This window comes from Ochotona princeps, chromosome 7 (assembly GCF_030435755.1).
Source record: "Ochotona princeps isolate mOchPri1 chromosome 7, mOchPri1.hap1, whole genome shotgun sequence".
Taxonomy (NCBI): domain Eukaryota; kingdom Metazoa; phylum Chordata; class Mammalia; order Lagomorpha; family Ochotonidae; genus Ochotona; species Ochotona princeps.
The window spans coordinates 208,943-353,121 of NC_080838.1; the positions used below are offsets into that span (position 1 = coordinate 208,943).

At 41.8% G+C, this 144,179-nt stretch overlaps 1 protein-coding gene across 1 annotated transcript; it reads right to left on the reverse strand.

Annotated features, from left to right (window-relative positions):
* Positions 1 to 48,180: 48,180 nt before the first annotated feature.
* LOC131480850 (cTAGE family member 6-like) lies at positions 48,181 to 101,030 on the reverse strand. Its single transcript, XM_058667325.1, has 10 exons — positions 100,985 to 101,030; positions 99,211 to 99,295; positions 95,981 to 96,119; positions 85,184 to 85,244; positions 84,302 to 84,337; positions 64,868 to 64,935; positions 53,818 to 53,919; positions 52,867 to 52,927; positions 52,302 to 52,337; positions 48,181 to 48,246 (listed from the first exon to the last, which is right to left on the reverse strand). The coding sequence occupies exons 2-10, from the start codon at positions 99,230 to 99,232 to the stop codon at positions 48,181 to 48,183; spliced, it is 591 nt and encodes a 196-aa protein (XP_058523308.1). The 5' UTR covers positions 99,233 to 99,295; positions 100,985 to 101,030.
* Between the last annotated feature and the right edge of the window lie 43,149 nt (positions 101,031 to 144,179).

Here is a 144,179-nt window from a genome sequence, read left to right on the forward strand (position 1 = left end):
TTCATATCCATTAAGTACACACTTCACCAACATACTAATGGCCACCATGGGGAGCACTGGCTGCTGCTCTCTTTTCTAATCCCGCTTCCTGCTTCCAAACCAGGAAAACCAGCAGAGGCAGGCCCAAGGCCAGCGGACCCTGCAAACACACGGCAAACTCGGAACACACTCCTGGTTCCCACCATCACAACGGCCTCGATTTGGCTGTGGTTTGTGTGGAGTCGGGCAGAGGATGCAAGCTCTCTTGGCACTTCTTTTCTCTGTGTGACTCTGCTACCTCTCCCCTAAACAGCAGCTTCTCTCTAAACCACAAACAAACACAAGAATCCAGAAACCCAACACGCAGCCCACACACCCCTGCCACCTCTTCCCTGTAGCCCTGCTTTTCAGGTAAAGAAAAATGAGCCTTACTGAATCCTCGATTTCCTAAACAAATATGCCATGGCTTGTCCAACGATACAGTGTGTGAACGTGCCCACTGCGATGCCATCACCTCTTACGCCATGCCATCGCAGCCATGGGCTCACTGATCCAAGGGTCCAAGATCACCTCTGACCCTCATGCTCACTCTCATAATGCTTGTCCGTTAAATCGTACAACCGACAACACCACAACAGAAACCCAATATGGCCACCGGATCTCCGCATGCTTCCCATGCCAATAGACAGCCTTTCCCGAGGGAATCTCTTATCAATGTTTTCCTTGTCTTTCAAATGTTCTTCCTCTTGTCCACTCACCACGGATACCCGCATACCTAGATTGACCAACTTCAGACAGTGCCGTGAGGCTGTTGAAGGAAATGAGTGACGGGAAAACAGTAGTTTGGCTCGGGACATCTTAGCCAAATGCAAGTAGGACTGGCTGAAAGGTGGGCAAACACTTGGCTGCATCCAAAAGTGTATCTGAAAAAATCCCCCAGCCCCTCCCACAAAACTCATTTTCCTTGGCCTTCCATTTCCAAAGCACGGGCAGAAATGACATCAGGCAAGACAGTTCACGGGCCTTGGCCCAGCATTTGTCACACGACCGTTCATTCTCCAGTCACCTGGTTCTTTGTGAATGGTAGGTGAGAAGAGTCAAGCAATCAATTTCCCCAAGCGCCACCCACCCCACAGCTTTCTCTTTGTTTGTTGCTTATCTCAAGTTACCCACAAAAGCCAAAAGAGTCAGGAATAATGAGGCCAAACAGGATCGAAGCAGCCTTACACTCACTAGGTAGTAAATAGACTAGGACTGTACAGCAGCTACTCACGAAAGACCATTTCACCGAGTCCTTTTGTGGACAAGGGAAATCAGGATCATCTTCAGTAGCAGCCAGCATAATTGGTTTCTATCAACTAACAGAGAGTGAAATAATGCCCGTGTTAGTGTAAGAGGGAAAAAGGAAGCAAGTGGTTTTCTCAAGTATTACAATCTGTATGCAACTGCCCCTCATTCAGGTGATTCACGTTAAGGCTGTCTATGGCTGGCTGGCTCCCTTCCCAATCTGAAAAGTCACGCTTCATTCCCTTGGCATTAGAGCCAAAATCTTTGGCTCTTGCTTACCCTCTTGTGACTAGATGAGCCTCGGTCAAGTGAGCATCTCCTTCACGTACAAAACTAGTCTTTCAACTTCGTAGCTTTCAAGGAAGAGGGGGGAAAAAAAGCCCTGACAAACCAAATCACATACCTCCTACACGCGGTGGTAGTGGCCCTATGTCAGGAGCACACATAGGCAAAAATTTGGTAGCACAGGTGGCTGGCCGCATTCCTGCAGGGGGGTGAGCGTGAGGAGGCCCTACCCTCCGGAATGGATTCGCAGGACCAGTTGGCCCTTGGGGTGGATGAGCCGAAGTTGTTGCTGCTTGGCCAGCACCTGGTTCTTTCCCCTCGCAGGGAACTGCTGATGCATTTATGGTACTGCTCTGTAACAAAATCACATAAATCCGACATCACTAACAAGAAAAAATGCAAAGCTCATACACAAATAGTTAGGGACAGAATGCAAAGAAATCCATGATATACAGAGAAAGTGCTCCAGAGAAACATCAGATGGGTTTTAGCGATCACAACTGTGTGGTGAAAGAACAGAAAGCAGGTTTCGTCAACACAGCAATATTCTGGCTAAGGAGAATGCACAGACACAGGCCAGGAGAACCCCGACGTAGACTACCTAGCACGCTTATCCCGAGAAGGCAAAGAACAAGTGGGCAGCTTACTCCAGATGTGGCTGAGGAACAAACTGAGAAACTCAGGAAAGTAGATTCTCAAAACATTATGCCCACTGATTCCAATGTACATCCGAAGGGGGGAACCAAATGCCCTGCTACACTGGTGTACTCCCTGAGAGGTGTTGACTCAGAAAAGAAACAGATTTCTAGAGAAAACAAATGACCAGGGCCATGTCTGTTCTGCAAAAAAAGGAGGGATCACAAAGCTCCCGCACACACACAGGTAAAATTACACTGTCAGGACTTACCTCCAGTTTGTCTTGGTTAGCTGCCTGGTTGGAGTCTTGCTTGGAAAATAGGTTTGGACCTACACATTCTTAAAAAGAAAGAAAGAGAAAAAGGAAACCATGAGCATCGTGGGTCTTAGCATTTTGTTCTCGGGACGTTTCTGGATCGCAAGGGACACTGTGATATCTCCCACATCCAGGTCGGTGCATAAGCCAGCTTGACACCTGCCTCCTTATCCATGGCCACAAGAGCACCCTGAGGCCGCTGGAACTCCTGCTATGCCAAATGCTCCACAGCCAAATGAAGTTGAGGTCTCTGCAGCTGGCACTTAGCAACCCACCTGCTGCAGCAGCACTGAGAAGCTGTCGAGAGAGTAGCACCTCCCTTCTTCCTGACATTCTGCTCCTGCTTCCTGATTCTTCCTTCAATGAATACTGGCCAGCACGAGACCCCACTGGGCAATACGTGTTCCTGGACTCTATGATCGGGAACTGCTCAGCGTCTGAGGACATCCATTCACACATCCCTCCTGGGAATACAACTCTTTGACCCTTCCCTTGCTTTCTCGGCTAATCACTCACACTGCAGCTCACTTGGTGCTCGCACCAAAGTGCTAGCTCTCCGACCTCTCAGCGTCCTCACTTGCTCAATCCTCTCCCGATTCACCAGACTCCACAATCCGTCAGTTCAGCCAGTTGCCCACAGCCTTGTCCTAGAAGTCATGTTCATTTTGTACTTGACTGACACCGTGCTAAGCCTACATCAATCTGGGGCTCACACATCACTTTACCTACACCTGAGCCACTTGGACAGCCAGAAGAGATGGAAAACTAAGAGCCCTCAAACTCCCCGCCCTGGGAAAACACACTCACTCACTCACTCACTCACTCACAACAACCCACATCGATGACAACTGGAACCTGAACATTTCAACCTGATCATCTCCTTCAACATACTGCCAGCTTCGTAGTGCCTGGCCTTCCATCTGTTGACATGGAAGCAAGGTTCCTCCTCAACAACTGACAACATCCATCCTCCTGAAACACACCTACACTCGCTATGTGGCCACTGAATGGTGAAGAGTGTGAGATGGCACATTTTGAATGCACAACGTGTCAGATGCTTCATATCCATTAAGTACACACTGCACCAACATACTAATGGCCACCATGGGGAGCACTGGCTGCTGCTCTCTTTTCTAATCCCGCTTCCTGCTTCCAAACCAGGAAAACCAGCAGAGGCAGGCCCAAGGCCAGCGGACCCTGCAAACACACGGCAAACTCGGAACACACTCCTGGTTCCCACCATCACAACGGCCTCGATTTGGCTGTGGTTTGTGTGGAGTCGGGCAGAGGATGCAAGCTCTCTTGGCACTTCTTTTCTCTGTGTGACTCTGCTACCTCTCCCCTAAACAGCAGCTTCTCTCTAAACCACAAACAAACACAAGAATCCAGAAACCCAACACGCAGCCCACACACCCCTGCCACCTCTTCCCTGTAGCCCTGCTTTTCAGGTAAAGAAAAATGAGCCTTACTGAATCCTCGATTTCCTAAACAAATATGCCATGGCTTGTCCAACGATACAGTGTGTGAACGTGCCCACTGCGATGCCATCACCTCTTACGCCATGCCATCGCAGCCATGGGCTCACTGATCCAAGGGTCCAAGATCACCTCTGACCCTCATGCTCACTCTCATAATGCTTGTCCGTTAAATCGTACAACCGACAACAACACAACAGAAACCCAATATGGCCACCGGATCTCCGCATGCTTCCCATGCCAATACACAGCCTTTCCCGAGGGAATCTCTTATCAATGTTTTCCTTGTCTTTCAAAAGTTCTTCCTCTTGTCCACTCACCACGGATACCCGCATACCTAGATTGTCCAACTTCAGACAGTGCTGTGAGGCTGTTGAAGGAAATGAGTGACGGGAAAACAGTAGTTTGGCTCGGGACATCTTAGCCAAATGCACGTAGGACTGGCTGAAAGGTGGGCAAACACTTGGCTGCATCCAAAAGTGTATCTGAAAAAATCCCCCAGCCCCTTCCACAAAACTCATTTTCCTTGGCCTTCCATTTCCAAAGCACGGGCAGAAATGACATCAGGCAAGACAGTTCACGGGCCTTGGCCCAGCATTTGTCACACGACCGTTCATTCTCCAGTCACCTGGTTCTTTGTGAATGGTAGGTGAGAAGAGTCAAGCAATCAATTTCCCCCAGCGCCACCCACCCCACAGCTTTCTCTTTGTTTGTTGCTTATCTCAAGTTACCCACAAAAGCCAAAAGAGTCAGGAATAATGAGGCCAAACAGGATCGAAGCAGCCTTACACTCACTAGGTAGTAAATAGACTAGGACTGCACAGCAGCTACTCACGAAAGACCATTTCACCGAGTCCTTTTGTGGACAAGGGAAATCAGGATCATCTTCAGTAGCAGCCAGCATAATTGGTTTCTATCAACTAACAGAGAGTGAAATAATGCCCGTGTTAGTGTAAGAGGGAAAAAGGAAGCAAGTGGTTTTCTCAAGTATTACAATCTGTATGCAACTGCCCCTCATTCAGGTGATTCACGTTAAGGCTGTCTATGGCTGGCTGGCTCCCTTCCCAATCTGAAAAGTCACGCTTCATTCCCACGGCATTAGAGCCAAAATCTTTGGCTCTTGCTTACCCTCTTGTGACTAGATGAGCCTCGGTCAAGTGAGCATCTCCTTCACGTACAAAACTAGTCTTTCAACTTCGTAGCTTTCAAGGAAGAGGGGGAAAAAAAGCCCTGACAAACCAAATCACATACCTCCTACAAGCGGTGGTAGTGGCCCTATGTCAGGAGCACACATAGGCAAAACTGTGGAAGCACAGGTGGCTGGCCGCATTCCTGCAGGGGGGTGAGCGTGAGGAGGCCCTACCCTCCGGAATGGATTCGCAGGACCAGTTGGCCCTTGGGGTGGATGAGCCGAAGTTGTTGCTGCTTGGCCAGCACCTGGTTCTTTCCCCTCGCAGGGAACTGCTGATGCATTTATGGTACTGCTCTGTAACAAAATCACATAAATCCGACATCACTAACAAGAAAAAATGCAAAGCTCATACACAAATAGTTAGGGACAGAATGCAAAGAAATCCATGATATACAGAGAAAGTGCTCCAGAGAAACATCAGATGGGTTTTAGCGATCACAACTGTGTGGTGAAAGAACAGAAAGCAGGTTTCGTCAACACAGCAATATTCTGGCTAAGGAGAATGCACAGACACAGGCCAGGAGAACCCCGACGTAGACTACCTAGCACGCTTATCCCGAGAAGGCAAAGAACAAGTGGGCAGCTTACTCCAGATGTGGCTGAGGAACAAACTGAGAAACTCAGGAAAGTAGATTCTCAAAACATTATGCCCACTGATTCCAATGTACATCCGAAGGGGGGAACCAAATGCCCTGCTACACTGGTGTACTCCCTGAGAGGTGTTGACTCAGAAAAGAAACAGATTTCTAGAGAAAACAAATGACCAGGGCCATGTCTGTTCTGCAAAAAAAGGAGGGATCACAAAGCTCCCGCACACACACGGGTAAAATTACACTGTCAGGACTTACCTCCAGTTTGTCTTGGTTAGCTGCCTGGTTGGAGTCTTGCTTGGAAAATAGGTTTGGACCTACACATTCTTAAAAAGAAAGAAAGAGAAAAAGGAAACCATGAACATCGTGGGTCTTAGCATTTTGTTCTCGGGACGTTTCTGGATCGCAAGGGACACTGTGATATCTCCCACATCCAGGTCGGTGCATAAGCCAGCTTGACACCTGCCTCCTTATCCATGGCCACAAGAGCACCCTGAGGCCGCTGGAACTCCTGCTATGCCAAATGCTCCACAGCCAAATGAAGTTGAGGTCTCTGCAGCTGGCACTTAGCAACCCACCTGCTGCAGCAGCACTGAGAAGCTGTCGAGAGAGTAGCACCTCCCTTCTTCCTGACATTCTGCTCCTGCTTCCTGATTCTTCCTTCAATGAATACTGGCCAGCACGAGACCCCACTGGGCAATACGTGTTCCTGGACTCTATGATCGGGAACTGCTCAGCGTCTGAGGACATCCATTCACACATCCCTCCTGGGAATACAACTCTTTGACCCTTCCCTTGCTTTCTCGGCTAATCACTCACACTGCAGCTCACTTGGTGCTCGCACCAAAGTGCTAGCTCTCCGACCTCTCAGCGTCCTCACTTGCTCAATCCTCTCCCGATTCACCAGACTCCACAATCCGTCAGTTCAGCCAGTTGCCCACAGCCTTGTCCTAGAAGTCATGTTCATTTTGTACTTGACTGACACCGTGCTAAGCCTACATCAATCTGGGGCTCACACATCACTTTACCTACACCTGAGCCACTTGGACAGCCAGAAGAGATGGAAAACTAAGAGCCCTCAAACTCCCCGCCCTGGGAAAACACACTCACTCACTCACTCACAACAACCCACATCGATGACAACTGGAACCTGAACATTTCAACCTGATCATCTCCTTCAACATACTGTCAGCTTCGTAGTGCCTGGCCTTCCATCTGTTGACATGGAAGCAAGGTTCCTCCTCAACAACTGACAACATCCATCCTCCTGAAACACACCTACACTCGCTATGTGGCCACTGAATGGTGAAGAGTGTGAGATGGCACATTTTGAATGTACAACGTGTCAGATGCTTCATATCCATTAAGTACACACTGCACCAACATACTAATGGCCACCATGGGGAGCACTGGCTGCTGCTCTCTTTTCTAATCCCGCTTCCTGCTTCCAAACCAGGAAAACCAGCAGAGGCAGGCCCAAGGCCAGCGGACCCTGCAAACACACGGCAAACTCGGAACACACTCCTGGTTCCCACCATCACAACGGCCTCGATTTGGCTGTGGTTTTTGTGGAGTCGGGCAGAGGATGCAAGCTCTCTTGGCACTTCTTTTCTCTGTGTGACTCTGCTACCTCTCCCCTAAACAGCAGCTTCTCTCTAAACCACAAACAAACACAAGAATCCAGAAACCCAACACGCAGCCCACACACCCCTGCCACCTCTTCCCTGTAGCCCTGCTTTTCAGGTAAAGAAAAATGAGCCTTACTGAATCCTCGATTTCCTAAACAAATATGCCATGGCTTGTCCAACGATACAGTGTGTGAACGTGCCCACTGCGATGCCATCACCTCTTACGCCATGCCATCGCAGCCATGGGCTCACTGATCCAAGGGTCCAAGATCACCTCTGACCCTCATGCTCACTCTCATAATGCTTGTCCGTTAAATCGTACAACCGACAACAACACAACAGAAACCCAATATGGCCACCGGATCTCCGCATGCTTCCCATGCCAATAGACAGCCTTTCCCGAGGGAATCTCTTATCAATGTTTTCCTTGTCTTTCAAATGTTCTTCCTCTTGTCCACTCACCACGGATACCCGCATACCTAGATTGACCAACTTCAGACAGTGCCGTGAGGCTGTTGAAGGAAATGAGTGACGGGAAAACAGTAGTTTGGCTCGGGACATCTTAGCCAAATGCAAGTAGGACTGGCTGAAAGGTGGGCAAACACTTGGCTGCATCCAAAAGTGTATCTGAAAAAATCCCCCAGCCCCTCCCACAAAACTCATTTTCCTTGGCCTTCCATTTCCAAAGCACGGGCAGAAATGACATCAGGCAAGACAGTTCACGGGCCTTGGCCCAGCATTTGTCACACGACCGTTCATTCTCCAGTCACCTGGTTCTTTGTGAATGGTAGGTGAGAAGAGTCAAGCAATCAATTTCCCCAAGCGCCACCCACCCCACAGCTTTCTCTTTGTTTGTTGCTTATCTCAAGTTACCCACAAAAGCCAAAAGAGTCAGGAATAATGAGGCCAAACAGGATCGAAGCAGCCTTACACTCACTAGGTAGTAAATAGACTAGGACTGTACAGCAGCTACTCACGAAAGACCATTTCACCGAGTCCTTTTGTGGACAAGGGAAATCAGGATCATCTTCAGTAGCAGCCAGCATAATTGGTTTCTATCAACTAACAGAGAGTGAAATAATGCCCGTGTTAGTGTAAGAGGGAAAAAGGAAGCAAGTGGTTTTCTCAAGTATTACAATCTGTATGCAACTGCCCCTCATTCAGGTGATTCACGTTAAGGCTGTCTATGGCTGGCTGGCTCCCTTCCCAATCTGAAAAGTCACGCTTCATTCCCTTGGCATTAGAGCCAAAATCTTTGGCTCTTGCTTACCCTCTTGTGACTAGATGAGCCTCGGTCAAGTGAGCATCTCCTTCACGTACAAAACTAGTCTTTCAACTTCGTAGCTTTCAAGGAAGAGGGGGGAAAAAAAGCCCTGACAAACCAAATCACATACCTCCTACACGCGGTGGTAGTGGCCCTATGTCAGGAGCACACATAGGCAAAAATTTGGTAGCACAGGTGGCTGGCCGCATTCCTGCAGGGGGGTGAGCGTGAGGAGGCCCTACCCTCCGGAATGGATTCGCAGGACCAGTTGGCCCTTGGGGTGGATGAGCCGAAGTTGTTGCTGCTTGGCCAGCACCTGGTTCTTTCCCCTCGCAGGGAACTGCTGATGCATTTATGGTACTGCTCTGTAACAAAATCACATAAATCCGACATCACTAACAAGAAAAAATGCAAAGCTCATACACAAATAGTTAGGGACAGAATGCAAAGAAATCCATGATATACAGAGAAAGTGCTCCAGAGAAACATCAGATGGGTTTTAGCGATCACAACTGTGTGGTGAAAGAACAGAAAGCAGGTTTCGTCAACACAGCAATATTCTGGCTAAGGAGAATGCACAGACACAGGCCAGGAGAACCCCGACGTAGACTACCTAGCACGCTTATCCCGAGAAGGCAAAGAACAAGTGGGCAGCTTACTCCAGATGTGGCTGAGGAACAAACTGAGAAACTCAGGAAAGTAGATTCTCAAAACATTATGCCCACTGATTCCAATGTACATCCGAAGGGGGGAACCAAATGCCCTGCTACACTGGTGTACTCCCTGAGAGGTGTTGACTCAGAAAAGAAACAGATTTCTAGAGAAAACAAATGACCAGGGCCATGTCTGTTCTGCAAAAAAAGGAGGGATCACAAAGCTCCCGCACACACACGGGTAAAATTACACTGTCAGGACTTACCTCCAGTTTGTCTTGGTTAGCTGCCTGGTTGGAGTCTTGCTTGGAAAATAGGTTTGGACCTACACATTCTTAAAAAGAAAGAAAGAGAAAAAGGAAACCATGAGCATCGTGGGTCTTAGCATTTTGTTCTCGGGACGTTTCTGGATCGCAAGGGACACTGTGATATCTCCCACATCCAGGTCGGTGCATAAGCCAGCTTGACACCTGCCTCCTTATCCATGGCCACAAGAGCACCCTGAGGCCGCTGGAACTCCTGCTATGCCAAATGCTCCACAGCCAAATGAAGTTGAGGTCTCTGCAGCTGGCACTTAGCAACCCACCTGCTGCAGCAGCACTGAGAAGCTGTCGAGAGAGTAGCACCTCCCTTCTTCCTGACATTCTGCTCCTGCTTCCTGATTCTTCCTTCAATGAATACTGGCCAGCACGAGACCCCACTGGGCAATACGTGTTCCTGGACTCTATGATCGGGAACTGCTCAGCGTCTGAGGACATCCATTCACACATCCCTCCTGGGAATACAACTCTTTGACCCTTCCCTTGCTTTCTCGGCTAATCACTCACACTGCAGCTCACTTGGTGCTCGCACCAAAGTGCTAGCTCTCCGACCTCTCAGCGTCCTCACTTGCTCAATCCTCTCCCGATTCACCAGACTCCACAATCCGTCAGTTCAGCCAGTTGCCCACAGCCTTGTCCTAGAAGTCATGTTCATTTTGTACTTGACTGACACCGTGCTAAGCCTACATCAATCTGGGGCTCACACATCACTTTACCTACACCTGAGCCACTTGGACAGCCAGAAGAGATGGAAAACTAAGAGCCCTCAAACTCCCCGCCCTGGGAAAACACACTCACTCACTCACTCACTCACTCACAACAACCCACATCGATGACAACTGGAACCTGAACATTTCAACCTGATCATCTCCTTCAACATACTGCCAGCTTCGTAGTGCCTGGCCTTCCATCTGTTGACATGGAAGCAAGGTTCCTCCTCAACAACTGACAACATCCATCCTCCTGAAACACACCTACACTCGCTATGTGGCCACTGAATGGTGAAGAGTGTGAGATGGCACATTTTGAATGCACAACGTGTCAGATGCTTCATATCCATTAAGTACACACTTCACCAACATACTAATGGCCACCATGGGGAGCACTGGCTGCTGCTCTCTTTTCTAATCCCGCTTCCTGCTTCCAAACCAGGAAAACCAGCAGAGGCAGGCCCAAGGCCAGCGGACCCTGCAAACACACGGCAAACTCGGAACACACTCCTGGTTCCCACCATCACAACGGCCTCGATTTGGCTGTGGTTTGTGTGGAGTCGGGCAGAGGATGCAAGCTCTCTTGGCACTTCTTTTCTCTGTGTGACTCTGCTACCTCTCCCCTAAACAGCAGCTTCTCTCTAAACCACAAACACAAGAATCCAGAAACCCAACACGCAGCCCACACACCCCTGCCACCTCTTCCCTGTAGCCCTGCTTTTCAGGTAAAGAAAAATGAGCCTTACTGAATCCTCGATTTCCTAAACAAATATGCCATGGCTTGTCCAACGATACAGTGTGTGAACGTGCCCACTGCGATGCCATCACCTCTTACGCCATGCCATCGCAGCCATGGGCTCACTGATCCAAGGGTCCAAGATCACCTCTGACCCTCATGCTCACTCTCATAATGCTTGTCCGTTAAATCGTACAACCGACAACAACACAACAGAAACCCAATATGGCCACCGGATCTCCGCATGCTTCCCATGCCAATACACAGCCTTTCCCGAGGGAATCTCTTATCAATGTTTTCCTTGTCTTTCAAAAGTTCTTCCTCTTGTCCACTCACCACGGATACCCGCATACCTAGATTGTCCAACTTCAGACAGTGCTGTGAGGCTGTTGAAGGAAATGAGTGACGGGAAAACAGTAGTTTGGCTCGGGACATCTTAGCCAAATGCACGTAGGACTGGCTGAAAGGTGGGCAAACACTTGGCTGCATCCAAAAGTGTATCTGAAAAAATCCCCCAGCCCCTTCCACAAAACTCATTTTCCTTGGCCTTCCATTTCCAAAGCACGGGCAGAAATGACATCAGGCAAGACAGTTCACGGGCCTTGGCCCAGCATTTGTCACACGACCGTTCATTCTCCAGTCACCTGGTTCTTTGTGAATGGTAGGTGAGAAGAGTCAAGCAATCAATTTCCCCCAGCGCCACCCACCCCACAGCTTTCTCTTTGTTTGTTGCTTATCTCAAGTTACCCACAAAAGCCAAAAGAGTCAGGAATAATGAGGCCAAACAGGATCGAAGCAGCCTTACACTCACTAGGTAGTAAATAGACTAGGACTGCACAGCAGCTACTCACGAAAGACCATTTCACCGAGTCCTTTTGTGGACAAGGGAAATCAGGATCATCTTCAGTAGCAGCCAGCATAATTGGTTTCTATCAACTAACAGAGAGTGAAATAATGCCCGTGTTAGTGTAAGAGGGAAAAAGGAAGCAAGTGGTTTTCTCAAGTATTACAATCTGTATGCAACTGCCCCTCATTCAGGTGATTCACGTTAAGGCTGTCTATGGCTGGCTGGCTCCCTTCCCAATCTGAAAAGTCACGCTTCATTCCCACGGCATTAGAGCCAAAATCTTTGGCTCTTGCTTACCCTCTTGTGACTAGATGAGCCTCGGTCAAGTGAGCATCTCCTTCACGTACAAAACTAGTCTTTCAACTTCGTAGCTTTCAAGGAAGAGGGGGAAAAAAAGCCCTGACAAACCAAATCACATACCTCCTACAAGCGGTGGTAGTGGCCCTATGTCAGGAGCACACATAGGCAAAACTGTGGAAGCACAGGTGGCTGGCCGCATTCCTGCAGGGGGGTGAGCGTGAGGAGGCCCTACCCTCCGGAATGGATTCGCAGGACCAGTTGGCCCTTGGGGTGGATGAGCCGAAGTTGTTGCTGCTTGGCCAGCACCTGGTTCTTTCCCCTCGCAGGGAACTGCTGATGCATTTATGGTACTGCTCTGTAACAAAATCACATAAATCCGACATCACTAACAAGAAAAAATGCAAAGCTCATACACAAATAGTTAGGGACAGAATGCAAAGAAATCCATGATATACAGAGAAAGTGCTCCAGAGAAACATCAGATGGGTTTTAGCGATCACAACTGTGTGGTGAAAGAACAGAAAGCAGGTTTCGTCAACACAGCAATATTCTGGCTAAGGAGAATGCACAGACACAGGCCAGGAGAACCCCGACGTAGACTACCTAGCACGCTTATCCCGAGAAGGCAAAGAACAAGTGGGCAGCTTACTCCAGATGTGGCTGAGGAACAAACTGAGAAACTCAGGAAAGTAGATTCTCAAAACATTATGCCCACTGATTCCAATGTACATCCGAAGGGGGGAACCAAATGCCCTGCTACACTGGTGTACTCCCTGAGAGGTGTTGACTCAGAAAAGAAACAGATTTCTAGAGAAAACAAATGACCAGGGCCATGTCTGTTCTGCAAAAAAAGGAGGGATCACAAAGCTCCCGCACACACACGGGTAAAATTACACTGTCAGGACTTACCTCCAGTTTGTCTTGGTTAGCTGCCTGGTTGGAGTCTTGCTTGGAAAATAGGTTTGGACCTACACATTCTTAAAAAGAAAGAAAGAGAAAAAGGAAACCATGAACATCGTGGGTCTTAGCATTTTGTTCTCGGGACGTTTCTGGATCGCAAGGGACACTGTGGTATCTCCCACATCCAGGTCGGTGCATAAGCCAGCTTGACACCTGCCTCCTTATCCATGGCCACAAGAGCACCCTGAGGCCGCTGGAACTCCTGCTATGCCAAATGCTCTACAGCCAAATGAAGTTGAGGTCTCTGCAGCTGGCACTTAGCAACCCACCTGCTGCAGCAGCACTGAGAAGCTGTCGAGAGAGTAGCACCTCCCTTCTTCCTGACATTCTGCTCCTGCTTCCTGATTCTTCCTTCAATGAATACTGGCCAGCACGAGACCCCACTGGGCAATACGTGTTCCTGGACTCTATGATCGGGAACTGCTCAGCGTCCCAGGACATCCATTCACACATCCCTCCTGGGAATACAACTCTTTGACCCTTCCCTTGCTTTCTCGGCTACTCACTCACACTGCAGCTCACTTGGTGCTCGCACCAAAGTGCTAGCTCTCCGACCTCTCAGCGTCCTCACTTGCTCAATCCTCTCCCGATTCACCAGACTCCACAATCCGTCAGGTCAGCCAGTTGCCAACAGCCTTGTCCTAGAAGTCATGTTCATTTTGTACTTGACTGACACCGTGCTAAGCCTACATCAATCTGGGGCTCACACATCACTTTACCTACACCTGAGCCACTTGGACAGCCAGAAGAGATGGAAAACTAAGAGCCCTCAAACTCCCCGCCCTGGGAAAACACACTCACTCACTCACTCACAACAACCCACATCGATGACAACTGGAACCTGAACATTTCAACCTGATCATCTCCTTCAACATACTGCCAGCTTCGTAGTGCCTGGCCTTCCATCTGTTGACATGGAAGCAAGGTTCCTCCTCAACAACTGACAACATCCATCCTCCTGAAACGCACCTACACTCGCTATGTGGCCACTGAATGGTGAAGAGTGTGAGATGGCACATTTTGAATGCACAATGTGTCAGATGCTTCATATCCATTAAGTACACACTTCACCAACATACTAATGGCCACCATGGGGAGCACTGGCTGCTGCTCTCTTTTCTAATCCCGCTTCCTGCTTCCAAACCAGGAAAACCAGCAGAGGCAGGCCCAAGGCCAGCGGACCCTGCAAACACACGGCAAACTCGGAACACACTCCTGGTTCCCACCATCACAACGGCCTCGATTTGGCTGTGGTTTGTGTGGAGTCGGGCAGAGGATGCAAGCTCTCTTGGCACTTCTTTTCTCTGTGTGACTCTGCTACCTCTCCCCTAAACAGCAGCTTCTCTCTAAACCACAAACAAACACAAGAATCCAGAAACCCAACACGCAGCCCACACACCCCTGCCACCTCTTCCCTGTAGCCCTGCTTTTCAGGTAAAGAAAAATGAGCCTTACTGAATCCTCGATTTCCTAAACAAATATGCCATGGCTTGTCCAACGATACAGTGTGTGAACGTGCCCACTGCGATGCCATCACCTCTTACGCCATGCCATCGCAGCCATGGGCTCACTGATCCAAGGGTCCAAGATCACCTCTGACCCTCATGCTCACTCTCATAATGCTTGTCCGTTAAATCGTACAACCGACAACAACACAACAGAAACCCAATATGGCCACCGGATCTCCGCATGCTTCCCATGCCAATACACAGCCTTTCCCGAGGGAATCTCTTATCAATGTTTTCCTTGTCTTTCAAAAGTTCTTCCTCTTGTCCACTCACCACGGATACCCGCATACCTAGATTGACCAACTTCAGACAGTGCCGTGAGGCTGTTGAAGGAAATGAGTGACGGGAAAACAGTAGTTTGGCTCGGGACATCTTAGCCAAATGCAAGTAGGACTGGCTGAAAGGTGGGCAAACACTTGGCTGCATCCAAAAGTGTATCTGAAAAAATCCCCCAGCCCCTTCCACAAAACTCATTTTCCTTGGCCTTCCATTTCCAAAGCACGGGCAGAAATGACATCAAACAAGACAGTTCACGGGCCTTGGCCCAGCATTTGTCACACGACCGTTCATTCTCCAGTCACCTGGTTCTTTGTGAATGGTAGGTGAGAAGAGTCAAGCAATCAATTTCCCCCAGCGCCACCCACCCCACAGCTTTCTCTTTGTTTGTTGCTTATCTCAAGTTACCCACAAAAGCCAAAAGAGTCAGGAATAATGAGGCCAAACAGGATCGAAGCAGCCTTACACTCACTAGGTAGTAAATAGACTAGGACTGCACAGCAGCTACTCACGAAAGACCATTTCACCGAGTCCTTTTGTGGACAAGGGAAATCAGGATCATCTTCAGTAGCAGCCAGCATAATTGGTTTCTATCAACTAACAGAGAGTGAAATAATGCACGTGTTAGTGTAAGAGGGAAAAAGGAAGCAAGTGGTTTTCTCAAGTATTACAATCTGTATGCAACTGCCCCTCATTCAGGTGATTCACGTTAAGGCTGTCTATGGCTGGCTGGCTCCCTTCCCAATCTGAAAAGTCACGCTTCATTCCCACGGCATTAGAGCCAAAATCTTTGGCTCTTGCTTACCCTCTTGTGACTAGATGAGCCTCGGTCAAGTGAGCATCTCCTTCACGTACAAAACTAGTCTTTCAACTTCGTAGCTTTCAAGGAAGAGGGGGAAAAAAAGCCCTGACAAACCAAATCACATACCTCCTACAAGCGGTGGTAGTGGCCCTATGTCAGGAGCACACATAGGCAAAACTGTGGAAGCACAGGTGGCTGGCCGCATTCCTGCAGGGGGGTGAGCGTGAGGAGGCCCTACCCTCCGGAATGGATTCGCAGGACCAGTTGGCCCTTGGGGTGGATGAGCCGAAGTTGTTGCTGCTTGGCCAGCACCTGGTTCTTTCCCCTCGCAGGGAACTGCTGATGCATTTATGGTACTGCTCTGTAACAAAATCACATAAATCCGACATCACTAACAAGAAAAAATGCAAAGCTCATACACAAATAGTTAGGGACAGAATGCAAAGAAATCCATGATATACAGAGAAAGTGCTCCAGAGAAACATCAGATGGGTTTTAGCGATCACAACTGTGTGGTGAAAGAACAGAAAGCAGGTTTCGCCAACACAGCAATATTCTGGCTAAGGAGAATGCACAGACACAGGCCAGGAGAACCCCGACGTAGACTACCTAGCACGCTTATCCCGAGAAGGCAAAGAACAAGTGGGCAGCTTACTCCAGATGTGGCTGAGGAACAAACTGAGAAACTCAGGAAAGTAGATTCTCAAAACATTATGCCCACTGATTCCAATGTACATCCGAAGGGGGGAACCAAATGCCCTGCTACACTGGTGTACTCCCTGAGAGGTGTTGACTCAGAAAAGAAACAGATTTCTAGAGAAAACAAATGACCAGGGCCATGTCTGTTCTGCAAAAAAAGGAGGGATCACAAAGCTCCCGCACACACACAGGTAAAATTACACTGTCAGGACTTACCTCCAGTTTGTCTTGGTTAGCTGCCTGGTTGGAGTCTTGCTTGGAAAATAGGTTTGGACCTACACATTCTTAAAAAGAAAGAAAGAGAAAAAGGAAACCATGAGCATCGTGGGTCTTAGCATTTTGTTCTCGGGACGTTTCTGGATCGCAAGGGACACTGTGATATCTCCCACATCCAGGTCGGTGCATAAGCCAGCTTGACACCTGCCTCCTTATCCATGGCCACAAGAGCACCCTGAGGCCGCTGGAACTCCTGCTATGCCAAATGCTCTACAGCCAAATGAAGTTGAGGTCTCTGCAGCTGGCACTTAGCAACCCACCTGCTGCAGCAGCACTGAGAAGCTGTCGAGAGAGTAGCACCTCCCTTCTTCCTGACATTCTGCTCCTGCTTCCTGATTCTTCCTTCAATGAATACTGGCCAGCACGAGACCCCACTGGGCAATACGTGTTCCTGGACTCTATGATCGGGAACTGCTCAGCGTCCCAGGACATCCATTCACACATCCCTCCTGGGAATACAACTCTTTGACCCTTCCCTTGCTTTCTCGGCTAATCACTCACACTGCAGCTCACTGGGTGCTCGCACCAAAGTGCTAGCTCTCCGACCTCTCAGCGTCCTCACTTGCTCAATCCTCTCCCGATTCACCAGACTCCACAATCCGTCAGGTCAGCCAGTTGCCCACAGCCTTGTCCTAGAAGTCATGTTCATTTTGTACTTGACTGACACCGTGCTAAGCCTAGATCAATCTGGGGCTCACACATCACTTTACCTACACCTGAGCCACTTGGACAGCCAGAAGAGATGGAAAACTAAGAGCCCTCAAACTCCCCGCCCTGGGAAAACACACTCACTCACTCACTCACAACAACCCACATCGATGACACCTGGAACCTGAACATTTCAACCTGATCATCTCCTTCAACATACTGCCAGCTTCGTAGTGCCTGGCCTTCCATCTGTTGACATGGAAGCAAGGTTCCTCCTCAACAACTGACAACATCCATCCTCCTGAAACACACCTACACTCGCTATGTGGCCACTGAATGGTGAAGAGTGTGAGATGGCACATTTTGAATGCACAACGTGTCAGATGCTTCATATCCATTAAGTACACACTTCACCAACATACTAATGGCCACCATGGGGAGCACTGGCTGCTGCTCTCTTTTCTAATCCCGCTTCCTGCTTCCAAACCAGGAAAACCAGCAGAGGCAGGCCCAAGGCCAGCGGACCCTGCAAACACACGGCAAACTCGGAACACACTCCTGGTTCCCACCATCACAACGGCCTCGATTTGGCTGTGGTTTGTGTGGAGTCGGGCAGAGGATGCAAGCTCTCTTGGCACTTCTTTTCTCTGTGTGACTCTGCTACCTCTCCCCTAAACAGCAGCTTCTCTCTAAACCACAAACACAAGAATCCAGAAACCCAACACGCAGCCCACACACCCCTGCCACCTCTTCCCTGTAGCCCTGCTTTTCAGGTAAAGAAAAATGAGCCTTACTGAATCCTCGATTTCCTAAACAAATATGCCATGGCTTGTCCAACGATACAGTGTGTGAACGCGCCCACTGCGATGCCATCACCTCTTACGCCATGCCATCGCAGCCATGGGCTCACTGATCCAAGGGTCCAAGATCACCTCTGACCCTCATGCTCACTCTCATAATGCTTGTCCGTTAAATCGTACAACCGACAACAACACAACAGAAACCCAATATGGCCACCGGATCTCCGCATGCTTCCCACGCCAATAGACAGCCTTTCCCGAGGGAATCTCTTATCAATGTTTTCCTTGTCTTTCAAAAGTTCTTCCTCTTGTCCACTCACCACGGATACCCGCATACCTAGATTGACCAACTTCAGACAGTGCCGTGAGGCTGTTGAAGGAAATGAGTGACGGGAAAACAGTAGTTTGGCTCGGGACATCTTAGCCAAATGCAAGTAGGACTGGCTGAAAGGTGGGCAAACACTTGGCTGCATCCAAAAGTGTATCTGAAAAAATCCCCCAGCCCCTCCCACAAAACTCATTTTCCTTGGCCTTCCATTTCCAAAGCACGGGCAGAAATGACATCAGGCAAGACAGTTCACGGGCCTTGGCCCAGCATTTGTCACACGACCGTTCATTCTCCAGTCACCTGGTTCTTTGTGAATGGTAGGTGAGAAGAGTCAAGCAATCAATTTCCCCCAGCACCACCCACCCCACAGCTTTCTCTTTGTTTGTTGCTTATCTCAAGTTACCCACAAAAGCCAAAAGAGTCAGGAATAATGAGGCCAAACAGGATCGAAGCAGCCTTACACTCACTAGGTAGTAAATAGACTAGGACTGCACAGCAGCTACTCACGAAAGACCATTTCACCGAGTCCTTTTGTGGACAAGGGAAATCAGGATCATCTTCAGTAGCAGCCAGCATAATTGGTTTCTATCAACTAACAGAGAGTGAAATAATGCCCGTGTTAGTGTAAGAGGGAAAAAGGAAGCAAGTGGTTTTCTCAAGTATTACAATCTGTATGCAACTGCCCCTCATTCAGGTGATTCACGTTAAGGCTGTCTATGGCTGGCTGGCTCCCTTCCCAATCTGAAAAGTCACGCTTCATTCCCACGGCATTAGAGCCAAAATCTTTGGCTCTTGCTTACCCTCTTGTGACTAGATGAGCCTCGGTCAAGTGAGCATCTCCTTCACGTACAAAACTAGTCTTTCAACTTCGTAGCTTTCAAGGAAGAGGGGGAAAAAAAGCCCTGACAAACCAAATCACATACCTCCTACACGCGGTGGTAGTGGCCCTATGTCAGGAGCACACATAGGCAAAAATTTGGTAGCACAGGTGGCTGGCCGCATTCCTGCAGGGGGGCGAGCGTGAGGAGGCCCTACCCTCCGGAATGGATTGGCAGGACCAGTTGGCCCTTGGGGTGGATGAGCCGAAGTTGTTGCTGCTTGGCCAGCACCTGGTTCTTTCCCCTCGCAGGGAACTGCTGATGCATTTATGGTACTGCTCTGTAACAAAATCACATAAATCCGACATCACTAACAAGAAAAAAATGCAAAGCTCATACACAAATAGTTAGGGACAGAATGCAAATAAATCCATGTTATACAGAGAAAGTGCTCCAGAGAAACATCAGATGGGTTTTAGCGATCACAACTGTGTGGTGAAAGAACAGAAAGCAGGTTTCGCCAACACAGCAATATTCTGGCTAAGGAGAATGCACAGACACAGGCCAGGAGAACCCCGACGTAGACTACCTAGCACGCTTATCCCGAGAAGGCAAAGAACAAGTGGGCAGCTTACTCCAGATGTGGCTGAGGAACAAACTGAGAAACTCAGGAAAGTAGATTCTCAAAACATTATGCCCACTGATTCCAATGTACATCCGAAGGGGGGAACCAAATGCCCTCTACACTGGTGTACTCCCTGAGAGGTGTTGACTCAGAAAAGAAACAGATTTCTAGAGAAAACAAATGACCAGGGCCATGTCTGTTCTGCAAAAAAAGGAGGGATCACAAAGCTCCCGCACACACACGGGTAAAATTACACTGTCAGGACTTACCTCCAGTTTGTCTTGGTTAGCTGCCTGGTTGGAGTCTTGCTTGGAAAATAGGTTTGGACCTACACATTCTTAAAAAGAAAGAAAGAGAAAAAGGAAACCATGAACATCGTGGGTCTTAGCATTTTGTTCTCGGGACGTTTCTGGATCGCAAGGGACACTGTGATATCTCCCACATCCAGGTCGGTGCATAAGCCAGCTTGACACCTGCCTCCTTATCCATGGCCACAAGAGCACCCTGAGGCCGCTGGAACTCCTGCTATGCCAAATGCTCTACAGCCAAATGAAGTTGAGGTCTCTGCAGCTGGCACTTAGCAACCCACCTGCTGCAGCAGCACTGAGAAGCTGTCGAGAGAGTAGCACCTCCCTTCTTCCTGACATTCTGCTCCTGCTTCCTGATTCTTCCTTCAATGAATACTGGCCAGCACGAGACCCCACTGGGCAATACGTGTTCCTGGACTCTATGATCGGGAACTGCTCAGCGTCCCAGGACATCCATTCACACATCCCTCCTGGGAATACAACTCTTTGACCCTTCCCTTGCTTTCTCGGCTAATCACTCACACTGCAGCTCACTTGGTGCTCACACCAAAGTGCTAGCTCTCCGACCTCTCAGCGTCCTCACTTGCTCAATCCTCTCCCGATTCACCAGACTCCACAATCCGTCAGGTCAGCCAGTTGCCCACAGCCTTGTCCTAGAAGTCATGTTCATTTTGTACTTGACTGACACCGTGCTAAGCCTACATCAATCTGGGGCTCACACATCACTTTACCTACACCTGAGCCACTTGGACAGCCAGAAGAGATGGAAAACTAAGAGCCCTCAAACTCCCCGCCCTGGGAAAACACACTCACTCACTCACTCACTCACTCACTCACTCACAACAACCCACATCGATGACAACTGGAACCTGAACATTTCAACCTGATCATCTCCTTCAACATACTGCCAGCTTCGTAGTGCCTGGCCTTCCATCTGTTGACATGGAAGCAAGGTTCCTCCTCAACAACTGACAACATCCATCCTCCTGAAACACACCTACACTCGCTATGTGGCCACTGAATGGTGAAGAGTGTGAGATGGCACATTTTGAATGCACAACGTGTCAGATGCTTCATATCCATTAAGTACACACTTCACCAACATGCTAATGGCCACCATGGGGAGCACTGGCTGCTGCTCTCTTTTCTAATCCCGCTTCCTGCTTCCAAACCAGGAAAACCAGCAGAGGCAGGCCCAAGGCCAGCGGACCCTGCAAACACACGGCAAACTTGGAACACACTCCTGGTTCCCACCATCACAACGGCCTCGATTTGGCTGTGGTTTTTGTGGAGTCGGGCAGAGGATGCAAGCTCTCTTGGCACTTCTTTTCTCTGTGTGACTCTGCTACCTCTCCCCTAAACAGCAGCTTCTCTCTAAACCACAAACAAACACAAGAATCCAGAAACCCAACACGCAGCCCACACACCCCTGCCACCTCTTCCCTGTAGCCCTGCTTTTCAGGTAAAGAAAAATGAGCCTTACTGAATCCTCGATTTCCTAAACAAATATGCCATGGCTTGTCCAACGATACAGTGTGTGAACGTGCCCACTGCGATGCCATCACCTCTTACGCCATGCCATCGCAGCCATGGGCTCACTGATCCAAGGGTCCAAGATCACCTCTGACCCTCATGCTCACTCTCATAATGCTTGTCCGTTAAATCATACAACCGACAACAACACAACAGAAACCCAATATGGCCACCGGATCTCCGCATGCTTCCCACGCCAATAGACAGCCTTTCCCGAGGGAATCTCTTATCAATGTTTTCCTTGTCTTTCAAAAGCTCTTCCTCTTGTCCACTCACCACGGATACCCGCATACCTAGATTGTCCAACTTCAGACAGTGCCGTGAGGCTGTTGAAGGAAATGAGTGACGGGAAAACAGTAGTTTGGCTCGGGACATCTTAGCCAAATGCAAGTAGGACTGGCTGAAAGGTGGGCAAACACTTGGCTGCATCCAAAAGTGTATCTGAAAAAATCCCCCAGCCCCTTCCACAAAACTCATTTTCCTTGGCCTTCCATTTCCAAAGCACGGGCAGAAATGACATCAGGCAAGACAGTTCACGGGCCTTGGCCCAGCATTTGTCACATGACCGTTCATTCTCCAGTCACCTGGTTCTTTGTGAATGGTAGGTGAGAAGAGTCAAGCAATCAATTTCCCCCAGCGCCACCCACCCCACAGCTTTCTCTTTGTTTGTTGCTTATCTCAAGTTACCCACAAAAGCCAAAAGAGTCAGGAATAATGAGGCCAAACAGGATCGAAGCAGCCTTACACTCACTAGGTAGTAAATAGACTAGGACTGCACAGCAGCTGCTCACGAAAGACCATTTCACCGAGTCCTTTTGTGGACAAGGGAAATCAGGATCATCTTCAGTAGCAGCCAGCATAATTGGTTTCTATCAACTAATAGAGAGTGAAATAATGCCCGTGTTAGTGTAAGAGGGAAAAAGGAAGCAAGTGGTTTTCTCAAGTATTACAATCTGTATGCAACTGCCCCTCATTCAGGTGATTCACGTTAAGGCTGTCTATGGCTGGCTGGCTCCCTTCCCAATCTGAAAAGTCACGCTTCATTCCCACGGCATTAGAGCCAAAATCTTTGGCTCTTGCTTACCCTCTTGTGACTAGATGAGCCTCGGTCAAGTGAGCATCTCCTTCACGTACAAAACTAGTCTTTCAACTTCGTAGCTTTCAAGGAAGAGGAGGAAAAAAAGCCCTGACAAACCAAATCACATACCTCCTACACGCGGTGGTAGTGGCCCTATGTCAGGAGCACCCATAGGCAAAACTGTGGAAGCACAGGTGGCTGGCCGCATTCCTGCAGGGGGGTGAGCGTAAGGAGGCCCTACCCTCCGGAATGGATTGGCAGGACCAGTTGGCCCTTGGGGTGGATGAGCCGAAGTTGTTGCTGCTTGGCCAGCACCTGGTTCTTTCCCCTCGCAGGGAACTGCTGATGCATTTATGGTACTGCTCTGTAACAAAATCACATAAATCCGACATCACTAACAAGAAAAAAATGCAAAGCTCATACACAAATAGTTAGGGACAGAATGCAAAGAAATCCATGATATACAGAGAAAGTGCTCCAGAGAAACATCAGATGGGTTTTAGCGATCACAACTGTGTGGTGAAAGAACAGAAAGCAGGTTTCGCCAACACAGCAATATTCTGGCTAAGGAGAATGCACAGACACAGGCCAGGAGAACCCCGACATAGACTACCTAGCACGCTTATCCCGAGAAGGCAAAGAACAAGTGGGCAGCTTACTCCAGATGTGGCTGAGGAACAAACTGAGAAACTCAGGAAAGTAGATTCTCAAAACATTATGCCCACTGATTCCAATGTACATCTGAAGGGGGGAACCAAATGCCCTGCTACACTGGTGTACTCCCTGAGAGGTGTTGACTCAGAAAAGAAACAGATTTCTAGAGAAAACAAATGACCAGGGCCATGTCTGTTCTGCAAAAAAGGAGGGATCACAAAGCTCCCGCACACACACGGGTAAAATTACACTGTCAGGACTTACCTCCAGTTTGTCTTGGTTAGCTGCCTGGTTGGAGTCTTGCTTGGAAAATAGGTTTGGACCTACACATTCTTAAAAAGAAAGAAAGAGAAAAAGGAAACCATGAACATCGTGGGTCTTAGCATTTTGTTCTCGGGACGTTTCTGGATCGCAAGGGACACTGTGATATCTCCCACATCCAGGTCGGTGCATAAGCCAGCTTGACACCTGCCTCCTTATCCATGGCCACAAGAGCACCCTGAGGCCGCTGGAACTCCTGCTATGCCAAATGCTCTACAGCCAAATGAAGTTGAGGTCTCTGCAGCTGGCACTTAGCAACCCACCTGCTGCAGCAGCACTGAGAAGCTGTCGAGAGAGTAGCACCTCCCTTCTTCCTGACATTCTGCTCCTGCTTCCTGATTCTTCCTTCAATGAATACTGGCCAGCACGAGACCCCACTGGGCAATACGTGTTCCTGGACTCTATGATCGGGAACTGCTCAGCGTCTGAGGACATCCATTCACACATCCCTCCTGGGAATACAACTCTTTGACCCTTCCCTTGCTTTCTCGGCTACTCACTCACACTGCAGCTCACTTGGTGCTCGCACCAAAGTGCTAGCTCTCCGACCTCTCAGCGTCCTCACTTGCTCAATCCTCTCCCGATTCACCAGACTCCACAATCTGTCAGGTCAGCCAGTTGCCCACAGCCTTGTCCTAGAAGTCATGTTCATTTTGTACTTGACTGACACCGTGCTAAGCCTACATCAATCTGGGGCTCACACATCACTTTACCTACACCTGAGCCACTTGGACAGCCAGAAGAGATGGAAAACTAAGAGCCCTCAAACTCCCCGCCCTGGGAAAACACACTCACTCACTCACTCACAACAACCCACATCGATGACAACTGGAACCTGAACATTTCAACCTGATCATCTCCTTCAACATACTGCCAGCTTCGTAGTGCCTGGCCTTCCATCTGTTGACATGGAAGCAAGGTTCCTCCTCAACAACTGACAACATCCATCCTCCTGAAACACACCTACACTCGCTATGTGGCCACTGAATGGTGAAGAGTGTGAGATGGCACATTTTGAATGCACAACGTGTCAGATGCTTCATATCCATTAAGTACACACTTCACCAACATACTAATGGCCACCATGGGGAGCACTGGCTGCTGCTCTCTTTTCTAATCCCGCTTCCTGCTTCCAAACCAGGAAAACCAGCAGAGGCGGGCCCAAGGCCAGCGGACCCTGCAAACAAACGGCAAACTCGGAACACACTCCTGGTTCCCACCATCACAACGGCCTCGATTTGGCTGTGGTTTGTGTGGAGTCGGGCAGAGGATGCAAGCTCTCTTGGCACTTCTTTTCTCTGTGTGACTCTGCTACCTCTCCCCTAAACAGCAGCTACTCTCTAAACCACAAACAAACACAAGTATCCAGAAACCCAACACGCAGTCCACACTCCCCTGCCACCTCTTCCCTGTAGCCCTGCTTTTCAGGTAAAGAAAAATGAGCCTTACTGAATCCTCGATTTCCTAAACAAATATGCCATGGCTTGTCCAACGATACAGTGTGTGAACGCGCCCACTGCGATGCCATCACCTCTTACGCCATGCCATCGCAGCCATGGGCTCACTGATCCAAGGGTCCAAGATCACCTCTGACCCTCATGCTCACTCTCATAATGCTTGTCCGTTAAATCGTACAACCGACAACAACACAACAGAAACCCAATATGGCCACCGGATCTCCGCATGCTTCCCACGCCAATAGACAGCCTTTCCCGAGGGAATCTCTTATCAATGTTTTCCTTGTCTTTCAAAAGTTCTTCCTCTTGTCCACTCACCACGGATACCCACATACCTAGATTGACCAACTTCAGACAGTGCCATGAGGCTGTTGAAGGAAATGAGTGACGGGAAAACAGTAGTTTGGCTCGGGACATCTTAGCCAAATGCAAGTAGGACTGGCTGAAAGGTGGGCAAACACTTGGCTGCATCCAAAAGTGTATCTGAAAAAATCCCCCAGCCCCTTCCACAAAACTCATTTTCCTTGGCCTTCCATTTCCAAAGCACGGGCAGAAATGACATCAGGCAAGACAGTTCACGGGCCTTGGCCCAGCATTTGTCACATGACCGTTCATTCTCCAGTCACCTGGTTCTTTGTGAATGGTAGGTGAGAAGAGTCAAGCAATCAATTTCCCCCAGCGCCACCCACCCCACAGCTTTCTCTTTGTTTGTTGCTTATCTCAAGTTACCCACAAAAGCCAAAAGAGTCAGGAATAATGAGGCCAAACAGGATCGAAGCAGCCTTACACTCACTAGGTAGTAAATAGACTAGGACTGCACAGCAGCTGCTCACGAAAGACCATTTCACCGAGTCCTTTTGTGGACAAGGGAAATCAGGATCATCTTCAGTAGCAGCCAGCATAATTGGTTTCTATCAACTAATAGAGAGTGAAATAATGCCTGTGTTAGTGTAAGAGGGAAAAAGGAAGCAAGTGGTTTTCTCAAGTATTACAATCTGTATGCAACTGCCCCTCATTCAGGTGATTCACGTTAAGGCTGTCTATGGCTGGCTGGCTCCCTTCCCAATCTGAAAAGTCACGCTTCATTCCCACGGCATTAGAGCCAAAATCTTTGGCTCTTGCTTACCCTCTTGTGACTAGATGAGCCTCGGTCAAGTGAGCATCTCCTTCACGTACAAAACTAGTCTTTCAACTTCGTAGCTTTCAAGGAAGAGGAGGAAAAAAAGCCCTGACAAACCAAATCACATACCTCCTACACGCGGTGGTAGTGGCCCTATGTTAGGAGCACCCATAGGCAAAACTGTGGAAGCACGGGTGGCTGGCCGCATTCCTGCAGGGGGGTGAGCGTGAGGAGGCCCTACCCTCCGGAATGGATTGGCAGGACCAGTTGGCCCTTGGGGTGGATGAGCCGAAGTTGTTGCTGCTTGGCCAGCACCTGGTTCTTTCCCCTCGCAGGGAACTGCTGATGCATTTATGGTACTGCTCTGTAACAAAATCACATAAATCCGACATCACTAACAAGAAAAAAATGCAAAACTCATACACAAATAGTTAGGGACAGAATGCAAAGAAATCCATGATATACAGAGAAAGTGCTCCAGAGAAACATCAGATGGGTTTTAGCGATCACAACTGTGTGGTGAAAGAACAGAAAGCAGGTTTCGCCAACACAGCAATATTCTGGCTAAGGAGAATGCACAGACACAGGCCAGGAGAACCCCGACGTAGACTACCTAGCACGCTTATCCCGAGAAGGCAAAGAACAAGTGGGCAGCTTACTCCAGATGTGGCTGAGGAACAAACTGAGAAACTCAGGAAAGTAGATTCTCAAAACATTATGCCCACTGATTCCAATGTACATCTGAAGGGGGGAACCAAATGCCCTGCTACACTGGTGTACTCCCTGAGAGGTGTTGACTCAGAAAAGAAACAGATTTCTAGAGAAAACAAATGACCAGGGCCATGTCTGTTCTGCAAAAAAGGAGGGATCACAAAGCTCCCGCACACACACGGGTAAAATTACACTGTCAGGACTTACCTCCAGTTTGTCTTGGTTAGCTGCCTGGTTGGAGTCTTGCTTGGAAAATAGGTTTGGACCTACACATTCTTAAAAAGAAAGAAAGAGAAAAAGGAAACCATGAACATCGTGGGTCTTAGCATTTTGTTCTCAGGACGTTTCTGGATTGCAAGGGACACTGTGATATCTCCCACATCCAGGTCGGTGCATAAGCCAGCTTGACACCTGCCTCCTTATCCATGGCCACAAGAGCACCCTGAGGCCGCTGGAACTCCTGCTATGCCAAATGCTCTACAGCCAAATGAAGTTGAGGTCTCTGCAGCTGGCACTTAGCAACCCACCTGCTGCAGCAGCATTGAGAAGCTGTCGAGAGAGTAGCACCTCTCTTCTTCCTGACATTCTGCTCCTGCTTCCTGATTCTTCCTTCAATGAATACTGGCCAGCACGAGACCCCACTGGGCAATACGTGTTCCTGGACTCTATGATCGGGAACTGCTCAGCGTCCGAGGACATCCATTCACATATCCCTCCTGGGAATACAACTCTTTGACCCTTCCCTTGCTTTCTCGGCTACTCACTCACACTGCAGCTCACTTGGTGCTCGCACCAAAGTGCTAGTTCTCCGACCTCTCAGCGTCCTCACTTGCTCAATCCTCTCCCGATTCACCAGACTCCACAATCCGTCAGATCAGCCAGTTGCCAACAGCCTTGTCCTAGAAGTCATGTTCATTTTGTACTTGACTGACACCGTGCTAAGCCTACATCAATCTGGGGCTCACACATCACTTTACCTACACCTGAGCCACTTGGACAGCCAGAAGAGATGGAAAACTAAGAGCCCTCAAACTCCCCGCCCTGGAAAAACACACTCACTCACTCACTCACAACAGCCCACATCGATGACAACTGGAACCTGAACATTTCAACCTGATCATCTCCTTCAACATACTGCCAGCTTCATAGTGCCTGGCCTTCCATCTGTTGACATGGAAGCAAGGTTCCTCCCCAACAACTGACAACATCCATCCTCCTGAAACGCACCTACACTCGCTATGTGGCCACTGATTGGTGAAGAGTGTGAGATGGCACATTTTGAATGCACAACGTGTCAGATGCTTCATATCCATTAAGTACACACTTCACCAACATACTAATGGCCACCATGGGGAGCACTGGCTGCTGCTCTCTTTTCTAATCCCGCTTCCTGCTTCCAAACCAGGAAAACCAGCAGAGGCAGGCCCAAGGTCAGCGACCCTGCAAGCACATGGCAAACTCGGAACACACTCCTGGTTCCCACCATCACAATGGCCTCAATTTGGCTGTGGTTTGTGTGGAGTCGGGCAGAGGATGCAAGCTCTCTTGGCACTTCTTTTCTCTGTGTGACTCTGCTACCTCTCCCCTAAACAGCAGCTACTCTCTAAACCACAAACACACACAAGAATCCAGAAGCCCAACACGCAGCCCACACACCCCTGCCACCTCTTCCCTGTAGCCCTGCTTTTCAGGTAAAGAAAAATGAACCTTACCGAATCCCCGATTTCCTAAACAAATATGCCATGGCTGGTCCAACGATACAGAGAGTGAAGACGCCCTAGACATGGCTGTATCGTTTGTTTTGAAATTTCGTGTGTCATGTGGTGCAACTAACACCCTCTCCCTGTTCAAGCACCTTGGAAATTAGTTGAAATTGGCTCAAATCCACAAGCCCTGGACATTCCTTTGGAAAACACCAGATTCTCCTTGCTCCTGGCTTCATCCTTCCACACACCATGGCATCGCAGGCATGAGCGGACTTACCTATGGGATCTAAGATCAATTCTGTCTCTCATGCTCACTCTAATACTGCCTTTCAGTTAAATCCAAAACCAACAACACATAATACAAAAGAAATATTTCCAGTGGATATAACCATGCATCACTCACCAACATTTTAATGACTTTTGAATGTTCTACCTGCTGTTGATATCCTGTGAATAATTACAACTATAGATTGCCTAACTTCAGACAGTGGTAATATGTTTGTTGAAAGAATTGTGTGACATGAAAGTAGTAGGTTTTTTCAGGAAATCTTATTTTAATGCAGTTAGGACTGGGTCAATCATTAGTGGACACTGGATATAATGTGATTTTTATATTTTAAGTCCTGTTATTAATTTAATCAGTTCAACTATTTTCAATGTATCACTTGAGAAAATCCTTCAACCATCAGACTGTATTGCATTTGGAGTGGTTTTTTTCTCCTTATTTTTATCTTCGAATTTGTCTGGTTGTGCAGTAAAGCCTGGTCCTTTCCTTTTTATTTGCACCTCTTTGCTTAACTAAGAGATGCTTCTTTCTCCTAACTTCATAGTGGATATGGCCATTGCTGCTAATTTTAGGGAGAAACAATTTTTTTTCTGTTATCTTACCCAACTTTGTACAAAAGTTATAAATCTTTTCTTCAAAGGTAAATAAGAATTAATTACATATGAACACTTTAAACCTCATGTCACATCTTTATTTATGCCTGTTATATAAAAATGAATAAAATACTTTCTTTTTTCGTGATACTATCCCTGCTGGTAGTTTGACTAAATAATAAGGTACCTTTGTTGCATATGCATGTGTATATTCATCTGTGAAAATGTATTTTACTCTGAATTACATAAATACATTTGGATAATCAATATATATTCAATACTTACATTCGATGTCTACTCTCACAGGTTGCAAGCAATAAGTGCAAGTTACCGATTAATTCAGTAGCTAACAAGGATAGTACTAATAGCCTAAGTTGAACTTTTTGGTAATACTGCATACCTGGTTGAGCAATCTCCATTCTCTATTCCTTTTCCAAACAATTTTTTTCTTGCTACATTTTTTTTTTAAATTACATTGCACTACGTGACACAATTTCAAAGGCTCTGGAATTCCCCCAACACCTCCTCCCCATGCCCTCCCCCCATGGTGGATACCTCCACCTTGTTGCAGTATTACAGAACAATCCAGTCATGATTCTTTCATTGCAAGCATATACCAAGCATACAGTCCAGCATCTTACTGTCCAGATAAATGCAACAATTTCTTGGGGAGACCATCTCTCGTCTGAAGGTAGAGCTGGCAGAATATCATCCCAACCAATTAAAAGCCACAACATAACATCAACAACAATTTACAACATTACTGAATTAATTGGCAATTAATATGTTGGAAAATGCAAGTTCTTAATCACATCCTATGACTTCTTCATTGACATTTCTATTTTAGTTTATACACAACCGGATGCTATACACCTTTAAGTGGCTATAGGGTACTATTCAGCTGTCTCGTGTCTATTTTCATTTTAGTATTTAGTAGTTTATAGTGTTGAAGCATAATTTTGCTGAATGTGGCAGATTTTAGGATAGTCTAAACTGGCTTATAATTCTAATAAGGCATATGTCAACAGTTGAGGCACAGAACCATTTTAGGAGGGGTGTGCAGAGAAATCTTCAATACCTTAGTTAGGAGTAACTAATCTTTGTGTCCTACCTAGTAAGGTATATGTGAATCCACGCTGACCATTTCCTGTCTGGTTCGAAGCTTTCCTTGTTGTTCTTTATCTATTCTAATTTTATTGTATGTTTGTTTTGGGGGGCTCCAGGGTGAACCTGATGGTCATTGCAAGAGAGGGTGGGGATCCAAAGCTGTAATTAAGTAAGGACCAGAGAAAGCTTTTCTCCCTAGTCCTGAAGGAAGTCTACTGTTCTTCTGTTTCTGAGGTCTGCTCGGGGCTCCTGCCTGTTGTTCTGATGACTCTGGATCCTGTGAGGAAGGATCTGGGCATCTTCCATCCCATGTGTGAGAGACAAATGGGGGTGGATGACCTCAGAGTTCTTGGTCTCCAAAGGCACTCTAATTCCCCGTGGTCTCCTTGGCAGTTGCGATGTAGTCCTTGATGAGCGTACTGATAACCCTTAGTGAGGATCCAGGAGTCTCCAGGGTTGGGATACAAGCCTCCTAATGTCTACCTGCTCCACTCTTGGGTCCACCCTGCTCTGTGCATATGACCGCCTGTTAAGAGGTTATCAGGATCACTGCCGATTCTCCCTATATGTCTTTGTACACAAAAAAACCACGAATAGCTAGAAACATCCTGAAGAATAAAAGTTAACAGGGGGAATCACAGTTCTGGACCTTTGGACATATTATAGGGTGGTGGTTATCAAAACAGCCTGGCACTAGCACAAATATATAGAGGAGGAACAATGTAGCAGAATACAAGCAACAGAAGGGAACCCACACAGATACAGCCAAATAACCTTTGACAAAAAGACAGACAACAATCCAGGCAAATGGGAAGGTTTCTTCAATAAATGCTGTTGGAACAACTGGTTAATAGTCTGCAGAAACAAGAAGATAGACCCACATCTCTCACCATACACTAAGATCAAATCTAAATGGATGAAAGACCTAAATCTACATTCAGAAACCTTCAAACTTTGGGAAGAAAATGTTGAAAACACCCTGCAAGATCTAGGTGTAGGTCCTGACATTCTAAAAAGGACACCAAAAACAATAGCAATCAAGACCAAAATAAACAAATGGGACTTCATCAAACTAAGAAGCTTCTGTACAGCAAGGGAAACAATGAACAAAGTAAAAAAGCAACCCACAAAACAGGAGACCTTTGCACACTACATAGGTGATAGGGGGCTAATCTCCAGAATATCCAAAGAACTCCAGAACAACCGAAACACCAAAACAAACAAACTACTCAAGAAATAGGCACGGGAAATGGGCAGACATTTCACAAAGGAACAAACTCAGATGCCAACAATTTAACAGCAGTCAATATCAGAAAATTTTCTGTCAAAATTCGGGGATTTATCATAGTTTGATTCTCCTCTCTCAATTGAAATCCTAGGGTCCAAAGTATGATCTCAGTTTCTTGAGCCTTAATAAAGGAAGAGACATGTTTTTAAAAAATTTATGTGGAGAAAAAATATTTATAATTATGGGAATAATTTTGGCATTGTTTTTATGACCACAGAAAATATTGTATTTTAATTTCAATCACATATTCAAAAATAAAAGCAACATGATAAATCCATGCTTGAATAAGATATAAAGATTAATAATATATTTTCATTTAGACAAAATAATGTAGCTTATTTATCTATCAAATTGTATTATCCTGAATATTTTTGTCTCCTAAAATGAAAGCTTACTCTTCAAGAGTAGCTCAAGTTTTTTTTTTTTTTTTTACAATGGAAGCCTGACATTAAAATGTTCATCTATTGTATCACCTTTTAAGAAACCAAAATTAATTTGACCATTTCTTTATTAACTTCTACAAAACAATGTAAGTGTTCTTTATGTAATTTGTATTAATCTGTTTGAAATAACGTATGGTTCCTATTATAAAGTTAGGTCAATTGACTTGCATGTCAGACCAACTATTCCTCATGGATGTGCTGTATTAAATGGACCACATCATTTTTTATAAGCCATTCATTTTTCTACTTTGCTTATTAGAAGATGAAACCTGAGAAAGTAGAAAATGTGCAGAAATCTGGAGTGAGGCATAGTTCCAAATAACGACAGATTCAAAGGATTTCTCCCTAATGTGTCTACTCAGAGGACTAAAGCTACAAATCAACTAGCTACTAAGTAAAAATTACAACTTCAAAGATCCTGAAAGATTAAGTTTGTTATTCAGACCAAAAACCTTACACACAAAAGATTCATAGCTCCTTCCAAGCTGATCATTCTTCGTGATCCCAATGTGCAAGAGGACTGTAAAGTGGGAAGAATTAATAGTAGTAAACTGAAGATGGAGAAAGATGATAGAAACAGGTAATGGGCAAAAAGATAAAAAATGTACTATAGTATAACCTCTAAGAAAAATGTATATATGTGCAATATATATATATATATATATATATATATATATATATATATATATATATATATAATGGAAAAACAAATATGTGTATATATTTGATGTCATACAGCTCTTTTTCCAAAGGTAACTAACTCACAGTAAGTGTAAGGAATCTGTGTTTTCCAGATGCATATTTTAAATATTATTTTAAGAATGGGATGAAAATACAAAGGAAAGTGTTCCAGCATGATGGCTCAATTGGCTCCAACCTACCCTTTGATGAGCTGGGATTCCACAAAAGCACTAGTTCTTTCATAGCTTCATTTAGCTATACTACAAAGTTGGAATCCCATTTCCACAATTACCATTGAGTTATGCTATTGCCATTTTAAAGGTTAAGGTATGTTCTGACCATTAACTACCTTTATTTATGTTGCTACCAGACAGAACTGAATCAAACTTTGTTCAAAAAATAATTATTATACTTAAGTTAACATAGAGGTTAAGCAAAAATGTGGATATAGTTCAGAGTGGTAGGAAGTTTTAGGGGACATGCAGTTTGGTTTTGTTTAGTTTTTAATGGCAGCATGCTTTTATATGTTTCAGTTGATAAAGGTTGCAAGACGGAAGCACATCTGCGCCATTTATGAAGTGCTTCTGATTTGCAAAACAGAAAACACAAAATATACTCTAAGGCAACAGAAACTAATTTTGATTCATCAGTGAATAGTCAATTTATACATACTAATTAAGCATTTTTTCTGTAAACAACCAAAAGGTCTACCATTTTGCAAACTACTCTGAAATAATGGTTATCCTTCCAAAGTAAAATTCAATGATAAAAATCAAAATTAAACACTACAAAAATAACAATTTTTAAGCATGCAATATTTCATTCAGTGTGACTGACATAAGTCCTTTACAACATATTGAAACATTATTTACCCTCCCCAGAACTTATTCATTAGATTCAGATAAAAATTTATTCTATGTGGTTTCCCCTTTTCAATCTTGTTGCTGCTTCAAATTTGTAATAATTTGATATTTTTAAAATACAGAAAAAGACTAATTTTAATGAAGCTTGTCTCCCCAAAATGAATTTTGTAATTTTTAAGGTTATTAAAATGTGATTCTATATAATTATAAATTTATTTTCAATGCCACAGAAATTGAGTTAAGCCCCATATTTTAATTACTTACTAAAATAGTTTGAGATCATTAAATATGCTAACTCAACAAAGAATGGATAGAGACATAAAATACATCTTACGATAGCAATATAAAATATATCTTATAATAGTTCTCTCTTGCTTTAATTATTGCAGCCAGACTCAGATTAAGCTTTTCTACCTTTTAAATTAAAAGCCAACTATTTTAATTCTCATGTTTAGGATAATTACTTTATGAAAATTCAAGCATTTAATTCAATATGCATGAAAATTTAATATGCATCTAATATATAAACAATCTAATGCTTTTCCACTTAAGGACCCTTTAATGCATATCCAAAAGCTAGTAATAACTAACATGTCAAGAATTTGGCTTTTAAAGGTCAAAGCACTGATCATTTGTCATCCTCCGAAGCCCCACTGAGAAAGGAAGACAGAAATACTTTCCATTAGTGCTATGGAAATAAAACCTCAAACCTTGTAGTTCAAGGCGAGCTTAGAACAGAGCTTTCATAGTTCCCAAATCTAAAATATTTCTAAATAATCAAATTAGTTTATAGTAACATAAATTAACAATCAGAAATATAAAGATTTAACATGTATTTTATACCAGGGGTTGAATAGATCTTTCATAGTTCCAGAATCTAAAATATTTCTAAATAACCATATTAATTTCTAGTAAGGTAAATTAACTATCAGAATATATAAAGACTTAACATGTATTTTATAACAGGGGTTATAGTGTACAGAGAAACATACTGTACCTCTGTCAAAGTTTTTAGCTGGAATTTCAAGCACATAAGGGTCTTTTTGTAAAGTTTCCAACGCACTTTCAGATAAACTGCAAATAGGAAAAAGCAGCTCTAAGTTACTTTTCCAAGAGAAACCACCCATACTTCAAGAAAATTACCACTGCCATAAATTAGCTACTCTAAATAACACAGTATCTTTGTAAAAGCAGATCTTCTAGGATTATTCTGATCAAAACACTCTTTCGTATCTCCCAGTATTTATCTTGGGAAAATCAATATTTGTTACTAAAGGATAGTGTGTTCTACTGAAGCTTGGAATTGATTTTATTCCACTTCAAAATAAGACTACCATGAATACTGTGACACAGAGCTAAATTACTGAAATGGAAGAGCTTATCAAAGTCAGCCGATCCCACTCCATCATTTTGCAACTGAGCAAGCTGTTTAAATGAAGTATAAGAAATAACAAGTGCCAGGATTAAAACACAAACTTCATGGGTCTGAGAAACGTAAGCTTTTCATTGTAATGTGACCCATTTGATCACAATGGTAATTTATTTTTTAAATCAGCAATTCTGTAAAATCTTCCTACTACTTTATTACTTAAACATTTTATATTACAAATATAACTTCTAAAAGAATTTTCTTAGTTCTTGATCATCAGAGCTGAAACAAACATTAAAAATTCAATTGCTGAGAGTAGAAAACAAGCAAGAATGCACACTATGGTAAGAAATCAATTCTGGGAAAACAAAGACCATTCTCACAGTACACTTATTTTCCCCCTTCTATTGTACATCACATGTTTATTCTCCCATCCAGCTTAATATTGCAAAACAATGTCAATTTCTGCAGAAAAATGAGGACCTGAGATAATAAGATTGTTCTTCACAAATTTATCAAAAGATGTTGATATTTGGAGCATAACTGTGTCAAGCTTCACCCTTTACGTTTCATCCTTCTGACTCCAGCATCTCTGGCTTGAAAACCTACTTTTTTTTCTATACATGTCTGTGCTGCATCTCCTGCAAGACAGTGTGAGTTTCTCTTCAACATGGGCTCCAGTGGGGGCTTGGAGGAGAGTGGTATGTGCAACTTCAAGTTCCATGTGCAGAGAGGTATCTCTACAAGCGAGTCACTTGACTGACAAGTGAACAGATCTAACCACATCCGTGGGGAAAAATGTGGTTTTCAAATCAATAACCCAACACAAGCTGCTGATCCAGGACCATATCAATATGAAAATGTGAAAAACAAGATTTTATACAGTTATATCACATAAGTTTCCTCCAAGTAATAGTTCAGGAACCTAAGTATTTCAGCTGGAAAAACACTAGTAGATACTTCACAATCAAATATGCCAGATTCACTGGAAAACTTGCTACATGTCCTTATGACAGAATTACCTAATTAATAAAATAACAATGCAATAAACTTTTTAATAGTTAATACTAAAATACTCACATTTGCATATCACCAGTCATTTCTTTCTTTAGGTCACTGATGTTTCTTTTGGCAGTAAAAGCTTCCCACTTAAAGACAACAAAATATTATTAAAATATCTATGCAAAAAATAAGCAAATATCACAGAGCAGAAATGTATCAGTCAATGCACATATAATTTTAACCAATTCTAAGTAAAACACATTGTATTTAAGAAATTATTGAAAAATAAATGAGTTTCAGGTAAGCAAATGACCTGCCAACAAATGGTGCTCTCTTATGTAAGATCAAGAATTGTTTAGCCAAGTAATAAGCTAAGGGCTATTTAACAGGTTGCATGCTTCAAGCAAAGGAAAAAGACTTAAGAGTCGTAGAGCTTGGAAAGTTTGGTCAGTTACCTCAAGGCAATCATCTCTAGAGAAAACAAACTGCAATTCTGTGAAACCATAAAGGTCTAAGACACTTTTACAGCTTGCTGTTAAAAAACACACCTTTTAATATAGCTGATATGATCAATGTCTGTTGGACTTCAATGAAGCCCACAGAATTCTATACATCATATTACATTTGTATTGATAAAAAGCTAAAACTCAAAGTATGTTATTCTTAGAAAACTTAGATTACATGCATTTTTGTGGAAGGCAGCAATGTCCAAAAAAAAAAAAAAAAAAAAAGATTTACTAGCTTATTCATATAAATGTAAGTACTGTCACTTGGTCTATAATGTTTTAATCAATTTTAACCTAGTTCATTGGAAAAAACGAGGAAACAGAAATTCCTGCACCTGATAGAGCAGGCAAGTGTCTCAGCAAAGGGCCGACAGTGCGGTCTACATTCAGACTGCCCTTTTAATGGATGTGAGTATGAGTCCCTGCTTTTCCCCTGATTTCCTCATGTGGGAAAGTGTTGGTGGGGTTAGGGGAGGAGTTTCTGATGTGAAATTCTCCCAAGCAAATCCCTCTGGACAAAACTGTGGTCTATAATTTTCTACAAGTTAAAAGAACACACAGTATGCAGCTTTTCACAAATAAAAGGAAATATAATATCAAAATATAATATCAAACTTATATTTGCCTAAAATTTAAGTACATGCTAAAAAGAGCAATGGCCAAAGAATAGGTCACATAAAGATTTACAAAGATGATACCTTACTTCTTTGTAGGCCTTGCTTTCAAAAAATCGTGCATGTATAGAATCTTTTCCAGTATATAATGATGTTACCAATTTTTACTAAAAAATTCTACCAAAACAGATTAAGAAAATACGTAACATATTAAACTGTTAACAATGTGGAAACACATTGTTTCAAAATGCTTTTCTGTACTTTAACACATTTGCTTGTTAAGCAGAAGAAAAAATTGAATCACTGGTAAGCTAGTAATATTAAGGCTATATATGAAAAAAAATCTATACAAACTAATGGCAAATTCTTGAGATTATTTATTTTATTATGAAAGACAAGGAATCAGATCTTTTTTCCATAAATTTATTCACTTCTCATTTGCCACACAACCAGAGACAGGCCAGACTAAAGAAGAACCCAGGATTCAATCTGGGTCTCCCACATGGGTGTCAGGGACCAAGTTCTTCAACCATCAGCTGGTCTAGCCTAAGGTGCACATTAGCAGGAAGCTGGGTAAGAAGCAGGGGAGCCTGGACTTAAATCAGGCAGCCCAACAGAGGACCAGGTATCCTAAGCAGCATCTTTGCTGCCACATGAACTGAACACCTAGTTCTGAGTCTACAGCTCATTCTCAAAGGTTAAGACAAATTTCAGCCAATCACTATGTTATACTCCAAAACACTATGTTCAAACACTGAGCACTCACATCTACAAAGCCTTCTAAGAGGTTTGCTCATGAAAAAGTGACATTCGCTCATTCATGGAACTTGAAACTATCTCAGGGTAAAGACACAAAGAATGATCACAGTAAGGGCTGTTGTTGGGCCTTGAAGGCAAGCTGCCACTAAAGACAGCCATGTCCCACATTAGAGTACTTGGGTTCAATTCATGGCTCCATTTCCTTGTTCTGAATTCCTGATCATGCACTCTGAAGCAATGGTAATGGATTAAGCATCTGGATTCCTGGCCATCTACACGAGAGATATGGACTGAATTCCAAGCTCTCAGCTTCAGCCACAGCCCAGCCACAATCATTGTGGGTTCTCAGGACAAAAGCAGTTATGTGCAGGATTTTTTGTCTCTTTCTCCTTTTTCTTCTCTCCCTGGCAATTCTTACACAAATAACGTTTTTTAAGATTCATTCATCTTTTTAAAAAAGATTTATTTATTTCTATTGCGGAGTTACATATACAGAGAGAAAGAGACAGAGAGGAAGATCTTCCACCCAATGATTCACTCCCTGAGAGACCACAATGGCCGGTGCTGTGCCAGTGTGAAGCCAGGAGCCAGGAACTTTCTCCAGCTTCCCACGTGGGTGCAGGAAGGCAAGGCTTTGGGTCATCCTAGACTTCCTTCCCAGGCCACAAGCAATGAGCTTCATGGGAAGTAGAACTGCAGGGATTAGAACTGGCGCACATATGGGATCCTGGCACGTTCAAAGCGATGACTTTAGCCACTAGGCCACTGTGCCAGGCCCAAGATTAATTTATCTTTATTGGAAGGAGTGAATGAGTAGACAGAAAAGAGAAAGTTCTTCTGACCACTCATTCGGTCCCCAACTGTCCACAATTGCCTAAGCTGAGTTCATCTAAAGTCAGGAGCCAGGAGTCTCCTTCAGCTCTCCCACATGGGTGCATAATCCTAAGGGTTTTGGATTTACTCCTTTGTTATCCCTGGCCACAAGCAGGGAGCTAGATAGGAAGTATAACAAGCAGGTCATTAGCTGTCACCGTTATGGAATCCTGGTGCATGCAAGATGAGAATTTACTCAATGTTTATATCCCTGGGCACTCAAATAACGTTACAACATTTTCTTTCTCTCTCACATACACACATACACACACACACAGACATACACATACACAAATACTACTCAGGCAAAAAAGTATTAAACATCTTTCACAACAAAATGCATGCAAATGGAGAACATTCAGTTTTAATAATCAGTTTCCAAAAGACATGTTTTCACTTTATGGGGTAACTAATCTTGGGGATGAGGTCACAGTGATACTCTGCAGCAGAAACAATGGAGACAAACTGATAGTAGGGGATGTCGGTTTATTTGAAAGAAGTCACACGCTTATAAAGAGTAGGAAAACGGGCAGGCAGAAAGGTGGTCCTGACAACACTTCCACCCAACCACGATACTGTGACAGGCTGCTAGATATGCCTGTCTCTTTGATCCCTCCAATAAAGTTGAAGGTCAGGAAGCACAGAAAGATGGCTGTGTCTCAGGGCAAACTCCTTACCTGCTGAAAAGCAGGATGAATGTAACATTTGACTTTCTAGAGTTGTTTATAAAGCAAGTCCTAGCACAGTTCATTAAAGGGGCAGAGAAGAGAGACTGGGATGCAGCTCATCATTCTTGCTGCATGTCCAGTGAACAGGCCAGCTTGAGGTCTCAGCCAAGGATATGGTGTGTCACGTGCCTATGGCTTCCAGCATGGGCTTAGCAGGCAGAGATCCAGGGGCAACATCCCACAAATATACATAATAACAGTGATAATAATATATTTTTGAACAAATACTTATTGCCTTTGTCTAAACTCCTCATGAACAGTAATTTTTCTACTTAACATATATATTCAAATATTTATTTAAGGAAAGGGAAATCTTGCACATTTAAAGAAAATGAAAAATTGAAACAAAAATAAGAAAGGATGAACAATGCAGGAAACGTAAAGGGGAACTTTATCATGTTCTTAAAACCATATATTTGAAAACTATGAAATACGTAAACAATGTGGAAGATAAAATTTTTAAAAACATTTTAAAAAGATCACAGCACTTCTGCCCATTCAGTCCCCAACTGTCCACAATTGCCTAAATGAGCTCATCCAATAAATAAAAATAAATAAATCCTTAAAAAAAGGGTACCATCTGATGGAAGGTTAATTGTGTCTATCCCTCCCTCCACCTGTCAATTCAATACATAAACATTACAAAGTTTTCAAAAAGTGCATGTGCATGTATATATGTATGTATGCTCATGTGTTGCTATATGTGTGCATATATGTCTAAGAGTGCTAAAAAAAGTTTATCCAATGACAGTGATATTGAGGATGACTTTATGGCACCTTTCTGCATCATCTGAACACTGGTTGTTATAGTTATTTAGGTGAAGACATTAACAAATCAGCTCAAGACCTTTGCTTTATCTTCAAAATCTAACAACCGGTGTAACTGAGTCAGGACAATGTAAATCAATATATACCACTCTCATGCTATGCTCCACTCAGACTTGCCTAACATCTACAAGTCTTCAGGTAACAACAATGGTAACACGTATGCCTAATCATGTCAAGCACTTGACAAACATCCATATATTTCTTCATCGTCACAATAAGCCAAGAAATGAGTACTATTAGTATCTCTACTTTATAGGTAAGAAAAACAGGGAATTGTCATAAACAGTGCATACAACCAAGACAGACTGATTTCAGATGCAACACATTTAACTACAGGGCATGATGCCTGTACCTCCCTGTAACAGGCACTCCCCAGTAGACAGCTACTGTCAACAGCTCTATCTCTGCTCTTCCTTCTAAATGCTCAAAGTCTACAGCCACTTCACTTCCCCATCATGCAATTCCTCTGCAGCACAACTACCTCCCCAGATGACCCTTTTCTTAATTTGTACCAACACTCAGAATCACTTAATAGAACCCTCAGTTTTAGAACTAGAAAGGGCTTTAGCTAGCTCTTTTTCTAATCCCATTTGTTTTACAAATGAATAAAATGATCCACAGAGTTTTCTGGTTCTTCTAGATAACAAGGGGCAATCCAATGTTCCAAAATGTACATGCATAAACATGAGCATATACACCAAGTTCCTCTAAACCCCTAGCAGAATACAAGTTCTTTCTGAAGTAGCATTGTGCTGAAAGTAGACTGAATGAATAACCATAATGGAACAATGCATTATTTATCAGAGACACATAATTTTACTACCTTTTTTTTTTAACATAGCGCTTTTTCCACCAATTGCCATGCCTAGGTTCTTGACAGAAAACCAAAATTTAATTAAAGACAGACAAAACATTTAAGGCAGTGTGAAACTTACCCAATTGATTTGTGCTTCTTTGTCATAAGAAAGTATCTAAAAAACAAAAAATTCAATGTTTTTTTTTATAATATAAGAAGTACATTTATCATAAACACTGGAAAAAACTGACAAATTAAAAAAAAATACCTCAAGCGACTCCAAAGTCACAAACACCTCTAATGTAAACCTCAATGGCCATATTATCTATTGTGCTTTACATGTAAAGGTAATTAACGGTTTTAAATGGTACACTTCTACTTTATGTTCTCCTGGAATAAACGTCCACAAAAACAGATGTCTTTTTCACAGATAACTATCCTGCTTTAATATGAGACCCCACTGATGTTTTAAAATCTTTCTTTTGTTGAGTGCAATGTGTTTCATTTTCCAAGCAGATATAATTCTAAGATTTTTTTATCTCACATTATTTGAATCCTGAAAATGTGAAAATATCTCTAAACACAAAAGAAATGCATACAACTGGTCAACGTATTCCATTTCTCTTTCAATTCAGATAAACACACTGATATTAAAAAACTATATGAATGAATGAATGCACACACACACACATACATACCAGTCTTTGGGAATTACGAATGGTTCTATCCAATCCTTGTTCAAGATCTTCAACTCTCTTTCTATGAACAAAAAGTAATTATTCAACTATTAATACGAAATTATGGCAATATCCTATTTCTAAATATTAATTAAAACACCAAGAGAATGCCTGATAAAATTGACATCATAAAAGCACACTATAAGAATTAAATGAGAGATCTGATTTTTTCTTCTTTCACTAATGTTAATATTGCTATCATTTAGGCAATCCTTTAAAAATAAAAATGAGTTTTAGACATGTTACAGCCACAAAACAAAAGCCATTTAATACCTATAGATCAAGATTTCTTTTTTTGTATAGTTGCAGACTTCATCCACAAGTGACACATCAGCCCTTTGGTCTGGCTGGCAGTTTTCCTTGACCATCAGGCACCTTAAAGCAAAAGTGAAAATTCATAATATATTCAAGGCATGTCATAAAAAAAGACATATGCTTTTAACTGTACCAAAACTGGAGCCTCCCATAAAAATATTCATAATTATCACTGCAAACACAACATGAACACTAATATGCAAACATTTCTGAAATAGAAATAAATTACAAACTCAAATTTCAAAGCAACACCTCTTAAAATAGTCTTGCTATCACGAAAGTCTGCAGAGTTGTGTATGGATTTGGCACAGGAGTAAGATTTAAAAGGTAAAAAAAAAAGAAATTACACGTACAAATAATATATATCCAGACTCCTATATAAAGCAGCATTATATTTGTTACACTGGAGTAAGCCACAATAAACTGGGTTCCAGTCATTTTAGATTGGTGGTTAATGATATGGGAATCCCACATGCAGTGCCTCAGCCAGGCACAGCTCTGGCTGTTGTAGCTATCTGAAGAAATCAACCAGCAGGTACAAGGTCTCTCTCTCTCTCTCTCTTTCTCTCCAATGCTGACTTTCAAATAAGTAAATGAATAAATCATTTTCAAACCAGTTTTTAAAGTCTTGACGAGGCTTCCAGGTCAGACCAGAAAGCAACAAAATTATATTACACCTAAAGTAAATTTTGCCTTACAAAATTATATTACACCCAAAGTATAATCAGTACTGCCTATTTCTATTAGTGTGCATACTGCTTACAGTGATAAGTACTTATGGAGCCCTTAGACTGCACCAGAAAATGTCTTAAGACTGATCTTAAGGACTGAACAGGGATACAGAGGGTTCTAAAATTCCTGTTGAATAAAAATGCAAATGAAACAGAGAAATGAAGTCAAGCCTTGCGTCACTAAAAAACAAGGACAAATTCTGAAAATATACTTGAACTAGTAAACTTATCACGTCACCAGGTAACACAAATGTTTAGGACCATCATCACATACACTGTCTGACACAAACAACAGTATGCAATATGTGACTGTGATTTGATCCAGTTGCAGGGCTCACGGATAGTGGTTCTTTCATACTACACTATCCATCTTGATTGACGTAATATTTGAAATCCCAAACAGATGACTCTGGACCTTTACGACCTTTAGTGAATTAACTATGGAACTCAGGGGCTCAGTAAATGTTTTATATTCCACATACTATATTAAATGTCACTTAGGAAGCATTTCACCATATCAGGTGTTGTGCAAGCATTAAGTGAAATAAAGCCACCACATCTGGAAGTACATGAAACTATGATGACCATGGATATGGGAGAGAAGAATGTTTTTAAAGACAGCCTGTCAGGATTAGAACCGGCGCCCATAAAGGATCCCAGCGTGTTCAAGGTGAGGACTTTAGCCACTAGGCCGCTCCACCGGCTCACTTTTTTATTTTTCAATAAGTCCTTGAAGATACGCTAGGTCATTTATTTGAGATATTTCTATTTTTTTGTAAGCCCAGATGTTATAAATTTCACTTTCAATACTCGTTTTGCTGCATCTCATGGGTTTTAATATTTTTATTTTTATTTTCATTTCTTTCAAAAACCTTTTTCTTATTAATTTCTCAGTGACATGCAGGTCATACACTAGCAACATTTTCTTCAAGAAGGTTTTGATTTTGTTTTCATTTCTTCAGTGACATACGGGGCATTCAGTACTTTGTTGTGAGTTGCATTGTCAGAGGTGAAAAGTTCATTTATTTATTTTATTATTTTATGGCATAGTACCACAAGCTCTGGGATTTCTCTATCCACACTTCTAATCCCATACCTGTAGAATATTTTTCATTTTAACCTAACAAGAATAGCTCAATGTTTTCTAACACTGCAGGTACACCACAAATCTGCCATTTTATCCACATTATTTTTCATGTCCTGAAAAATCCCAAAACTTCCATGATAATTTGCAATTTTTTTAAAGATTTATTTTTATTACAAAGTCAGCTATACCAAAGCTGGAGTTGAAATGTTACAACTATACAATAAATGAGCACTAATGTTTTCCACCACTGTCCAAATATACATGGTAGGCTTGTCATTATTTGCACTGGATTTATTATATAAAGTCAACACAAATCCTGAAATATGGACTGGGCATTGTGGTGTGGCAGGTAAAGATAACATCTGCAATGTTGATACCCACATGGCTCCTGGCCCTTGTCTCAGATGTTGCCCTTGAGATCCTGCTCCCTTTCAATTTCTGGGAGAAGCTGAAGGTAGTGGTCATAATTGTTTGTAACCTAGCCATCCACATGGAAAAATCCACTTGAAGCTGCTGGATCAACTTCTCACTTCTCTATTACATTTATCTGTGGAGCAAACAATTGCATAGAAATTTCTGACTTGGGACAGTACAGTGTGCTTGAAGTTATATGGCACAGGGAAAAGCAGTCTGTAAATCAACCAAATGGAAAAAAATCTTTGCACAATATACAACAGATAGTGGAATAACATCCAAGATTTACAGAGAGCATCAGATACTCAAACAATAGCCAAACAAACAACTCCATTAAGAAATGGATGAAGGACATGAGCAGGAATTTGTCAAAAGGAAAAATTCAAATGGCTGGCAGACATATGAAAAAGTGCTCAGGCACCATAGCCATTAGAGAAAAGCAAATACAAACCGTACTGAGGTCCCACCTCACTCCAGTGAGAAAGACCTACACACAGAAATCTACTAATACCACCACTCATAAGAATGAGGGAGAAGGGCACACCTGCTCCATTTTGGTGGGGAGAGTACCTTGTAAAGCCACTATGGAAATCAGTATGGAGAGTGCTTTGGCAAGTGGAAACTGATCTGCCATATGATTGAGGTATCCCACTTCTGGGAATATATCCACATGAATTGAAATCGGAATATGAGAAAGTGACCTGCATACCTATATTTGCAGCAGCATAATCCATGATAGCAATCATATACTAATAATCTTACATCCATAGAAACTGCGATGGTTACAAAAGTGGTATATTTACTTCATCAAAACATATATACCCATAAAAAATAATGAAAATCTACCAATAGCAACAACCTACTATTTGTAATTGGAGAGGAGAGCACTATGCTTAGTGAAATAAACAAGTTCCAAAAGGAAAAGAATACAATATGTTCTCTCTGAAATAAGGCAATGTTATGCAACTACACAAAACAAATACATATATTGGTAAACAGATGAGTGTGTGTGTATATATATATATATGTGTGTGTGTGTGTGTGTGTCTTTTCTCATATATCAACTGCATAATGGAGACTAGAATACTGGGAGTGAATAAATATTCCTGTATGCGTCTCTACTCCTGAATAAAAGACGGACTCCCACATGGGTAAATTCCCATTGTGCCAGGATATATATTTTAAGACAGAATGATGGACTTGTGACTTCTCCTGAAGGACTATAACATTGTGAACCTAGGGGAGAAATGGTTAGGAGGAATGGGGAAAGAGGAATGGGAAAGGATGGGAGAATCCTTAAAGCTGAAAAAAAAAAATCATCACAGAAAACAAAAAACCACTAAAATAGAGGAATAAGGTTTATAAGAAAACTGCCAATATTTAGCAATAGAATAAATACAGAATTTACAATTTAGATCCTTAAATTCATGCCATTTATATTCCAATATTCAATGACTAACAATAATGAATTGATGGTGGAGATTACATCTATTCATGGCAACTAGGCTGTGCATGAGCCTAATGAGAAATCCCAAGGCACTAACGGGTCACCATGGGGAGGTGCTTCTCAAGAGAGGGCAGGTAGGTTACAGAGGCAGAGTATGCTTCACATCGCTCTCTGCTTCCTTGTCTGCTGTGTAATGAATGGGCTCTCCACTGTTCTCCACTCTCACCAGTTCTGGACTCAATTTGGATAGCCTATCTAGAGCCTGTTGGCCAAAATAAATCTTCCTTCCTAAGCTATTACTAGTCAGTACTTCAAATAGTCATTAAAAGCTTACTAAAACACAATATAAAACCAGAAGTCAAGGATGGCTTGAGCAGTCACTCTGATCAACCAAGCAAATGAACCCTCTTTGATGAGTCAAGGAATACTTGGCAGTGTGAGAGGAGTTAGACTGGGTAGCAGTAAGTTAGAGTATTCTGGGTCCTCAAGCCATTTTTACTCAAATATAAAAGATTATTTCCCCCCACCATTTCTTGGATTCACCAGAACATGTCTCTTCCAAGGAACAAAGGTGCTTTAGCGTATCAATTCCTCAACCTGAAGTATCAGTCACTATCTCTGGCCATTGTGTGGGAGGGCCTCAGACTGGTCTCCTTATCATTGAAGGACTGGAGGAAGTAGTACTCATCGCTAGGAATGTCCAATGTCTGACACCTGTCTGGTCTTTTGCCCCAAAGCCAGATACCAGGGGGACCAGGAATTTCCTTTTTTCTTTGGAGAGCCCCTTTGAAGTAAACCATTAAAAGATGCTTTCTCCACCATTAATATGGTTTTTTTTTTTTTCTTCCATTTTTCCTCCTGCCACTATGGCAGAGGACTAGGGTCTCTTTTTTCTCCACTTCTCCTGCTACTATGGCAGGAGGTAAGGGTCCTTTCTATCTCAGAGCCCCCTCCCGTCACTTGGACGGGAGTTTCCTTTCTCAACTTTTCTAATAAATCTTGCTTTAAAATTAAATTGTATCCGCACGAAAATTCTTTCCTATGAGACAAGAAATGAGGTTGCTGCTATATTCGGGGTCAAAAACCCAACAAAAGCAGGAGCAATCTACCCAAGAAAGTTGAATCAGTGATGTGTGTGCAATCAGAGATGCATGTAAAGAATAATGCAATCATGCATATCCTCTTTATTTCCCTGACCTGCCCTGACAGTATCACTATATTTAAAGCAAAAATATACTGAATATTCACATAATAGAAATAACACTACCTTAAAAGTATAAATATTACTTCAACAGTTCCCCCCCCTCCCAAAATAGTTTAGGATCAAATAATATCCCAAGGGATGAATGAACAAATTCAATCAGAAACTGAGAATATCTAGTAATCACAAAAACTGAATGTGCAATATAGGACTACAATTTCCAAGCTTTATTTCATTCTGTTTATTGGAGCTATCAACATATTTTTTGTTATTAGTGAATTTTTTTTTCATTTTCTTTATACCACTTAGAGAATAATGGAAATATCTTTGGAATTTCACTTTCAAAATGCACAATTTTTAATTGCCTTTTCCACTTGGTTTGGATATTTTTGATGTGCTTTCAAAATAATGACAATGAACTAGCTACCTAACTTCGTTCATATAGATATCAAAGATGGAAAACTTCAAAATTTTGTAGGAAAGCTTTAATCTTTCAAATAATATTCCAGTGACCCAAGAACTTAACAGCCACAAAATGAGTAAATACTTCAAAATGAAATATGCAAGATTCACCATACCCTTTCCTATTTATGCTTACAAAAAAATTAACTATTTCATAAAGCAGAATAAAGTAGCCAAAGTTTTCAAGTGTTATCACTGATATACTTACATTTTCCTTTTATTTTCTTGCTTCAAGTCATTCAGGCTTCTTTCAGCAATGCAAGCTGCCAACTTAAAGATATGCAAACTTTAGATTAAAATGAGCAACAGCATCTTAGTGAGAGTGTACAAATATCATAGTCAATGCACATATCATTTTTATTAAAAATCTTATCTAAATAAAAGATTTTCATTTTAATGATTTATTGAAACAGGAAATGAGTTAGAGAATAATGTGAACATAAAACTGAAGCCTATTGTGCACTTGTAAATGAATGTTAAGCTCCCCATGTTAGATGAAGGATGTTTGATTAATCAAGAAATATTCCATGAGCTATGGCAATGGAAATAAGAGACCCAAAGTCATTATCAATGGCAGCTTTGCTTATTTGCCTCAAGACAATCATTTTTAGAAAAAACTCCCTATAATTCTGTGAAATCATAAAGGTTTAAAACAGTGTCACAGCCTGTGGCTAAAGGCTATTTTTTAAACAGTTAATATAATCAAAGCATGCCACATTTACATTAAGTACATACTATTGTGTAAATACTAACCCATTTATTTCACAAAAGATAAAATTTAGTATGTTACTGGCAAAAAAAAATACACAACATGGTAAATATCAACCATATTCAATAACCACAAAAAATTAACATGAAAAAGTTAAATGCGTTCTGGGGAATATGGAGGTTAGGTGCAGTATTTACCTAGAAAATCTGACTAACCAAACTATCAAAATCCAGCAGTTCATCACATAAAGGTTGGTAAAATCACTTAGTACATACTTTTGTAATATACAACTGAAAATCACACAATTCAAATTTTTACACATGTAAGGACACACAATAACAAATTTATTATTTAACTTATAATTCATCAAATGGTAGAAAGGAACTTGGCCAAAGAATAGCGAAAACATTCACAAATTATTTGTAGTACTTTCCATCCAAAAAGATTACATATAAAAATCCTTCCCCAACACAAAATGATGTCATCACTTTTTTTCCGAAAACTATGTCACAATCGTCCTGTTATTACAATCACCAAATTTTTGAACTAATAATAATATGGAAACAATGATTTCTGAATGTTTTCTATAATACTGTAAGATAGCTACTTGTTAATTACAAGGCAGAAAACTATATAGGCAATAGACTACTATATCAAAGACATGGTGCCAAAAATAAATACATACAAAATCACAGCCAATAGTTAAGACTTCTCTTATTCTTGTATCTGAATGGCAATGGAAACTTTTTCCATACACCTGTTTACTCCTCATCTGCCACACAGCCAGGCAGCCCAACAGAGGACCAGGTATCCTAAGCAGCATCTTCACTGCCACATGAACTGAACACCTAGTTCTGAGTCTACAGCTTATTCTCAAAGGTTAAGACAAATTTCAGCCAATCACTATGTTATACTCCAAGGCACTGTGTTCAGACACTGAGCACTCACATCTACAAAGCCTTCTAAGAGGTCTGCTGAGGAAAAAGTGACATTCGCTCATTCATGGAACTTGAAACTATCTCAGGGTAAAGACACAAAGAATGATCACAGCAAGGGCTGTTGCTGGGCCTTGAAGGCAAGCTGCCACTAAAGACAGCCATGTCCCACTTTAGAGAACTTGGGTTCAGTTTATGGTTCCATCTACTGGTTCTGGCTTCTTGAACACACAAACACTGGAAAGCAGTGGCAATGGATTAAGCATCTGGATCCCTTGCCACCTGCATGAAAGACATGGACTGAGTTCCAAGCTGACCATCAGTAGTCTCAGAAAATTGCACAAGTAGATTAGCTTTCAGAGATCTAAACAAAATGATGACTTCGCTTTTGCATGCCTATTTCTCTCTCCCTGCCTCTTTCTTTTTGCATTTCTTTCTCCTTGTCTTTCTCCTCCGAATTATTTCTCAAGTCTTTAGGCTCATTTCATGCACACATATAATGGAACAGCAGTCACACATTAAACTTTGTCTTTCACAAAAATATTATGGAATTAGTGACCATTACGCATACTTGTTATTTCTGTCACCAAGAGACATTTATTCTTTCCCTAATTTTGCATAAAAACATACAGAGTGCAACAAATATATTTTTTGTTATTTCACTATCATGTATAGCCGTGGTCAATTCTCCTAAAGAACATTAAGTGTCTAATTATCATAGGCTGAATTATTCAATTAACGAAGGAAAGGTAAAGCTTATGATTGTAAAGAAAATGGGAAGTATATAATTTTTAAAACGAAAGCAAAAATAAGAAAGTAGGAAGGAGAGAGGAGACAAGAATAATGTAGAAAGCATACTTTAAAATCATGCATGTGAAATATATGAAATTTCTTAATTTTGTGTATGTGAATAATACATTTAAAATGACCTTAGTAAAGAACACTGTATTCACCACAGCACATGAAAGAGACTACTATGTAAGTTTAAAGCAAATAAAGTTAATCCAACAGGATGGAACAAAGCAGTGGTCAATGAAGAAAGTAACAGTTGAAATTATAAAGGTAAAAGGCGAAAGATTTATACGATCTGAAGAGAAACTAGACTCTATGTTTGGTATATGCTTGCAATGGGGGAATCTCAACTGAACTTGAACTGTGGTTATGCAACAAGGTGGAGGAATCCACCATGGTGGGAGGGTTTGGGGAGGGGTGGGGAGAATCCCAGTACCTATGAAACTGTGTCACATAATACAATTTAATTAATGAATTTAAAATAAAATTTAAAAAAAAAGAAATTATAAAGGTAAAAAAGTGGAAACAAAGCAAGCTTAATCAAATGTGTAGGTACTTTCAAAGTATCCACACAATATTTAATGTTCTAGGAAAGGCAGATTTACAGAGAGAAATGAACAGAGAACAAAAGATCTTCAATCCAGGGTTTTGCTCCCTAAGAGGTACAATGTCCAGAGCTGAGCTGATCTGAAGCTAGCAGCTAGGAGCTTCCTCACAGTCCCCTATGTAGGTGCAGAGTTCCAAGGCACTGGGACAACCTCCACTGCTTTTCTAGGCCAGAAGTAGGGAACACACTTTCTAAATGTTTTAACACAAAGTCACACATACTAAATAAATATTAAATGCAAACTAACAGAAACTGTACAAGACAAGAATCTAAATCATCATACGTCCTTGGGCTGTTTTCTCATCTATAACATCTGTAATTATAAAATCCAATTACAGATATTAAATGGATTTCATAACTATATATGCAAAATACTTTCAAGTACTTTGCCGAGTATAACAGGAATTAAAAAAATTATCTTTAAAAATTAACATGTATAAGTATTTAGAAAATGCTGAGAAATGGTGAAGAAAAATGAATCAATAATGATGCTAGCTAATTCACTAATGAATCTTCACTTGAACTCTGGAAACCAAAACAAACAGAATGTCAGAGAGGGGAGGGACCTGACAGTCAACACACCACTCTTTCATTCTATGCTCCTCTCAGACTTGCAAGTCTTCACTATAATAACAATGGTAACACCAGTTAACATTGACTTAATGCTTATCAGTGTCAAGCACTTGACAAACATCCCTGAATGCTGTCTCCACCTCCCTGTGACAGGCACTCCCCAGTAGACAGCTACTGTCAACAGCTCTAGCTCTGCTCTTCCTTCTAACTGCTCAAAGTCTACAGCCACTTCACTTCCTCATCATGCAGCACAACTAGTTCCCCAGATGACCCTTTTCTTAATTTGTACCAACACTCAGAATCACTTAAGAGAACCCTCAATGTTACAACTAGAAAGGGCTTTAGCTAGCTCTTTTTCTAATCCCATTTGTTTGACAAATGAGTAAAATGATCCAGAGACCTTTCAGGCTCTTCTAGATAACAAGGGGCAATCCAGTGTCCCAAAATGTAAATACATAAACATGAGCACATGCACCAAGTTCCTCTACTTTGGAAGAAGAAAAATACTAAAACAAGACTGTGAAAACAACCAGGATACAACTTAGAATTTAAAGCTCACAGTAAACATAATTCCATTATTGATGCAAATAAAATTGGCCAAATCTTTTACACACTACGTTTCATAAACTTAACTCCCCAATGTTAACTCTCTGAATGAAATACATAATTTGATTTGAAGAAAAGATTAAAAGGGGCAATTGAAACTTACCCAATTATGGTGGGTTTCTTTCTGAACAGAAACAATCTAAAACAATGTCATTGAAACATTAGTTTTCTTTATAAAAAAAAAAGCATATCTATTGATAACAAAGGAAGTAACTCACAAGCTAAGAAACACTCCAAGAACACTTTGTGTCAGTAAACACACTTTTACGGAAATTTCCATCATCTATTGTAACTACACTTAAACACAGCTAAAATTTATATAATAAATTTTTACTTTATTCTCTCTGGTCACTAATCAGCCACAACAGGAACTATCAATTAACAGATAACTGACCTGGCTGAATGTGACACCTTATCAGTGATTTTAAATCTATTTTTATGTCTGCAATGTAATTCCACTTTTCCAAAGAAACAGCAGACATGACGACTCTTAAAATTTCATATCTCATATTCTTTGAATCACTGAAATATGGAAGTGTCTGAAAACCACATGTAACACCTGAAGAAAGATATAAAACTAGTAAAGGAATCACTTTTCCCTTTCTATCCAACATAAATTCACAGGAACAAGTAAATGCATGTGTACACACACACAGGCACACACCTACCTCTTCCTGGTAATAATGAAATGTTCTTTGAAGTTCTATTTCAAGATCATTGATTCTGTTTCTGTGAGGAACAAAGAATTACTCCAATATTTAAATGTAATCAAAATACTAAGTCTTTATGCCCATTTAAAAAACATTAACATCAATTGTTATTTATGCTAGCCTAAAACAAAGCTCAAGATTTATACTAAGTGTAGTATAGTGTATGTTTGTACTAACATGAATAATGCTCACAGACTTACCCTTATATAGATATCTATAATCTTAATATAATCATAGGATATTAATGAAATCCCCCATAAAGTTCTGATCACTTTAAAAATACTAGTAAGATAGAGCAGCACCATGAGACAATGGGCTGTACCTACTGCCTGTATCACAGTAATTCCATACTGGCAACTGTTCTAGTTCAGCTGCTCACATAAATGCCAACACCCAGACAATGTTTTGTGGAATGTGGAGGATGAGCCTGATGCTTGGCACCTTGTACCATGTAGGAAACAAGTGAAAGCTACTGGCTCCAGAATTCAAGCTGGCTCAGCCACGATTGTTATGGCCATTTAGAGAGTGAATCAGCAGATGGAAGCTTCACTGTCTGCCTTATTCTCTATTATCTTTTCACCTTTTCTCACACTCTCTCTAATTTTGCATTTCAAGTAAATACATCATTCAAAGTCTTTTTTTTTTTTGGTAAACATTAACCTTAATCTACCTAAATAAAAAGAAGTACCAAAACTCTCAATATACAGACAATTCTTGCCCTTTGTCTCTAAGCTTTCCACTATCTCCTTAGTCCAACTGAAGAAGGATTCAAGGCAAAAACTAGATTTAATATGAAGAAACTTGAACTGAGAGACAAAAGTGTCCCACTTGTTTCTAGATCCTTAAACATTATTTTCTGGAAATGAGCTTTAGATATGCTTCATCCACAAGACTAAAGGCATTTAATACCTATAGATCAAGATTTCTGTTGCTTTATAGTCCCAATCTTCATCAACAAGTGACACATCAGCCCTTTGATCTAGCTGGCAGTTTTCCTCGACCATCAGGCACCTTAAAGCAAAAGTGAAAATTCATAATATATTCAAGGCATGTCATAAAAAAAAGACATATGCTTTTAACTGTATCAAAACTGGAGCCTCCCATAAAAATATCCATAATTATCACTGCAAACACAACATGAAAACTAATATGCAAGCATTTCTGATATAGAATTAACATTACAGACTCAACTTTCAAAGCAACACCTCTTAAAATATTCTTACATATAATACATAAAATATTCATCCAGACTCCTATATAAAGCAGCATTATATTTGTTAAACTGGAGTAAGCCACAATAAACTGGGTTCCAGTCATTTTAGATTGGTGGTTAATGATATGGGAATCCCACATGCAGTGCCTCAGCCAGGCACAGCTCTGGCTGTTGTAGCTATCTGAAGAAATCAACCAGCAGGTACAAGTTCTCTCTCTTTCTCTCTTTCTCTCTCTCTCTTTCTCTCCAATGCTGACTTTCAAATAAGTAAATGAATAAATCATTTTCAAACCAGTTTTTAAAGTCTTGACGAGGCTTCCAGGTCAGACCAGAAAGCAACAAAATTATATTACACTCAAAGTAAGTTTTGCCTTACAAAATTATATTACACCCAAAGTATAATCAGTGCTGCCTATTTCTATTAGTGTGCATACTGCTTACAGTGATAAGTACTTATGGAGCCCTTAGACTATACCAGAAAATGTCTTAAGCCTAATCTTAAGGACTGAACAGGGATACAGAGGGTTCTAAAATTCCTGTTGAATAAAAATGCAAATGAAACAGAGAAATGAAGTCAAGCCTTGCGTCACTAAAAAACAAGGACAAATTCTGAAAATATTCTTGAACTAGTAAACTTATCACGTCACCAGGTAACACAAATGTTTGGGACCACCATCACATACACTGTCTGACACAAACAACAGTATGCAATATGTGACTGTGATTTGATCCAGTTGCAGGGCTCACGGATAGTGGTTCTTTCATACTACACTATCCATCTTGATTGACGTAATATTTGAAATCCCAAACAGATGACTCTGGACCTTTATGACCTTTAGTGAATTAACTATGGAACTCAGGGGCTCAGTAAATGTTTTATATTCCACATACTATATTAAATGTCACTTAGGAAGCATTTCACCATATCAGGTGTTGTGCAAGCATTAAGTGAAATAAAGCCACCACATTTGGAAGTACATGAAACTATGATGACCATGGATATGGGAGAGAAGAATGTTTTTAAAGGCAGTATAAGGTGCAGACAGTCACAAATCCTTTGACACCTGTCCCTCTAGAGATGAGGCCTTTGTACACTCTCCTTGGTTTTGAAAGGGCCTACTAAAGTATCAATGCAAAGAAACCCTGATGATATGACCAATACATGATTCTTACTTCAAATATTTAAAGCAGCACACTTGACTATTACGTTCTTTCATTTCATTTTCTCCAGTATTAAATTTGGAAATGTGTTACTAAAGCACCAAACTGGTAATGAGAAATAGACAGCCAGCATACAGAAAATCAATGAAGCTAAAATACACCATATGTTTTCAAGAATTTAAAAACAACATTTTACCTATACTATTGATTGTATTTGCACACTAAAGAATTACTAGCAGCAACATCCATTGAATCCCATTAGGAAACAGTTTATGGGCAAGAATGACACATTAGTATTAGTATCAATTCACAACAATCCAATTTTGGGGGTGTGAAATCACTGAAAGAACACACATAGTCAGGATCACTTTTTTAAAACAACAAAAAGTACCATTTTCTGTTTAGAATTTTAAATCAACACTGTTTAAAATTCATTAATCAACAACATTCTTTAATGTTTTCATGATAGAGTCAAAAAATTCCTTCACTTAACTAATTTAACATTCATCTCACTTAATTTTCTCACATGAGCCTAATAAGAAGAACTTACTTTAGGTTTTACTATCTGAGTCATGGCAGCCATACGTCAGCTGATGCATTTTGCCAATTTTAATCTTATTTGATATCCTGAAGAATTGCATATGTCCAGAAGTCCATGATGAATAGACATTTAAAAAAATTTTTTTGAATTGAATCCAAAGCTAGAGTTGAGGTGTTATAACAGGAGGCTGAATGAGCCTAAACAACTCCCAACATTTTAAACTCAACAGAACACTAATGTTCCCTATTAGGTTCTAAATACATTCAATACACTTATTATTTGTGCTGGTTCCATTCTATAAAGTCACCACAAATCATGAAAGAGGGATTCAGCAGTGTTGTGGCCTTTAAGGAGACACCTGCAACACCAGCACCCTCTATAGATGCTGAATCATGTCCCACATGCTTCACTTATGATAATCTCCCTTGAAATACACTGAGATAAGTAAAAATGATTGCCATATTTGTATGCCTGCCACCTAGCTGGAAGACCAAAACGAGGCTCCTGCATCTGCAGCAATCTACTAGCAATGCTTGCTGCTGAGTATAAGGAGAAAAAAATAACCTGCCCCGTTGTTGCTAGAATCACAGAATAGTATACCTACTATGACAGTGTGAAGAGTGCTCAGACAACTGAATGTTGATCTACCATATGTCCAAGGTGTCCCATTCCTATGAATATATCCAAATGAAGTGATATCTGTGCATGGCAAATCAACCTGCCTCCCTATATATAGCACCAGAATCTATGAAAGCAAAGACATTGAAACAATACAGACTCCCACTGAAAGAGGGATGAGTAAGAAAACTGCTACGTTTTCCTCAGGGATACAATATAGCCATTAAGGAAGGGATTCTACCATTTGCAACATTCCATTATTTGCAAAAGTTGATCATCATACCCAGTGAATTAAGTCAGTCCCAAAATGGAAAATAACATGTCTTTTCTCTGATACAAAGCAACTTTCAGGTAAAACACTAAACAGATATGCAGGTAAGCCCAGAGTGTGCATGTGTGTACACACATATGTGTATATATATATACACATTAGATGTATGCATATGCATACATATATATGTGTCTATACATACAGGAAGAATTATATAATGAAGATTAACATACAGAAGATTAGAAGATATGTTGCAGTATCTATCAATACAGTCAAACAAAAGGAGAACGTAGTCAATAAATTTATCTTGAAAATAGATATGGATGTCTATGTTAAAAAGCAGAGTGTTGACAAGTAATTGTTCCTGAAGGACTGTACTACTGTAATAATACCGGGGAAATTGATGGAAGGAAGGTGTTGAGGGAGAAAGCAGAGGTAGAACAGGGAATTTCTCTGTGTCAAGAAAGATCATAAAAATAAAAACACACACACACAAAAATGAGTATAAGAATGCTGCCAAAATTTAATTACAGAATGAATAAAAAGTGCTGTGATTTGGCTCACTGATTTCATCAAATTATACCTGAAATTTGAAAGTTAATGATCGGAGTCTAGGAAGGTAGCCGAACGTAGAGGTTGGTGTAGCTAAGCACATGCAGAAATAGAGACAAATATTGGCAGAGTAGAGAATAGGAAGAGCAGAATTGCTGGAAAAGTCATCTGAAACTCCCCGGAGTTGGCATGATCAAGGTAGGGGATGAGCAGACATAGAGGACTGAAAAAAAAAAAAAAAAAAACAACCTCCCAAGACAGTAAATGGCAACTTGAACTGGTGGAAGCAGGCACCATCTAGGGTAAACACTGTTGCAGACAAAGAAAAACATAAAAAGAGGAACTGGTGAGACACTCTTTGAAGTCTCATGTGGTGGAATCTGAGTCTATCCCCTCCTGAATGCTCTGTTAGATTGGGGCCACTCAGACAGACACCTAAATCATCCAAAACAGAGGATCCTAGGGGATAAAGGTCTCTCTCAGAGACTAAGGCTTCTTTTGGCAACCCAGAAATGGGAGGGCAGATTCCAGGAGAAAACAAGACTGGTGATGCAGCAAAGTGAACCGCCCGGCTGGTGGCAGTGGGTGCGTGAGAACAAAAGCACAGTGAACTGCCATCACTGGCCTATCACAACTGGGAGAAGATGTAATGCCCTCGGAGCGTAGAAAGGCTAGTTTCTGATCACACACAGTGTGGGAGGAGCTGGACCACTCCCACTCAAGGCACCAGTTGGGCAGGCAGAAGCCGCAAAAGCACAAGGCGGTGGGGGACCTTTGCCAGCCAGAACACTCTGAATAGCCACTCCACTGTCAGATCTAATCTATACCAGCCCCATATCTGCCCCACAGCAGGAAAGGTGAGTACCCAGGAAAGTGAAAGCACCTGTCACCCACAAGGTGGCAGCAGCCAACAAACATCCTGACTACCTAACCAGCGGACAGAAAAATTAGTGTTGGATGACAGAGAACCATTAGGATGAAGCACAAGAGACAGATTACAAGGGGAAAAAGGGGTCAGGCAGTTCGCAGGGGGTACCTGGAGACCATCTTGACAAGGGGAAATGGCAACAATGCTGGAGCAGTGTTGTAGTGAACGGCAATCCCTACCAGTGGCTGGTGAACAACAATACAGTCCCCAGTGACAGCCAAGGATCTAGCGGCAGCCATGGCTCAACTCTTGTGGCAGCCAGGTAATGCATCTTAGAAATCTGCACTAAGGAGATGAATCTGCCAACCAGAAATCCAATGTCAAATGGCAAAAGAAGACACAGAGGTACTATGATTGTTACTGAAGACTCTCCAGCAAAGGAGGAAAAGCCTTGACCACCCTCAGAGTTAATTGAGGAAGACCCTGAAAAAAATGGGAGACATAGAATTCAGAGAACTCATAAACTTTCTAAACAATGAAAAGCACAAGGAATTTAAGGAATATGTTGGAAAGTAAATAACAGCAATGAATCAAATGAAAGCAGATATATCAGAAATTAAGTATACAGTGGAGCAAATTAAAAGTACAGTGGAAACTCTCAAAAAATAGAATGAATGAAGCCGAAGAAAGAATTTCAGAATTGGAAGATATTTCCTGTCAACAGGGGGAAACAATCAAAAAGCTGGAAGCAGAGCAAAGTCAAACTAAAAAAAAAAGTATCCACGAATTACACGAATTAAAAGATACGATTAAAAGACCCAACCTAAGAGTTAGTGGAAGTTCCAGAAGGTGCAGAAACAGAAGCTGGGATTAAAGCTGTATTCAAAGAAATAATAAATGCAAAGTACCCAAAGCTGGAAAAGAATCGGGAAACAATATGCAGGAGGGTCATAACACTCCCAACAGAGTTAATCAAAAACAAACCTCACTACGACACATGTAATCAAGCTCTCTTCAGAAAGATCCTTAAATGTGCATGTAAAAAAAAAAACTGAATGACCTATAGAGGAACCCCACACTCACAGTTGACCTCTCAGCGGAAACACTTAATGCCAGAAGAGAAAGGAGTGACTTATTCCAGATTCAAAAAGGGAAACATTTTCAGCCCAGAGTAACGTATCCTGAAAAACTCTCCTTTGTCTTTGAAAATGAAATAAAATTATTAAACAGCAAAGATAAATGCAAGAAATTGCTTTCTAGACTTGCCTTGCAAATGGTATGAAAGATGTTCTCGTGAAAGCAAAAAGGAATAGCAACTACCAAAACCAAAGGCAAATGTGGAGAACATTCCACTAAAAGACTAGCAGAAGACTAAATCAAATATCAACCCATTGCTAAAATGACGGAACCAAACTGCAACCTATCCATATTAACATTGAATGTAAATGGCTTAAACTTATCAACCAAACACTATAGATTAGAGGACTGGATCAAAAAATTCCATCTATCTGTTGCTTGCAGGAGACACATCTCATCAACAAAGATCAGAGGAAACTGAAAGTGAAAGGATGGGAAAGATATTCCAAGCAAATGGTAAAGAAAAACGTGTGGGTGAAGCCATTCTTATATTACATGATATAGATTTGGCGTGAAAAACATCAAAAGAGATGAAGGAGGAAACCACCTGATGATCAACTGATCCATTCAGCAAGAAGAGATCAATATAATAAATGCACATGCACCAAATGCTAAGGCATCTGGCTATGTGAAACAAATATTGATGGATTTAAAGGGAGAAACAGACTCCAATACATTCATAGTGGAGGACTTTAACACCTCATTAACATCAATGGATAGTTTGATGGAACTGAACTCAGCAAAGAAACAACAGAATCATCCAAACTCTAGAACAAATGGGTTTACTTGATATCTACCAAAACTTTCATCCTACAAAACTTTTCATCACTACATGAAACCTTCTCCAGAACGGACCATGTTACAAGCCACAAAACAAGCCTCATTGAATTTAAAAAAAAAATTGAAATCATACCATGAATATTCTCAGACCATCATGGAGTGGAGCTAGAGACCAAAAGTCAAAACACCCAAGAAAACTTGCAAACACATAGAGACCGAATAATATGTTACTAAATGATTGATGGATTAGAGAGGAAATCAAAAGGAAAATTTAAAAATTGCTTGAAACAAATGAAGGCATCAACACAACAAACCAAAACTTTTGGGACACAATCAAGACAGTGTTAAGAGGAAAGTTCATCTCAATCAATACTTACGTTGCGCGGAAAAGGGATTCCTACTCCACTGCTGGTGGGGCTGCAGGCTGGTACAGCCTCTATGGAAATCAGTATGGAGAATATTCAAACAACTCAAATTCAACATACCGTATGATCCAGCAATAGCACTCCTAGGAATATGTCCAGAACAATTGTTTTATGAGAAACCAACATGCACTCCTATGCTCATAGCAGCACAATCGGTAATTACAAAAACATGGAAGCAACCAAAATGCCCATCAACAGAGGATTGGATAAGAAAGCTATGGTTCACCTACTCCATGGAATACTACTCAGCTATTAAAAAAAACAAAATGCAGTTCTTTGTGGCCAAATGGGCCAAACTGGAAACCATAATGCTAAGGGAAATGAGCCAATCACAAAAGGTTAAATACCATGTTTGCCTTAATTTAAGATGATATGATGTTATGTATAACATGTTATGTTTTGAATGTTATATGTTGTGTATAAACTAAAATTGAAGTATAGGTGAGGTGGTCACAGAAGGTGGCTGGGAACTCGCATTTATCTTTAACATATTGGTTACTCATTACTATGTCAATTAATTCCATAATGATGTAAATTTTTGCTGATGGTATGTTGGAGCTTTCAATTGACTGGGATGATACTCTGCTGGCTCTGTCTTCAGACCAGAGAGGGTATACCTAAGAAGCCGTTGAACTTGACTGGACAATAAGATGTTGGACTCTATGTTTGGTATACGCTTGCAATGGGGGAATCTCAACTGAACTTGAACTGTGGTTATGCAACACGGTGGAGGAATCCACCATGGTGAGAGGGTTTGGGGAGGGGGGGAGAACCCAAGTATCTATGTAACTGTGTCACATAATACAATGTAATTAATGAAGTTAAATAATAAATAATTTAAAAAAAAGAAACTAAAAAGGAACCAAATAAATGAGCTAACCCTGCAATTGAAGGATACAAAAAACAACAGCAAAGTAATCCCTAGATAAGTAGGAAAAATGAAATAATCAAAATAAGGAATGAAATTTACTAAACAGAGACCAAAAGAACTATATATGAGAACAATAAATTAAAGAGCTGTTTTTTTGAGAAAATCAACAAAATAGACTCCCCACTAGCCCAACTAATCAAAAAATGGAGTGAGAAGATGAGCATCTATAGCATCAGAGATGAGAAGAAAAATCTCACAACACATAGCTCAGACACACAGGAAAATATTAGGAACTATTACAAGCAATTATATGCAAACAAATCAGAAGACACAGAAAAGATGGACAGACTTTTGGACCAAAACTAAATCAAGAGATAATTAACAACCTAAATAGATTTATACATTGAACTGAAATTGAATGCAAAATTAAAGCCCTTCTAACTAAGAAAAGTCCTAGACCAGATGGTTTCACTGCTGAGTTCTAAAAAACTATTCAAGAGGAATTTACTCCAACCCTCCACAAGCTTTTCCAAACAATAAAAATGGAGGCAATCCTTATAAGCTCTATGAAGCCTATATCACCTTAATACCAAAGCCAGATAGAAAAGCAACAGAAAAAGTGAGCTGTACACCAATATCCTTCATGAACAAAGATGCAAAGATCCTCAAGAAAATACTAGTCAACAGGAAGAGACAGTACATCAGGCAGATCATTCACCTGGACCAGGTGGGATTCAGCCCAGGCATGCAGGAAAGGTTCAACATTCGTAAATCAATAAATGTGATACATCACATCAACAAATTGAAAAAAATATGATCAATAGATGCAGAGAAAGCATTTGATAAGATCCACTACCACTAAATGATGAAAACCCTAAGCAAGATCAGTATAGAAGGAACATTCTACAGCACAATCAAAGCCAATGCCAGCATCATACTAAATGGAGTAAGACTGAAAGCCTTTCCACCAAAATCTGGAACTAGACAGGGATGTCCACTGTCACCATTATTATCCAATATAGTATTGGATGTTCATAACAAAGCTATTAGGCAAGAAAACGGAATCAAAGGAATTCAAATTGGAAATGAGGAACTGAAAGTATCTCTATTTTCAGATGACAGGATCCTCTACATAGGAGAATCAAAAAACTCAGTCAAGACACTACTGGAACTCATAAGAGACTTTGGCAGGGTAGCAGGATACAAATTAATGAACAGAAATCAATGGCACTAGTGTACAAAACTAATTTCATGACTGAGAAGGAAGTTGTAAGTACAGTCCTTAAAGCAGAGAGGAATCTTAAATATCTAGGAATTAAGCTAACCAAATATGTGGAAGACCTCTATGATGAAAACTATAAAACATTTTAAAAGGAAATAGAAGAAGACACTGAAAAGTGGAGAATTTTACCATATTCCTGGGTTGGCAGGATCAACAACATCAAAACGTCCATATTACCAAAAGTAATATACAGATTCAATGCAATCCCAATCAAAATCCCAACATCATTCTTCTCAGAAATACAAGATACAAAAATTCGCCTGGAAACACAAGAGACCACGAATAGCCAAAGCTATCCTGAAGAAGAAAAATCAAGCAGAGGGAATCACAATTCCAGACTTCAAGACATACTACAGTGCAATGGTCATCAACACAGTCTGGTACCGGTACAGAAACAGATGAGGATATTAATGAAATAGAATAGAAACAGCAGAAGGGAAACCACACATGTATTACCAACTACTCTTTCACAAGAAAACTGAAAATAATCCAGGAAAAAAATTCTTGGCCATTCAACAAATGCTGTTCGGACAACTGGATAGCAGCCTGCAGAATCAAGAAACAAGACCTGCACTTGCCATATTATACAAAAAAAAATCAGCTCTAAATGGTTCAAGGACTTAAATATACACCGAGAAACCATCAAGGTATTAAAGAAAAATAGAGGAAGCTCTCTCCTAGGAATAGGAATGGAACTAGACCTCTTAGGAAAGACCCCAAAATCATAGGTAGTCAAAGATAAAATAAACAAATGGGACTATATCAAACTAAAAATCTTCTATGCAGCAAAGCAAATGATTAACAAAATGAAGAAGCAATTAACAGAATAGAGAAAATTTTTGCACATTACAAGGGTGATAGGGGACTAATATCCAGGATTTACAAAGAGCTTCAGAAACCCAGGGACAGAAAAATCAATCAATCAATCAATAAAGCAACCCTGTGAAAAATGGGCAAAGGAAATGAACAGAGATTTTTCAAAAGAAGAGATCTAAAGGCTAACAGACATATGAAAAGATACTAAGGCTACCTAGCTGTCAGGAAGATACAAATTAAAACCATTCAGACTGGCCTACATTCAGAACTCAACTAACAACACCTGCTTGCAGGGGAGTGGGAAGAAGATATCCTCCTTCACTGCTGGTCGGAGTACAGGCTAGTACGGCAATTATGGAAATCAGTATGGATAGTGCTTAGAGAATTGCAAATGAACCCGCCACATGAACCAGGTATTCCACTCCTAGGAATATACCCAAAGGAAATGAATACTGCATATATGAGAGGCAGCTGTAGTCCTATATTCACAGCAACAAAATCTACAGTAGAAAATATATGGAAACAATCAGGATGCCCATCCAAAGAGGAGTGGTTAAATAGGGAGCGGTAACTCTATTTTATGGAGTATTACTCAGCCAATAAAAGAAAGGAAATCATATCATTTGCAACTAGATGGTCACACCTAGACACCATCATCTTCAGTGAAATAAGTCAGTCCCAAAAGGACAAATACCATATGTTCTAATAAAAGAAAACCACTATGAAAATTAGACTTCTGTGTTTTCTTTCCATCACCTATGAACTGGTTATTCAATGGCATATTTTTTAACTCTATGGTACTGTATTTTTGCTTTGCTTTGTCTTTGCTTTAACATCATATCTGTTATCAAACTTATTTGTGGCTTCTCAATTAAGGCAATGTATAGTAATGGAGTAAGAGACTATTTGGCTGTGTAATGAATGGCTGCTCTACGGTACAGTGCCACAACAGATATTGAACCCAAAACATCACACAATTTTTGATGATGTCTCTCCTGTGAGCCAAAATAAAACTACCCTCCTAAGAAACTCTTCTCAAGTGTTATAAAGAACATCATAAAAATCTTACTAATACACATAACAGAAGAAAAGCATGGCTTTAGCAGTCAACTTGACAATAAGGCAAACGACGTTTTTCATGAAGACAAGGAATAACTGGGCCGCAGCAAAATGCATAGATAAAATGGTTATATATAAATATATAATATATATAAATGTCTCTTGCACATAAGGCAAATAAGCATTATGTAGGAAAATTAAACACTCAGGTAACCTAAGTATTTAAAACAAAGGACAAACGAGTAAACACTTTACAATGAAAAATGCTGGAATCACTAAAATTTCATTATTTAGCCTATAATATTATCTAATTAAGTAACAATAAAAGAGCTAAAAGTGTTAAGTGTTACCATTAAGAAACTTACCTTTTCCTTTTACAAACATATTCTTTCTTTAAGTCATGGAGTTCTCTCTCGGCAAACCGAGCTGCCCACTGAAAAATAACAAAAGATGGAGAAACATGCAGACAAATGTTAGATGAAAATGAGCATGAACATCCTACAGCATACAAATATCGCTGTCAATGTATGCATCCCCTGAAATGAAATGCAGATAAAACATTTTGAGTTGAAGGATCTTTTGGAAAAGGAAATATTTCAGGTAAGCAGATGACATGGGCCTAAAACTGGAGATGACTTGTGCACTTGCCAATGAATGCTGCTCTCTGATGTGAGATGGAGGACTGTTCGATCAGTCAAGTAATATGCTAAGGGCAATGTGGGAGGATGCAAGCTTCAGGCAATGGCAACAGAGACTCAGAATCATTACACATGGCAGCTTTGTATATTAGCCTCAAGGCGATCATCTCTACAGAAAATTCACTATGATTCTGTGAAACCATAAAGGTCTAAAACAGTTTTGCAACATGTGGTTAAATGCGATTTTAAAAAAACAGATGAAATTATCAATGCATGTTGTACTTCCAGTAAGTTCATGGCGCTGCATATATCATATCCCATTTTATTCAGTACGAGGTAAAGATAAAATCAAATGTTACAGAGAACAAAGCTTGCACAACCAAGTGAATATCAACAGCATGCAATAATCACAACCATTCATGTGGAAGGTTAACCCCATTCTGAGAGATCTCCAGATCATTTACACAATTATGTGAGACTTTGGACTGGAGAAACTATTACGATCAATTAGTCTTAACATTTAAAGATAGATACAGTCACTTAATTTACAATCATGGTAGAGGCATTTAGCTTAATCTGCAATTTCTACAAATAAAATGGAATCCAATAACAAATTTTTACTTTAAAATGAATTCCAATGTAGAAAGAAACTTGACTCCCCAAATTAAAGAAGCACAAAAAACATATCTCATTCATTACTATCCTTCATATCAACATTTGGTGAAAAACTATGCCAAAATCATTGTTACCGAAATCAACAAATTATTGGATGAGTAATAATATGGAATCAAAATTGCTTGATCTTTTGTTTATTTTTATAAATTTCTGTTTATTTTTATTTGAAAGTCAGATATACAGATAGGACTATCTTTCATCCACTGAATCACTCCACAAGCATCTACAAAGGCCCAAACTGAGCCTATTCAAAGCCAGGGGCCAGGAGCTTCTTTTGGGTCTCCACTGAAGGTACAGGGTCAAGACTGGGCCATCAACAATATTCCCAGACCACAAGCAGGGAGCAAAATGGGAAGTGGGGTGGCTAGCACATAAACTTGTACCCAACTTGGATCCCTGCAAATGCAATGCCAGGACTTTAGCCTCTAGTGTATTTTACTAGGTCCATTTGTGAATCTTTTGTAAAATTAATAAAACACATCTGTCTTTATGTACTAGGCAGAGAAGCATCACAGATAATAAAGAACCAACACTAAAGACATATGGTCAAAAATAAATACATACAAAGTCAGTACTAATAGTTAAGACCTCTCTTATTCTTTTATTTGAATAGTAACGAGACATTTTTTTCCAACACCTGTTCACTCCTCATTTGCCACACAGCCAGAGACAGGACGGACTAAAGAAGAACCCAGGATTCAATCTGGGTCTCCCACATGGGTGTCAGGGACCAAGTTCTTCAACCATCAGCTGCTCTAGCCTAAGGTGCACATTAGCAGGAAGCTGGGTAAGAAGCAGAGGAGCCTGGACCTAAATCAGGCAGCCCAACAGAGGACCAGGTATCCTAAGCAGCATCTTTGCTGCCACATGAACTGAACACCTAGTTCTGAGTCTACAGCTCATTCTCAAAGGTTAAGACAAATTTCAGCCAATGACTATGTTATACTCCAAGACACTATGTTCAAACACTGAGCACTCACATCTACAAAGCCTTCTAAGAGGTTTGCTGATGAGAAAGTGACATTCACTCACTAATGGAATTTGAAACTATCTCAGGGTAAAGACACAAAGAATGATCACAGTAAGGGCTGCTGTTGGGCCTTGAAGGCAAGCTGCCACTAAAGACAGCCATGTCCCACTTTAGAGAACTTGGTTTCAATTCGTGGCTCCATTTCCTTGTTCTGAATTCCTGATTAAACAAATCCTAGGAGACAATGATAACTGTTAAGTACCTGGATCCCTTGTCACTCAAATGGAGATGTAGACTGAGGTCCAAGCTCTCAACTTCAACCATCTGGGCTCTGACTAGTTTACTTTCACTGGACTGAAACAGCACTTTCACTCTTATTCGTATTTATGTCCTTCCTCCCCTCTTTCTCCTTCATTAATATCCTAATTATTCTCTCAAATAGTTTTTAGAAATACTTTCACTTCCACAGATACAATGTTAATAGTACTGTTATTTAAAAAAATGAAACCTCGTCTTTCCCAATACATACAGAAATGGAGACCATTACCCTTTAAAAAAAAAGGTCCCACGAATATATGTTATGTGCTCAATTATTTGTAGATAATTGACAGCTGAAAAATATACATATATGTATGTATGTATGTTACATATCTATATCTAAAAGATACAGAGAGAGCCCGGCGGTGGGGCCTAGCGGCTAAAAGTCCTCAGCTTGAACACCCCGGGATCCCAGCAGTTCCACTTCCCATCCAGCTCCCTGCTTGTGGCCTGGGAAAGCAGTCGAGGACAGCCCAATGCATTGGGACCCTGCACCTGTGTGGGAGACCTGGAAGAGGTTCCAGGTTCCCGGCTTTGGATTGGCGAGCACCGGCCGTTGTGGCTCACTTGGGAAGTGATTCATCGGATGGAAGATCTTCCTCTCTGTCTCTCCTCCTCTATGTATATCTGACTTTGTAATAAAATCAATAAATCTGTTTTTTTTAAATATATATAAATGCACACACACACACACATATATACATGATATTTTGAATTTTGGTCATTTTCATGGCCTTTGTACATCTGAGGAACGCTACTTTTTCTATTTATTATTTTTGGAGTTTTTTATTTAGAGGAAGGTACAATTTATTATAAAGTTAAATGGAAGGTAAATCATGCAAAAGCTAAAATAGAAAAATAAGAAAGGATGGAGGGAAAAATAATGTGGATAGTACCATGCTTTTAAAATATGCGTTGGAATACAGAAAATTTCTTAATTTTAGGTATATTAATTTAAAACGTTTTGTACAAATGACCTCAGTAATTTATCACCACGCATACAAGACATATTCATCACCAGACATACAAGTAAGTAAGTTCAAAGGAAGAAGGCAATAATTCTAACTGGGTGGAGAAAGAAGGTCAAACAAGTAATAAACAGCTGAAATTATAAGGAAAAGGGAGTAGAAACAGAACAAAGTTCATTAAGTGTGACAGCTGCCTTTTTGTAAAGAAAAATAAATTGTGAAATATTCTTTAGAAATTCTATAATATATTAAGTAAAGAATTCAGGATGCAAATAATAAGATATAGCACAGCCCCTTTCTTGTTAAATTTTCATAAACTTTGTAGCTCAGCAGGTTCAGCCATCTGTATGTTTACCATCATCCAATATCAGAGTTCTTGATTCAAGTCACAGTTACTCTAAGCTTCACAAAGAACTTACTGCCAATGTGCCTTACAGGGAGGGGAGGATGGATCACTGCCACACCTAGGAGGCCTGAAGCTACTGGCTCCTGCATTCTGGAAGGTCCTACTCCTTGATTTGTGGTCTTTGGAGAGTAAAAAATATATAAATCATTGTTCTCTTTCTCTCTTTCTCATTTCATCCCTTTTCCCAGAATTCAAGTAAATAATCCTTGAAAAAGGCTTTCAAAAAGTACACACAAACGCAGCACTCACACACAATTTCTGTTTCAACTGAACGATGATCGGTGTAGTCATTTATGTGAGGATAAGATCCACATAATGAGCACTCAACTAATGTTTCACTCTGCATACTTAACAACAGTGAAACTGGCCCAGGGCAAAATACAAGTAAGGAAATTTCAGGAGCTGCAATCAGCAGTCGAACCAAGTTACCCCTGTCTGTGTTGCAGGCATCCTAACTGGCATTCTAAAACACCAGACCAAATGCCAGCACTGATTTGATTGTTTCAGTAAATCTATAGTACTTTTCTTAAATCTGGAAAATAGCATTTTGCTCAAATCTAGATGGCACACCTTCTATATGTACTAATGTTAAAGTCACACTTACCAAACAAGAATTCTACAAAAACTAATAGAATATGTATAAGACTGGACTCTAAACGACTATGATTTCTATCTCTAGCCTTCACTATCTAATTATGTGATCTTGGGCCGTTTTCTCATCATAAAACCTGAAACGGTATAATCTAATTTATACTTACTAAATGGGTTTAATAAGGAACATGTGCACACTACTTTCAAGTATCTTGCCTAAAATAGCAAGAATTTAATAGACACCATCTTCATCTTTTAAAAATAAGTTCTTGCCTTGCACGCATCAGGATTTCATCTGGGTACCAGATCATGTTCCAGTTGCTCCACTTCCCATCCAGCTCCCTGTTTGTGGCCTGGGAAAACCAGTAATGTATGGCCCAAAGCCTTGGGACCACCCAATCTCATGGCAGATTCAAAACAAGCTCCTGCCTCTTGGCTTCATAATGGCTCAGGTCCAGCCATTACAACCACCTGGGAAATCAACTGGCTGATGGAAGATCTTTCTCTCTGTATCCCTGCTCTCTGTAAATGTCTTTTTTAATATAAAATGACTAAATTTTGATAATAATATGCATATGTATTTAGAAAGTGCTGAGAAATGGTGAAGAAAAATGAATCAATAATGATGCTAGCTAATTCACTAATGAATCTTCACTTGAACTCTGGAAACCAAAACAAACAGAATGTCAGAGAGGGGAGGGACCTGACAGTCAACACACCACTCTTTCATTCTATGCTCCTCTCAGACTTGCAAGTCTTCACTATAATAACAATGGTAACACCAGTTAACATTGACTTAATGCTTATCAGTGTCAAGCACTTGACAAACATCCCTGAATGCTGTCTCCACCTCCCTGTGACAGGCACTCCCCAGTAGACAGCTACTGTCAACAGCTCTAGCTCTGCTCTTCCTTCTAACTGCTCAAAGTTTACAGCCACTTCACTTCCTCATCATGCAGCACAACTAGTTCCCCAGATGACCCTTTTCTTAATTTGTACCAACACTCAGAATCACTTAAGAGAACCCTCAATGTTACAACTAGAAAGGGCTTTAGCTAGCTCTTTTTCTAATCCCATTTGTTTGACAAATGAGTAAAATGATCCAGAGACCTTTCAGGCTCTTCTAGATAACAAGGGGCAATCCAGTGTCCCAAAATGTAAATACATAAACATGAGCACATGCACCAAGTTCCTCTAACCCTCTCACCTCTTCTAGGCTATTTTGGAAGAAGAAAATGCTAAAAGAAGACTGATGGAATAACCACCATTTGATAATGTATTATTTCTCCAAATGGAATGTAATACCACTACTGATTTTTTAAAATACCATCTTTTTTATAAATTTAAATCCCTAGCATTATCTTCCAGAAGGAAAAGCAAAATTTATTCTAAGAAACAGAGAAATCTTTAAGGCAATTTTTAACTTACCCAATTATGGTGGGCTCTTTTCTTACAATGAATAACCTGAAAACAGAATGCTTGAAAATTAGTTTTCTTAAACAAAAAGAATATCTGTCTTTAACATAGGAAGTAACTCACAAGTTAAGAAATAATCCAAGCACATTTTGTGTCTGTAAACACAATTTTCTCCAAAATTTCATGAACACATCATCTATCGTGTGTAAGTACACTAAAGGCAGCTAAAATTTGTAATTCATAAAGCTTTTGGTTTATGTTCCCTTGTCAGCATTCAGCCACAAAAGGAACTTTCAGTTAACAGATAAATAGCCTGGTTGAATATGAGACCCAACTGGTGATTTAAAATCTATTTTTATTTCTGCAATGGAATTCCTTTTGTCAAAGACAGGAGACATGGTGACTTGAGATTTTTTTATTACACATTCTTTGAATCACTAAAAAATGGAAATGACTGACTACCACATTTAGCACTTAAAGAAAGATATAAAACCAGTAAAGGAATCACTTTTCCCTTTCCATTCTACATAAAGGCACAGGATCTGATAAATACATACACACACTCCTAAACATGCACAACACACACATTCAACAAACACAAACACACACTTACCCTTCCTTGGTAATAAATAGTGGTTCTTTGCACTCTTTCTTCAGTATCTTTGGCTTTTTTACTATTTAGAAGATATAAATTTTCAATTATTCATATGTAATCACCATAATAAAATAATATACTCTACCTAACAAACATACATCAAGAACAACCTATTTACTGGAACAAATAACAAAAACTGCACATGCTGAGAAATACCAAATAGAATTCTCATTTTTTCTTGATCTAATATAAATTCTACTCATTAAGCTTTCCTAAAACAACAGTACATACAGTATTGTAAGTATATGATGAAGATTCATCCAGATATTTATAATCTTTAAATGACTAAAGGAAATGAATTATTTCCCTCACAAAATTATAGACCTTATCAGACTGCACATGAGGGCCTGGTGTTGTGGCACAGAGGGCAACCTACATCACCTGATGCCCATATGGATACCTGTTAAATCCTAGCTACTACTACACATACAATCCAGCACTGTGATAATGTGCCTGAAAAAGTAAAGGATGCTGACCTTTATGCTTCTGCCCTTGTATAAACAGGTGAGTTCCAAAGGAAGCTCTTGGCTCCTGGTTTCAGACTGACCTAGCCTTGGGTGTTGTGACAATTTGGAGAGTTAATCAGCAGATGGAAGGGTCAGTCTCTCCCATTCTGTGTGACTGTGTATCTCTTTGTGTGTATCTCTTTGTGTGTGTGTGTGTGTGTGTGTGTGTGTAATTCTCTCCCCCTACCTCCAGGTTCTATCTTTGTTCTGTCTTTCAAGTGAATAAATCAAAAAAGAAGACAAATCAGCTACTTCCTTCATTAGAATAAGACCAACCCAACACTACTCTTCCTGACATATAATGAAGTATCCCAAGTATGCAAATACAGCTGAATCTTACCCTTTGTGTTTAGGTTTTCCACTGTCCCCTTTGTGAAGTAAGGAAAGCTTCAAGGTAAAAACTAAACTTACTCTCTTATAAACCTATACAAATATTAATTATGGCTCATACATTCCTTTATATGTATGAGCCATATGCCAAATCCCTTCATATCCTACACATTCTTCTCCATTGGAACTAAAGAGTAAAAACCTTGAATGAAATGTCTACCCATAAATTCCCTGATGTAATAGGTAAGACTGGTCCATACTCAAACAAGATTAAAAAATTACACATGCTGAAAGGATATTGCTTTTCCTTTTAAGGTTTTCTATGAAATTTCATAACAGCAAGGATTTGAAATTAAAAAGTAGCAAAATATGCTACTTATATTTGGCTGCTTAAATATTTTTCTGGCTATTCTCCAGGTCACAAAAGAAAAAACATTAATACCAATATAAGTCAACTTCTCCTGTAGATTTGAAATTTGCATCAACAATCGAGATAGCTTTCTTCTCCGGCTGGGAGTTTTCCTCGATCATCAGGTGCCTCAAAGGAAAAGTGAAAATTTATAATGTATTCAAAGCATGTCATAAAGATTTACATTGTTTTAACTGTATCAAAACTGGAGTCTCCGATAAAAATATCCATAATTATCACTGCAAACACAACATGAAAAACTAATATGCAACCATTTCTGATGTAGAAATAACACTACACACTCAAATTTCAAAGCAACAACTCTCAAAATAATCTTGCTATCATAACAGTCTCCAGAGTTTTGTATATGAATCTGGCACAGAATCAAGATTTAAAAGGCAAAATAAAATGCATATAACAGATAACTTATAGATAACATACTCAAATCAGCATTAGACATTAGCAAAACCATATAGGCATATAGGAGGAATCTAGAGTGATCCTGACAACCTCTTAAAAGGAGATCACATGCACAGAGCAGGGGGGGACCCCAGAGTGGAGCAGGTGGACAGGAGGAGGCTTGTATCCCAACCCTGGAGACTCCTGGATCCTCACCAAGGATTATCAGTACAGGCACCAAGGGCTATATCCCAACTGCCAAGGAGACCACGGGGAATTGGACTGCCCTTGTAGTCAAAGAACTCTGAAGTCATCCACTCCCTTTCGGATCTCCCACATGGGATGGAAGAAGCCCAAATCCTTCCTCACAGGATCTAATGTCATCAGAACAATAGCTGGGAGCCCTGAGCAGTCTGCAGAAACAGAACAGTAAATTCCCTTTGAAACTCAAGAGGGGAGTTTTCTCTGGTCCTTACTTATTTCCAGCTTTGGATCCCCACCCTCTCTTGCAATGACCATCGGGATCACTATGGAGCCATTCCCCCACAAAATTAGAATAGATAGGCATAGAACAACAAGGAAAACTTAGAACCAGACAGGAAATGGTCAGCTTGGACTCACATATATCTTACTAGGTGGGACACAAAGATTAGTTACTCCTCACTAAGGTATTGAAGATTCCTCTGCACACACCTCTTAAAACGGTTCTGTGCCTCAACTGTTGACATATGCCTTGTTAGAGTTATAAGCAAGTCTCAACTATCCTAAAATCCACCAAGTTCAGTAAAATTTATGCTTCAACACTATAAACTACTAAATACTAAAATGAAAATAGATACGAGACAGCTGAATAGTACCCTATAGCCATTTAAAGGTGCATAGCAGCCGGTTGTGAATAAACTAAAATAGAAATGTCAATGAAGAAGTCACAGGATGTGGTTAAGAACCTGCATTTTCTAACATATTGGTTACTCAATACTATGTCAATTAATTCCATAATGTAGTAATTGTTGTTGATGTCATGCTGTGGCTTTTAATTGGTCAGGATGATATTTTGTCAGTTCTGCTTTCAGACCAGAGATGGTCTCCCCAAGAAACTGTCGAATTTTTATATTTTTTTATTTTTTACATTTTATTACTATTGCTATCATTTTATGATACAGCTCCACATTCCCTTACTCCTCCTAATTCCCTCCTCCCCCACCTAGTTCGTCTATATCATTACTAACATATAGTTCTTCATGCTCAGTCATATGTCCATCATTGTGAGCATGGACAATGGCAGAGTCCAGAATCCTACTGTCAACATATAGTAAACAGTTTCATTGTAAGTCCACCTTTGTCTGGAAGCAAAAATGCATACTACACTGCATCCTCACATCTGGATGGGAGTCTCCATTTCACAGCTATTGTACATCCCCTTAAATGAAAAGTCATGATACAAAATCAACAATAGAAAGAAAAATAGAAATTTACAATGCCATGAAGTTAAATGACATGTTACCAGATATGACAGTCTCCATTACACAGCTACTATACATCCCCTTAAGTGAAAAGACACAAAACAAAATCAACGTCAGGGAGAAAAAAGAAATTAACAACACCAAGAAGTTAAATAACAAGCTATTAAATGACTAATGTGTAGCTGAAGAATGAAAATCAAGAACCTTCTTGAAGAAAATGATGCCACTGCATGATCTACGAGTCATTGAATGATTTCATCATAACAAAGTGTTTTGAAGAGATGAAACTAACAGAAAACAACAAAACCCATGTGATACAGTTTCCGCTGATCTTCGTTGAAGTGTGTCTCCTCCAGACAAGAAACAGATGGGTTTTGTTTTTTCATCCAGTCTACTAATCTGTTTGATTGAACTTAAGCCATTTACATTCAGAGTTTAATATACATGGGTGGTACTTTGGTCCTGTCATTTTAGGAATGGGTTGTTCATTGGTTTAGTCTTCTGTTGTCATTTTACAGGATGTTCTTCCCATTTGCCTCTGGTTTTGGTGGGTGTTATTCCTCTTCTCCGTCAAGAGAACATTTTGAAGTATCATTTGTAGGGCAGGTTTGGAAGAGCAAAAATTTTTTTAACTTCTTTACTATGGAAAAATTTTATTTCATTTTCACAGGCAAAAGAAAGTTTTGCTGGATATATTATCATAGGCCGACAGTTTTTTTCTTTTAGAATCTGGAATATGTCACTCCATTCTTTTCTTGCCTGTAGTTTCCTGTGAGAGATCTCCTGTGAGCTTAATTGGCATTCCTTTATAAGTCAATTGATTTTTTCACGTGCACATTTAAGGATCTTTTCCTTATGTTCAATTGAAGATAGCTTGATTATCATATGTCGTGGTGAAGATCGCTTTTAATCAAGCCTATTGTGAGTTCTATGCCCTTCCTGGAACTTGTTTCCCAATTCTTTCTCCAGGTCAGGGAAATTTTCCTTTAGTATTTCATTAAATACATTTGCAAACTCAGTTTTTCTTTCTGCACCTTCTGGGACTCCCATAACTCTTATATTTGTCCTCTTAATAGTGTCTTTCAATTCTTGAATACTTTTTTGGCCTGATCCAGCTCTGCTTCCAGCTTTTTGTTTGCTTCCCCGATGATTGGAAATATCTTCCAATTCTGAGATTCTTTCTTCTCCTTGCTTCATTCTATTCTGGAGACTCTCCACTGTACTTTAAATTTGCTCTACTGTGTTCTTAATTTCTGATATACCAGCCTCAATTTACTTTGTTGCTTCCTTAAATTCTTTGAACTCTTGCATGAGCTTCTCATTTTTGATCAGAATCTTTAAAATGAGTCTTATGGATTTTGTGTCCCCCATTTTCTCGATGTCTTCCTCAGTGAACCCTGAGGTTGGCATAGCGTTTTGCTCCTTTGCAGGGGAGTTTTCGGTAATATTCATTCTGCCTGTCTCTTATTTTGCTCTTGATCATTGCACTTCTGGTTAGCAAAGTCTTCTCCTTCGGACAGGTTTCTAAGCTGTGTCACGCACAGGTCTACAATGTGATTTTAGTTATTGCAGTTGATACATAACTTTTTGCTTGCAGCCACTTGTGCCACAACCTCCAGCGAGTTCCAGGTCTGGGTTCTTATATTAGATTTCCACCGTGGTCTCCATAGCTCCGGCTCCTGGCTCACCATTTTCCTCCTCTTGTGATAGAGTGCTGAGGCTGCACCGTTGTTTCTGAAACCTTTATCCAACTTTCGATTGGAGCAGGTACCAGGATTAGCAAGACACCAGGCGTCCTATAGAGTTAGGTTGTTGGTGGCACTGATCTTGTCAGAACCTGTTGGACATTAGGTCTGGGTGCCACATGGACCTATTTTGGCCGATATCATGCCACAGTCGGTATTACTTTTCCTGCGGGACCAGTGCAATCCACTGAACTCAGTGAGTTCTCATGAGCTCAGCACACGCGCAGTTCACTGTTGTCCCCTGCAGTCCCAAAGCTATTGCCAAAGTGTGCAAAATGGCGCCTGATGTATCACTACTAAAGTTCTTCATCTGCTGGCTGTCAGATCCAAGGGCTACCCACACCTGCCCTGGGTGGAACCCATAGAATGGCACATCATTGCAGTTCACTGAGTCAGAAATGAGTTCACTCCCAGCTCAGCGCATGCTCCATCCTGTCCCCTGCCCTTTCCCCCTTATGCAAAATGGTGCCCAATTCGGCCCTAGGGATCTGACCAGGCTGTGAAATCCACCCTGTTATCACACTGTCTGTCTGGGATCTGCTGCTCTGTCTCTGCTCCTGGTCAAACAGACCAGCAGGACGGACAGGTCTTTGTCTGGGTTCACCTCCTGAGCTCCCAGTGAAAGTCCCTTCCCACCTGGTTGCTGGTGGAGTTCTGACTGCTGGTGGAGTTCAGATTGCCGTGCTGGAATATCAGTCACTGCAACACCACACTGCTGTACCCAGTGCTTTCCTGTGTCTGTCAGTTTCCAGGTACCCCTCTGCTGCTCTGTCCTTTCCTATTTCCTGAAATATGTCCTCTCTGCTTCATCTGATTAAATGTTTTTCCATCCATTTAAATGTGTCCATACCCTATTCTGCCATCTTGATTCTCAAAACTGTTAAATTTATATGGCCAATAAGATGCTGGACTCTACACATGGTACATGCTTGCAATGAAGGAATCATGACTGGATTTTTCTATAATACTGCAACAAGGTGGACGAAGCCACCATGGGGGAGGGTATGGGGAGGGGTTGGGGGAACCCCAAAGTCTTTGAAATTGTGTCATAAAAGAAATGCAATTTAAAAAGATAAAAGAAATGAAATAACATATACAAATACTATTTTTCCACTCCTATATAAAGCAGCATTATATTTGATACGCAGGAGTAAGCCACAATAAACTGGGTTCCAGTTGTTTTAGATTGGTGGTAAATGATGTGGGAATCCCACATGTAGCTCCTCAGCCAGGCACAGTGCTGGCTGCTGCAGGTATGTGAAGTATCAACCAGCAGATGCAAGGTTTCTCTCTCTCTCGCTCTCTCTCTCTCTCTCATGCTGATTTTCAAATAAGTAAATGAATAAATGATTTTATCAGTTTTAAATCTTGAGTTGGCTTCTGGTTCAAATCAGAAAGAAGCAAAATTATACAACACCCAAAGTAAATTCTGCTGGTAGTATAATCAGTGCTGCCTATTTTTGTTAGTGTGCATACTATTTGCAATAATAAGTACTTATAGAGCCCTTAGATTTTAACATAAGCTGCCCATACGCCTTGCAGATACTCATCTTAATGACTAAAGCAGCTCCTGTAGAAGGGTAGCTGATATCTGAGATGCCTAGTACCCAAATGGGAGACCAGGTTGAAGCTTGTGTGCTCTGCCCCAGCCCTGACTATTTCAGCTATCCTAGGAGGAGAAACAGTAGATAGATCTCTGTTCCGGGAGAAGTTCTGTTGCCTTGCAGACTTTTGCAGAATGAACCAGCAGCAAGTTCATCTTCCTTGCTCTCTTTCGATAAATTTCTTTCTCTTTCTCTCAGTAATTCTGTGTTCCCTGGTATCTAACTTTAGACCATAAAAGGAATTAAGAAAATACTTTATCAGTGATAAAATCCTGAAATGTTAAATGGTGTATCAGTACTTCTAAGGATAACACAAGGCAACATTCACGCTAGATTATAACAAAACACTTTCATCAGTCAACCAATACTTACTATGTTACAGGTTTGCTTTAGTTGTGATTCATTTAATATAGTATTATTGACTTATTAACATTGGGCTCAGAGTCAATAGCCCTGTAATTAACGCCAAAACAAAATTTATCTGACACAAATACATCCTCTTTAAAAAAACATAGTATCATTCTTACACTTAGGAGCAGTGGAAGACATTTCTGTACTATGCTTGGGGATTATAGTAAGTAGCTAATTAACTAACAACCACCGAAATGTGGCACAATACATACTGTGTATTAGACACTTGTTTATACAATGAGAACTGAAACTTATTTTGCCTTGCTGAATCTCAGCTGGAAATATATGCTTAATAAATTACTAGTTAGCACTGATGTTATATTACAAATGTTAGCAAGCAGGAAATTTTTTAAAACAGAAACTAAAAATTAGCCTGGAATACCCTTCATTAATTTACTAATTAATTTACTAATGAAGTATCAAATTGTATTTTATTTCCCTTTATGATGAAAACCATGAGCTACAGAAATATTTCATAATTGAAATCTCTGAGGCTGGCACGGTGGTATAGTATGTTAAGCCTCTGCCTGTGACACCAGCATTCCATATGGGTGCTTGTTTGAGACCTGGCTATTTCCAGGTCTCCAATAAAGCTCCCTGCTAATACAGCCTGGAAAACAGCACAAGAGTGTTTAGGTAGCTGGGTCCCTGTACCCAACTGGAGCTCTGAAAGAAGCTCTCGGTTTCTGGCTTCAGTCTCACATGTATTCAGGCTTGCATAGCTTTAGACACAGACAAAACAGGAGAACACCATTCTCTCATAAAGTTTACCTTAAAAGTGAAAAGGCTTTTAACAAACATTCACAGGACAGTAAGGACAACAAACAAAAATAATAAGGGCTATGAAAAATATAAAGGATAGAACAGGGAAAGGGGTTTCACATAATGTTTTAATTATAATTATGTAGCCAGGGAATGATTCTTTGAAGACAACAATGAAAACAGGAAGATCTCATGAAGCTATTGGAATGACTCAGGTATAAGTGGTAATGGATTACACCAGAATAATAGTAGGCAGCTTGGAGAAAAACAGTCTGTAAATCAATCAAGTGGAAAAAAAATCTTTGCACAATATACAACAGATAGTGGAATAATATCCAAGATTTACAGAGAGCATCAGATACTCAAACAACAGCCAAACAAACAACTCCATTAAGAAATGGATGAAGGACATGAGCAGGAATTTGTCAAAAGGAAAAATTCAAATGGCTGGCAGACATATGAAAAAGCGCTCAGGCACCATAGCCATTAGAGAAAAGCAAATACAAACAGTACTGAGGTCCCACCTCACTCCAGTGAGAAAGACCTACACACAGAAATCTACTAATACCACCACTCATAAGAATGAGGGAGAAGGGCACACCTGCTCCATTTTGGTGGGGAGAGTACCTTGTAAAGCCACTATGGAAATCAGTATGGAGAGTGCTTTGGCAAGTGGAAACTGATCTGCCATATGATTGAGGTATCCCACTTCTGAGAATATATCCACATGAATTGAAATCGGAATATGAGAAAGTGACCTGCATACCTATATTTACAGCAGCACAATCCATGATAGCAAAGAAATGGAAACAATCCAGATACCCTTTGAAAGTGGAATTGGTTATACAAAACAAAAACAATGTGGTGCATCTACTTTTTGGATGTAGTTTCCCCCAAAATAAATAATATATTTTCTCTGATGAGAAAAACTCACACAAAATACAAAAAGAATAGAAATATGGGTAAAAAGTATAGACATATATTCCAATAGATGAATTTGAAAATGGAGGATGGCACACCAGTAATGTAAGATATGTTTTGGTTTGCATCTCTACTCCCAACTGAAAGGAGGACTCCAAGTAAGGCTGTCAAGTACACCGTGACAGTCTGATACTAGATTCTATATCATTAGTTATACCTACAACCCCATTATACACTTCAACAACAAATGACGCACTCACGGCTGTTGCTAAAGAGTAATACTATTGTAATAATATAGGAGAAAATGGTATGGGGGAGAATGAGGAGAGAGGAAGGAGAGCGGCACTGGGAATCTCCAAATAAACACATAAAAAGAGGGCAGAGACCATAAAAATGGTCAAAATACATTTATAAAATGAGTAAAAATGTTATTATTTGCCTCCCTGAATTCAATCTTCCATTTTCAAAGTAGAAAGGCTAATGATTAATGATAGCTCATTGATGGTGGAGGCAGGATCAAATCATATCATCTAGAAGCTAGTTGCACCTAAAGAAAGGTTGTAGGTCCCTGAATGGTTGCCAAGAGAAGGCAGATCTCTAGAGAGAGAAAGTTATAGAAGCAGAGTATGTTTCCAGTCTCTCTCTGATTCCTGACCCACTCCATGATAAATGGTCTCTACACTGTTCTCCACCCTCACCAAGCCAGAGGCCACTCAATTTTGAATACTGTACTTCCATCCCATTAGGCAAAAGAAATCTTCCTTAATAAGAAGTTCCTCTCTAGCATTTAAAATGTCATAAAGAGTTTATTAATACAGGATAGAAAAACTGAACTCTAGTATAGCTTGAGGAGTCACCCTGACAAACTAGACAAATGAATATTTAACTAAGACATAGAATACCTGAGCAGGAGCAATTAGCACAAAGGAGAGGTGTCAGCTTTATACATATTAGAGATGGATGCATGCAAAATTAAATGGAACTGAATCCCCTGACCCAGTCAGATAGCATCAATTGTGATCTAATTTAAGGTGATCAGACAGTAAGTATTCACATGAAAATGATTACACAAGCCTTTGTGTAATAGATTAGAATGTCAAATATTACTTTCAATACTTTCTTGAGGAAAGTGTTTAAGATCAAATAATATTTTATAAATGAATCATGAATTGTGAATGTCTAGTAATCACAGAAACAGAATATGAAATATACACTTAGGCTTTGGAGTCTAGTTTTCTTGCCATCCAGTGCAGCTTGTCCTATACTCTTTGTCACTGATGACATTTTGTTTCACTTTCTTTATACATTTATTACTTAAGTTTTTCCTGAAGCTTCTGAATTTTTGCCTTTTTCACTGCAAAGATACTTGTTCAGTCTGGAGATTTAAGCATGTTTCTCAATTAGTAATCCTAGAATAAATGACTAGCTTAGTCCATATTAAATACTGAAAAACATAAAAGTATACATAAAAATCAATGAAGTTTCTTTCAACTTATATGTCAGGTAATCTAAGCATTTAAAAAATGTAAATACTTTACAATGAAAAAATGCTGGAATCACTGAAATTTCATTATTTAGCCTATAATATTATCTAATTAAGTAACAATAAAAGAGCTAAAAGTTGTTAAGTGTTACCATTAAGAAACTTACCTTTTTCTTTTACAAACATACTCTTTCTTTAAGTCATGGAGTTCTCTCTCGGCAAACCGAGCTGCCCACTGAAAAATAACAAAAGATGGAGAAACATGCAGACAAATGTTAGATGAAAATGAGCATGAACATCCTACAGCATACAAATATCGCTGTCAATGTATGCATCCCCTGAAACGAAATGCAAATAAAACATTTTGAGTTGAAGGATCTTTTGGAAAAGGAAATATTTCAGGTAAGCAGATGACATGGGCCTAAAACTGGAGATGACTTGTGCACTTGCCAATGAATGCTGCTCTCTGATGTGAGATGGAGGACTGTTCGATCAGTCAAGTAATATGCTAAGGGCAATGTGGGAGGATGCAAGCTTCAGGCAATGGCAACAGAGACTCAGAATCATTACACATGGCAGCTTTGTATATTAGCCTCAAGGCGATCATCTCTACAGAAAATTCACTATGATTCTGTGAAACCATAAAGGTCTAAAACAGTTTTGCAGCATAAGGTTAAATGCTATTTTAAAAAGTAGATGAAATTATCAATGCATGTTGTACTTCCAGTAAGTTCATGGTGCCACATAAATCATATCCCATTTTATTCAGTACGAGGTAAAGATAAAATCAAATGTTACAGAGAACAAAGCTTGCACAACCAAGTGAATATCAACAGCATGCAATAATCACAACCATTTATGTGGAAAGGTTAACCTCATTCTGAGAGATCTCCAGATCATTTGCACAATCATTTTGTGAGACTTTGGACTGGGAAAACCATATGATTCACTAGGCTTATCACATAAGTATAGTTAAAGTCATTTAATTTATAATTTATTACAAATAAAAAGAAGTTAATCTGCATTTTTAAAAAATAAAAGTAATTACTCTGGTACTTATTAAAAAGTGAACTGCATGGTAGAAACAGCTTGCAGAAATAAACCACATAAATATTTACAAAATGAATCACTTATTTTTAAACCTTGCCATCATATAAAAATACATGTGTAAATATTATTCCTACATGTAATGATATAACAAGTTTTTACTAAGAAATCATGCCAAAGATAATTACTAAAATAAACTACTGAACTATTGATATGTAGAACCAAAATTATTTGAAATTACAAGGGAAAGAATGAAAAATGAACAGATTGAACATGACTTTTTAAAATAAATTATGAAATATTTGTTTAAAAAATACCTGTAACACATTAAGAAATAAGGCTACACAGTTGGGCTCCTTGCCATGGTCCATGCCTACAATGATGGACATATGGCTGTTTATGTATTACGTGTTACAGTAATAATATAGGGGAACTCAGTAGGGGAAGGGGACTTGGGAAAGGGGTAAGGGAAATCTCAGGGCCTATGGAATTGTAGCATAAAATGATATAAAAACGGTTTTAGAAAGGCAAAAATACACCTGTAACACATTAAGAAATAAGGCTACAAAGATAGGATATAATGTACTCCACTTTTTGTGAAATGTTCATATGAGCTTTTAGTAATCCTCATGGCACCACAGGACTAGAGACAACATGCATATTAGAGAACTTGGTTCAAGTCACAGCTACTCTAAGTTTCATTCAGAGCTTCCTGCCAATGTGTTCTAGAGGCAAGGAGTGATGGCTCATTGCAACCACAATAGGAGATTGCATGGGGAGTTCCTAGATCCTGGATACAATCAGATATAGACACATTTTGTGGCCATTTTGGACAGTTAACCAGCCAAGCCGATGCAAGAATGCTCAATGTCTTTCTCTGCATCCCCCTCTATCATTCAAATAAGTAAACAAATCTTAGAAATATTTTCAGAATGTGTGTAAATGCATGCTTTGTACATCATCTGAATTTGGGTTGCCATATTTATTTTTGTGAGGAGGCAGATCGATGGAATAAACTCCTTATACTCTGCTTCACTTCCCAAATCCAACATGAGCTGGAACTGGGCCAGGGCAAAGATGGAAGTAAGGAAATTGAAGGAACAGTTCAACAGAAATACCCTGTATGTGATGCAGGCATTCTAACTGGCATCCAAAATGCTAGGTCAAATAACTGCCCTGATCTGAACTTTCAGTAAGTATATGCTATTTGTAGTGGATGTGACAAATACTGCTTCATTGAAATCTAGATGGCACACTTTCTGTATCTTTTAACTTAAAGTAAAACTTACTAAATAATAAATTCAATGCAAAGTGACAGAAAATGCACAAGACTTAGGCTCTGAAAGATCAGGATTGCAATCTCTACTTTTCACTTCCTAGTCATGTGACCTTGGGCTGTTGTCTCATCTATAAAATCTGTAATAATAAAATCTACTTCACAGTTATTAAGTGGACTTAATGGACGTTATTTCACACTATTTTCAAGTACAGTGCCTAGAACATTAAAAGGCGCAAAAGTAGCCTCCCCCACCTCTCTGTGTCAGGGACTCCCCGAAAGACACCTCATAACCTCATGCAGTTCCTCTGCAGCACAGACCAGTGTTCACAATCATCCACTTCTTAATATGTAGTGAGTACCTCAACAAATATTTAAAGACCTCTGAATTTTAGAACTAGAAGGGGCTTAGTTAACTTAGCGCTTTATCCACCCCATTGTTTACAAACGATTAAAATGATTCAGAGAACTTTGTTTCTTCATAAATAACAAGGGGTAATCCAATGCCCCCAAAATGTGAATCTGTGACCATGATCTTTGTATATGCACATCACATCCTTCTGACCCTTGCGGACAGTATAGGTTCCTTTCGAAATAGCAACGTGCTAAAACTAGACTGTATGGATTGGTCAATGTGTTAATTCTCACAAGAAGGGTAATTCCACTTTTGGTGCAATTAGAATAAAGTGATTCTTTTACACAGTAATTTATTTTCTTCAATTTAGTTGCTCAGCATTATCTTCTAGAAATAAAATCATAACTTGATTTATAAAAGGTAAAAAGTTGTATGGGAATTTGATACTTACCCAATTGTCATTTGCATTTTTCTTCAAATAAATAATCTGAAAAACAGAATATTTTAAATGTATACTTTTCTTGTATAAAAACATACCTATCATTTGCTTAGGAAATAACTCAAGTCAAAACTATTCCAAATATCACTAACATCAGTAACAACAATATTGTGCAAATTTTCATGTACACATCACGTATTATAGGCATATGTGAAGACAATTAAAATATAATTAGTACACTTCCACTTTAGGTTCTTTGGTCAATAATTTTCATTTGTGAAATCTAATGTACTTTTACAATAAAGCAGGAGACATGATACCTAAGAATTCTTGTGTCAAGCTCTTTGAAATTCTGAAACTGTTGAAATGTCTTAGCCACATGTGACATTCTAAACAAAAGTGTACAACTGATGGAGCAATTCATTTTCTCTTTTGATTCAACACTCAGGTGCTTGCACACAGGTACACAATACCTAAACATGATTATAATGAATGACACATGCATGCATGTGTGTGCACACACATACCTGTACTTGGTAATAAAGAATGGTGCATGCGTGCACATGTGCACACACACATACACATACTCCTGTACCTGATAGTAAAGAGTGGTACATGCATGCATGTATGCACACACATATGTATACCTGGTAATAATGAATGCTACACAGAAACACACACACACCTGCAGCTGGTAATAAAGAATGATACACACATGCACGTGTGCACACACACACTGTACCTGTTTATAATGAATGGTACACACATGCATGTACACACACACAGAGACACACACCTGTACCTGGTAATAATGAATGGTACACACATGAACACACACACACCTGTACCTGGTAATAATGAATGGTACACACATGTGCATGCACACACACATACCTGAAATTGAAAATAATCAATTGTTCTTTCCAATTCTTGTTCAAGGTCTTTGACTCTCCATCTATGAAAAAAAATTATTTTTACATTAATGTATAAGCACAATACCTTGGGCACTCATAAAACATTATTTACATCAAGAGTTTTCTATTCCTAGCAAAAAACTCCCAAAACTATATATATTGAAAAATAAACATGAGGAATTATCACGTTCTCCAAAAAAACATGATCTGATGTTAATATTCTAGTATTTAGGCACTCCTGAAACAAAGGTCATCCCAAGATTTGGACTGTGTGTATATCTGCTTTAAGTCTGATCAAGGGAGGCTTATTTGGACATCTGAAATCTTCATGTGATCATAGAAAATTAATGTCCTCTATTTGACAAATGTTATTCATTACCTTTGCAAGATTAAAATGATGGGGACAGCACTGTGACGAGGTGGTCAAAGGCTGCTATGCTACTGAATCACCCACATCTCGCATGGGCACTCATTTGAGTTTCACCTGCCCCACATTATCAAGCTACCTGCTAACGTGCCTGGGAGCGTAGAGAAAGATGGTTTACGTGTTTGGGCCCATGTAGGAGATCCTCAGGAAGCTTCTGGCTCCTTGTTTCGGACTGTCCCACCCACAGCTGTGGTCATTGAGAATGAGCCAGCAGGTAAAAGACTCATTCATTCATCCTTTCTCTAATTGTTCCTTGCTCCATGTTTCTCCTCATTTGTGTTCACTGCCTTTCAAATACATGAATCAATTAAAAAAGACTATCAAGCTAAATCTTTCAGATAAAATCCAACTTTGCTTTTTGTGTCATGCACAACTATTCACATAGAGCTGAATCTTGCCTTTTGTCTATAGCTTTTACATTATTTCCTTGGGTCAACTGAAGAAAGATCCAAGGTTAAAGCTAGACTTAAAATCTTGTAAACAAAGCGGACTCCGTGGCATAATGGGATAAGTCTCCCTCTGAGGCACCATAATCTCATAATCTCATATAGGCCACTCATTCAGATTACAGGAGCTCTATTTCTGGTCATGTGGCCAAGCCAATCTAACTTTTGTCTGTCTTTCTGTACCTCTAACTTTCAAATAAAATAAATAAATGAAAAGAGACTTTTAAACAGCCTAGTGTGATGGCTAAATCTTCACCTTGCAAATCATAGGGATCCTATATGGGCAGCAGTTCCTATCTCAGCTGCTCCACTTCCCACCCAGCTCTCTACCTGTGGCCTGGAAAAGAAGGGTAGCTCAAAGCCTTGGGACCCTACAACCATGTGGAAGACTCAGAAAGCTCCTGGTTTTGGATCAGCTCAGCTCCGGCTATTGCAGCTACTTGAGTGAACCAGCTGATGAAAGATCTTTACTCTTTGTATCTCCTCTCTGTAAATCTGCCTTTCCAAGAAAATTGAATAAATTTTTAAAAATTTCATATACCTATCCAAATAATGTTAACTGATTGTGCATTTTCTCTGATTTTTCTGGTACTGAGCTTTTAGCTACTCTCCAACTCACAAAAGAAAAAGCATTTAATACCGGTAACTGTTGACTGCTGCCGTTTCACAGTTAAGATTATCAGCCACTTTGAAAATATGATCTTCTTTCTTTAGTTGGCAATTTTCTTCTACCAGCAATTTCCTTAAGCAAAATATTACACATTTCCCTTAATATGCATCATAAAACAATTTTATTGAATTTTATTGCTTAACTATATCAAAATTGGTGATTCCCAAAAGTATTTCCATACTTATCATTACAAACACGGCATAAAACTGCTATATAAACATAGTATTTAACATTATAAACTCAAATTTTAATGCAAACCATCTAAAATACTACTGCTATCACAACAGATGCCAAGGTTTTGTGTAGGAATTTCACATAGAAATTAATTTAAAAGGTGCAAAAATGAAATTATGAGAACACGTAACATTTATCCAGACTTCCCATATAAAGCAACATTATATTTGTTACACAGGAGTAAGTCACAATAAACCATGTTTAAGTCATTTTAGATTGGTGGTTAATGATGTGGGAATCCCTCATGCAGCTCCTCAGCCAGGCACAGTCCTGGCTGCTGCAGGTATGTGAAGTATCAACCAGCAGATGCAAGGTCCCTCTCCCTCGCTCTAATGCTGATTTTCAAATAAGATTTAACCAGCAAGATACCATTCAAAATAACAGAGAAAAGTATGAAATATCTGGGAATAAATCTAACCAAAAATGTAAGAGACCTATTTGAAGAAAACTACAAACTACTGAAAAAAGAAATTGAACAAGACCTCAAAAGATAGAGTAACATCCCATGCTCCTGGATAGGTAAAATCAATATCATTAAAATGTCTATACTGCCAAAAGCAATATATACATTCAACGCAATCCCAATCAAAATGCCCAAAACATTCTTCACAGATCTGGAAACAATGATCCAAAGGTTCATCTGGAAACACAAAAAACCACAAATAGCCAGAACCATCCTGAAGACCAGGAAATTAGCAGGGGGAATCACAGTCCCGGACCTCTGGACATACTATAGGGCAGTGGTTATCAAAACAGCCTGGTACTGGCACAAAGATAGAGAGGAAGATCAATGGAGCAGAATAGAAACAACAGAAGGGAACCCAAACAGGTACAGCCAAATAATCTTTGACAAAAAGACAAATGACAACCCAGGCAAATGGGAAGTTCTGCTCAATAAATGCTGTTGGGACAACTGGTTAATAGCCTGCAGAAACAAAAAGATAGATCCACATCTCTTACCATACACTAAGATCAGATCTAAATGGATAACAGATCTAAACCTACATCCAGAAACCTTCAAACTTTTGGAAGAAAATGTTGGAAACACACTGCAACACTTAGGGGTAGGCCCTCACTTCCTAAAAAAGACTCCAAATGCAGTAGAAATCGAGACCAAAATAAACAATTGGGACCTCATCAAACTAAGAAGCTTCTGTACAGCTAGAGAAACAATCAACAAAGTAAAAAGGCAACCCACAGAATGGGAGAAAATCTTCGCACATGACGTAGGTGATAGAGGGCTAATCTCCAGAATATAAAAAGAGCTACAAAACAACCAAAATGTCAAAACAAACAAGCCACTCAAGAAATGGGCACGGGAAATGGGCAAACACTTCACAAAGGAACAAACCCAAATGGCAAATAAACATATGAAAAAATGCTCAAGTTCCTTGGCAATAAGGGAAATCCAAATTAAAACATCAATGAGGTACCACCTAATGCCAGTAAGACTGGCCCACATGAATAAAAGCACCAACAACACTTGTTGGCGAGGTTGCGGGGAAAAGGGATCCCTACTCCACTGCTGGTGGGGCTGCAGGCTGGTACAGCCTCTATGGAAATCAGTATGGAGAATATTCAAACAACTCAAATTCAACATACCGTATGATCCAGCAATAGCACTCCTAGGAATATATCCAGAACACTTGTTTTATGAGAAACCAACATGCACTCCTATGTTCATAGCAGCACAATCAGTAATTGCAAAAACATGGAAGCAACCAAAATGCCCATCAACAGAGGATTGGATAAGAAAGCTATGGTTCATCTACTCCATGGAATACTACTCGGCTATTAAAAAAAAACAAAATACAGTTCTTTGTGGCCAAATGGGCCAAACTGGAAACCATAATGCTAAGGGAAATGAGCCAATCCCAAAAGGTTAAATACCACGTTTGCCTTAATTTAAGATGATATGATGTTATGTATAACATGTTATGTTATGAATGTTATATGTTGTGTATAAACCAAAATTGAAATGTCAATGAGGTGGTCACAGAAGGTGGCTAGGAACTCGCATTTGCTTTTAACATATTGGTTACTCATTACTATGTCAATTAATTCCATAATGATGTAAATTTTTGCTGATGGTATGTTGGAGCTTTTAATTGACTGGGATGATACTCTGCTGGCTCTACCTTCAGACCAGAGAGGGTATACCTAAGAAGTCGTTGAACTTGACTAGACAATAAGATGCTGGACTCTATGTTTAGTATATGCTTGCAATGGGGGAATCTCAACTGAACTTGAGCTGTGGTTATGCAACAAGGTGGAGGAATCCACCATGGTGGGAGGGTTTGGGGAGGGGTGGGGAGAACCCAAGTACCTATGAAACTGTGTCACATAATACAATGTAATTAATGAATTAAAAATAATAATTTTTAAAAATCAACTAAAAAAAAAAGAAAATGAATCATTTTATATCAGTTTTAAATCCTGAGTTGGCTTCTGGGTCTGATCAGAAAGTAACAAAATGATACTGTACCCAAAGTTAATTATGTTTGTAGTATCATCAGTAATATTTTTATTAGTGTGCATACTTCTTGCAATGATAAGTGGCTTTTGAAGCCCTGAGATTGTACCAAAATCTATCCTTAGGCCTTACATGTAATGATCTTGCTTAAAGACTGAAACAGCACTACAAAAATACAACAATCCATTAAACAATATATATATATTATGTTGTTTAATTCATATATATATATGAATGCAAGAATCTAAGTCAGGTCTTGTATCATGATAAATGCAGATAATTTTTTTTCTTTATATACATTTTATTTTTTATTTTGTTTACACAGTTGATTAGGGTGGGAAGTGTCCTGGGTTAGGGGAAAGTAGATGAGACCATCGTTTCAAATTTCTTCTACTTTCTGTGTCTTGGAAAACAGGGAATGGGAGGGGAGCAACACCCAGACTCTCAACTGCTTCAGTACCTGCGGATAGGGAATGGCCCTCCAATGCCATCCTAGGGTCCCCAGTGTGGCACAGGCTCCAAGGATTCTGCTCCCTATTTATTCAGGAAATGCCAATAAAAACCACATTACCATTCCAACAAATACCAGTGAGAATGGTCTATATTTGTCAATCTATTCACAACAGGTGCTGGCATGGATGTGGGAAGAATGGTACCCTGTTTCACCGTTGGTGGCAATGCAACCTAGTGCCACCACTTTGTCAGTCAGTATGGAGAGTATTAGGACAACTGAAAGTGAATCTACCATATTGTCCAGCTAGTCCAATACTGAAAAAAAAATCCAAATAATGTGAAATCTGCATATGAAAAAGTGACCTGCAACCCTATATTTATAGCAGCATGATCCATACAAGTGAAGGCATGGAAATAATCCAGATGCCTTTCAAAAGATGGATAAAGAAACTGTGGCAGATCTACTACATGGAATAATACTCAGACTCTGAAATGAATCAAATTCTACCATTTGCTGCAAAATGGTCCCAGCTAGAGACCATTATTCTCAGTGAAATAAGTCAATCCCCAAAGGACAAACATCACATATTCTCTCTGATATGTCAACCTTCACGCAAAATACCAGATCAATATTTAGGCTAACATATACATACATATATTTATCATTGCAGATACTTTCCAATATGCACCTCTTCTCCCTAATAAAAGAACTCACAATGAAACTGTTAAATATACTTTAACAATAGCATATGAGATTTTCTAGCATTGTGTATACCTACAAAGCCAAGATAAACTTAAATAGAAGAATCATAGACTTGTGATTGTTGCTATAGGATACTATTGTTATAATACAGAAGTTCAGAATGAGGTATGAAGCGGGAATCTCTGTGCCTATAGAAGAGTGAAAATACGCTAAATTGGACATAGGTATCATGTCACCAGGTAATTTAAACTTTAGGGACAACCCACATATATACTGTCTGACCCAAACAACAGTGTGCAATGCATGGCTGTGATTTGATCCACAGGCAGGGCTCACAGGTAGTGATTCTTTGATACTACACTATCCATCTGGATTGAATTTTAGTGACTTAACTATGAAAGAAATCCTGTGGGAGATTCATAAATGTATTACATCCCACACACTATATCAAATACTGGTTACAAAGAGATACTATATATGAGGCATCATGCGAGTATAAAAACATGAAATCATTTCATTAGGAAACAACTTATGAATATGGATATGGGAGAAAAGAGTGTTTTTGAAGACTCCATAGCCTGCAGATGGTCATTAATTGACACCCGTTCCAATGAGACAAGAGATCTATGTACCCTCTTCTTGATTTTGAAAGGGCCTATTAGAGTATCAATGCAAAAGAAACCCTGATGATATGAATAATACATGGTCGTATCTTACTTCAAATATTTAAAGCAGCACACTTAACTATCAGGTTCTAGCCTTTCAGTCTCTCCAACAATAAATTTGGAAAAGTGCTAGTAATATACTAGTAATATTTCCAATACAGTAGTAAGAAATATCAATCCAGCATAGAGAATGCTAATGAGGCTAAATTATACCATATGTATGCAACAATTTAACATTTTGTCAGCACTACCAACTCTCCATTTTAGCTCCAGAAAACTGTCAGCAGCAACATCCATTGAATCTCAGTAGTAAACAGCTGAGGGCAAGAATGAGGTAAATATTTTGGGAAATTCAAAACATTCCAATATGATTAAGTGAAATCACACTCTAAAAACCACACATATCCAGAATCCACTTCTTAAAATCTACAAAAACACACCTTTCTCTTGGAAATTTTAAAACATCATCTTGGGGCCCGGCGGCGTGGCCTAGCGGCCAAAGTCCTCGACTTGAACACACCTGCATCCCATATGGGCACCGGTTCTAATCCCGGCAGCTCCACTTCCCATCCAGCTCCCTGCTTGTGACCTGGGAAAGCAGTCGAGGATGGCCCAATGCTTTGGGACCCTGCACCCGCGTGGGAGACTTCGGATCGGCTTTGGATTGGCACAGCACCAGCCTTTGCGGTTACCTGGGGGGTGAATCATCGGGTGGAAGATCTTCCTCTCTGTCTCTCCTCCTCTCTGTATATCTGACTTTGTAATAAAATGAATAAATAAATCTTGAAAACATCATCTTTAGATTCAGTAATCAACAACATACATTGTGCTCATCCCAGTGGTGCATTCATAAGAATTTTTTTGCACCTCTCATAATCCAACATCCAAATCATTTAGTTATATTTCATGCACATAAAATGAAGGACCTGTTCCAGATTTTCCTAACTGAAACATGGCAGCTATACTACAACTAATCCATTTAGTCATTTTTTTCATATACTGAAGAATCCCATATGGAAGAGGTACATGATGAATTGCAGAGATTTTTTAAATGCTGAATTGAATCCAAACCTGGTGTTGAGGTATTACAACTTGACAGTGAATGAACCTAACTAGCCACCAACCATCCTAGTTTACTCCCTACAATTTTCTGGATATATACAACAGACTTCTCCTTATTTGTGCCAGTTACATTCTATAAAGTCACTGAAGACGACACTGTGATGCAGCAGATACAGTGACACCTGTAAAGCCAGCATCTCATATGAATGCTGGCTTATTTCCCAGTTGCTTGAGATCCAGCTGCCTTCCAATGGACTGGGGAAAGCAGAGTGAAGGCAGAAATGCTTCCACTCCTTTCACCCAAAGGGGAGACCCAGCTGCAACTCCTGGCTTTGGCCTGCAATCAGTTCTCCTTATTTCAGCTTCCCTAGAAATATACCAGCAGATATTCAATCTCTTTCCTTGGGACCAACTAGTTGGCCTACAGGGTTTTGGGGGAATAGAATGGAAAATACAACTCTCATTCTCATTCTCTCTTCCTTTCTTTCTCCCTCCATCACTAATTCTGCCTATCAAATATATAAATCTTATAAAGGTCCCTATCTCACCCCACATTAAAACTAGAGGTTGTTTTTAAAGATTTATTTATTTTACTACAAAGTCAGATATACAGAGAAGAGGAGAGACAGAGGAAGATCTTGCGTCCGATGATTCACTACCCAAGTGAGCACAACGGCCGGTGCTGTGCCAATCCAAAGCCAGGAACCTGGAACCTCTTCCAGGTCTCCCACATAGGTGCAGGGTCCCAAAGCATTGGGCTATCCTCGACTGCTTTCCCAGGTCACAAGCAGGGAGCTGGATGGGAAGTGGAGCTGCCGGAATTAGAACCGGCGTCCATATGGGATGCAGGTGTGTTCAAGTCGAGGACTTTGGCCACTAGGCCATGGTGCCAGGCCCCTAGAGTTTTAATAAAATAAATCTGTTCTTGAAATAAAATTCTTAAGTGCCAAATATTGTACCTTTGCTCATAAGGAAAATACAGGCAAATTTCTTCCCTTGATCTTAGTCAAAAGGCTGAGAAGCGATACCGGCAAATTCTTGATAGTTTCTAACCAGAATACGTTCATCAGTCAACCATTTCTACCATTGTTTTATGTTTACTTCAGTATCAATACATTAATATCATATTATTGACTTATTAACATGAGCTCACACTCTACAGATCTGTAACTAAGGCCTAAATAAAATGTGTCTGACACATATACTATCTCCAAAAACCCAACCAAAAAAAAAACATATCCTTCTTACGCTTAGGAACACTAAACATCATTTCAGCACTACGATTGGGATCATCATAAACACCTAAATGTGGCACTACACATACTATGAAAAACATACCTGCTTATACAATGAGGATTGAAACAAGGCTGCCTTACTCATTCTCAGGTGGAAATACACATGTGCACTAAGTAGCTCAAATTTATTGTAGTTATCAGCAGGTACACAAAAGCTCAGTCGATATTAATAATGTTAAATTACAAACAAATTTTAGCAAGCAGGGAATTTTATAAAACGGAACCTAAAAATAATGACAGACAGGAATGACTTCTATTAAGTAACAAGTGAGGCCTCAGAATGTTGCATTTTATGATGAAAAACATGGGCTAATAGAGATATTTGCAAATCAGAGTCTCTGGGCCTGGCACTGTGGCCTGTGACACCAACATCCCATATCAGTGCTAGTTGGAGACCTGGCTGCTCCACTTGCAATTCAGCTCCCTGCTAATGCACCTGGGAAAGCATCAGAAGATAGTACCAGTGGTTGGGCCCCTGAAGCCACATGGAAAACCTTAAAAAATATGAGTTCCTGGCCATTGTCACCTCCTGGAATCCGAGTTCCTGACCACTGTATCCCCGTGGAGAGTGAACCAGATGATGGAAGATTAATTCTCATTCTCCCTCTCTGTAACTCTACCTTCAAATAAATAAAACTAAATCTTAACAAATAGAAAATATGATTCTCCAAATACATTATCTCAAAGGAATTCTCTAGACTTCTACATTCAGACATCAACACACACACACACACACACACACACACACACACACACTTTCTCCAATATATAAATGTACTAAGCATATTTATTTATACAATCGGAAATATTTATTGAATATCTACAATGTGTCCTACACAGCATTAGACACTGAGATAACATAATAAAAGAGTTCTATCATGAAACTTACCTTACATGTGGAAACAGTTTTTAAAAGCCATTAACATAATCAATTTAATCATGTAATCTAGGAGTTAGTTGAACACGAGAGGCCTAAGGTCACCCTGGGAAGGCAATCCTCTAGAGAGGATGGGGGATAAAAGCAGAGCATGCGTCCCATCTCTGCTTCATCATCCACTGTGCAATGAATAGCCCTCCACTGTTCTCTATCTTCACCAGATTCTGAACCTATGAGGCTACTTAATTTGGACGCTATACCTACAGCATATTAGCCAAAAATAATTCTTCCTTCCTAAGAAGTTCCTTTCCAGTATTTTAAATAAAGCCATAAAATACCTATCAATACAGGATATAACAAAACAGAAGCCAGCAATGGCTTAGGAAGTCACCCTGATCAATTAGGCAAATTAACTCCTTTTAGTTAATGAAGACAAGGAATACTTCCATAGGAACAATTCATACAGGGTACAGGAATCAGTTTGCCATATATTGGAGTTGTGTATATGGGATTTAAAATTTAACTGACACTTAAAAATTTTTCTAAATGAGATACTCCATACATTGGAGATGTGTATAAAGGATACTGAAACCAGACATGCTCAGATTCCCTGATGTAGTCTCAAATATCATTTAATTTAAGGCAATCACATACTGAATAGCCAATTCCTGGAAATTACACAAGATTTTATGAACTAGTTCAAAACTTCCAATAGTACTTTCAACACTTTCTTTCTGTTATCTGCCCCAGTTTCTCTCTTAAAGAAACTATCTTAAGGTCAAATAATATTTTTAAAATTTATTATGTATATAGATAGATATACATACATGTGTTTTATTTTTATGGTTCCATAGGCACATGCTTTCCACCCTCCCACTACCCAGTCCCCCTCCCCACCATTTTCCCCCATGTTATGACAACAGTATGGCCCTTCAGCAACAATCACACATCCAACATTCTGCAATTTAAATGTGTCACACATTGTAGGTATAGACAATGGTAGAAAGTCCAGCATCCTATTATCAAGGTATATTTAACTACTTTCATTGAGAGTTCTTTTATTCAGCAGTAGAGACACATTGTGCAGTGGATCTTCACTTCCCACTATGCTACTCTCCATTCCACAGTTCATCAGAGGGAATGTATGTATATACATGTTTACCTATATATCTATTTAACGTCTATGTTGCGTGAAAGTTTCTTTATATCAGAGAAAACACCTGTTCCCTTTGGTACTGGCTTTTTTTCAGTGAGCATAATGGTAGATGGTTTGGGACCACTTTGTTGCAGATGGTAGAATATCAGACTTTCCAATGGGTGAACAGTATTCCACCCTAAAAAATGAATGAGCAAATCTAATCATAAATTAAGAATATTCAGTAATCACAGAAATTTGAACATACAATATATGACTATGCTTTCAAAGGGTATTTTACTTGTCATCCAATGGAGTTGGCAATGATTTTTATTACCTGCATGGCATCATGTCATTTCCTTGATATACTTCAGTCATCATTGGGACTTCCTGTGGATGTGTCCCAATTTCACTTCCAAATTGTGTCCCTTCTGACTTCAAAGGTATTTGTTCAGTCAGATGATTTTCAATATGTTCTAAAGAAAATTTTAGGTCATAACAGAAGGAATATTTTAAGTTACACACTAACATCTGAGGGCAAAAGTTACCAAATTAATAAGTTAATGACAAAATTAACAAAATTAAAATGGCTCCAACAATAGAACATCTAATGCTTTTCAATAGTTTAAAGATCTAGATCTACTATTTTAAATATTGTTTCATATTTTCGTATAAAATCCTCAAAAACCCCCATTGAATTTAGCATCTATTATTCAACCTAGAAGCTAAAATGCATAAAAAAGGCTTTTAAAAGTATTTTTTCAATACTTCCTTAAACTATTTCCATAACAATCAGTAATATCCATTTTACCTAATAAAGAATTTGCCTCTCAATAGTATTATATTTCTATTCAGCAATAACTTTTAGGCTTAAACATAATATGTGTTATAAATCATACAAGAAATTTAGACCTTTTGGCTAATAAATACTCAGATGTCCTCTAGACTTAAACCAAACTATGCCTGAGAGAAAAGTATAAACTTTAACCTACCTTCAACTGCTAATTCACCTACAGTAATCTATAAAAATGAAAACTAACAATTCTAAATAATCTGAGTGCTTCAAAATCAGTGTATTATTTCATGATAGAATGAAGGAAAGATATATTTTCCAAAATGTGGCATGAATCACTACCACAAACTAAATCACTACCACAAACTTAATGAAAAGAAAAAATACAAAATCATATTAATAAGTCAAAAATTTTAGTAATTACATGTATTGAGTATATAACTATCCTAAAATACTCACTACTTATTTAAATGAAAATGCAAGGAATTTTTAAGTAAATATCTTAAAAATAAATGATTGAATACACACAAAACTATGTATATCTGTACTTTTAAAAAACTTTTGCAACCCATTTTAAAAGTTAAGCTATTTATTCCACTGCTAAAAACAATTATTTATTAAATTGATGTTGAGTATTTTCTTTTTTTTTTTTTAAAGATTTATTTATTTTTATTGCAGAGCCAGATATACAGAGAGGAGGAGAGACAGAGAGGAAGATCTTCTGTCCAATGATTTACTCCCCAAGTGACCACAATGGCCAGAGCTGAGCCAATATGAACCCAGAAGCCAGGAACTTCCTCCAGGTCTCCCACGCGGGTGCAGGATCCCAAGGCTTTAGACCAACCTCGGCTGTTTTCCCAGGCCACAAGCAGGGAGCTGGAGGGGAAGTGGAGCTGCCAAGATTAGAACCGGAGCCCATATGGGATGCAGGTGGTTCAAGGTGAGGACTAGGCCACTGCACCAGGCCCGAGAATTATTTATAAAACAGTGTTTCATTATTAGAGATAATGCTCATTTAGTGTAGTATTTTGAAAATACAGATTAGATTATAAACTGCCCATGCTTCTCTATTCAAAAATGATCATTATTGACATTCAAATATTTCCTTCAATACTTTACTAATATAAATTCTGTGATTTAAAAATTTTTAAATGAGATGCTTTTTAAAACCCAACTTAAAACTTTAAACTTAAAACTGACTATAAAATAAATGTTATAAATATCGCTTTATATTTAGCTTTTTTGTTAACCTCTTAATTTGTCTCACCCATAAATTCGGTTTTTTATAAGTTGTATATTTACAGGGAAAAAAGGACATAATAAATGTGAGATTCAGAACAAGTCAGTTTCAAGCCTAAAATCATGCAATATTCCCCTTACTAAACAAGCCTACTATGAGGAGCAATTTTCTCTTGCCATAATATCGCTGTATCTCACACACACACACACACACACACACACACACACACACCATTTTAAGTACACTTTCCACTTCCAGTCCAGTTTCCTATTAATGTACCAGGGAGTCAACAGATTAAAGTTCAAATTCTTGGGTTCTGGCCAACCACTTAGGAGACCTGGATCAATTCCTGGTCTTCCGTCTGGTCCAACCCCAGCTGATATGGGCATTTGGGGACTGAATCAGTAATAAAAGATCTCTCAACACCCATCTCTTGTCTGTCATTGTTCATTTTCAGTAAATGAATACATAAATACTTCACAATTTAAAAATCACATCTTCCTTCATGAATCTATTTATTACTTGTGCTGTAGTTCAGGGGGGGAAAAGCATAACATTTGGAAGAACCATCAAGGAAGGAAACTTTTTGTAAGGAACATGAGATCTGTCTATATTACTTTTAAATTTCCTGTAAATCTCTAACAATTTCAAAATAAAATATTTTCTAAGATGTATTTCTGTGAATGGCCGAGTTATAGAGAGTGAGGGAGAGTAAAGGGGAACCAGAGACAGAGACCAAACTTTCTTCTGCTGCTTCACATCCCTAACACATCAACAGCCAGGGCTGGGACAAACAGCATCCAGGAACGCAGAGCTCTCTCCAGGTCTCCCTTGTGGGCAGCAGGGACACAGGTGCTTTCATCTTCCATTTCCCACTGTCTTTCTAGCTACTTTAGCGGGAAGCTGGAGAGGAAGTATGGCAGGCTGGACTCAAACAAGTATTCATATTGATGCCAGCATTGCAGGTGGCACCTTAAAACACTGTGCCACAATGCCAGCTCCTAGATGTCACTTAAAGAAAAATAACAAAGTCACTGGTTTGAGAACACAGTGAATGGCTTCAGCTAACCCAATATTTGACAGGTCGACTGCAATGGGTAATGGTAAAAATTACTGTGATGATCCAAAGTAGTGTAACGATTTAACTTAATAAAATCTTGAGCTATGAATTAGTGCTTTATGTAGCACTCATATTTTGAGCATGTCACCTACCCATTTGTTTAGCCTACAATAGGGAGAGAAACAAGCACTGAAATGATTATGGTATTAATTTTTTCCTTACTGCTGTAAGGAAGACATGTATCAGCTGTGAGGAGAACAGTAGGGAAGGAGACTACAAGTCTCTCTTAGGAGTTGAAGGGATTGATTGAAGGTGTTCCAGCTGAAGGTAAATGTAAAGGGAGACAATGACACTGTGTTGCAGACATGCCAAAGCACAGTGTATCAAAAACAAGGACTGCAGGCGAACAACCCAAAGAAGTAGCCATCATTTTATCAAAAAAGATGAATCCTGACTTAATACCTAAGGGAGTACCGTTTTCTGAGTCACTCGTCATGTCTTGTTCCACACTGTCATCATCGGTAATATCTTCTCCAAGGATGGCAGAGCAATTTTCCGTCTTTAGAAAGTGTTCAGAGATTAAAAAAAAAGAAGGTAATAACTTACACTAGTGCATTTATTATTTCTTTTCTCTTAAGATTGATTTACTTCTTTATTTCAAAGTCAACAGAGAGGAGAAGACAAACACTCTTCCATTTACGGGTTTGCTACTCAAATTATCACAACATTCTGAAGCCAGGAGCCAGGACCTCCATCTGGGTCTCCCACATGGGTGGCAGAGGTCCAAGTAATTGGGCCATCTTTCTGTTGCCTTTCCAAGTACACTGCACCAAGGAGCTATGAGATGCTCATGTATGTGGTAGCTTCACCTACAGTACCACAATACCAACCCAAATGTATTTCTTGTGGATGTACAATTACACTTTTTAAATAAATCTACCTAGAGTAGGTATTTGGCACAATAATTAAGAAACCCATTGAGATGCCCATATTCTCATCTGAATGCCTGGGTTCCCATCCTCACTACATCTCCTGATTCCAACTTCTTCTTAGTTCTCCTCCATGACCATATTCACCCCTAAACGCCACACCAACAGGTGGTGCAAGTAGAAGCATCCCTGCCACCTTGATTGGACATTCAGATGGAGTTCCTGGCTGCTGGCTACAACAAAGTCCAGGCAAGGCTGTTGTGGCTATTAAGTTCTATAAGATAAAACCAAAACTAGTGATTCTTAATGAAACATCTTATAATAGTTCATTCTTGCTAAATCCATATTTTAAAATGGTAAAATGTTGTATGAGATGATTATCTGCTACAAATAAAAGAGTGATCATTAACATACAGTATATATTTTATATAATGACCAATCTGATATAAAGATTACAAATTTTAATGTATTAAAAAGAAAACATAAGTGAGGAGTTCAACTGAGATAAAATACATTCTTAAGAAGTATTCAAATTAGAACATGAGACATTTCCCAGCATTGAGTAGTTTTTTCTTGGATTGAGGAAAAATTTTCTAGTACTGTAACAAAAATATCACATGACTGTGTCGTATATTTCTCTGGAAAGCCCCACTTAAATCTGTTCTGCTCTACAATTTCCATCCTTCAGTTGCCTCACACTTTTAAGAGTTTGAGGCACCAAACGAAAAGGTCTACAGCTTTGCACACAGTGCTAGGATTGTTCTGTTTAACATGTATTTCAAGGTCTGTCAATCTTTGAGCTTAGAGAAAAAGTTAAACAATACATTTCTCACATGGCATCCACAAAAAGAAGGGTTCAAGGACAAGCCTTCTAACTCACAAATGCAAAAATCCACATATGTTCAAGTCTCTTATGCACAATAGTGCATTATTCACAAACAGTCCATAAATGCCTACATTTTAACTCAGTTCTATTCTGCTAGTGATACTTAGTAACTCTGTTATGGAAATAGTGATAGCATTAGATATTTAGAGAATAAGCACAAGAAGAAGAATCTGTCAGACACAATACATTTTTTTTTTCAAATAGATCTGATGCACAGTTTGCTGAATCTATAGCTGTGGAAATTGTGGGTGCAGAGGGCAAGCTATATGATAGTAAGAATATTGTCAAGATTCCAGCCTAGCAATTTAATTCATAATTTGCCATTGCAATGATTTGCTTCAGTTTATTTTGTTTGGAAAATAAAGTTTTTAAGTTTCTAAGTTAAGATACAATTCTATCCAACTCAGTCACACACATCAGTAGAGTCATTTACCTCAATTTGATTTTCATTGTCATTGATAGGTTGGTCTGTCAGTATTGTAGTGCATATAAATGTCTTTTTCTCTTTAAGTCCATTCAGCTCTTGTTTTGATATTTTAGCTTCTCCAATAAGCTAAAATCACAACAAAAAATGCAATTCATCATACATGTTTGTAAACAGATGCATTTACAAGGCTGGTATGTCAATACCAGACATCAAAAAGACAGGAAAGATGACTCCTATTGCAAAGAATTTTCAAATTGGGGTAGTATAAAATAATAGGCTTAAATATTCTTTAACTCATTTACATATGTATATAAAATCAAAAGTTTTCTGAGACAAAAACACAGATACTTTATAAAGTTCATGTAAAATGACTAGGGATAAGTTTGTCACTAAAAATTCTTTAAAATCCATGCAAATTTTTAATAGTATGAATTTTTTTCTATAAAATGGTTGGAAACACATCTCTCTCCATTTCCCTCTATCCCTCTGCCATTCTGTTACTTTGCCTGTCCTAGAAAGAAAATCCTTTATTTAAAAGTAACAAACTTAGGCTGAAAAAAGAGACTATGTAGATAAGTAAAAAAAGGTATAAATTCATGAAAGAAATTTTCCATATACATATGAAAGAAACATCTTACACTTCATAAATTTACCATCAAACAATAAACATTAAATTTCTCTGCCAAACTGGCCCTTCATTGGAGAATATCCTACACAATCACACCCCCAAAAATCCTTTTCTGTAAAATTACCAAAGAATCAGGTGATGGCTAACAGGCAAAATAAAATGAATACTGGGGCCCGTGCTGTGGCACAGCCAGTCAGGCCTCCACTTGAAAGACCTGCATCCCCTGGGGGTATCCAATCAAGTACTGGTGGCTCCACTTCTGATCCAGCTCCCTGCTTATATCCTGGGAAAGCAGTCTGGGATGGCTTAAATTCTTGGGCCCTTGAATCCATACAGGAGACCCAGAAGAAGCTCCAGCTACTGCAGACATTTGGGGAGTCAACCAGAGAGGAGAAGGTCTCTCTTTCTCTATAACACTACATGTCTCTCTTGTAAACATGCCTTTCAAATAAAAGTAAGCCCTAAAAAACTGAAATTAAATGGCCTGGAGTGATAGCCTAGTAGTTAAAGTCCTTGTTTTGAATGCGCCTGGATCCCATATGGGCACTGGTTCTAATCCTGGCAGGCTTGCCTTCCATCCAGCTCCCTGCTTGTGGCCTGGGAAAAGCAGGCAAGGATGGCCCAAAGCCTTGGGACCCTGCACCTGTGTGGGAGACCTAGAAGAGGTTCCTGGCTCCTGGCTCCTGGCTTCAGATCAGCTCAGCTCCAGCTATTGCGGCCACTTGGGGAGCGAATCAATGGATGGAGGATCTTCCTGTCTCCCTTCCTCTCAAAGTATCTGACTTTGCAATAAAAATAATAAAAAATTGAAACCAAGGAAAAATCATCAAATTTAGTGACTAGATGCTATCTAATACACTGCTAAAAAGTGATGTAAACATGCAGTAATAAAAGGTTAGTGAATGATCATTATTACAATAATTTGTTTCAGGAACACTGATAATTAAAACTACATAAAAGTAGTTCTAACAAGTAATGCCATCTAAGTCATTTTTTTAATATAAAAGTGTATTTTTGATTCTATCAGAAGCTTAACACTGGGTTGGCCATCACTTGCTCTTGACATTAAGATGACAAAAGATTGCTGCTTTTTGTTATTTTAGAGGCATAGTGTTTAATAGGTAAAATAGGAAATGCATCAAAGATGACTGTAAAAACAAAACATGGAAAGTGACAGAAAAATAGTAATAAACTCAGTAGACCTCAGAAGCTAAGACATAAAAATGGGAATGCCTAAAGTCAGATTAATTTGGTAACACTCCACAAAAATTAAATAGTCTGAAGGCAAAAAAAAAAAAAAAGCCAGCAAGAGCATCAGAGAAAAAAAAAAAGGAGGGAGGAGGAAGGAGGGAGGAAGGAGGAGGGAGGGGAGGGGGAGGAAGGAGGAGGCAGGAGGGGGAGGGAGGAGGGAGGAGGGGAGAGGGGGAGGAGGAAGAAGAAGAAGAAAAAGAAGAATTGGATTGAGCCTCTCATGTAACAAGGCGCCACTCGACACCCACATCCAGTATCTCTGATAATGAAGCGGCTCAAGTCTCTGTCCACCCAATTTCCTCTTTCCAATGAATACGACCCTGAAGAGTCAGTAGGTGATGGTTTGTGAAGGTGGATCCCTGCTGCCTACATGGCAGACCAAGAGTGAGCTCCCAGTTCTAAGTGTTGGCCTGGCTCAGCCTAAAATTACAACTATTTGGGGAGTAACCAAGAAGATAAGAACTTTCTCTATCTCCACCTCTCAAATAAACACATTTTATTTATAAGATTTACAACTCTTGAAAACAGTGTATTGATGAATTATGAATAGCTATACAGGAAACAAAATAATTATGTTAAAGAAAATGTTGGTGAGACAGAAAATGTAATCCTATTACAAGACCCAGATATAGCACTTACAGAATTATGATAATACAATTACTGATCATATGTAAAGTTTCCCACTGAAAAACTGTCAAGTTACTGGGAAAAAATACATGTGAATGAGTGTATCTTACCTATATAAATGGGGAAGAAAAGGATAAATATAAAGTCCTCATTTTATCTACCTCCAGAATCACGTGTGCCATTAAACCTCAGATAAGGTTTGGATGTAACTGCTATCTGCTGTGATTGCCAAGGTATAAAATATGCTGGTTTACTTTCACTCCCAGGAAAGAGTAGCAGAAGAATATACACTTGTGTACCCCTCCCTAAAATATACACTTGCAAGTGGGTAAAGAAAGTGTCCTACTCTGATAATAACAAGAAAAAAATATCTACTCTAGGTCTTAGTATGTTGTTGGTCACAAGTATGCCCAAAGTGCTTCTAATGACATAGCTGAAAGCTAGAGTCTCTATAGAGTACAAACCTGTTTCAAGCTTTCGTGAAGCTGCAAATTTTCAAACAATACCTTAATTATATCCAAATGTGTTTGAAAGCTCTTGGTTGTTCTTATAGCCTAAGTATAAAACATATTAAGTCAGTAACAATTAACATAACACAACAGATCATCTTCATGGACTCCCTAGAATATCCACGTGGACAACAGCTAAAGCATCCTAAAGCATGGAAACAACATGCCAACAGAGGCAGCCCAGCATAGCAGGAAGAAAAAACCTAGAATCAGAGTATAGTTCTGCCACCAATTTGCCATGTAACCTTGGACAAATGACATAACCTGTTATCAATGTCCATGTATTGCATAGCAAATTTTGTGAACAATGTATTCTGTATCTCATCCACTAAAAGCTAACTTTATGAGAGTTTTTCTGCCTTAATATGTTAAACACCAAGCATCTTCAACAGGACTCAGTTTATAGCAACAGCTTTTCAAATATGTGTACAGTGTTACAATAAACTTTCATCAAGTGCCTTATATGTGTGTGTAAACTGAAGATCATCTACCTCTGAAACCCTAACATCAAATAGTATCCCTGAATAATAAAAGCAACAATCAAATTTAATTTATTTGCAAAAGCAACAGACCTACAAGTGTTAGACAAATTCAACTTACTGCAGCAATTTGTGATTGGAGGAATTTTCTTTCATCATCCAGGGTCTGGATGCTTTGTTTTGCCTGGAAAGAAAGTATCAGTTAGTAGAGAAGTATTTACTAAACCCCTCCAATTTTCAAGATGCCACATCTCAACTTTGATACTTCACAACACTTAAGGTACATAATGTACATTACTCCTTACACACATCATGATTTTAACTGCTCATATTTACAATGTCCTAACCAAAATTTTTAATGAATAAAAACTATACAGTGTGTATGTGATCATTCAACATAAATGATTTATATGGCCTACATCAGTAGTGAATGTAGAAAGTTCTGTAAGAAAATATGCAAAAAAAAAACCCTACTTCACATATGGCATCTAAGGAAGGGAAAACAGAGGATCTGGAAAATGGTGTTCTCCATTTTTTGACCTCTATATTCCTTACCTTTTTGTATAGTACATGTTATACTTTGGCCAATAACATTACATTTTGAAACCCCATTAGCATTTTATAATATTTTCATTAAATACAAAAAGTCTTACCAATGCGTTTTGTTCAAAATGTTCAGATTTCTCTTTTTCTAATTGTTTTTCTAAAAACAAAATGTCATCCTGTACATTGAATTTGCAACTCTCCAGCTTTTCATGCGTTTCCTAAAACAAAAGTCAACTTTGTAAGACATATGTGGGAATTTGTAGTTAGGGAATCAGGTGACTACATCCAAACACATGGAGTATAAGTTAAGTCTAGTTCATAGATCCTAATGATTGTCAGAACAAAGTGCCAACAAGCAGGTGCCAACAAGCTTCTTCACAGAGAATAAACAGTTCAGGCTTGCAGGCCACACAATCTCTATCACAGTTATTCACACATACTATGTTAATTAGAAACAAAGATAATTCTAACTGAATGAGCAGCATTGTGCCGTACAACATTTTTTTTTTTTTTTAACAAAAAAACAGGTGGGGTGAGAGAGGAAATCCTTGAGCCTACGGAACTATATCATGAAAAATCAAACAGAAAAAAGAAACTGGTGGAGAATCCACTGTGTAGAGTTTGCCAACCTTTGCTTTAAAGCATTCTAAAACAAAAAAGGTGAAATAACCTAATTCATTATAATGTAATAACATCAGAATTAAATAAAATCAAGATTTCTTCATATTTGATATTGAATTAAAATAACTGCAATTAAAATTTTAAATAATGTAATAAATATGCCTCTGCCATTTGAGCCTTCAACAAACTTATTTAAAGTTGAAAAAACAAAATCAAAAGTTTCAAATGTAAAGCAAGCAAAAATAAATTTTTTAAAAAAAGCTCTATTGTGCTGCTGAAAAAAAAAAAAACTTATTTTTCCTATCTCTCTAAATTTGACTATTTTTATAGCAATTCTGTGACCTGAATCAGAAATACTCTACCTGCTCTACTGGTTTAATTTTTTTTCTAGATTCAACTACTAAATTCGTGCAAATTCTCACACAGTTTGTATTCAGTTATGACTACTACCGCTGAAAATAAATGCTATGTCTTCTTAATTAGTAATACAAGAAAAAAGATTCCAAAATATCCAATTAGCTAATTTTTCTGGTATGTTACATAACTGAAATGCCTTCACAACAGGCTGGCATATTCCATTATTTCAGTTTGTCTACACATATACTCCAGGTTGAGTAAATGTGTTTGCTATTGAGTTTTTCCAGTTCTGTTAGCATGCCAAATGTCTTGTAAAATTCTTCTAAGTCATCAAACCATTAGTCAATTACTACTACGATGGTGTTTTAAAGGGTCAGCAAGTATAAGAGGTTATCAATATGCTTTTGATATTATTAGGTAACACAGGAAGAAAGCATTGATAGATATATCATATTTGCAATACAATTTATACCATCCTTTGCACTGCACAAGGAAATTAATGACAAACAGATGTTCTGATGATGAAAGACATCAGTGATTGAAACTGCCACATGGAATTGAACTCCTACACCTAATTAAAGTGACTACCACCTTCTAACTTCACATCGGTGGAAGCAGACCTCTTCTGTACTGCGTTATTACTCCCTGCTTTTCACATCCCGATCTTTAAGTGGTAGTGGCATATTCTAGTCACTTAACTTAATCCATCTTAATTGAACTAAAGTGTAGTATATTTTCCTTACAAGGAGTTGAATCACACCAGGCTCAGGAAAGCTGAATCATGAGAATACTCCTCATTCAGTAACCTCAGGTTGGTAACTTGAGACCAGCCATGGGGGAACATTCTTTTTTCCTCAGAACTCAGCAAATGATTTTTGGACAGCCAGTTCTGAAACACTTAGCAGCATATCAGTATTTACAATGCAAATCCCTGATCTGATGCTGAATAATTCCCAGTGTTCTGAAGATTACACAAAGGTAAATACCATCACACAGTTTAGGTAATTTATTGCTGACAACTATTCCTGAAATTGTTGTAATGAATCCTTCGTCTCCTTGTGGAGTAAACTGGGTCCAAAAAAGCAAAGGTCACTTCAGGAATTTTCCAGGAAGGAAGAACAAACAGCTTCTAGTGAGCTCTACCGTGAACTGAATATGCCTCAGTCAAAACATGCTACCTAGCAATGACCTATTTCTAATATTTAACCATTTTTAAGTTATAAAAGCTAAATTATTCTTTCACACTTCTTTGTAACTTACTTTACTGACAATATACTATCTATAAAGTCTATGTTAGTCATCAGCAACAATATTTGCCCCAGCTTTGAAAAGGAGGCCATTTGGTTTCTTTACCTTCAAAGCTTGTGCTTTATTGGACTCCTCAACGCTGGAATGTTTCAAAGATGGCTCTAAATTCTCATTCTGAAACAAACCAACACCGTGAGCACAAACTATAAATTATTCTAATAAACATTTACTTATTTGTTTGGAAGGCAGAGCTTCACACAGAGTGAACTTATGAAAACACCTGTTTGCAAGAGCCAGATTAGAAAACCATAACTGAAATACACATAATGAAAAAAGGACTCCCTTATAAAATGTAGGAAAATTATTAAAAGGAAAATATGAATATGCTTTTTTAAATGTGAAAAAGCAAGTCCATAAAAAGAAAATTCAAGTGGTTCAAAGATATATAAACAAACTCATTAAGACAACACAGGGTAAAACCAGAATGAGACAATGTCACTCCTAACACAATGGCTAAAATTAGTAAGAACTGTTAAATGTTGAAGTGAAGAACAGCATAATGCTGTATTACACTCCAAATAAACTATTTACACAAAACTATGAACATAATAATTAGTTTTCTGGCTCTTATTTTTTATTTTCAAAATTGTCTTACCTCTTTATCTGCAAAGCTATGTTTGTCAAGTAGTCCATGTTTTTCTTGTATTATTCCAGAAACTTCTACAGCAAGCTTTTTGTTTTTCACTAAAAACATATAGTAAACTGTAAGTTTTCAGATTATACACAAAAATTATGAGATCTAAAATAGAACAATAAAAAAAGCTTACCTGTAAAACCACAATTCTTAACCTGAAACAAATTTTGAACAAAAGATGTTAAAGCAAATATACATTTAGGTAAATCCAAGTTAACTTCTGCCAATGTAAATGTTCCAAATAATTTCTCCATGACAAATGCTCTATTTCCAATGAGAAAATCTACATGTGAAAGTCTTCCTTTCAAATTCTTAAATTAAGTAGTATATAAACAGCTCTGAAATAGTTTTTTGTAAAGATTCCTGTTTCATTTCACTGATTTACTTTCCCTAAAAAAATCTGGCACTAAAAGAAATATTTTCAGAAAACTATTATCACATTCCCTAATGCTAACATTCAAAATAAATATGATAGATATCATCAACTGGACACATCTGAACTGATTGTAAAGAAAACAGTAAAGCAAACCTTACTTTTCTTTGATCTTTATCGAATAATAAAGTTAAAAAATCCATTTTCAACAGCCCCATTAGGGATGAGGAAGAAAATAAAAGAAAACTTAATTCAGCTATAAAATATGGATACAAATAAAATTAAACAAGGAAAAATTGGGTATAATAGAATGCTACAATGGTAAATTAGTGAATCAAAACATTATTTTGAGAAACTCCCTCAAGCTTAAAGGAAAAAAATCAGCCCAACTGCTTAATCCTCTGCCTGCCAGCACTCAGTATCCCATAAGGGTGCCAGATCTCATCCTGGATGCTCAACTTCCCATCCAGCTCTATGCTTGTGGCCTGGGAAAGAACTGAAGGATGGTCCAAAGGCTTGGCACCTGTACCCATGTGGGAAACCTAGAAGAAGAGCTTGGATTTTCTGTCTTCTGATCAATTCCATTCAAACCATGGGTACACTTTGGAGAGTGAACTAGCAGATGGAAGATCGTCCTCTTCTCTCCTTGTCTCTGTAAATCTGCCTTTCCAATAAAAATAAATAAATCTTCAAAATTAAAAAAATGAAAAATAAAAAGAAAAGCAATATCTGAAAAACATTAGTTCAAAAAGAGAAAATAATTTTTAAAATGAAGAAAAAATTTCTCCATGTTTACAAAAAGACATCCTAACTTTAAGTCTGCAGAAGTCTAAAAGATAGAGAAAAGGAATTTTATGGCTAGACGCATTATATTCAAAGCAGAATAACAAGTTAAAAGACCCTTAGAGAGCCCTTATGATGCCATAGTATGTTATGCTATCATCTGTGATAGCAGCATCTCATATGGACACTGGTTGCTCTATTTCAAATCCAGCTCCTTGTGAATGCACCCAGGAAAGCAGTAAGAGGTGGCCCATGTTATTGGGCCCATGCACTCACTTAGGACACTGGAAAAAGCTCCTGGCTCCTGTCATCTTTTGGCCTGGCTCAGCCTCACTGGTTGTAGCCAAAATTTTGGGAGTGAACCAGAAGATGAAAAAATAACTCCCCTCCCTCAGTCTTCATCTCCCCCTCCAACTATGCCTTTCAAATAGATCTTTCTTTCACCATACCTTTTAAAACTATTTTCTGTAATGTTTATGTTAATGATGAAGAGATCACAGACACATTTGGGGATACATGTGTAGCATAAGGAAAGTGAGAAAAAGAGAAGCTTGTGTTTTTATCTATGTTCATCAGGAGAGAGTGCACTCCTTCCTGCTGCACGGCTCTCTTGACCCAGGAAAGGGAGTGGCTGCATGATGTCACCCTCAAGTTCCACAGGAAAGGAGCATATCTTGGAAACGGGATCAGTTTCTCCAAGAGATCAGCAGCTCCATTTACAGTCCAATTCCATTACTGACTTGGGAAGCAGCAAATGGTTGCTCAAGAATTTGAATTCCTGGCACATACGGGGGAAGACACAGATGCAATTTCTGGGCTGCATTCTGACCCAGGCTTTAGTTATTACAGCCACTTGAAGAATGACCAGTCATTACAAGCTTAATTGCTTGTTCCCTCTATTTCTCTTGCTACATTTCAAATAAATGTGTTTTTGTTTGTTTGTTTGTTTTTGGTAAGTAGAAGAAGTTAATAAACTAAGCTTGAAGAAACTAAGTACATCAATTATCAGTAACCATAATAAACTTCTGAACTTGACCTACTGATGGAAAACAGTCTGGTAAGATGGTCACAATCCAAAGGACAGGGCTTGGGTTCAATCTCCAGCTCTACCTCCTGCCTCCATGGACCTGCAAATACAAACCAACCACAGGAGGCACCAGCAACAGCTCACGTATTCGGGCCATGCTACTCATGCAGGAGGCTCTGATTGGGTTCTCAACTCACAACCACAGCTGGCCCATCCCTAGCTGTTGGAGGCATCTGAGCAGTGAAATAGCAGAGTGGACATTTCTTTTGGTCTGTATGTCTCTCAAGAAATGAAAGAATTTTGGTATTTTAATATTACAGAAAACTTCTACAGGAAATTCTTTCAAAATTTTGTACTTACAAAATTGTTCTGAATGCCTTTGGTTTTTATATTAGACATAGAACATAAGTGATTGTCTTTCCTAAAAGCAATACACATTTCTTATATTAACTGTTCAGCTAAAAGGATGAACTTTTTTTAGTATAGTATTGTTTACTTACACATTGAAAAATTCTCCACAAAAACATGAAAATTAGAAAACATGCAACAACAGTTACATAGATCTTCCAGTCCCATGGAAAACCACGAGAATCTTGACTTTGTCCAATAGTATCAGGTAGCGTAATCAAAACCTTAAAGACAAAGGAAATTAAGTTCTTAAAATGCAATTTAGGTAATAAGTACTGATTACAAACACAGTTACAACTCTATATAGTCAGCTCCCTCATTTTCTTTTGAGGAAACAAAATCACCACACAGAAGGCACCACAGGATATTTTTCTGCAAACTTCTACCTACTGTCACTCTACAATAAAGAAGTGCAATAGAGGGAAAGGCAATGATTTCTTTTTTTTTTTTTTTAAAGATTTATTTTATTTTTTTATTACAAAGTCAGATACACTGAGAGGAGGAGAGATAGAGAGGAAGTGGAGCTGCCGGGATTAGAACCAGCGGTCATATGGGATCAAGGCAAGGACCTTAGCCACTAGGCCACGCTGCCAAGTCCCAAGGCAATGATTTCTTAAACTGGAAGCATACAAATGTGTTCCCATAGCTTCGAAAGAAAAGAACAGAAACAAAGAAGGCCAAAAAAAGAAGCTGAGTGACCTAAGTTCTGTTACTTTTTAACACCAATGGGGTTTTATATATAAATTATACTGTATTTTACACAAAACATATTCCTACTGGAAAGAAAATATTTATCTGAAGCTTGCAAATAGATGTGGAGTGGATATTTTTGTTTAATGATTAAGATACTCACATCCCACAGAATTACCTTGTTCAATTCCCAGTTCCAGGTACTGACTCCAGCTTGCTGCTAATGCAGACTATGGGAAGCAGCAGTGATGGCTCAAGTAACTGAGTTCCTGACCCCACATGGGAAACTTAAGTTGTATGCATGACTCCCAGCTTCAGCCCCAGACACAGCAGACACTCAGGGAGCAGACAAGCAAGTGAAAGCACTCTCATTCTGACTCGATCTCCACAACTCTCAAACAAATATCTCAATTAAAAAGTTTAAAAACCAATGACAAGCTTGAGTTTAAAGTTCTGTTTTAAAGAACTCATTTTATTTACTTCAGAAGTAGAGTGAAACAGAGATAACTCTTCTATCCACTTCCCCCAATCACAAAAGCAGAAGAAGCTAGGAATGACCAAATCAAATGTCTGCAACAACATCTGGGTCTCCCACATGGGCTGCAGCAGTCCAAACACATGGGCCAGCTTCTGCTTCTTTCCCATGTACATCAGAGTAAGTACATCAGAAGTGGAACAGCCAGTATTTCAGCATAGAATGGCAATGTCATGATTCTGGTCCCTGTGTTTAGATTCTGAACCCCTGCATCCAAACTCTATAGGTTTCTCTGATTATCTATGATGGGAATGAGACATTTGGAACACTCAGGTAATTCAGAGGGTGAACGTTCCCCACCCCCCATTCATGGTAGTCATGCCATAACTGTGACCTTGTAAATCATTTCTTTCCCCCACCCCCACCATAGGTCTTGAGCACAACACAGCTCAAGACTTCCAACATTGTTTCTGTGCTTCAACTTTCTCTGGGTCAGCTTATCACCCATCATCACTCAATAAGATTTTTCTGTTGTTTCTTTGCCAAGCCCCAGATGCTACTCTACCAAAAACAAAGGAGGCAGGTAGGAGAAAGAAGGAGAATAAAAACACATTTTAAAGAGTCTTCTGAAGTACAAGGTTAGTTCTTTCCAGGTTTCAATCCAAAATCTCTACAGCAACTGTTCACTTGCTAGGAACTTTCTGCCTAAAAAAATACCCTTTAAGAAGTACTCTCCCCTCCAAAATCATTTTTCTAACTCTAATCCCCACACCCAGGTTGCTGTCTATAGTTCATTAACCTATAGCAAATAAATAAACCCGATAATAGCTTTTTGTGGGGGGGAGACAGAAAAAGAACAACAACAAAAAAAGAAAGAAAAACCAAACTAGTTCTCACCTAGTTTTTCACTCTCCAAATGCCTGCACTTGGATGCCTAGAGTGCCACAGCCAGAAAGCTGGCAGTTATTCCAGATCCTTTTTCTCCCTCATCCCTAATTAAAGCAATATCTATTTTAATTTCCAATGCTTAAATATATCCTCATTCATTGTCCCCTATCACTGCAGCTCTATCTTCAGTTTTGCTTCTCTGACATCTAACCTACATCCTTACGAAGGCCCAGGTCTAACTCCTGAAAAGGCTTCAAACAGCTCCCCAATGCCAGCAAGCATGCCAACATATCAGTTCCTGCGCCCACTTGCCACTAACACAGCTGCTTTTTACCTTAAAGCACTGCTGTGCTTCATGCCTGCACTGCTTAAACATTTCCTCAGCCTACACACTTCCATATTCAGGAGAATGTCAGCTGCCCAGCCTATAAGTTTCCCTAGCAGGTGTGTGTGCTTCATTAAGCATTTGATTTTTTAATACTAGTGATCTGTTCTAACTGTTGTCTTCTTCTCCTTGACACCTTGATACTGGTGGCCAAAACTTTGTTACTTCACTCAGAATACACACACACACACACACACACACACACACACACACCTCCCTCATGCTACAGTGCAATAAATGAAAGAACAGCATAATTACATCTGCCTCAATGTTTAGTCTTTTAAAAATATTAGTGTTTTTTTTTAAACTTGGAAATATGCAACAAAGACAACTATACACTCTGAAAGGGAGGAGGTCTCTGTTACCTAATAATGAACTGAACCAAAAAAAAAAAAAAAAAGTAACGCTGGGAATTGACAATCACTAAGCTTTAACAATCTCCTTTCTGTTAACAAGACAAAGATGAAACAGGGTGAAGAATCTCACTGAAAAGCACGTCAATCTCACCTCATTGAAGATAATGAGATATAATCCCAAACTTTCAACTGAGCTCAAGTGTCCTTTCAGTACAAGAGGTTTCATCACTAAATTGATTTGGGGAGATTTGTCCTCAAAATTGTCACAGTTGGAAAAATCATGTGTCATGGATCCCTGCCCAAAATTTAAAACAAACATAACAAAAAGGACACTTCATTTGACACTCTGAACCATTCCCTTACTTTGTGATATCCAATAAACCAATAAACCAATGAAGCTCCCTCTTCATGTTCCTGATACCCAGGTCCTGCTCTACCATAGGAATAAACCACCCAATACACCTGGCCATAGGAGAGGGCTGGCCTCAGACCCTGTGGCAACAGTGGCTCAGATCACAAAACCCTCATGGCCCCCAGACTCACGTCGTGTAGCTCATCCAGGAACCACCCCACATATGAATGAGGGGTGGCTCCTGGCGGCTCCATGAAGCAAGGCAGCTTCAGTGGTCACCACCACATCCACGGCCTCGCAGCAAAGAACACTGATTTTTTTTCTGAAATCTAAACCTGGCAACCGGAACGTACCACTGCAGAGCCAGCTATGGGGGACCAGGGAGAGCCAGGGAAAATGGATCCCACAGGCCTGTGGTGTCACACCACACAACTGCTAGGGTGTCATGGCCCCTCTATTAAACTTTCTATTTCAGGATAATGCAGGTCTGAATCCATCCCACTAGAGCCTGTGGCATACCCCCTTCCCACCATCCCACCCCCTCCCCTCTATGAAAAATGGAATCATCCAACTGCCACTGTGAGGTCAGAGGCACATGCTGGCCCCTCCATCTTGGAGGGAGGCTCTCTTAAATGGGCAGATGCTATTCCTGGATATGCCCTCCCAAATCCAGGAAGATAAAGTATTTGGGTCTGGAGAATCTAATTGGGCCTCAGGTCCTGAGCTGTAGTGTATGCTACACAGCCAGAAAGATTGGGGCTGTGGCTCAGAAACTCAGGCCTTGGGAAGCTGTGGTGGTGGCTGCCAAGCTACTTCCAAGGGTCTCACGGTGCAGCTCCATGGGGTGATTACAGTGTACCTGCCTTGACCCAGCAGCCCAAGCCAGCCCAGACCTGAGCCTCAGCAGCTTGTCAATAGTAACAGAGGCACAACACAGGGACAGCCTGTAAATGTCCAAGTGCTATCAGGAAGCTGGTCAATCATGGCACTCGGGGTGGGAGGAATCTGTGAGCTCCATTCTACATGTGGCCATTCTGGGAAAGGGGCTGGCAGGGACCCATTAAGAGGCATCTTCTTGCCATCGGAGGATGTGTTGCCACTGTACTTCCAGCTCTGAGCCCTGAGCCAGATCTAGGACCATGCCAGAGCACAGAAATGGGAAGCCTGATTTCTGTTGAAAGTCTCCGGCTCTCTAGTCCTGAGTCCTCAAACACTCACCTGCCCACTTGCCTGACCGTGCGCACAGATCAGAACACAGGAGTCTCCCTGCTGATCAAGTAGCTGAGGGGGTGTGGCATGCAACACCTGCTTGCTGGGCTCCCTGCAGAAAAAATGTGGTGAGTTAGAGATGCTTTTGTCCATGGGTGCCCCCCTCTTCTAGATGTTCCCTGAGCCACTTCTTCCAATCAAGCTGGACATTCCACTTGGCATTCAGCATGATCACCTGCTCTGAGCATTGCCTGGAGGGGCTTTCTGGCACCAGGGGAGGAAGCAATGCAGGAGAGATGAGGGTATCCAGTGCCCTACAGAACCACAGGGAAGACTCAGGACCCAACCAGTGATCACAGATATGGTCCAGCATACCAACAAAAACTTGTGTTGATAACTTTCAATGGATCTCAGGAAGGGATTTGAGATCCACAGCAAGGTCATTACCAGCTCAGTATCAGGTCCCCACAGTGATGGGCAAGAGGACAGCCCCTCTCCAAGCCCTCCCCATTTCCTAGGATGAAGAGCTCTCAGCATGAGAACCAGGTGCTCACAAAGTCTTTTTATTTATCAAATCAATTTCCTTTTCCAAAAAAAGGTTTTTTAAATGCTTGAGATAGGTATATCAATTTCACCATTCAAAAATAACGGGCTGGTTGTAGGCCACAGAGTGAAGAGAATATAAATGTAAAAATGGAAAGCCTTGGAACTGGTATTGTGACACAGCAGGTAGGGCTGCAGCCTGTGGTGCCTGCATCTCATGCAGATGCTGGTTCAAACCTTGGATGCTCCACTTTCAATCTAGCTGGCATGGTGTTTGGGTCCCTGCTCCCAATAAGAGAGACACAGATGCAGTGCTTAGCTCCAGCTTTCGCCTGGCCCAGCCCTGGTCATTACAACAAACTGGGGCATGAATCGGAGCAGACAGAATAATCTCTCTCTGCATCTGTCTTTCTCTAATTTGGACTTTTTAGATAAATTAAACAATAAAGATCAGAAGCCTTTGTTGTGCTGCAGTGTGTTAGGTTGCTGTGTGGGACGCCCTCATCCCATGTTGGAATACATGTGATCTGATCTAGTTCTGTCTCCTCTGCAATGTCGCTCTAACTTAGCTTCCTGCTAATGCACAGGAATAAGAGGAGCATGTGACGGGCCAAACACTGGCTCCTGGAGTCAGCAAGGTCCAGCTGCAGCTGTTGTCATCCACTGGGGAGAGAAGTAGCAGATGGATGGTGTGTGTGTGTGTGCACGTGCATGCGCGCAGGTTCACATGCAGCTTTCCCTCTAATTTTTAAGGAAGCAAATAAAAACGCAGCTTTTCAGAAATGGGGAGAGTTTAAACTAGTTAAAATACTTGCTGTTTTAAGTGAGCAATACAGAGTGGATAGACAGCAGATGTGCATGGCCAGTGTAACTCCATTTAACCAGGTCTGTGAGTGGTCGTTTCTATGAGATCTTTTTTCCCTCCAGATGGCTCATAGCAGTTAGTTCAGGACACTCCATTTCTAATCACCTTCCAAACTGGATCTCTTGACTCCTTCTGCAATGTCAGGGCTGATTACAGCCACTGGCTGGATTCTGGGAAGCATTAGGGCTTCAGAACGGACTTGCCATTCCATCAGTGTAGTAAGTGCTCATCTCTCTTCCTGCCTCTGACACTGATTGATACACTATTAGGACCAAATGTAAGACAGGTTGAACCTTTGAATGACCTTGCATCCTCACCAGAGGGAGGCACCTTGCTTTTTCCTTTCTATGTAGTGGATGATGATTTCTGGATCCTGTTACTAATTGGCCCTGGTATCCAACTTGGGAAACAGGATCCTTGGTAGTTTAAGTACAATCACCTACTTCATCCTCCAAAAGGGGAACAACCTTACGAATGTAATGAGTGTGGAAAAACTTTTTGCCATATGTCATCCTTTGTAAGACATTGGCAAACACCCACCAGGGAGAAACCTTATGAATTCCACCACTGGAAAAGCCTTTATCTAGAAATCACAACTTAGAATACATCACGGAACAAACATAGGGGAGAGACCTCATGAATACATGGCTCTGGAAAAGATTTCTGTATAAACCATGTCTTATGGACGTCAGTGAAGTCAGAAAAGGGGGACAGACATGAGAGTAGTGACTTCAAAATGCCTTTTTATGAAAATCTGTTCTCATGAAATAGGAAATTCACCAGGGATAGAAACTTTATGAATGTTCAGAATGGGACAGTCCTTTGCCAAAATCAAATGTCAGGACAGAGTATTCACCAAATCTTATGACTGTAACGCACAGGGAATAGTCTTTTTTTCCAGCTGTAGTACCTCAGTAAATCAGGGAATTAAACAGAGCTGCTGCAAAGGCGAAGGCTGCTGGGAGTGCACACTGCTTCTCTCCTGCACCGACAAGTGCCACTGTACCTTTTGGACAAGGTCTGTGCCAATAGCCAACTCACAGCATGTGCCAGCGGCCAGAGCCCTGCAGGTTGCTGCTTTGCACAAGGAAGACAAAGGGAAAGGGTTTCAAAGAGAATGTGGAGGAACAACTCACTAAAATAAGGTGGGAAACTGATCTTGCCACTGAGACTATCTCATCTTTAGAGTTGGTGACATCTTCATTTGTGGAGAAAGGGCTTCTGCTGGAATTACATCTCAGATGGGAGACTGAAGCTTCCTGGAACTTCCAACAGGCTTCTGGGTGAAATGAGCCTTTAGTGTGGATAGGAGAACTCATGGCTCCTTGCGTGCTCCATGCGTGAGGCCATCACTCTGGGTGGGGGAGGCACAGCCTGGACTTCTGGCTCAGGATACAGTTTTGCTCCCAGCTGCCTCTATCTCAACAAGGATGGGGGAGGAGATTATCCTGCACATATGGATCCCTCTCCCATGAGACACTCCCTGAATACAAAAGCCCCTTTCTCATGAGGCCAACCCTGCACTCACAGGGTCCTTTGCATGTGGTCATTCCTACAAAACCACTATCACACAAGACCATACCTGCACCCATGGGCTTCTGTTGCATGAGGAAATCTCTGCAACCAAAGGCCAAGGTTGAGTCAAGCCTTCCTGCAACCACAGTTCTCCATTGCATGAGGCCATCCCTGTACTCAATGGTCCCTGATATCAGAGTCTTTTCTGTACCCGCAGGGCCCTCACGCATGAGGCCATTTCAGCATACAAACAACCCTTTCACACAAGGCCACATCTGCCTTCAATGACAAATGTCACATGAGGATACCCCTGTACCAACAGCCAGTTGCACAAGTTCATCCTGTACACAAGGCATCTGTCACATAGGCCATCCCTGCACCCAAATGCACCTGTCACATGAGGCTTCCTGTATACTCAAGCCTGTCATATGACTCTATCCTCATCCATTTGGTGAGGACTTCCCTGTATCCAAAGACCAATGTCGTACGAAAACATCCCTGCACACAAAGGACAATGTCACACAAGGCCATCCCTCCACACAAAGTTCCTTTCCACGAGGCCATCCTACACTGAGGGACCCTGAAGCATAATAGTATCTTACTTCAGGCCATCCTACACATGCAGAAACTTCTAGCATGAGGTCATCCCTGCACCTAAGGCCACAGTGACATAGGCCATGACTGACTCTAAGTGCCCTTTTGCACAGAAACTTTCCTGGACCCTCACCATCCTGTTTTCTAGGCAGATCTGGCAAACACAATGAGAGAGGGGTTTGCAAATCCGTCCTTAATCACAAGCCCAATTTGCACAAGGACATTTTGCAAAAACAGGCCTCTGTTGCATGAAACCATCCCTGCTACAATGACCAATGTGGTGCGAGGCTGTCCTGCATCCAATGGTCCCTATCACATGGGGTGATCCCAGGACAGAAAGGCCGCTGGTTCATGAGGCCACCATGCAACCACAGGCCTACGACTCACGGGGTAGTACTTTTTCCACAAATCCTGGTAGCATAAGGCCATTTCTATATGCAAAGTCAAATGTCACATGAAGCTCTCCTATGCCTACAGTTCTGCTACATGATGCCAGTGCTGTACCCAAAGGCCCCTGTCACTCATGGAAATTCTGCACCCATGGATTCTTCATGTATGAGGCAATCTCTGCAACATATACAGGCCCTCCCACACAAGGTCACCCTGAACCCAAAGCCCAATGTCACACAAGGCCATCCATCCACACAAGCCTTTGCTGAATGAAGTCTTCCCAATGCTAATGGCCAAAGTAACACAAGGTCGTCTGGAACACACATGTCCTGTTGCACAAGTACATCCCTGCACTTAAAGAATCCCACCCATGAGGTCATGTCTGCACTCAAGGGTCCTGTCATGAGACTGTCCATAAACCCACAGACTCTTTTCTTCTAAACAGTTCAGCAAACAGCCCTGTAAGACCAACCACTCTCACAGGTCAGTGCTGCATGAAGCCATCCCTGTAGCAACAGCCAATGTGACACAAGGCTGTCCTACATGCAAACATCCTTGACACATTAAGCCCATCCTGCACACATAGGCCTCTGTCATATGAGGTATCCCCGCACATAAGGAGCCCTTTTTGGTTGAGGTCATTCCTGCAAACAAAAATCAATGTCACATGAAGTCATTCTGCACTACAGGCCACTATCACCAGGGGCCTTCCCGGTATCTAAATCTCAGGGGTTTCTGACTAGCAGCCCCCCATGACCACCAAGGAGATGAGGTGACAGTGTTTCTCAGCAAGAATCACCAGATACAGTCTGGTTGAGCATGTCTATTTATCATAAAGCAAGTACAACTTACATAGAAAAAGAAAAAGGGAAGGCAGAAGGGCATCCCCCGACAATCCTTTCACCCACCATGGCATGTAATTGGTGAGAAGGCAGCTCTACCTCTCTAGATCCTCCAATCCTGATGCAGGTCACATAAACCACATGTGCCTGGCAGGTAACGTGGGACCACACCAACTTGTCAGTTGCTTATCAAGGAAGACCCAGCACAGCTCATCCAAGGACAGAGAAGAAAGGCTGGGGTGCAGCCCGCTGTTCTCGCCTGTATGGCCAGTGATCAGGTCAAGCTGAAGTCTCAGGCTGCCAATATCATTGACAGGGGCTCCCCTGGGGACTCAGTATGCCATGTCCGTATGAACTCCCATATAGGTCAAACAGGAAGAGATCCAGGGGCAATCTCCCATACTCAAAGACCACTGGTGCTGGAGGCCATGCCGTACCCATAGATACCGGCCAGATGAGGGCATCCTGCACACAGGTCTCTCTCACATGAGGCTATCCCTGCACCCAAAGTCCCCTGTCAGGAGAGACTTCTCCTGCACACAAAGACAAATGTCACATGAGGCCATTCTGCAGCACACACATGCTTCTGTCTCACAAGGCCATCCCTGCAAGAAGAGCCTATGTCACAGGAGTCTGTCCTGCACCAATAAGTCTCTGTCACACAAAGCCATCCTAGCACCTACAGGCTCTTATCTCATGAGCCTATCCTGCAGCCACAGATATGTCTCACATGACGCCATCCCAGAGCACAAAGGCTACTATCTTGTGAGCCATTCGTGCATCCAGAGGACTTGGACACATGAGGTCATCCTGTACCAACAGATCCCTGTAACATGAGGCAATCCCTGTGCCCACAAGCTCCGGTTACACAAGGTCATCTCTGGAACCAAAGGCCAGTGTTACGTGAAGTCATCTTAGACCCACAGTTCTGTCACACAAGCTCATCAGTGCACTCACAGACCTCACCTGCATCTACAGATCCGACACTCATGAGGTCATCTCTGCATGCAAAGGACCTGTCACATAAGGCAATCACTGTATCCAATGGCCACTCTCATTGTGTGGCCATCCCTGCACACAAAGACCACCATCACGTGAGGCCACATCTGCACATGAGGCAAATGTTTCATGAGACCCTCCCTGCACACACAGGCACTGTCACATAAGGTTGTCCTAATCCAATGACCTCTGTCAACTGAGATCATACCTGCACACAAAGGCCCCTGTCACATAAACCCATCCCTGCATTTCATGTAGGTCCAAGCCTATACCCAAGGCAACTGTCACTCCAAACTGTACCTGAATGCACATACACTGATAAAACACAAGGGTCAGTTCTTGATGTCATGCTGGACCACAGGACCAAGTCACAGGAGCCCACCAGGCACACATGCACAGGCTCTATCAAAGAAGGCCATTACTACAACCAATGGCCAACGTAATAAAAGGCCATGCTGCACCTACAGGTCTCTGTCACATGACACCATCATGGCATACAAAAGCAACTGTCACAAGAGGCCATCACTACCTCAAGCCCCTGTCCATACAAGGCCATCCATCCATCTATAGACCATGGATGTACAAGGCCATTCCAGCATGAAAAGGCCCCAGACATGTGAGGCACCCACAGGCAGATTATGCCAGGGTATCCCTAAACCAACAGGACCCTTTGGAGAGAGACCAGCCCTATATCTCCTATAATCCCTGTTATATAAGCCCATCCATGACCTCAGGGACCCTGGGCCTACGAGGCCATCCTTTCACCCACAGGACCTCTCATGCCTTAACATTCCTGCAACCACAGGCCACAGATGTGCAAAAATATCATTACATTCACAGCCCCTTGATGTGTAAGGTCAACCCCACAACAGAGGTCCCAGACATGTATCATAACTTCTATACCCAAAGGCCACTGTTACACGAGGCATTCTGGCCACCCAGACACCCTGGATACACATGGTCATCCCTCCCCCATACAAACAGGCACCATTTGCTTGAGACCATCCCTGATCATAAAAAATGATAGGTGAGGCCATCCCTTCTCCTATTTGTCCTGGAGCCATGAGGCCATTCCCATACACAGACCCTGTTCATGTGAGTCCATCCCTGCACCCACAGGCCCCTGTCATGCTTTGCCATCGCTGCAGCCAGTCACAGATGTGCATGAGGTCTTTGTTGCACCCAGAGGCTCTGGACATGAAAGACCATCCCAGAGCCAAAGGCCCCAGTCACCTGAGGCCTTCCCTGTCCCCACAGGGCCCAGATGCAGGAGGCCATCTATGCACCCACAGGCCTTTGTCATTGAGGCAGACCCTGCACCTACACACCCTTGTCATTGAGGCAGACCCTGCATCCACTGACCTTTGTCATTGAGGCAGATCCTGCACCCACAGATCCATATTGTGAGAGGCTCTCCTGCACCTAAAGGACCAAAATAGCTTAGGCTGTCATGAACACAGTGGTCCTGGGCATGTACGCTGTGAACACATGCACAAGCCAACGTCTTCCCAGACCCACAAGCCTTTGGAAGGCAAGGCTGTCCCTACACCCAAAAGCCCTTTACCCTGTAGTCCACAGGCCTCCATCACGCAAAAGTGGCCTGCACAAACAGGTCACAGACACTGAGGCTGTACTCGCACCTAAGAGCCCAACACATGAGGCCTTCCTTGTAGCTACAAGCCTCTGTGGCATGAGATGTCATCCTGCACCCATTGATGCCTTTGTACAATGCTGCTCCTCCCAGGCCCTTAACACATCAGGCCTGCCTGAACCAAAAGATCCCTGTTGTGTAAGGCCATCTCTACACCCACAGGCCTCTGTCATCCAAGGCCATCTCTGAACCCACAGGAATCAGATGGTGGGGCAGTCCACAACGCAGGCCACAATCACACCTGCCCTGCCCCTCATCCATGGGCCCTGGCTTGCAAGACCAAACCACATCCAAAGAAAATTGACAACAAACTACACAACATGCCACATGGTGGGATGTCATCCTACAGCCATAGTCCCCTGTCACACAAGACCACCCCTGCATGCATTGATCCCTGTTCTGCAATAGCTTATCTATACCTACAGGCCCCAGATGGGTGAGGTCATGACTTTACCCATGGAATCCTGTCACATGAGGCCATCTCTGCCCCCACTGACCCTTGTCCATCAAAGCTATCCCTGAGGTTGTCCCTAAACCCACAGGCCCGTGAGGAGCCAAGGTCGTCACTGCAGAAATCGGCCCCTGTAGCACAAGGCTGTCCTCGCACAGCAACCACCAGCATTCGGCCTCTGGCTTTGTGCTGATGGGGTCATTCATCTGCTCAGTCCACAAAATCACACCCTTGACCTCTGACATCTCCTTGCCCATGTAGTTGTCATGCCATGATGGCAACCTGTCCAACAGGGCTGGTAAATCAGTCTCAACCACAAAAGAACACCTTCATCCTACTTTGCTCTCAGAGACGCCAGAGCCAAGTCTTCATCAGGGTAATCTCCAATGTCACCAGGATCCTGGATGGCTATTTCTCACAGCAACTCCACTGTGACTTAAAGTCTGCACTGGACATGGCTCAACCAGTAACTCCATGCCAGACGAGAACACGGCAAAGTCCTTCATTTACACAAGTAAAACACCTAATTCGTTTCCAGTTTTCAGATGTCTAAGCATCATCTGCTCGGCAGCAGAGCCAGCACAAAGGAGAAAGGGAGAGGTCATGTCAGGTGCTTCAGAAAGTAGCCCACTTCTGCCTGGCACCCATCCTCACAAGCATAACTCTGGTCACTCATAGTCTCTCTGGTCACTCAGTTACTTTGCTGCTGTTCATCTAGGGTGAACCTGTGCAGAACGAACTATACACCTCCCAACTCCAATGCCTGCTGAGAACGCAGGGAGACTCACTTCTGTTGACAATCCTCAACTTCTGGGAGTTCTCCACCTGATTGAGGATCCTAGGCAGAAAGTTCCAGATTCGCATCACCTCCACCATCAAGTGCTTGAAGTTCTTCTTTCTGACTGCGAAAACTCTTCCTTCATACTCACGGGCTACAAGGAAAAGCACATCTTCTGATCACTGCCATTGCTCCCACAGGAGGGTGATCCCTTCACTGCCCACCCAAACCCCTGACTCACCATCCAACAAGGATAATTCAGCAGGTGGAAGGAGGCGCAGCTGGCCTGCTTGAGACAGAAGCCCAGGAATCTCAGCATCCTGAAGAGCAGCCTCACGAGATGAGGTAACTCAACTTGTGCACAGCTCTGGGCCCAGGACCAGGTGCATGGCCCCCAGACAGATGCGTAGACTCTCACAGCTGAGCCCTCACCATGGACCCGAGTTCTGCTCCTGTGCCCATTTCATCGCGGCTTCCTACTGCAGGTCTCCCAGATGCACACAGCACAACTGCCTGTCTCCATTGTCCCAACCACAAGGGCCATGGATATCACTGATCCTGGAGATCCACACTGGTGCCTCTCAGAACAGGAGCTTGTCCACCCCACCAACACCTCAGCTCTGGGCTTCATCCCTGCATTAGAGACCTGTGCTTTGCCTTGCTGCTAACCCGCACATCTCTGCCAACAATGACCCACGCGTTTCTCCTGCTGATGGAGGCACTCACACTTCATGCTGCCTCCCTGCCCAGCTCTACAAGCACCCAGACAAACCCTGCCTCTGCCCTGCTGAGCTAGAATACACCCGCACTTCTCCCCAAACTTTGCCTCTATCTCAGAAGCTTCACTGCTGCCTCGTAGGAACCCTCCACCTAAGGAGCAGATCTGGGCTTCCTGCAGCAGCCTCCTGGGTGACCCGAGTTCACCACCTTGGACACAGGACCAGCCACCACCACCACCCCTGCTCAGGGGTCTCCACCAACCCCAACAGTCCCGCTTCACCTCAGCCTTGCGGGCTCTACTGTGGGCAGACCTCACCTCATACCCCAGCTTCCCACCTGGCTCCATGCAGAACCTCCCCCACACCCCAGATTCCTGCCTGGCTCCATGCAGAACCTCCCCCACACCCCAAATTCCCGCCTGGCTCCATGCAGCCCACCCCTCACACCCCAAATTCCCGCCTGGCTCCATGCAGACCACCCCTCACATCCCAGCTTCCCGCCTGGCTCCATGCAGACCACCCCTCACACCCCAGCTTCCTGCCTGGCTCCATGCAGACCACCCCTCACACCCCAGCTTCCCGCCCCGCTCCAGGCTCCCCTTAGACCCCAGCTTCCTTCCCCCTGTTCCACGCAGACCCCTCTTAGATCCCAGCTTCCCCCGCTGCACACAGACCCCCCTCTCACCCCAGCTTCCTGTACTGCCCTGCTGACCCGATACAGACCGTGCTTCGCTCACAGCCCCCAGCAAGGCCTGGACGTCCGTGCCCACAGTGCCCACTGACCCACTGCTGTCTCCCACGCAGACCTGCGCTTCCTCACCGCCCTCCAGCTGACCTGTGCTTCACCAGCACCAAGCACCAAACCCGAGCTCCACCACCAGGCCGCCCTGTCCCTGTCAGACTCCACTTCCCGCCAACCACACTCCCACATGTCCCGGCCAGTATTCAAGGCCCACACACCCGCCTCCACTTCCCGCTTCCCCTTGGCGGCCCTCAAAGAGCTCAGCGCCTCAGCTCGGCTTCCTGGGGAGTCTCCGCAGGCCGCCTGCATGCGGGGGCTCAGCACCAACCCCATCACCCCGGCTCCTGCACGGACCTCGCTGCTCCGTCCCAGCACCGCCTGAGGAAGTTTCCTCCTGATGAAGAACATTTCTTCAGGCCTCAACCTGGGTCTCTCTCCGTGGCTGCAGAAAACTGCTTTCCAGCACATCACGCGGCCCAGCGCTACAGGCACCCACCGCCACGCGCCCCACGCTGACCCCACGCAGACACACGCAACCTGCACTGACCCCACGCAGACGCACGCAGTCCCGCCCTCACGCAGACACAAGCAGCCCCGCCCTCACGCAGACACAAGCAGCCCCGCCCTCACGCAGACACACGCGGTCCCACCCTCACGCAGACACACGCACCATGCCCCACCCTCACGCAAACCCAAGCGCCATGCCCCGCCCTCACGCAAGCCCACGCGGCCCCGCTCTCACGCAGACACACCGGCCCCGCCCTCACGCAGACACACGCGGCCCCGCCCTCCTTCACGAGGCCCTGCCCACACGCAGACACGAGGCCCCACCTTCACGCAGACCCACGCAGTCCCGTCCCACCCTCACGCACACACGAGGCCCCGCCCACTCACACCTGCACCACCCAGCCAACTTCACCTCTGTGGCCTGCACACTGGCCTCCAGTGCAGCTGTGGGCGGTGTGGCAGTTGGCAGTCCGTGCAGTGGTGACTGCCCTCATCTGCAAAGTCCCCAGCAAAACCCGGGAGATGCCTTTGGCCCCTGCAGCTGTAGTGGGTGTGGAAAGTTCAACCTGACTCCCTGCTCATGCTCTCCCTAGACCTGCTGCCCTTTTGGGGTCTCTTGCAGGCAGAGCCCTGGGAGTGGGTCTCCCAGGAAGAGGTGCTTTCGCCCTAGTCCTAGAGGCAGTCATGTAGATCAGCGTCCTCCAGTCTCCCCAGCCGCTGGTCAGGGACGCTGGGGGTGCTGGGCCTGTGGTCACGGCTTGGCGGCCTCCTCCACTGAGGCTGTTGATGGGCACATGGGGGTGCTGGGCCTGGGCGGCAGCCTCCAGAGAGACTGCGGGGACAGGCACACTGGGGTGCTGGACCTGTGGTCACTGGTGGGCGGTCGCCTCTTACCAAGACTGCATGGACATGCATGAGGTGGGTGTTGGGTTTGGGCAGCCTCTTTCAGTGAGGTTGTGGGGACGGGCATGAGGAGGGTGCTGGGCCTGTGGCCATGGCTGGGCACTTACCTCCAGTGAGACTGCAGGGGCAGGGGCATGGGTTGCAGTTCCCACTAGGAACTATCTTCCTTGCACCCAACTCCCTCCCTTCCATGCCTGCATTTTCGTTGGACAACCCAGGAGCTCTGTGCCACAGCATGCAGCTGTGGAGTCCCTCATGGGGTCATGGTGGGCTTCCCTGGAACAGAGGGACCTGCAGGCCACCCCTACCCAGGGAAGAAGGACGCAGATCCTCAGGGGAGCTCTGTTCTGCACACAGGGGGCATAGCCTTCACCTTTCCTAGGTGTGGATCGGAGCCCAGTGGGATGGGAAGGGCGGCAAACAGCCAGGTACCCATGTGGGAGACCCGGAAGTGCTTGGCTCTGGATCAGCTGGCTCTGACCTTTGCAGCCACTTGGGGAATGAACCCGCTGACGGAAGATCTTTCTCTCCGTGTCTCCTTCTTCCTGTAAATCTACCTATGCAATAAAGAATAAATATCTTTTAAGATGTCCTGAGAATGTATCTAGTCTCATTTATATTAAAAGAGAAACTGAAAGAAATACACTTACAATGAATACTATCATCCATTGTTTCTTAAATCATAGAAATCTCATTAACATTTTAAGACAGATCTTTCCTTTTCCATCTTCTCACCCTGATAGTTTACCAAATCATTTTCAGAAAACCAAGATTTTGCTACTTTATTACAGATCTATTTTATTTTAAACTGAAAACTAATAGCTGCATATGGTCCCTGGTCCTACAGGGAGCACAGCCCCCAGTGACTACTGTGTGCCTGTCCCCAGCCCTGAAGTGAACACGATCTCCAGAAATTCCTCTTTGCCCCTGTCTGCGGCCCTGCAGGGAGCATGGTCCCCAGTCCTATAGGGAGCACATCCCCCAGTAATTACTGCGTACCCCTGCAGGGAGCATGGTCCCCAGTCCTACAAGGAGCATATCCCCGAGTAATTACTGCGTGGCCCTGTCCCTGGCCCTGCAGGGAGCATGGTCCCCAGTCCTACAGGGAGCATAGCCCCCAGTGACTACTTCTTGTCCCGGTCTCAGGCCCTGCAAGAAGGGTGAATGCATCAGGCCACTGACTTTGCAGAGCTCCCATAGCCCTCCTCCTTCCACCTCATGCCTGTGCCCACCCATAGTCTTGAGGGCTCTAGGGCAGGGATGTTTTCACACCCCTGGGGGATCCAGCTCCCCTTATCTGTTACTCCCCCAGATTCAAGGCCCTCCATTGACCTTCCCAGGCAGCAGCAAGCTGATCTCAGGCTGGGATTCTGCTGGGTTTTCATTGGCATCCAACACATCAGGCTCCAAAGCTGGGCTGATCTTTTCCTGTGTTCTCCTTTGTTACTGGAGAATAATACCAGATGCTGTGGCTGTGGTGTGGGAGAATTGGGGAGGGGTGCTGGCATGTGCATAATGCTGTGTGTGCACCAAGCGGTGTGTGTTTCTTTAGACATTCCAACAACAATGCATCCAGCTGCCTCTGAAAACCCCATCTCTCTCAGAGGGTACCTAGGCAGCACAGAGGTACCTTCAGGGTCTCTGAAACCCCTAGGCAACAAAACTGAGAGGAGCTCAGACTCACCCAGTGCTCCCACGTGACCCCCTGCCCTCTCTGGAGTACTGGTACTCCTGTAATAACCTCAACATGGGTGAGGTTGCACCGTTACCCTGACTGCATCCCACTCACAGTCCCAGGCCCACCCTATCAGGGTCCACCCTGGGTTCTGGCGCATTGAAGGCTCAGGCTGGTTTCAAGGGCTTTCAAGGGCTGGGAGGCCCCTGCCTCTCTGGCTTACCCCTCATTCCCAACACACAAAGAGCTACAGGTCCTCCCTAACCCTGCCTGAGTCCTGTTTACAAGCTCTACAGCTGCCCCAGGGCTTGGCACTTCTCTTTCCTGGGAGCATGGGGCCCTCCACATGCTAGGTAAGCAGAAAACCCCTTTTACTGTCAAGGACCATGTCTCAAAGGAGGCCCCTTCTCATTACAGCTGAAGCCTCTCCCAACTGTGACTTCTCCCTTTGCCTTAGGCCTCTCTATATCCTGGTATTTCCTGTAATAACAAGGAAGTGTGATTCCAACAGTCCATATGTAGCAGCGCCCACCCTCCCCCCCCCCCACACACCTGGTTAAGATCCTGTTCTGGAGTTGGTTCCTTGGTGGTGGTGCCCAGGATGTTAGTGTCAGGAAGGAACCACAGTTTTGTACTCCAGCCCCCCTGGGTTCAGATCCCCCAGACTGACCGCTAAGCAGGACTAGAACCAGATCAGGGCTCTGCTACAACCACTGCCGCTGTTGGCTGCGTTGGGATCCTCTGCATGCTCTAGGAAGTGGGCTGTTTACAGATGTTTATCTCCTTTAATGTCACTGTTGACGAAACAAAAAATAACAGCAAACATGAATAATACCATAAGCATGGAGATGTAGAAAACTACAAGCAAAAGAGCAGAGTAAGAAAGAAAAAAAGCATTTTTTCCATGCAGTTCTGTGAAGGGACTGTGTGTGTGTGTCTCACTTTGGGCAGGCTGGGTCATCACTGGCCCACCCCCAACCCCCATCAGTGCTTCCCAGAAACTCCTCTGAGTCGGTCTGGGGGGCCCGGGAACTCCCCTGGGCAGGAGGTGGGACAAGAAAGCTACAGGATTTCCGACCAGGCCTGTGGAGCAGATTCCCCCAAAGCAGCCAGATCAGATACAACCTGAGTCCACGCTGTGGTCACATTCAGTCCTGGCTGCTGGCTTCAGCATGCCAGTCTGACTGTGTGCCGGGGTAGGGTCCGGGTGTTAGCCCAGATCCACAGCCCCAGGTTCTCACATAGCCTCCCTCACCCTCGGTGTTTGTAAATATTCTGACATCCTTTGTCATCCTTTGTCTTTAAAATGACTTATTTACCTTTATATGGCTGTGTGTGAACCTAGGAAACTGCAAGCTTGGCCTTAACAGTCTTCACTTATACTGCTTTTGCTGTTGTGATTTAATCCTTTCCTTTTTGTGAAAGGCATATTTAGGTATCTGTTTCAGAAAGTATTAAAACAATGGCAATCAATTTGTATTGTTTTGTTTTTAATATAAAATATAAATGTATATGCCATGGGTACATCCAAACACATGTGAGATTATCCACACATATAGTTTTATATTCCATATTTTATTGTGACCCAGAGATGTGAAACAATTCAAGGACCTACTGACAGATGATTAGGTAACTAAACAAGTATGTATCGTCACAGTGGAATATTCTCCAGCAGTAAACAGAACAGAGGAGCATGAGGAGAAAAGGAGAAAGGGAAGAGGAGGAAGGAAAGAGAAAGAAAATGAGGAAGAAAATGCAATGAGAACAATTTCTGCATACTTCTTTGGAGATATTACCTGTGTGTGTGTGTGTGTGTGTGTGTGTGTGTGTGTGTGTGTGTGTGTGAGATTGCGGTGCCAGGCTGTGGGGTGGGATGGGCAGCCATTGTGTGTGTTCGAGGCATTGTGGTGCCACAGTATGTGTGTGTGTGAGGTTTTGTGGTGCCAGTGTGTGGGGGGACATCACTGTGGTGTTGGGGTGTGTGTGCTTGGGAAGAGGCAGGCAGAGTGATGCCAATGTGTGTGTGGAGGTGCAGTCATTGTGTGTGTGTGTGTGTCGCATTGTGGTACCAGGATGCGTTGGGGGGGCAGACATTGTGGTGCCTTGGTGTGTGAGTCTGTAGCAGGAATTTTGGTGTCACGGTGTGTATGTTTGTGGCATTGTGGTGCCTGGATGTAAAGGGAGAGGCATTGCATAGCCAGGGTGTGTGTCGGGGGCAATCATTGTGGTGCAAGGATGTGTGTTTTTAAGTGTTTATGTGGTACTGTGCTGCCTGGGTGTGTGTGTGTGAAGCACTGTGGTGCCAGGGTGTGTGTATGTGTCTGTGTGTGTATGTGCAACTGGCATTGTTATGCCAGTGTGTGTTTGTGTGTCTATGTTTGCGTGCATGTGTATGTGTGTAGAACACATTGCGGTGCCAGTGTGTGTTTCAGGCATTGTGGTGCCAGGGTGTGAGTGAGTCAGGCTTTGTGGTACACATGGTGTGAGTGTGTGTGTGCTTGTATGTAACAGGCATTATGGTACCAGGGTGTGTGTGCGTCTGTGTATGTGTGTGCAAGTGTGTGGCATTGTGGTGCCAGGGTGTGTGTGGGGAGGGCCGGCATTGCGATGCCAGGGTGCTGTGTGTGTCTTTGTGTAGCAGGCATTTTTGAACCAGGGTGTGTGTGTTTAAGGCACTGTGGTGCCATTTGTGTGTGTGTGTTCAAGGCATTGTGGTGCCAGGATGTGTGTATCTATGTTTGAGTGTGCATGTGTGTATAGAACTCATTGTGGTGCCAGGTTGTGTGTGTGTGTGTGTGTAGCAGGCATTGTGATGCCAGGGTAAATGTGTGTGTGTGTGTGTGCATGTGTGCAACATGCATTGTGGTACCAGAGTGTGTGTGTGGTCTGCATTGTGGTGCCACTGTGTGTATGTGTGTGTGTGCTATTGTGTTGCCAGGGTGTGTGCGGGGAGGACCAGCATTATAATGCCAGGGTGTTTGTGTCTTTGCGTAGCAGGCATTGTCAAACCAGGGTACGTGTGTTCAAGGCATTGTGGCACCACTGTGTATGTGGGTATGTGTGTTCGAGGCATTGTGGTGCCAAAATGAGTGTGTGTGTGTGTGTCTGTGTGCAGCAGCCATTGTCAAACCAGGGTGTGTATGCATGTGTGTGTGGCACTGTGGTTCCAGGTTGTGTGTGTGAATGTTCAAGGCATTGTGGTGCCAGTGTGTGTGTTGGGAGGCAGGCATTGTGGTCCTAGGATGTTTGTTGTGAGGAGCAAGTATTTTTGTGCCAGGGTGTGTATGTGTGTCTGTGTGTAGCAGGAAGGTCAAACCAGGGTGTGTATGTGAGTATCCATCTGGGGGGAGCATTGTGGCACCAGGGTGTGTGTGTGAGAGAGAGAGAGAGAGAGGGAGAGGTAGAGGGAGGTAGAGTGAGGGAGTTTGGGGCATTGTTGTGCCAGGGTTTGTGTGTGTGCGTGTGTTCAAGGCATTGTGATGCCAGGGAGTGTGTTCGCGTGTGTCTTACTCTGTGTGTGTGTGTGTGTGTGGCATTGTGTTGCCATTGTGTGTGTGGGGAACAGGTATCTTAGTGCCAGGGTGTGTGGATGGCAGGCATTATGTTGCCATTGTGTGTGTGTGTTTGCAGCAGCCTTGTGGTGCCAAGGTTTGTTTATGGCATTGTGTTGTCAGTGTGTGTGTGGCACTGTGGTGCCAGGTTTTTCTTGTGTGTGTATCTGTATGTGAATGTGACAGACATTCTGGTGCCTGTGAGTGTGTGTGTGTGAGTGGGAGTTTGCCAGGAATTGTGGTGCCAGGACTAAGCCACTGACTGTGATCCCCATATCCCACGCTGGCATGCCTGGGATGCAGTCCAGCTCTGCCTCTGAACCTGCCTTTTACTATTGCACACAGTGGGAGGTAGCAGGTGATGGCTAGGTACTGTGATCCCTGCCACCCACATGGGGCACCAGAATGCAGTTCCAGGCTCCTGGCTCTGCCTGGTCCAGACCTGGCTTTTCATTTGAGGAATGAAAAGGCTATATATGCTTCTCTTGCTGTCTTTCAAATAAATAAACAAAAACAAATTTTAAAATGGCAAGTTTCCAAAGAAAAACATATAGTACATCTTAGACTTTTAATGTTTGTGTACCTTCTGAAATTGATGCTGAAACTTAATAGTTAATGTGACAGAGCATGAGGATTTTTACCCACCTGGTGAGAGTAATACACTCTGTCTAATAAAAGAGGGTTCATATGGTTGGCATCAAGGCTTAACCAGCTAATCTTCCACCTTCAATTGCTTACACCCCATTTGGGCATTGATTGGTGTTCTGGCTGTTCACTTCTTATACATCTCCTTGTTCAAGGCATGACAAAGCAATAGAGGAATGCCTCAGTCCTTGGGACCCTGAGCCCATGTGAGAAACCTGGAAGAAACTCCTAGCTCCTAGCTTCAGATCAGCCTATCTCCAGTTTTGAGCCATTTGGGGAGTGAACCAGAGGTTTAAACATCTGTCCTTCTATATCTCTGAAAATCTAGCTTTCTAATAAAAACAAGTAAATTTTGACCAAAAGAGGGTACATTTATCAAACATTTGCACCTTTTGCCCTTATCCCTCTCCATCATCATGGGCTGGCACAGTAGCCTAGTGGATAAAGCCTTTGCTTTGCACACGTCAGGATCCCATATGGGCACCGGTTCTAATCCTGGCAGCCCCACTTCCCATCCAGCTCCCTGCTTGTGACCTGGGAAAACAGTGGAGAATGGTCCAAAGGCTTGAGACTCTGCACTCCCGTGAGGGACTAGGAAGAGGCTCCAGGCTCCTGGCTTCAGATTGGCTCTGCTTCAGGCGTTGGGGCTGCATGGGAGATGAATCAATGGATGGAAGATCTTTCTTTCTGTTTCTCGTCCTCTTTGAATATCTTTCTAATAAAATGAAATGAACCTTTAAAACTATCCCTTCTTTAATGATATCCCTTGACCTTCATCTCTATAAACACCTAACGTTATCTTTTAACTCCTACATATTTTCGCCATTAACTTAACTTTATTTTCTTGTTTTCCACAGCCTCACAAATCAGCAGATAGATCTTTCTGTCTCTCCTCTCTGCAAATCTGCTTTCCCAACAAAAGCAAACAAATCTTTTTAAAAATGGAGAAGTGAGATGGACATTGAAAATTCAGCCTTTATCTACACTCCTAAAGAACATTAGGTTCTTACCTTGGTTTTGTTTTCTATTTTCTAGTTGTTGAGAGTAGTATACCATATTGAGAAGTGAACTCAAAGTATGCCATTCTAAAAACCTGTGAAAGAAAAGAGTTGGAGGGAGGAAGGAGAACACAGCAGGAGGGTCATGGAGAAAGTATCATGATGCTTCTGAAACTGTGCTGTGATATCTGCAGCATTTGTTCTGTTTATATGAATGAAATAATTTTTTAAAACCAGAAATGGAGAAAAACAACTCTTTCCACAAATGCCTACAAATGTAGAAAGACAAGAAAGAAAGAGACGACATAACTCCTCTAAAGGAACATGTCAATAATAGAATGTGAAAATTTAGAGACTGATGAAATACCTCAAAAGAACTTTGAAAAAAAACTGAAACAATCCAGGGAAAAAGCCAGGTCCATTCAGCAAATGCTGTTGGTACAACTGGATAGCAGCTCACAGAATTAAGAAGCAAGACCCGCACTGTCACACTGTGCAAAAATCAGCTCTAAATGGATCAAAGACTGAGATCTGCACTCAGAAACCAGCACACGGTTAAAGGAAAATATAGGAAGCACTCTCCAAGAAACAGGAATGGGGAAAGATTTCTTAGAAAAGACACCAAGGGCCTGGCATGATAGCTTGGTGGCTAAAATCCTCGCCTTGCACATATCTGAATTCCATATGGGCACTGGATCCAATCTGACAGCTCTGCTTCCCATCCAGCTCCCTGCTTGTGGCTTGGGAAAACAGTGGAGGACAGACCAAGGTCTTAGGACCCTGTACCCACGTGAATGTTCCAGAAGAGTTTTCTGACTCCTGGGCCTTTGATTGGCTTAGCTCCAGTCTTTGGTCACTTGGGAAGTGAATCGATGCATGGAAGATCTTCTTCTCTATCTCTTCTCTGTAGATCTGACTTTCAAATAAAATAAAATAAACCTTAAAAAATAGAATAGATGACAAAAGTACAGGCAGTCAAGGCCAAAATGAAAACATCGGACTACATCAGACTAAAAAGCTTCTGTAAAGAAAATGAAACAATTTAAAAAGTGAAGAAGCAACCAACAGAATGGGAGAAATTTTTTGCACACTCCACAAGTGATAGGGGACTAATACCCAGAATTTATAAAGAGCTTCAGAAATCCAGGGAAGGAAAAAAAAAACCTGTTAAAAATGGGCAAAGGAAATGAACAGACATTTTTCAAAAGAATATATTCAAATGACTCACAGACATGTGAAAGGTCAGTTGTTGACCTTATTTCGTGGCTTCTCATTTAAGGGGATGTATAGTGATGGAGTAATATAGGCTACCATACCCAGATGTGGGGATACGATGCAACATGCATCCTTGCTTCCCAATCAAACATGGACTCCCAATGAAATTGCTGGAAATGTGTAAACAATGGGATGTTGGACTGTCTGGCATTGTCTGTACCAGCAATGTCAGGGAACACTTCAATAACAGACTGATGGAATGATAACTCCTTGTGAAGGACTATACTATGGAGGCAACTTGAGGAAAATCAGTCGGGGAGTGGGATTTGGGGGAAAGGGAACTCCCAGTCTCCATGAAATTGTACCATCAAATTCAAATGCTTAAAATAAAAATTCAGCAAAAAAAATCTGTAAAAATGTATGTTGACAATAGGATGCTGGACTATCTGACATTATTACTATACTGTCAGGATAAATTAAATAGCAGAATGTTGAACTTATGACTTTTTGAACAACTACACTAAAACAATATAGGAAAATTCAATCAGGGCAGGGAATTTGAGGAGAGGAAACTAAAGGCCACAGCTTATGGAACTGTATTATTACATAGATTTTTAAAAGTTCTAATAAAAAGAAGTTAAATGGAGGCTATCCTCCTAGATCAGCATTCAAAACCAAACCAAAAAAGAGATAGAGAAAAAAGAAAGGGAAATACACAACAATATGTCTTTTGAACACAGATGCAAAGTACAAAGATCCTCAACAATATACTAGCTAATAAAATCCACCAACATGGGCTGGCACAGTAGCCTAGCACATAAAGTCTTTGCCTTGCACACATCAGGATCCCATTTGGGCCCCGGTTCTAATCCTGGCAGCCCCGCTGCTTCCCATCCAGCTCCCTGCTTTTGGCCTGGAAAAGCAATGGAGCATGGTCCAAGGACTTGGGACCCTGCGCGTATGTGGAAGATTCAGAAGAGGCTCCTAGCTCCTGCTTCAGCTCAGCTCAGCTCAGCTCAGCTCTGGCAACTGCAGCCATATGATGAATGAATCAGCAGTTTGGAAGATCTTTCTGTATCTCCTTCACTGTGTAAACCCAATCTGCCTAACAAAAATAAATAAATCTTAAAGAAAATCAAGACAGAGCCTTTAGACTTCCCAAATTTGGTTTAAGACTTCTAACAAAAAGATCTGAGGAACCTGCCCACTGCTGAGGACTTCCTAAAAAAAAAAAATAAATAATAAAATAACACAGACCATCAAAGAAGGGATTATAAATGTCACAAAAAATTTCTGTGAATGACACTGTCAGGAGTGTGGGAAGTCAAGTCACTGACTGTGAAAACCTGTTGGGGAAATTACCAATCTGACAAAGCCCTGCTAAGCCACTTGCACTAAGCTCTAGTCAAGAGCAATGCATCCACTCTGGTTCATCCACCATGATGCAAAGACAACATTGAGGCAAGGGTGGGATATGCCAGAATTCTCTGCACTATCTGCTCACGTAAACCCAGAACTCTTCTAAAAGAAAAAACTTGTCATTTTCCTTCAAGTCAGAACGGAACTGAACCAAACCAAGCTTTTGCTGGCTTTTTTAAAAAAATATATTTATTTATTTTTATTAGAAAGTCAGATATACAGAGATGAGGAGAGACAGACAGGAAGATCTTCTGACTGATGATTCACTCCCCAAGTGACTGCAATGGCTGGCGCTGTGCTGATCTGAAGCCAGGAGCCAGGAACTTCCTCCAGGTCTCCTATGTGGGTGCAGGGTGCCAAGGCTTTGGGCCGTCCTAGACTACCTTCCCAGGCCACAAGCAGGGAGCTGGATGGGAAGTGGGGCTGCTGAGATTAGAACCAGTGCCCATATGGGACCCCGGCACGTTAAAGGTGAGGACTTTAGCTGCTAGGCCACAGCGCCGGGCCCTTGCTGCCTTCTTATGAGATATTCATTAGTGCTACATACTGCTGTGCACCAACCAGGAATCGAGGCAGGTGAAGACTTCTGTGCACATGCTTCTACCTGTGAATATCACTGGAACCCAGGTGGTGCACCACTGCAATCAAAGCAGTCTCCACCTCAGAAAGTGCAGGGAGACCAGTGGGTATCTGTAAGCAAAAGGAGACATCACTAACCATATCAGGACACTGAAGGCATTTCAAGTCATGGAAATTTTAGTTAGCCCAGCAGCACCTGCACATCAAAGCAGCAGACCAGGAAATAGGAGCACTACAGGGTGAGCTTCCTACCTGTAAAATTAAAGCAGCTCCAAATACAGAAAAATTTTAAGAACCAGGAGTCAGAACAAGCAATTAGATGATAGTTAGAACATCTGAGGACTAGAACATACTGTGGTCTGTGCCATCAATCTTTCCCAATAGGCACATGATAACCAGAAATAGCAGGAAAGCAAAGGCTTGTAAACCAAAGATTCTTGCCATGGGGTGCCAACCCGATCACAGCCCCTATATTCTCTCCCCAAAACACATTCACATGCCTCTGAAAGTGAACAGCTTGATCCGTGGCTTTGGACAAGCTTTGCTGAGCTCAGGCACTGCACACCCAAACAGCACTTCATACAAGGATCCACCTGATCCTTACCCTGCAGGAGCCATCCTACTCCAAGGGACGGCTGTGGAGACTTGATCCAGAGTTTTCACCTGCCAGTGTTCACTGTGCTTCATCCTCATGTGCCCTGCAACTGACCTAGGGCACAGAGGCTCCAGTCCAGCATGCCACTGAAACACTGCTCCCGCACAGCACCTTGGAAGGTGGGATCCAGGAATCTGGCACTTGGGATCTTCTCCCCAGGCTGCCTCGTTTGCCCTGCAGAAACCAAACTCAGACGCATTCAGTCTACTTCCCATGTCCTGGGTTTTCAAATGTAGGCTGAGTCCAATCGTCTCCTTCTGTAGGACATGGACACCACAGAAACCAAGGTCTGGACTCAGTTTCAGACCTCAGGGCACACTGGACATACATCTCATTCCCCCAGGGACTAATAGAAAACTGGACAGGAGGGGCCCTCAAGGAGACACAATAAAAACTTCATTTGTGAGAATCAAGATAGCAGAATAGGGTAAGGACACATTTAAACAGACAGAGAAATACTGTCCAGTGTGAACCAGACAGGGCACATTAGAGGAAACAGGAGAGAACAGAACAATAGTAGAGGGGTACCTGGAGACTGACAGACACAGGAAAGCAGCGGAGACAACACTGTGTACTTGTGGTGACTGAACGCCACTGGCAGCCGAAACCCAGCAGCAACCATGTGGGAAGGGACTGTCACCAGGAACTCAGGAGGTGAACCCAGACAAAGAACTGCCTCTCCTGCTGGTCCATTTAATTGGACCAGAAGCAGAGACAGAGCTGCAGAACACAGACCGGCATTGTGGGAACAGGGTGGATTTCACAACCCCATCTGCCCCCTAGAGCCATATCGGGTGCCATTTTGTTTAAGCAAACAAGGGCTATGGACAGTACTGTGCATGCACTGAGCTGAGAGTGAATTCATTTCTGACTCAGTGTACTGCAATAACGTGGCATCCTACAGGTCTGGGTAGCTCTCAGACCTGATGGCCATCAGATCAAGAAGTCAGTAGTGGCACATCAGATGTCATTTCTTACAGTGTGGCAAAGAATTTAAGACTGCAGGGGACAACAGTGAACTGCTCATGCACTGAGCTCAGCAAGAACTCGTGGAGCTCAGTGCATTGCACTGGTCCCACAGGAAAATAATACTAACTGTGGCATTGTATGGGTCAAAATAGGTCCATGTGGCACCCACACCTAATGGCCAACAGGTTCTGGAAAGATCAGCGCCACCAACAACCTAGCTGTTTGGGGGTATCTCCCCTAATCCTGGGACCTGCTCCAAATGGAACTGGAAGAAAGGTTGTACAGACAATGATGAAGCCTCTGCATGGTATCACAGGGGGTGGAGACTGGTGAGCCAAGAGTTGAGGCTATGAAGACCATAGTGGAAATCTAACATAAGAACCTAGACCTGGAACTCGCGGGATGGATCAACACTAATGACTGCCAACAAAAAGCCATGTACCAACTGCAATAAGTAAAATCTTATCATGTAGAGCTGTGGGTGACAGAGCTTAGAAACCTGCCCCAAGGAGAAGAATCTGCTAACCAGAAGGAGAAGAATCTGATAACAATGACCAAGAGCAAAAGAAGAGACACCGGCGCAGTGAATATTACTGAAGACTCCCCTGCAAAAGAGCAAAACTCTCTGCTGACCTCAGAGTTAACTCAGGAAGACAGTGAGAAAATTGGGGACACAGAATTCAAAACTCTTTGTCATACAGCTTCTTATCAACAAGAAGCACATAAAGTAGGCATTCAAGGAATTCAAGGAATATGTCACAGGAAATGAATCAAATGAATGCTGATATATTAGAAATGAAGAACATAGTGGAGCAAATTAAAAGTACATGTTATGTATGTTATATGTTGTGTATAAACTAAAATTGAAATGTCAATGAGGTGGTCACAGAAGGTGGTTAAGAACTCGCATTTACTTTTAACATATTGGTTACTCATTACTATGTTAATTAATTCCATAATGATGTAAATTTTTGCTGATGGTATGTTGGAGCTTTTAATTGACTGGGATGATACTCTGCTGGCTCTGTCTTCACACCAGAGAGGGTATACCTAAGAAGCCGTTGAACTTGACTGGACAATAAGATGCTGGACTCTATGTTTGGTATATGCTTGCAATGGGGGAATCTCAACTGAACTTGAGCTGTGGTTATGCAACAAGGTGGAGGAATCCACCATGGTGGGAGGGTTTGGGGAGGGGTGGGGAGAACCCAAGTATCTATGTAACTGTGTCACATAATACAATGTAATTAATGAATTAAAAATAATAATTAAAAAAAGTACAATGGAGAGTCTCCAAAATACAATGAAGCAAGCAGAAGAAAGAATCTCAAAATTAGAAGATGTTTCCTGTCACCAGGGCGAAACAAACAAAAGCTGAGAGCAGAGCTAGATCAGGCAAAAAAAAGTATTCAAGAATTGAAAGACACTATTAAAAGGCCAAATAATAAGAGTTATGGGACTCCCAGAAGGTGCAGAAAAAGAAACTGGGTTTACAAATATATTTAATGAAATAATATGGGAAAATTTCCCTAATCTAGAGAAAGAATTGGGAAACAACATCCAGGAGGGGCACAGAACTCCCAACAGGCTTGCCTAAAAGCAATCTTCACCAAGACACATGATAATCAAGCTCTCTTCAATTGAACATAAGATTCTTAAATATGCACGTGAAAAAAATCAACTGAAATATAAAGGACTGTAAATTAAACTAACAGAAGACCTCTCACAGGAAACTCTACAAGCCAGAAGAGAATGGAGTGGCATATACACATTCTGCTCACCAGCACACAGAACCTTTTCTATGACAGATCAGGTAACAGGGCACAAATCAAGTCTCAGCAAATAAAAGATAGAAGAAATACTATGTACCTACTTAGACCAGTAAGAAATAAAGCTTGACATCAACAAGAACTGGACACTCACAAATACCTGAGAGTTAAACGATACACTACTAAATGAGCAACTGGTCATTGAACAAATTGAAAGGACATAAAAAACTTTCTTGAAATAAATGAAAATGAAAACACAACATAGCAAAAAACCAGCAGGATACAGCTAAATCAGAATTAAGAGGGAGATTGGCGGTATTAAATGGGCACACAAAAAGAGTGATATCTCAAATTCGAAGTTACAACTATGCACCTCCAAGATGTAGACACGGAACAAACCAAAGCCCAAATCAAGAGGAAGAAAAATAAGAGACATTACCTGTCTTGTGTTAGGTGTGCAGTAAGTTAAGCCATGCCAGCATCCCATCTGGACAAGAGTTAAACACTCAGCTGCCCGACCTCTGATCCAGCTCCCTGCTTAAGACACCAAGGAAATCAGCGGGCGATGGCTCAGCGAGGGCCGGGGACTTACCTCTGTCTCCCTCCCTCCGCAACTCTTCCTTTCAAACACATACATAATCACTAAATAAAATATAAAAGGGTAGATTAAGACATCATTGAAATACAAAGGGTCATAGGAAAATAGAATGAAGAAAATGGAAAATCCGAGAGAAATGGATACATTCCTAAATATATATACATAGATATGTATACATACACACATATGTATAGATACACACTCACACATATATGTACATACATATACACATGTATAAAGCCTACCAAGATTAAATCAAGAAGACCCAGAAAATAAACAGGTCCTTCAAATGCTCTGTCCCCACAAAATTCTCCTTTCCTGCCACTTTGAGTATGGTTTTTTCCCCCTGATCCCATGGCAAGGCTAACAATCCTGGGCCTTCACTGCTCTAACAACCATACCCGTTCACCTGTTATAACCTTTTGTCTCTCCCCTCAGGAGACACACACATTACCTGCTCTCAGCTTCCAGTACCCAAGCATTAGGTGTCCCTGGCTCCTCCATGGCACCTAATTCCCCAAGGGTTCCCTCCAAACCCTTCACACTGAACACTGCACGCCAAACCTGCTCTTTCTTCCCCAAACTCTAAATCCAGACCTCCTGTTTTTCCCTCAGCCAACAACATGTTTTTCCTCCCAGGTCTACCCACCAGGTTTTGACACACAATCCACTCCCTGGCTACTAACTCTAGCTGCAGCCAGCTCTAGGTGCCAGCCCCAGGCCTGGAGGGCTGCACTGTTTGCCCCATAACTCACAGGAGGGCAAATCTTTTCACTGCCTTCCCAATCCCCTGACTTCCCCTCCAAGGAGGTTAACTCAGCAGGAGGAAGGAGGCACAGCTACTGGAGTTGAGACAGAAACCATCAATGCTCTGCACTGGATGCTGCTTCATCTCTGCTGCCAATGCACACCCACACACAGCGGAGATCCAGGATTGCTGCTCCTGGACAGCCGTGCTGTAGCCTCTCAGAACAGGAGCTTGTCCATTGTCCCACCTGGGTCTGGACTTCACCTCTGTGTGTGCTCTCCACACAACCCACACCTCGGATCTGGGCTCCATCCCCACGTGTGCTATCCACACACCCACACCTCGGATCATGGCACCATCCCCACGTGTGCTATCCACACACCCACACCTCGGATCTGGGCTCCATCCCCACGTGTGCTATCTACACACCCACACCTCGGATCTGGGCTCCATCCCCATGTGTGCTATCCACACACCCACACCTCAGATCTGGGCTCCATCCCCATGTGTGCTATCCACACACCCACACCTCAGATCATGGCACCATCCCCACGTGTGCTATCTACACACCCACACCTCGGATCTGGGCTCCATCCCCACGTGTGCTATCTACACACCCACACCTCAGATCTGGGCTCCATCCCCACATGTGCCATCCACACACCCACACCTCAGATTTGGGCTTCATCCTGTGCTTAACTTTGCTGCCAACACTGACCTGCACTTCTCTCCTGCTGATGGAGGCCCTCACCTCACACTGCTGCCGCCTCCCTGCACGTCTCCACAAGCACCCACGGGGCTGTTCTTCTGTCCCACTGAGCTAGAACAGACCTGCACAGCACTGCCACCTGCTCTCTGCACTTTGTCTTCACTGCTGCCTCCTCAGGAACCGCTACCCAAGGAACATATTTGTGCTTCCTGCAGCCACCTCCTGTATGACTGAGTTCATTCACCACCTGGGACACAGAACCGACCACCTGCACCACCCCTGCTGGCACGTCTAAGCCAATCCAAAAGCAGTCTCACTTCACCTCAGCCCTCCCTACCTGGCATCCCAGGCGATGCTGCCTCAGACCCCAGCTTCCCTCCCTGCTCTAGGCAGACCCCACACTTCCCTGCTGACTGGATGAAGACCACGCTTTCGTCAGGCCCTGAGGAAGTCCTGGCCATCCCTCCAGTGCCCACCAAGTGCTTGTCAATATTAGCAGATCTACTAATATATTAGATCTATTAGTTCTACTAATGTATATTTGCATATTATATTATATCATATCATATCATTATATATATTACTAATACTAGTATATAGATTACTAATACCTACTAATAATAGATATTGACCAAAAGAAGTCAATATTAGTAGATATACTTGGAATGAATAGTATCATCTATTATTTCTTCATTGACAGCGCATTATCATTTTCAGACTGATCTTTTCTTCTCCATCTTCTCACCCTGATAATTCATCCTCAACAGACTGCTCCCCAGTGGGCTCTGTAGGGCTGGGTCTGTTCTGATGGCCACCTGCAGCACCAGCCCACACAAACTGAATCCCCTGCCCCAGAGCATGCACACACATTGCCATGCCTGCAGTTCCAGGGCCAAAAGAGTTCTTGTGGGGCCTCCTGCACTCTCAACCCTGCTTCCTCAGCAAGCTGCTGGCCCACTAGGCACTGTAGTGTGGTGCTTTCTTATGGCAACTCTGAGCACCAGCCCACAGGACCTGAATCCCCTGCCCCACAACACACACATGCTGCCACTCTGCCTGGCAATAAAGGGCCAAAGTGGTTTTGGCAGGGCCTCCCACACTCCAGGTTGTCTACCAGCCTCTCCAAAGCCACTAGAGCTCAGCTGGCATTCCACTAGCCTCAGGCCACAGCCTCCCATATTCACTGCAGTAGGGCAAGGTGGGCTTCTCAAGCAACCCACACCTACCCAGCTCCCACAGAAACCTGCTGCCTGCTCCAGGGCTAGTCTGGCTTGCCAGTGCCCCTGCACATTGTGTAAGCCCACTGCATGCCCCATTTGCTGCCACAGGGCTATACCTTCTTTGGCGGCAGCCACCACATCCCCAGCCTTCCAGTCCTACAGTGCCAGGCCAGCTTGGCCAACAGGCCCCAGACATGAAGCACACCTGCCTGCCATCTGGCTTGGTGCTCTAGGTTCAGGCTTGGTGAGCTGTTGGCAGGAACACCTTTAGCTTGGCAGGGATGCCACTCTGCTGCTGCCCCAGGGCAGTTGGTGTTGGCCAGCCACCCCACCCCCTCAGCTGACTGCTCAGCTGCATGCCTCTCTATGGCCAGGCCACTTCTCCTGATGTCCCTACAGTTCCAGCTGGCACACCTGACCACTCTGCATGGCACTCCAGGGCCAGGTTCACTTGCCGTGAGCCAACCACATCTCCAGCACTCCCACTGTGGCCACCTCAAGAGGCACAGGCCGGCTTGGCCAATGAGCCCTGACTCTCAAGTCCATCTACCTGGATGCTTGCAGGCTGCTCCATGGCCAGGTATGCTCAGCCAGACACTCCACACCACAGCATGGCACCCTGCTGCCTGACTGTCCCTTCAGAGCCACACAGGCTCCAGTGGCACCTCCTACACACAAGGCCACATGCCAGTTGATCCAGGGCCAGTAAAGATCAGCTGCCTGGCACCAGGAATCTCAGATGCGCACATTCCATTGGCCTTTACACTGCTCCAGGGCCAGGTGGCTCAGCAAGTGACCTCTCCCTCACATGGCCGATTGCAAACCAGCCTCTCTGGGGCCAGTCCCATTCTCCTGGGTCTCTGGGGTCCCAGAAAGCACATGCTGATGCCCTGCTTGCCATTTACTCCAGGGTCAACCTTGACTGGCAAGCATCAGACATGCCTCTAGCCTGCCAGCTCCACCACCCTGCTGCTGCTCAAGGGATAGCTGACTTTGGCAATCAACCCAGTTTCCTCAGCAAACCACTTGCTGTGTGTGCCACTCTA

Coding starts and splice junctions, on each gene's coding strand:
- LOC131480850 (XM_058667325.1), bottom strand. CDS start 99,232: ATGACGAGTGACTCAGAAAACG. Junction 85,245..95,980: donor AATGACATGATGCCATGCAG/GTAATAAAAATC, acceptor TTTTTTTCATAG/ATGGAGAGTCAAAGACCTTG. Junction 64,936..84,301: donor AAAATGCAAATGACAATTGG/GTAAGTATCAAA, acceptor GTTATTTTTCAG/TGGGCAGCTCGGTTTGCCGA.